Source organism: Sarcophilus harrisii, chromosome 6 (assembly GCF_902635505.1).
Source record: "Sarcophilus harrisii chromosome 6, mSarHar1.11, whole genome shotgun sequence".
In the NCBI taxonomy this organism is placed as follows: Eukaryota; Metazoa; Chordata; class Mammalia; order Dasyuromorphia; family Dasyuridae; genus Sarcophilus; species Sarcophilus harrisii.
The window spans coordinates 187,885,339-188,029,517 of NC_045431.1; the positions used below are offsets into that span (position 1 = coordinate 187,885,339).

The following is a 144,179-nucleotide window of genomic DNA, read 5'->3' on the forward strand; positions in this document are numbered from 1 at the left end:
CAAGGTCTATTCGGGAAGATCTTTGATTAATTGAAGCACTTCACACACTGGACCTATATGGTGCTCCCTTAGTAGATGTTCAACTGATCCCTCCAACTTCTCACATGCAAAGTCTGAATTAAATGGTAAGAAAAACAATTCCAATTAGGTCTTTGGTATGTGAACATTTCACCTTTAATGAGTACTTCTTGAACCAAATTGACTATAAAATTACATTTTTCCAAAATAAAACAATAATCCACATATAATAGCCCAAGTAGAAAACTTATACTTATTGGCACTGTTATGAGTCTATGGAACATGTGCAGAACATGTTTGAAATACAGAGCTCTGCAAACGTTGACAATGCCATGCACCAAGCTATAAAATGGGGTTAATTTTTTGCCACATAAGTCGTAGTAAACAAGGTAAATCAAGGGATAATTTTGTAAAATTCTTGAGCTTGGTTTGGAAACTGAAAATTAAGTCTATAGTCACAACTACTAGAGGAGTTTCTAGTTTCACCTTGCCCCAACAGAAATACCTTTTAAATTTTGTCCCAAAAGGTGAACCTTCTTAGAGGGCCAATTATATCTGCCTTGTAAATGCTGGCACTCTGTACAGGTTGATGATTCTCTCTCAAATTAATCTGTATTTTAAAGCACTGACTGTGACAAAACTTCCTTGGAAACTTTTCCTTACAACACTTTTAATTTAGTCATTTTTACCAGGATTCTTGGGATGAAAACCACTGAGTCAGTAGCATTTGAGTCCTAATAAAAAGTAATAGAAATAGTCAAAAGACAATTAAAAACATTGAAACAAGACTTCTGTAGAAAAGAAGGTTAAAGACAAACCTCTTCTTCATTTTATACAGAAAAATAATCACACACTTTTTTCAAACACAAGTTTTCCCTTTAAAAGCTATTCTTCCATTCCCCTCCCTCCCCCTCCAATGTTAGGCAATTCAAAAAAACTACATCTCGGTATATCCCCCCAAATGGAATATTTATTCCTAGGCTAACAAATTAAATTTGGGGCCATCATCCAACCTTCATAGAACTTTCTAATACCTGACATTACTGTAAATGGAACTTGTTTAGAGGTAAACAAACAAAAACAAAACTTTTTTTGTTGTTTCTAACAACATTATTTCACATCTCAACAGGGTAGAATTTATACACCATTTAGCAAAATGGGTTATACAAAAAATCTGACTATATTTTCCCCAACATTCATATAGTACCATGCAGGTTTCATTTCACATAGGATGAAGTTATTTGGTAACTGATACAAGTCTTTTGCATTAACATTCAGTTAATTTCCCGAAAATAATATAGTCTGAAAGTTAGGGGAATGTATATACCTTGGGCTCATCAGGGTAAATACTTCAAAAAATTCCACAAACTCAAACCTGAGCATGCAGTCCTTAATATTATTATATATAAACATTCAGGAAAAGAGTAGCATTTAATGTAACTGGGATATAAGCAAAAATGCAACTGTATTCTATTATATTCAACTGTTTTAGAGACTAGACAATTTTATTAAAAGGTCAAAGAGACCCAACTATCCCACAAATATTTTATGTCCCAGCTGGAGAATTCATTAACTAAAGAGTTGTAATCTGTACAATAGTCAAAAGTAGCATCTATATCTTACTTACAAAGGCCTGAGACGGCATATAGTTGAGACTAGGATTAGATATTTTATTAAAGGACTGGTTTTAAAACAAGTCTAATAAAAGATGGTTGGGTAAGTTTTTGCAGATTTATAAAATCTAACTTTAGACCCTTTGTAATCATTCCCTGGTGCCAAAAGATTGAATTAACATCAAGTTATTTTTTTCCTCCTAAGAAATTCAAAGATAGAAGCACCTAAAAGGAGGAAGCTGATTTTTGGGCAATCATAATCAAAATCTCTATAAATGTTCCCAAAACTCTGAGAACCAATTAAGTAAAAACTCTGAAATATTAACTTAAAAAAGGCTAACTTGTGCTATGACTAGCTCTTTCATCCAAAAATAAACATTTCATTTTGTCAGTGTTTATGGCCTTATCTGAAAGATAAACATGTGGAAGATTACAATGTAGAAATTTTTTTTTAAATCATTTCAAGAAAAGAAATGTTAAAAAAAATTTTAAAGAGATTTTTTAATCCAGATCATAAAAAGAATTTGGAAAACCTAAAAGCCAACAGAATATACTTCTTAGTGTTAAAAAAAAAATTACTGCTGACAGTTTACTTATGTTTCAAAGCCTGCCCATTAATCAGGAGGAAATAGCATATTTTGACTGATTGAAAACAATCCATACTTTGTTAACAGTCAGCCACCTTCACAATAGATAGGTAGGTCTACAATAATACATTTTTAAAGTTCTTAAAATTGACCATTGTCTTGCAAAATTAATAGGCCCTGGCTATTCTATCATTTGACACATTTGGTTTTTAGTACACAGTATCTTGCATGATGCTTTGAACTCCAGAGAAGAAACACAGTAAGGTTCTTTGCCTTACAACATCTTTTCAGTTCTAGGGGATAAGGTGCATATTACTTTCATGAACAAATCTTTTACATCTGCCTCAAACATTTCTAAAAGGAAAATTATCTAGATAACAGTTTTCCTCTGAATGAGTATAATTTCTAGAAATTAACAACATAAACAAGTAAAATGCTAATGCCACTATGTAAGTTCACCAAAAAGTCTTTTAGTGGCATACACCTGTATTTTAGTTGGGAGTGGAAGCAGTGGGATCAAGAAACAGCACCACAATTACCAACAGTGAAGTCAATTTTTTTTTCTTAAACATTCAGTGCTCAACAAAGCTTTTAAAAGTGGCTACATATCCCTAGGCAGGTTAGTATTTACAGGACTTGGGCAAATGTACTGCATACTTTGATGGCCTCCCCTCATTGTTGCAAACAGAGCTTCAAGAAAAGCCAGATATGATTAACATGACATAAACAGGTTTATCTATCCGTGGTCACCCTCTCAAACACTTGGCAGTTTCTGCACAGAAATGTTAACCTGCCTGGTTACAAAACAGATAATTACAATGTTCTTCCATTTTTTATAATCAATGATATATGGCAATTTAATGAAGCAAAGAATACAGTAAAATTGAATTGCAAAATCCATTTGACTTCAGTGTCAACTTTCATAACTATTATTATCAAAAGTAGGTTTTTGTAAATTCCTTTTCAAGATAGATTTGATTCTCAGATGATGTTAAAAGTAGTTGTTTCACAAGTATTTCCTTCATTCTTTAAAAAAAAAAGTTAGAGATGCTCACTTTTTCTTCTTTACCTCTTCCCATTCAGTCACCTTGATACTCCCATAATATCCCTAATTCTCTTCTACTACACCAAATATCCTTGGGTAGAGTGAGAGAGGAGGAATATAGGGACATGAAATAAACTGTGAGCTCTTTGGAGTTTATACTTCAAACTTCCAAATATCAGAATGTATTCTCAGAGCAGGGAAAAAAAAAATTTTTTTTTTAAAGGGAACTTAATATCTCTCAAACATTACACCATACTGGGTGCTCTTTTATATGCTGAAAAATTTTTAGAAACAAACGAAAAAAAAAATCTCACAATGGAAATCAGTGTAAGACTTGTTCCATCTTAAAATAACTTGAAATAGAGAAAACTGAAAAAGGGTAAAGCTAGCCTTCCCCACACTGTTTAAATTCTGATCCACAATCAAAGCAAAACGATTATTCATCTTCCCCGCCCCCAAATGCTTTCATATTATAATGTTGGATAATGGCACATTTTAGACCAGTATCAATTCAAGTTTTTAATGAAAAAAGACCCACAAAATTTGCATGTAATGGAAATAGCTTTAATCATCAATAATTCTAAAATCTAAATCTTTCAAACCCTGAAAAAATAGTTTTGAAAAAATATACATTTTTATGATAGACTATGCTTCATTTTTTTAAAGGGCTACATAACAGATCTGCACTATAAAGGCAAACTATGCTAGTACGTATAAAATATTAAATGGGCATAAACTAGGGGCATCTGGGTTGGATCATGATTGCACAGGTCAGAACTTGTTAGCAACTCTGCCCATCCTTATATCAAAACACCTATGGGGCAGGAAATGGTACATAAAATCATTTTTTACCTCAATTATTTATTTTACCTTTTAGCCTAAATTGAAACATACACATGGCAGGTCTAATGTCCCTATAAGTTCACATTTTTTTTTTGTAATGAAAAATCAGGATATCATCAATAAACATACATTTTAATTAGTAATAATTTGTGAAATGAGGCTTAGCAAATATATATTTTGAGATTAAAAGCCAAAATAAAAAAAATCATTAAAGAAAAACCAAATAAAAAACATATAAAGCGTTTTCCCAAAATGGTGAAGAATGATGACAAGATGACTGTGCATTCAAAAGATATGCCCAAAAGAGGTGATAGGATTTTCACCACAGTGGCCATTTTAGGAAAAGTTGTTGTTCCAAGTTTGAGACTCTTACAGCTCTGAAGACTAAAGTGTTACTTATATTTTAGTTGTAAATCTATAAATAGGAAAAAAAAGAATATGAAAAAAATCCTCTAAAATCCCCCCCCTCACTATCCTAGGGTGCTCCTCTCCTTATAAAGGGATATACATTTCTGAGAAAATATTTCACATTAACAAAAAAACTTTTACAGTTTGCTGTTTTTATAAGAGCAGGAGAGATGACCAAACTCACTGTTTCAGAGGACACCAAGTTAAAACCTTTGAAATAGATATCACTGTGGTATCTTCTGAATAAAAACACTGAGCAAAGGTCTTTTTTGTTAAACACCTATAAAAGTGTTTTCTTTTAGGAAATATGGTTTTCCACCCCACATACCTCTCAGGTAAAGTGGAAAATAGGCGTCAAATTTTTCAGTCATGCCTTTTTTATCCCCAAATGCAGGAGGGAACCATTACATTCTTAGAAATTCAAGTGTAACTGTAATGTTGTGTAATAAGTTTTGTTTGTCCTGAAAAATTCTGAATTGTGTATACCACAATTCATTATCAGTGCAGATACAGCAGAAACTGCTAGAGATGGCTCAGTGGATTTACAAATGCTTTCCCCCAAAATGAAACCTGTACACTTATTAGATATGTAAAACTGTGTCCTTCGTCGACCCTATTCACAAGATAGACCCTTGTATCTACAAGATAGTGTTGGCAGTTAAAAACAAAACAAAAACAAAAACAAAAACAAAAAAAAAAAAACCGCACCACGCACAAACACACAAAACCCCTGAAGTCTGACACTATTTGTACTCTGTTTTTCTCCTCCAACACCTTCTTTTCTTTCTCTTGGGCTTCAACTTGGTTGGTTCTGGGAAGGGTTTCTCAGTCTTTGGGTTTCTAATAGATTCCACTCCAAACTCATGTTCAGAGCAGCGTAACCGTCCATCTTGTGTGGTGCTGAAGACTGTCCCATCTTGGTGATCCTTGCAAAAGGAATTTGGGCAGAAATGACAGAAAGAAACTGATGGTTTGCCGCATACATCACAATGATGCCAAGGGCATTCCCATTTCCCTGTAATCAAAGATGAAACATTAATATTCTTAAGTGTTATAAATTTTTTAAAATCCCTAAACACAAAATGTCAGTAGTTTAGATTTTTTCCTATATAATGAAACTGTCTGGGGGTACAAATTTCAAAAGAAGCCTGAAATTAGCTCTTATCACCCAAGATATATTCATCAAATTCCATAGATATGACAAAACTTCTCACATATTAGTTTAATTCATTTAAGATAAATTCAAAAGTTAAGTGTAACAATTGGAAGAACCTTGGTATATAGCACTAATCAGTAAAAACCGATTTTTTAAAAAATCATAACTTGCACAGAAATAAAGCCTCAATCACAACAGTAACTATGGGGGCACAAATGTTCCACGAACGAGTCACTGATTCCCTAAGCTTCCTTAAATATGTTAGGTTTTTCTTTTTTTTTTAATCTGAGCAATTATTTCACTGATATAAGAACTACTGATGAGGACACATCCTGGATACCAATACAGATTGGTACTAGCTATGCCAGTTAATTTTAGAGTAATGTCTCTAAGTGCATGGAATGAAATCTTTTAAGATTTGACTAGGGCAAAATGCTGATACATGCTACTTGATTTCAGATCCTCCAAAAGGCTCTTTTTATCGATGATGAAAAGTTGTCTCTTGGTTACTTTGCAAAATTTTCAGGTGTTCCACAACTCCAGTATTTCTGAGCCTCCAGTAAAATAATATTTCTTGATATAGCTATCTGTGACTCACATTCTGATGAAGTCTAGTCACTTCTTATGAATTAAAAATATCCTATTATCACATGTTTACCTGATTATCTGCATCTTCATAAAATTTAATACATTGATTGCTCTTACTGAGGAAAAGCATTAAGTATGCCATGTATGAAGTTTAACCAGAGTATGGTTGATTTTTCTTAAATTTCTAGAAAGCAGATCTTTCTTGCACCACAGCTTTGAGTAAAGCAATATTTACTTAAAAAAAAAAAAACCAAAACTGGAGTTCACAGAATTATGGGTTTGAAATTAGGAAGGCCTGGGAATCAAGTTGAAATTTCTAACAAATGGCTGTTTATAAATAATATTGTAATAGAGACATTTAAAAAAGAGATTGATATCTGGGTTTGTATCTTAGTATTTTAACTAGCTAAATGAAAGATAAAGACATTTTAAAAGAAAAAATTGAATAGCATGGCAGCTGGTTCCTCATAACTGGAAGTCTTCAAGTTGGGGCTAAATGAACACTTCTTGAAAGTATTATCGTTAAATATTCCTGCTCAGGGATGGAGTGGACAGTATAAATCAAGGTCTCTCTGTAGCAGCTCAGATTCTACTATCATTAAGGTACCTAAAATCTTCTTGAAATAGAATTCAGTGTTCTTTGAATTGAAAAGATTCTTTTTTCATAAAACAAATCTAGGCCCAAATACACATTTTTGTACTGTTTTACCAATTTACTCGATGCCAATGTTGTCTAAAAAAGGATCTGTATTTCCATCTTCACACAAGTTTGCTACTTTCAGTCTTTTAAGTATGAATTTCCCTTAGAAGTTCAACAGTGCCTTCTAGTGGTGAAAAGGATTCTTTAGAATCTCTATATGGCTGATCCCCAAAAGAGGATCTATTTTTTGTTTTTTCCATTAAATTTAATCACACTTTTACTAAGCACTTATGAAAATAGCAGTGTGCTGGGTATATAGAAAGGTTGTGGTAGATGTGCAAAGTCTTTAATATATAACCATCAAACTCCAAAGAACATGAGTAATAGAGGACGTCTTTCATGACAAACAAAGAAGATGCCTTCTTCATGGCAACTCTGAGAAAATAGTCACGTGAAGAAAAGCCTTCTGAATGAGCAGTTGGGAGATTAGAGAGATAATCCATTCCTCAAAGAAAAGCTGAACTATATAATCTGGGACATTTTTTCAACCCATGAGATTCTATATATTCTATTCCAATTTTTGTAATTAAAAAAAAATCACTGCTTGATTGCATAAATATTTTAAGTAGGAATATTAAAATTACTCAGACTCGAGAGTGCTTAAGGTGTCTAAATTTAAATATTTAAAATTCAACTAACTGAAATCAAATTAATGTTTAACTGGTTAAAAGCAATGACTTAAGAGTGAAAGAGTCTTTGTAAGCCAATATTTTCCTCATCCTATCAGAAAATAATAATTTCATCAGATTGGAAATACAATCAAGTTGAAACATATCAAGTCAAAGCAGCATCTCTGAAAGTATCATTAAAAAAAAAACCACTCTAGGAAAGATAGTAACATGTGTGTGAATCCAATTATAAGTTAACTTACCAAAAGGTCGTTTAACCAAATCCAGACAGGAGAGGTGATAAGCTTTAGTACAACATTTCCGATCACATAGTACCAACTGACCTCCATCACCACAACGAAAACAATCATCTTCAGATTCTTTTTTTCCTTCACCTTTTGTTCTACGTCTCCTTGTCTTTTTCTTAGTCTTTTTGCCCTTCTCCTCTGAAGAAAGAGCAGCTGAGTTCTAGGATAAACAGTTACGTTGTGTTTACTTTAGAAAAAATTTTTTTCCAAACTGAATAACACCCCACATTATTAGGGTAGAAGAAATGCTGATAATTCAAGAGATTCAAAATCAGGGGACAAAATTTTAGAAAAATCCCTATTAAGATATGGAAGAAACTAGGATAAATTCCATATAGGGGAAAGTTTTAAAATGACTATTACTAATTAAAATGATTAATTTACTAATTTAAATAAATAAAAAAAAGAATCTCATGTAAAAGTTATTCATCTCAAGCTTAATTTACCTTAATATACATTGAAAAACATGTATATAGAAACTAATGAGATAGATAACCCTTTTTAAACAAACATGTTAACATTACAGAAAGGGTAAAGAATGTTTTTTTTAATCCCATTGAGGATAACTAATAAGAAATTCATGTTTCATTGTTCACAAAGTACTTTCCTCTAAACCACATAAAAGAAATTGAAAAAGAGAGCCGATATGATTTGCTTATAAAGGTGGGGCCCTAGACTCAAAACCAGGTTTCCCCATTGAAGCATAGAAAGAATCACTGAAAGGTCACATATAAGTACAATTTACATTAGTGCTTTACTTCTCCATTATCAATCCCACTCTCCTCCCTATGAGAGAAAAAAATTTAAAATGTTATACTCACCTACTTCTAAAATTAAAAACATAGCACAAGTAATCTGAGTAACAATACTCTGAAAATAGATGTGTAAAAAGCTGAAACTGACTCTCAGGCCAGAGGTTCCTTTATGTTTGCCTTAGATGGTTTGGCTTGGGCAATTTTTTGTTAACACTTGCCAGAGCAAGGAAATAAATAACATTGTTAACTGATTAATAAAACATGACCCATTAATTAAGCAACAAGAAATATTACACTTCTAAAAACTTCTAGGAAAAAATTATTTGTCGTCTTCTGCTTCTTCCCATCCACCTCTCCCTCTGCCTTTCAAATAAACACTACGAATTGTACAATCTCCCTATTGCAGCCACATAGATTATTAAATGAGAAAACTTCCAATTTTTAGTAGTTTTCTTTAGAACTAACCAATGATCAACTTTCTAAATGCAAATAAAAGTTCACTGGGGGAAAGCAGTTATTAACTTGTACTACCTAAAATGTACTTTCCTGTATGCGTTAAGGAAATTTATCTTGTCACACATCTTGCTATGCAATTTAATTGCCCTTACTTTAAAAAGAAAAAAAAAAAAAGAAAATTTAAATTATTGCTATACCTTTGGTCTATCACCAAGGAATCCACTACAGTTAGAGGCACCACATCGACAGACAGTTTTTTCATTGCCCAGACAATCAAGGTTGTAATTAAAAGTCAGTTCTGTCCCTAGGAAAAGAAACTCAATAGTATAAAAATGTTTATCTTTAAACAGTAATAAACTGCTCACGAATTACATTCTATTCATTTTAATATGTATATTAAAATATACTTAATATATGAATCTCCAAATTTATTAAAATTATTTAAAAGATCAAGAAAAATAAAATTCTTCACAGCAAACTAACAAATGTTGAGACAAAATTATGAACATTTGGGGAGTATGCTATCCTATTTTTCTTAATCCTGTTTATAGAAACTATACAAACTCTCATAACATGAAAGAAAGGGGAAAGTAATTTATTGTAAGTAATTTATAAAATTCCTTTGCCTTTAATCCTCACAACCATCTATGGAAACAGATTATTATCTTTACTATATAGATGAGTAAACAAAGAATGACAAAGGTCAGGGAAATTGCTTAGGGATTGCTGATACTTTGAAAATGGTACATTATTAAAATTGAGTAAATTTCCTTGGGCTTTTTCATAAATATTGGTAACGAGGTTTTTAGTCAAAACCCAACATACCTGCAGGAATATCACATACAGCAAACAATCCCACACGAGTATCTCCATTTACTGTCCATTTCAGAGTCTCACAATTTGGCTGGCAGCTGTGATTCATGAATCGGGAATAGTTTCCTTTGGGACCAGCATCAATTATCCGGTCCTAAAAGTTAGCATATCAATTTTATATGTTAGGTAAAACTTTGAAAAGTTTTTTTTCTTTTTTAAGGAAAATAAAAATTGTAGATAATTTTTACTTGTAGTACTGAAAACTATGGTGTATCATATGAGCTGGAATATGACACCCCCAATCCAATACTAATTATCTAGCTCACTTGTTGACTGTCACAATCACATGGAAGGGACAAAGTTTTAGTGAGCTGTATATTAGGATAACAAAATTACTAAGACATTTTAAAAACATTCAGCATCAATCTTGCAAGACTCATTATCATTCGCCTACACAGAAGTTATTTATAAATTGTGTGTGTGTGTGTGTACAGTAAACAGAAATTTTTTTTAAGTTTCAAATTATAATAAGATGTCATAAAAATAAAAAGAAAATCAATTAATTCATTTCAGCAAGGTGCCAAAACCATTAACTGAGCTTACCTGTTATCTTTTGTGGAGTTAAGAACTTTCCACCATATTGCATTCCTCCATACTGTAAAAAGTAGCTATCTGATATGATTCTCTTTTAATTTTTCTTTGTTATGATTTTTAATATGCAAGTCCCCTATCGTTTGGAAGCTTTATAGTACACAAGTTGTTGAAGTCTAGAAGTGCTATTTCTATTTGGTTCCCACTTTTCTTATTTCCTTTAACTTTCTAGATATTTCCAAAATAATTCTAGTTCTATACTATATGCTCTGATAACTTCATAGATATTGCACTGGGTTTGTAAATCAATTTAGGTAGTATTATCATTTTTATTATATTATCATGATCCAGCCATAAATATTTATCATTCCTCTAGTTAAATTCCTTTTTATATTCTTGGTAAATTAAGCCTCTGACATTTTATCTGTTTTGTGGTTAAATTTGCAAAGGGATTATCTTTGATGTTAGTTTCTTCTGAATTTTGTATTAACTAAATAAAAATGTAAAGATTTTATGGGGTTCATTTTTTATACTGATCCATTAATGAAGGCTACTTTCTCAGTTTTTTCCTTGAGTCTGTATGATTTTTCTAAATAAACCATCATATTGACAGGAAAGATTTATATTTTATCACTTCTTATGTGTCTTTTGGGTATCTTGTTGCTATTACTAGCATTTCTGGAAATATATATATTTAACAACTCTGAGGTACCAACTCACACCTATTAGATTAGTTAATATAGTAAAGATGATATGGGAAAATTACACTAATGCACTGCTGGTAGAGTTGTGAACTGATCCAACCACTCTGGAGCATAATTTGGAACTATGCCCAAAAGGGTTATTATAAAACTGTTGCATAGCTTTTGATCCATCAATATTATTTCTACTAGATCTATACACCAAAGAGATAAAAAAATTTTTAAACGGGAAAAGACTTAGTTGTACAAAAAGATTAATAGCAATTCTTTTTATGGTGGCTAAAATTTGGAAATAGAGGGGATGCTCATAAATTGGGGAATGGCTGAACAAGTTGTGGTTTATGATTGTGATGGAGTTCCATTGTGCTATAAGAAATGACAAGCAGGATGATTTCAGAAAAACATAGACACAAACTGATACAAAGTCAAGTGAGCAGAACCAGGATAATATTGTACAGGATAACAGCAATATTGTTTGATGAAGAATTGTAAATGACTTGGCAACTCTAAGCAATACAATGATTCAGAATAAGCCCAAAGAATTCTTGGTGAAACATTCTGTCTGCCTCCAGACACACACAAAAAAAAAAGTTTATTGTCTCAATACAGACTGAGATACACTCACTTTTTTTGTTATACTTATTCAAGTGTTCTTGTACAAAATGACTAAGATGGAAATGTTTTACATGATTGCACATGGCCAACGTATATCAAATTGCTTATTATCTCAGGAAGGGAAGAAGGAATAAAATTTAGAACTCACAAACTTTTTTAAAATGTTAAAAATCTAGTATTTTACCACTGCATATGTAATTATGTAGTTTCAATTTACTGGTTTTCCACACTTTATTTCCTCTCCTTCCCCCACCATGATAGAGTTACAATGGCGTCCTCACTGTTCCTTAAACCTTGGTTAAGGTTATTGCATCTTCACACTCAGGGTTGTCATTGTTCCCCATTCCTAAAATATTATTCCTTTCTCCTCCTCTTTCAACTCCTGGTTTCCCTAAAATTCCACTTTCCAATCCCTCAATTCTAAAACCTTTCCTATGTTGATTATTTCCTATTAATTCTGTATAGAGCTTATTTTCACATAATGATCGTCTCTATCTGATTGAGGGCAAGAGCTGTCTTTTGCCCTTCTTTGTATCTTTTAAGTGCATAGCATACCCTGACCCTTCTTCCCTGTGCATTTTGTTTGCACATAACTGTTACATTGTCTTCTCTCCATTGGACTGCCTCTTGAAAACAGCCTTTTACCTTTCTTTGTATGCTTAGTGATTAATGCACAAAGACTGGCACACAGGTACTTAATATTAAGGATGACTACTTATTGAGGAATATGATTAACTGACTAATTTACTTGGTTAGTCAGTTAATCATAATCATCTGACTAACTAACCAAGTAAACAAAGGGCAGCAAGGTGGCCTGGTAGATAGAGATCCAGGTCTGGAGTCAAGAAGACCTAAGGTTCAAATTTGGCCTGTAATATAGCAAACCACTCTAATATCTTTGCAAAAAAAAAAAAAAAGGATCACAGAGTTGGATATGACTGAAATTACTGAACCACAAAGTAAACAAGCATTAAATGCTTACTATATACTAAGCTAAGCTTAGCTCTAAAAAAACCATGGTACTAATTATTTTCCTAATCTGAACTATGCTAATTACAAATCAAAAATTTTTTCCCCTGGGTTATATTTAAATTTTTTAAATCAATATTAATTAGCAATATTGGTCTATAAATTCTCTCTTTTTCCCCTTTATCCTTTTCTGGTTAACATATTAAGATTATCTGTCTCATAAAAGAAGCTTTTTTTTTCCTTTTTATTTTTGACAATATTTTGTGTAACTTTAAAAAGTCTGATGGAGTTCTGTAAATTCATTTGGACCTTCTCAACCTTTTAAAATTAGTTCAATTTCTCTGAAATTTAAGTTCCTTATTTGGTATTGCTACTATATGCACGCTAAGGCAACTGTATATATATATATACACACATATATATGTATATATATATATATATGTGTGTATATATATATATATACACACATACATATATATATATATACACACACATACATACATATATATATATACACACACACACACATACATACATATATATATATATATATAACATATACATATGCGCTGGACTTATTTAACTTGCCCAGGGTCACATAGCTAGCAAGTATTAAGTGTCTGAGGCCGCATTTGAACTCTGGTCCTCCTGACTTCAGGGCTGGTACTTTATCTACTGTGCCATCTAGCTGTCCCCATATATATATAAAATATGTAATAATATAATATACAATATCTCTTTTAAATTTTTTATTTTTGTGGGCATTTCATTATGGCAATGATCATTTTAAAAATATCTTTGTTGTGCTTTCACTTTGCTCAATTTAAATTTTATTAATTTTATTTTCTCTACCTTTTCCTTTTAATAAGTTTGCCTTTTGGGTTTATTACATTTTATAGCTCTTCAATTTAGCTACTTTTTTCTTATGGGTTTATTTGTTGATTTCTTAATTATTCTAGTTCATATTTTCTTTAGTCCTTTCTTTTTCTACTTTGTTAATATGTTTCCAAGGAATTAATTTTTTCTTTGAGGACTGCTTTTTGCTACATTACGGAAATTTTGGCATGTTGTTTCATCATTACCATAGACTTTCACGATTATTATTTATAGTGATTTCTAAGTTTTGTTTTTTAACCTAATCATTATTCAGAATGTCATTAAGTCTCCATTTTGGTCATTTGTTTGTTTTTCCCCGAATTGATTACAATTTTTATTGTATATGATCTTTTAAAGTACATTTAGTTTTAAAACCTTTTAAAAATATTTATTTATACTTTCTCTGTTCCCATCTTTTTAAAGATAAAATGTGGTTGATTGTATATGCATAACTTATATATGATCACTCATAACCTCTAGGAGAGGGAGGAGGAGAGAGATAGGGACAGAATTTGAAATTCAAAATTCAAAACTTAAAAAAGAAGTTTTAAAATGGTTAGTATGTGGTACTAAAAAAAATTAAATTATTATATTTAGAAGGATCCTTAAATCTTTCTTTGTAAGTTCTGTAACAGTTTTATTTAGTTCTATATTTTTCCCTTTTGTTCAACTTTGTTAGATTTACTCAGAACAGTCAAGGATCCTTTTACTATTGTATTATTACCCATCTTTTTTTGCAGTTCAGTTGAAATTTCCATAATGAATTTAAATATCATACCATTTGGTATATATGCTTAGTACTAACATTGGTCTACTATCAATAGTTTAAACACAATAGTTTCATTGTTTATTTATGTTGATATTGTGTTTTTATTTCTTTTTTATGATTATATTTGTCTGACTACAATCCCCTGCTGCAGGGGGTTTACAATATGCTTGGTAAACTGATCCTGTGTTCTATTCTGGAACTCTTTTTAAAAGTTTTGTTGGATTACTTAATCTATTCATGCTTAAAACTATGATTCTTAGGTTTCTAAGTTCTTCTTCATTGGATGCTTTAGTATGACTTTGTTTTTAATCCCTTTCCCCTTTAAAATAAGTATTTTATTTCTGAGATAACTTCGGTTGATACTAGTTTGAAGCTAATCCATAATCAAAGGAGCTTGAAGCTCTCTCTCTCTCTCTCTTCTCCTCCTCCTCATTTTTAGCGTTTACTTGAATGAATTCATTCTTTATTTTACACATTTATCCATTTCTTCTCTTCTGTGCATGCCCTTTCCCTTGTCAATAAAATAGTTACTTCAAAATCCTTTCCTTCTCTTTTCTTCCTTTCTTTTTTTCCCTCTTCATTATTTACTTTCCACTCCAGTCTATTATTCCTTCTAAGGATTTCTTTATTTAGATAAAACTTCTATAGTTCCAATTCTGAACTCTCTTCTTACCAATTCCCATATTATTGTCTTAATACCTCTTTCTCCATCTTGCTTTTTTTTTCTGCTATACCTCAATCTTAAAAATATTTATTTATGGGGAAAGATGGAAGCAATGCTATCTGGTGATTATCATGTGGTCCAAATCATCACTCTCCAAAGACTACGCTATCTCATTTCTAGCTGTTTCCCATTTCTGTGAAATCCTGCAACACTGGATTTTGCTAATGTTATATATTAATTTTGAGGGCTAGGATGTTTGACCTCCACTAAATCATGCTCCAATATTTAAATGAAATGTGAAGACAACCCTGGATTCCTGAAACATATACCAGCTAGATGTGTGAACTCTGGCAGATCTTACCCCAAACTAGAAAAAGTTTTAAATATAAGTCTAATCTCTGACCAAAGACCAATCATCTAGCAATCAATTAGGTTAAGTCTGGAAACTTTGTCAACAGCATGACATCTGGGTAAGTAATTTTTCACATACTGTTTATGTACATGTATATATATGTATCTGCACTTAACGGTAGCCCATTTGGGGGAGGTGGGAAGAGGATGAGAAAAAAGAATAAAGTAAAGGAGTATGCAGTACCAATCAGGAAGCAAAAATGGACACTCATGAATATAAATAATTTCTTCTACTATTATATATCCTTTCTTGAACTGGTAATATATTGTCACATATTTTGAATCCTCCCTGATGTTCTTTTGGGAATATGACAATGTTCTGTTTTGTTTTATTTTCCTTTTGTTTTTCTTTATTCTATTTAATAAAATAGAAAAACTACTGGATATATTTAAAAAATCAATTTTTCACACATAGAATCTCTCAAAGATTATCTAAATTGTACAAGGGTTGGGTATAATTAATTGGGAAAAGCCATGTGCACATCTTTTTTTTTTCTTGGGCAGGCAGGAAGCATGGTGGATATGGCAGTAGGGGCAATGTCTGAAAGACTTCCTCTTCTGAGTTCAAGTCTGGTCTCAAATAACATAGGAGCTATTGTAATGCCGGAGAAACTGAGGCAAGATAGAGATTAGAGAGTATTTAATAATTTATTAAAAGGGAGAGATTTACTGGGACCAAATGGATCCATGGTTTGGTCCCAGGGCTGAATGAGACTATCATCTCTAAGAACCCAGCAAACAATGTAATGTGTGTTCTCAATGACATATATACATGTGTCTCAGACAGAGGAGGTAGACCGAGGCCAGGGCGGAGGCAGGGTGCTGAGAGCAGGAATGGGACTCTGACAGGGTGGGGTGAGCCTCTGGAAAGGGGGATGACATAATAGGGGGAGGCACCCCAGAGATGGGGAGAGGCATCTTGATAAGACAGTATCTGATATTTTTGATAGCTTGGGGGAGAGGCATTCTGATATTCTAAAACATAAACTCTTTTATCCTTATCAAATATTCTGATAAAGAGGGAGGGGAGATTTTGCAGGACAATTATAAACTGAGGCAGAATACTTAGAGAAACTGAGGCAGGCCTGGATCAGGATAAGTAGGGAAACCGAGTCAGGACAATACAAGAAAACTGTGGCAAAACACTATGTGACCCTGGGCAAGTCTGTTCTCACTTTCCTCAGCTGCAAAATATGTGGGAAAAGGAAATGGCAAACCATTCCTGTATCTTTGCCAAGAAAACCTCAAATAAGAGTCCCAAAGGCACGACTCAAAAACAACAAAATTTGTTTCTAATATCCTTTCCATGTGGCTTTGTATTGATATGTTCTTAACAAGACAAATATTGAGATGTGGCTTAGAAAAGCAGTCTGCTTGCTTTAATCATTTTCTATTATTGATTTTCTCCACTAAAATTTCATTGTCTTAAAATGTAAAGATTTTGTCTTATCTTTCTTGTTATGGTCCACCCTATCAGGACCTGTAACACATACCCAAATACAGATTAAATTGCTATGATTTGTTGACAGGTTGGCCTCTGAAATAGTGATGCTGGTTTCTCAGACATTAAAGATTCACTTGCACATGAAAACATAAAATGACATAAATGACTATTAAGATCTTAAAACAGGATAAATGATACTCATCATGAAATAATGCTGTGAATTAGTCAACAGGCATTTATTAAGAGCAAACTATATACCAGGTACTAATGCTAAGTGTTGGGTATACAAAGAAAAGATAAAAAAAAAAAAAAAATCCTTGCCCACAAGCAGCTCATATTCTAACAACAATGTCTATATATGTATGACAAGAGCAAGATGCCCTCTAAGGTCCTAATATGGCTTGGATTATTTTCCTCTAAAAACACATATGTTCACAGCTCTCTTGACCACAAACCCCTTTAAATAAGCAGGCTATGGATTTTCTTCCATGTCTGTCCACTAACTGGTAAAAAGTTTTCTTTTTTCTCGTCTATATCTACACACATATGTATATTATATATGAATATAAATAAACAAATACACACAATTGTATAGATATATAGTGTGTACATGCTACTTTCCAAATTGTCCTGCTTGTATGCTTTCTTCTGTTGTTTTTGAAAAATATTTCAGTGGCCCTCTTTTTCTTTTGGCATCATTCTTACTAATCTTTCCCCTCAATTAAAAAAGAAAACATAAAAGAAAGCCTTGTAACAAGGAAGCAATCAAACAAAATGAATCCACAGCCAAAAATGCCTATCCTCTTGATGCACCTCAAGGCCATCACTTCTCCACCAATAGGTCACTAATTTATTTCACCAACCTCTCTGCGGATATATTTGGTGACTGCATTGATCAGAATTCTTTCAAAGCTGCTTTTTTCATTATTGGGTTGCTGTCCTTATAGAAATTGTTCTCTTGTTCTGCTATTTTATTCTACCTAGCATTCTCTGAAATAATCTCATTCCATTACATTTATATACCATATTTGTTCAGCCATTCTCCAAATGTCTGAAACAAGTTTTACCTTGTTTCAGCACCCCCAACCCCTTAGCTTCATTTAAAAAAAACTTTTCTTTTTCCTCCCTTCTCTTTTTTACTCTAGCCTTTAGGATCAGGAAGTTAGTTTTGCTTGTAACTACTCCTGTTTCCTGTTTTTATCCTCTCTTGAGTGTTTGTGTCCCCACCCCACCCCAATTCTTGCTTGTTTCCTTATTGCATTTAATGTATTTCTAGACCAAATTTTGTGTGCATGTATTCAACCCTCCTTTGTCCATTTCAGAAAGGAAGTTCATCTAACACCCATCAGATATCTATGGTTATCCCCCTCCAAAAAAACCTGACATTCAGAAACCGAGATTGCCATGGCTCACTTTACCATATGAGCACAGAGTGCTATGTACTTCAATGCCATGGACTGGGGGGGGGGAGGGAAGGAGGATGTTTGGGGCAGAACACTGGTAAGTCATTCATCTCTTCCTGTTGTTGTAAGGTCTTGAAAATTACACAACTCCTCTTTCTTTCTTACACCTGCCTTACTAACCCATATCAGTCACTTTAGGGATTTTGTTTTTGTATCCATAATGCTTTGGACATAATAAGTACTTAATAGGAGCTGATGAAATATTCTATTTCAAAAGAGAATAAATTCAAACCTTTTATTTATGCTGCTGGACTGCACTAAACAATGCAGAATAAAACACTAAAGAAACATGATGTTAACAGGATAAGACTGGACCTGTCATTTAAATTGACTTAAGAAACTCTTGGGAAAAAACTTCCTCTCCCAATTCAAGTTGGCACAGGCTCTGCAGCTCATAGTCTTAGAAAGTAACCTAGAATACAGAGTCATCAGAGGACCTGTGAAGGGTCATTCAGCTAGAATGTGGGGGAAAAAAAGGATTTGAATCCAAGTTTTTTGTTTTTTAAACAATGAGGGTAAGGTTAATAAAAAGGCAAAGGAAATAAATAAGCATTTATATATTGTCTACTATACATTAGATCCTGTGCTAAGTGCTTTACAAATATGATTTCATTTGATTTTCATAATGACCCTGGGAGGTAGGAGTTATTATTCCCATTTTCCAGTTAAGGCAGAAGTTAAGTAACTTGATCAAGATCACAGAGCTGATAAATATTTGAGGCCACATTTGAATTTCTGATACGAGGCTCTGAGCTACGCTACCTAGTTGCCTTGCTCTTAAGAGTAAAGAAGGAAGAGAAGCTGTAATTTCATAAAAGAGTATTATTTACAATGGAAAAACTGTGTTAAAATACTATAATAATACAAAACATTGAGAACCCTCAAATTTACAATGTAAATTCATCTGGCATTACCTTATCAATAGTAAGCATATAGAAATGTGTGATATCATTTTCATGTGCATACTTGATTCTTGCCATACATTCTTCTTCATCAATTAATTCACCAACATACTCATTCACAAATTCTCCCTGTAGATCAGAAGAATGTAGCTAAAATAAATATCACACACAGTGCAAAGAAAACATCTTATATTCTACATCATTATCAAGTAGGACAGGAACAGGGTCTCATCTTTAAAATATTAAAGTACTGATCAAAAGATCTTCTGTGAGCTATAATTCTCTCCTTTGGTCATCGAAGGCCAAGGGCTTAGAAGACTTGGCTGAAACAGAAAATCACCTGTACCAGTCACAAGTTTAACCTTTTTTTTTAAGATTACTAGACAGTGTAGGAATTGTTATATATTAAAAATGAAGAGCTGAAATAGGGATAGACTGCAAAGGATGTGCCACTTAGGCTTTAAAAGTTTTCTAACCCAATTCTTTCTTTAAGCAATTGTTGATTCTGTAAGAAAACTTTCTCTCAGGTCTGTTCCTTAAAACAAGAGGATAACCTGAGAAAGTTAGCAGAGACTTCTAATGAGCCATGAATACCTTAAATCTGCCTTTTGGCTCTACCCCCAGACTAACTTTTCTAAGGTTTAGGAAATTTTAGAGGTTCCAAGAGAGCGACACAGCAATCTCTCTCTAGGCGTCATTTCTGATTAATTCATTAAGACTAGATAGGTAACTTTACCAATATAAAGAATTCTGATGGAGGAAACTCCTGTACCAATGCAGATTGGCAGCTGCTTATATATAAGCTTGGAAAGTTAACAGGGGCATTGAGAAGTGATTTCATCAGGGTCACATGATCAGTATATGTCACAAGCATAACTTCCCATAAGCCATTCCTCTATTTACACCCTCTCACCACACGATATATCTTTAACCATTCAGAATATTCACTGGTAATGCCCCTAAACATCCAGAAGCAAACTTGATACCCAAGACAATAGAAAACTATATTTAGAATGATAACTTCTTTTAAATATGACCATTACATTTCCATTTTTATACAGTCTCTCAAAAAAGAACATAGCAAAATGGACTGGAAGAAATAGAAATTTAGAAAGGTAAGAAAAAAATCCAATTACACATGCTCAATTTGTCATTCTTATAAAAACAAGATTGCTTTTTAACCTACCACTGGGTTCAGACTAGGTATTCATTTACTTTTTGTTAAAGGAAAGAATTAATTGCCTCATCTGTCACCTGTCACCAGACTTTTTTGAACTCTGGAAAACTATAGCTGCGAAGACAGACATACATTTAAAAACCACTGATAAACACATTTTTAAAGTAGTAGGATAAATGGGAAACTAAAAATATTGTTTGAATTCTACTACTTGTAGGTGCATAGAACTAAAATATCACTTTTTTCCAATATCACTTAAAATAGCACAATTCTTCACAACTAATGACTATTTTTTCCAAAGGGCAGAGTTGCCTTTTTGAGTTAAGATTTCTTTTCCCATTAACACCAAACACTACCACCTTTGCTTCAGAATAAAAACTTTAAAAATAAGTAGTTCAATCATACTTTGAGAAGTTTCCCAATTTTAGATCATGTAACAACTAAATAAAGTTCTGAAAAAAGCATTCTTTTCTGATTTTCTTACAATGAAAAAATATCACATACCTTTTTAATATCCCTCTTGGCAACCAGGCCCCAACCTTTGCCATCAGTTTTAATGATCTTCGTCTCTGGGTACTGACGTTTGGTAAAGCACTGATTTTGGCACTGCTCTCCTGCTGGACAAACTTGAGGATGGCACTCATACATTAACATCCGATTTAAACACTCTGAGTCAAAACCACAGGGATTTTCATCCGTGGGCTTGCAGTTGCATTTGGGAATTTCAGAAATATCAGCTGTATATATCTGAACTTTTCCACAAGGTTTATTCACCTGAACATAGAAAATGAAACTACTTTAAAGAAAAGTAGGAAACCTACTGATTTTATATGCTTTCACTTTCAATGACATTCCTTAAATCTTATACATTATTATAACCAAAATGAGAAATTCAGCTATATTCTAATAATAATATGTACATATTATTAATCTTAAATCATTTGCCTTCTCTTCTGAGACTAAAGAATAAGATCTTGGAAATCATTAGTTAAAAAAAGCTTACCAATAACAGTTAGATGGGTAATTCCTAATTTTCTACATTCAGGTAATAACAGTATAGAGAAGGCAGTAGAGGAAGCAGAGAAAAACTGAAGTGTTCTATGAAAACGAATCTTCCTCTACCTTCAATTGCATACTCATCTGTATGATAAAACAGAGGGTGGCCAAAAGGATCTAGAAGCACAGTAATATCAAATATATGAGGAAAGAGCCTTAATGGATCCTTTCTTATTAAAAATCAGAATAGGTGCTTATAGACCATGTGTGTGTGTACACATGCATATGTGCATATATGTAAAACACAGTATGAATGTAAATATGTACTTATTTTAAGGAGAATCACAGACCTAGCAAAATAAAAAGTAAAACACCTTATCAGTTGTAGGGAAAAGTGACATACAATTGAGGTCTGGTCAATGGGCCACTGAAATGGAAAAGAAACAATAAACGAAGGGGACAGGAAGTTCATTCAATCCTCTTTCTGATCCCAACACCTAGATTGTGATCATAATATTATGAACTATTTAAGAACAGAAAGCACATGGTTTATTTGGGGTTTTTTTGTACATTATTAACTGGTGCTGAACAAAAATATCTTCAATTCTCTTTCTGGCTCTAATACCTAGACTGTGATTACAATATTATGAGCTATTTCGGAACAGAAAGCACATATGTTTTTTGTTTTTTTGGTGCATCATTAACTAGTGCTGAACAAATATATCTAATAAGTTAATTAAATATCTTTTATTTTATCTCTTTTGTACACCTACATTTCCCCTAGTATTAATATTAATATCATTCCCTAGGTCCTTATCTTCAAATGTGAAACTTTAATAATCAAACCTATGCAAGCTGCAACTACTTTCATTAGATCAGACACCAAGCTCAAAAACAAGGTCTTCACACTCTGACTGTAATCTACCTTATCCATACTTCAGCTCCCACTTTCCTCTACCCTAACTGAATTATCTTTTCCCCTCACAAGCATATCTTGTCATCATGAGTACATTTGTGAATTCCCTGTCTGTTTAAAAGGTTTTTTGTTCATCCCTATATTTCTTGAAATCTTACCAAACCAGGGCAAATAAAATTTAAAATCTATCTCTTCTATGCAATAATGTCGATCTTATAAGAGATATTCCTGCACACAATTCTAAAATGACCCAAATTTGCTTTCTGGATAATCCAGGTGAATGATTTTCTCTTTTTCTTTCTTTCAACGATTTTCTCCAAAAATTATTACCCACACAGTTCATATTGCACTTTTCACATACCACTTGGTATAATTTTTTTTAACATAGCTATTATTTACTGAAGATGACACAATTAAAAATGTGTGCTTGCTCTATGTCTATTCTTGAGATCCCTATACAGTTGCACAAATGTTTAACATTTGAAACTTAATATTAATATGTAGTCACCCAATTTATCAATATTGAGTACAATATTATGCTCCAATTATTTCTTCAAACATTTATATTTAGAAGTCTCACCTTAATGTGTTTGTAAGGTGGAGGTTTACGTTCATTTTCCTGGGTTTCTCTGGCTTCCCGCTGAAGCTTTATTTCTCGAAAACGAGCTTCAGCTTCTTGCAGTGCTTAAAAAAAAAAAAAAAAAAAAGTAAGGAAATATGGGTAAAAAGCTTTGTTAATAGAAATAGCTCATCTCTCTTTTATTCTATGTTCCTTACAATTTCTTTTGTTCATTTTTGGCTAAACTGATTTCAAATATTAGCTTATAGTGGATGCCATCAACACATCAAGTAACTGCGGTACATGAATATAATGGAGGAAAAAATTGAAAATGATTTCATGCATTCCTTCATTCAGAAGGAAGCATGAAAAGGCATATATAAACTGATGCAAAATGAAGCCAAGCCAAGAAAAAATGAAAAAGTGAAAAGAGGTCTGGTTATAAAGTTTTAAAAGCCAAAAATAAGCATGGCCAATATTGACCACATTTTTCTTCTTGATACTCTTTTTTTCTCTAGGATTTTTGTGACACTGGTTTCCTGGTTCTCCTTCAACCTATGTGACCACTTTTTTTCAGTCTCCTTTATTGCATCCTCATTTAGATCATATCCACTCACGGTCTAGTTCCCCCCCCAAAGCCTCGACTTGTTTCTCTCTGCACTATCTTCACTTAGTGATCTCCTCAGCTCCCAGGGATTCAATTCTCATTTTTCTGCTGAAGATTTGCACTTTTTTTTATACAGCCCTAATCTTTCTGCTGACCTGCATTCTACAATCTCCAACTGCTTATTAGACCTTGAACTCAATGTCCTATAGACAACTTAAAGATATTCAAAACAGAACTCATTACTTTCCCCCCGAATTTCCCTATCACCATCCTCCTCTCAGTCACCCAGGGTTGCAATCCAGGTGTCATCCTTGACTCCCCCCATATCCAATCTGATGTCCAAGCTTATGGATTTCCCTTTTATAATCTCTTCAACATGTCCCCTTCTCCCCTAAGACACAAACCTGTACTATTACAATAGTTGGTCTGCCTCAAATCTTTCCTCTTTCCACATCATCTTCCATTTTAGCCACCAAAGTTATTTTCCTAAAGTGCATGTCTGACTATGTCATGTCACTCTCTTCCCCCATATGCAATAAACCCTGTCACTTTCTAGATAAAATATTAAATCTTCTATTTAGTGTTCAAAGCTCTTCATAACCAACCCCTCCACTTTACCCAGTCTTTTTATACCTTACTCACCACACATACTCTGATAATGACCTTCTTGTTGTCCTTCACAAAAGATATTCCCTCTCTCCTAACTCTCTGAGTATATTAACTTAGTTGTCTCCCATGCCTGTGAATGCTCTCCTTCCTCATTTCTGTCCCTTGGCTTCCTAGATAAAATTCTACCTCCTGTTGGAAATCTGCTTAATAGCTATGGATTCTAGTGCCTTCCCTCTACTGATAATTTCCTATTTGTTCAGTACAAAACTTGTTTGTATATCATTGTTTGCATATTGTCTCCCCTGTCACACTCCACTTCCTGAGGCAAAGGACTATCTTTTGAGGACAAAGGACTATCTTTTGTCTTTATAATCCCAGTGTCAAGATACCTGGCAGAGTAGGCACTTAACAAGCAGTTAATGATAGACTGGCAGATCCTGGATGTAACAGGGAGCCCCTAGAGTTCATTGAATAGGAACACTGCCTATTTGCTTTATAGAAGATCAAATTGATAGCTATGTGGAAGATCAAATGGAAGGGGGAGAAACATGAGGGAAATAATGGGGAGGCTAACTAGAAGGCTATTTAATGCAAAAGACCAGGCAGGAGGTGATAAGGAGGACCTGCCTGTAAAGGATTAGAAATGTAAATAAAAACTTATACAATAATTGTTTAAAAAAAAAAAAAGATACACACATACACACACTATTCAGACAAAGCAAAATTACCTTATATATGTAATATGGATTTTGTTTTTTAATGTTTTTAGTATTTACATAGCAGTGATAGTTGGATTACATTTTCTTTTAATTCCTCCTCAGCATTTTTTTTCTATTTCTATTTTCTTTCAGCATAGCAATATTTCATTACATTCATACACTGTAATTTAGTCTTAATAATTTCCAAGTTGTTAGGGTACTATTTATTTCTAGGATTTGTTTGGCTATGAAAATGCTGCAACAAGATATATCTTTACAAATACAGATCTTTTTTTCTTGTCAGTAACATATTTAGGGTACAAAACAGGAACAGGAAACCTTTTTTCTGCCAAGGGGGCCATTTGGATATTTATAACATCATTCGTAGGCCATACAAAATTATCATCTTAAAAACTTAAAACAATGGGAGGTTGCTGTACTTAGCTTTCACTTCATCATCAGCTGAGGTTTCCTTAGCTAATGATTCTGCAAGCCTTAACCCACAGATCAGACAGTCTGTACCTTACCTACCTCCCCACGCCCCGCTTCCTGCCCCCAGTATAAAATATAAAGTGGCATTGCTGGAATAAAGGCTATAAAGACTTTTATAACTTTTGTTATATAATATTTACTCCCCAAAATACTCAAACAATTCACAGCACCACAAGCCAAATTAACACATCGGTTTTTCTAGTCACATAAGCATTGACCAAATTCTATTATCAAAGTGATTTTGCTAATTTGATGGTTATAAGGTTATTTTTCAGAGCTATTTTAATTTTCACTTTTGTGATCGTTACAGATTTGGATTTCTTTTTTAAATAATTGCTGATAAGTTTGTTCTTTATTTTGAGAATTTTCTGTTTATGTTCTGAGACCATTTATTTGTTAAAGAATGGCTCTGACATCAAATTTCTTATAGATTTTAAATGCCAGAATTTTATCAAATGTGTTTAATACTAAGTTTCCTAGCCTGTATTTTTCTTATTCTGAATGTTGTTCATGATTGTGCATCTTTCATTTAAACAAAAAAAATCTGTCTAAATTCCTGTTTTCATTAATGATGTTCTATTTTTTAAAACAACTCTTCTATTTAATAACTCAGGTATTTAGTTACATCTGACAACTCAATAATAGTTCATAAATTTGAACAAATATTAAAATCTAATTCTGAAATTAATGTGGTATATAGCAAAGCACTGGCCTTGAAGCAAGAGAGCTGCCTAGAACACCTATTAAATGTGTGACCCTGGGAAAGTATCAATCTTTCAGAACTGCAGACTACTCTTACTACAAATTAAAGATTAAGTGCCCGTCTGCCTTAGTAGAGGGAGTTTTCCTCCCTTTGAACTTCCTAGTACCAATGAAATCATAAATTCCATCCCTATTTGTATCCATAATTTTGAAACAAAATTAATTCCATAGGAATTATTAAATATCTAGCATTATGCAAGGTGTTAGGAATACAAAGATCAAAAAAAAAAGAAAAGTATTCTTAAGGAGTATACATATATTTTGCTGAGGGAAAAGAAAAAATATAGACAAATAAAAAAATCTTACACAGAGTCTACCAGAGTGTTACCAAACACTCACCAGAGTGTTTTTTTTGTTTGTTTGTTTCATTGGTTTTTTTTGGCCTTTTTCTGACAGGAAGCAAAGAATATTGAAGACTATAGATAGGTATTTGGAAAAGCATATGAATTAGAGATAACCAGATGTTCTATTAAGCTAAAGAAAGAAAGCATCCAAGGTCCTCAATAAGGCTGAATAAAGCCAAGTCAGGAGAAAAGTTAAGTTTGAGGAGGAAGCAAACTGGCCACTTAGTATAGGTGAAGTACAATAGGGTGAAATCAATCCAGAAAAGTACAATGGAACTAAATTAGAAAAGGCCTTAAATATAAAGCATTAGTTTTTAATCTTATCCTGGAGATAAGATGCCATTGAGACATGCTGAAGAGGAAAATGACATGATAAGACCCTTGTTTTAGGGAGATCAATATGGCAGCCACTGTAAGAGGTATAGAAAGCATGAACTAGGATGATATTGTGAGCAGGCACATTAAGATGGATAGAATAGATATTGCAGAGGTAGAAACAAAATTTGGCAACTGAAAACCAATCGGAGTAATAGTGAGGGAAAGTTAAAAATTGGGGATGAAGTAGGTTACAAACTTGATGACTAGAAATATGATGATACTCTCAATATAAGTAGGAAAATTAGAAGAGGGCTGGATTTTAGGGAAAGGATAATGAGTTCTATTTTAGGCATAATAAATTAAAAACGTTTATAAGAGATTCAAATTGAGATGCCCAGTAGGAAATGGTTGATGTGGAACTAGAGCTAAGAAGATGAAAGCTAGGTAGCGATAATAACTGAACCCATGAGGGTTATCAAGGATATTTTTGTACTCATCCTAAAAATAAATCCAAACATACGAAAGAAGGAAAAGTTAAATTTTTAAAACAAATATAAAGAATGTTACAGACTAGTTCTACAATAGATTTTGAATATGTGAACATAGTTAAGAATAGAACATGAAAAGCAGGGTAAGTAATACAATGTAAAGAGCCCTAAAATAAGAGCCACAGCACAGGAATTTGAATCCTAGCTCTCACAGACTCCATTTCCTGGGTAAGTCCTAATACCCTCTCTGAAGTTTACTGTCCTCATTTGTAAAATGAAGGGATGGGACTTCATGACATGTAAGGTCCCTTTAAGTTCTAAATCTATGATCCTACGGGGTTAAATAAGGATCAAAGCACACTATGCCCAATCAAAGCTTGAAGAAAAACAATTACAGTAAAATACAGTAAAACCTTGTAATAAAAGATTTTATTGAATTTATGAATTTGACTATATCTCTCAGCTTAAACTATATTTTTTAATCTTATTTTTTATATTTTAAAAGTTTTTTATTTTCAAAACATATGCAAAGATAATTGTTCAAATTCCACCCCCCTTCCCACCAGCCCTCTTCCCCTACATGGCATGTAATCCAATATGTTAAGCTATATTCTTTATAGATGCAGTGATATAGATACAATATATCAAGTTTCCTTTTTCCTTTGCAATAAAACCAGAACATGAAAATGTATTTTATGGACTGCAAATTCTCTGTGTCAAAAAATAAATAAAACTTTTATGTAAGATAAAAGAATACAGAAAACATTTAAAATAAATAATTCTTGAAAATAATGATCATGTGTAATATGTAATACCCCAGGATATAGCTTTATGCAAACTATTGTCCTCTACTAAAAAAGTATCACTATTCTAAACTCCTCATAGTGTGTACAAATTTAGTTTTTCTTACTTAAAATGCAAATGTAACATGTTTGCTCTATTTCCTTTCTCTGTATACTTTCAAAGAAAAAAGATTAACAATTAATAGAATGAGCAAAAGACATTTTACAAAAGAGCAAAACAACATATTTTATATCTCGATACCATTTTTGAAGACTTTTCCAATTCCTTTAATTCCTTGATATCTGCTTCCCCGATCTCCTTCCATGTAAGGAAAGACTCGTGCCTGATGTGTCCAGTAATAATCTTTAGACCCAAAGAAAAACACAGGAAACTCTCCAATCTCATGCTTCATTTTCTGAATATTTGGAGGAACATTTTTTGGATGGCAAACTTCTGCAGGCCACCATCTATACAACAAACAGAAAAATTATATATTTAAAACCTTTCATGGATAGGAATGCCAATATTAAAAGTTTTTCACAATTTAATGTAATTTAACTGGAACTGACTAAAAAAGAGAATGGCATATATAATCAGCATGAATTTTTACTCATCAAGCAGACCTGTAATTTCCAAGTTTGACCCAAATGATGTCTTGAAAATGAAGCTTTTTTCCAGCTCTGCAGTCATTACAATACCAACTCCCATCTGGCATTTCAATATTCAAACAGTCTGGATGAAACGCTGCTGGACATGACTCACAGCATAACAGGCTTCCTCCTATATAAAATGAAAAACTTTAATTAGCCTTTGTTTACTGCAATTCAGGCATTCATTTAACTTCTCAAAATGTGTAACAAAATTTATGGTGACATAACTGACTTTGAAATATTAATTCAAGAAAAATATAAAACTGTAAATGTTGACATCTTGATATATTGAAGGTTTTACTTTTCAGACCATCATTACATTTTGCTCTAATTTTCATTTGAAATATTTTCTTACATACATCCCACAATTGCAAAATTATTAGTATGTTGTATTTGCCTGCTGACAGTGAATAGTCACCAAAGGACTCTCATACCCTATTGCTGCAATTTTAGCACTTTTAAAATGTGACAATTATAAAATGACTACACTGAAAAGCTACTTTCAGTAAAATGAACTTTTAAAAAATATCCAAACAATAGATTAAATATAAATGAAACAAACCAAAAAACCCTTACCTTTTGAGCACACAAAGCACCAGCTCACATTCACATGAGCATGATGACTTTTTCCTTTCCGAGCAGTGAAATGATTAGTGCAAATAATATTGTTAGATGCAATCACTGAACAACCTGCAGCCAAACAGCCATCTCCTCCATGATAAGCAACAGGACAGCGAACACATCGCATCATTTTACCTATCAAGTACACAAATGTTTAAATGCAACAGTATTTCAAGATCTCTATTTTAATCCATGCAGGTGCTCTGTCCCCCCAGTACTAATCACAACCTGTTCATGCCTTAGAACACAGTTATCATAGGAGGCTAAAATAATTCATCACTTGATAGAACCAACTATTTAGTGATAAATCTCTTCTGATTCAGTGAGGCTGATCCTTCAACAAATAAACAAAGTCTGTCAATCAGGCCTATACTTAAATGACAGAAAAACAGATGGGGCTGTTGAACCTGGTGTTCTATTAATGCAACCTTCAAATATCCAGAATAATTTTCATACCATAATCCATTACTTGAGCAAAGCTTTACAAAGGTATTTAAGTACTAAGTTAAAAATATATATGAGTCATTCCATATTAGCCCCAACTAGTTAAAATAAATAGATGTAAGTACTCAGAGACTGGGACCAGGGAGCAGAGAGAGGTGTTAAATTACACTGGGACATTTCAAACTTGTATTAATGACATTTAACAAAGTTGGGACATATATCTGAATGAAAACAGAAAAACAACCCAGAAACAAAAAATGAGAAGCTGCACATTATCAATGAGATAAGACACTCAATTATGCCAAAAAAGAGTACCCTTGCTTTGTTAAATTGTTTATGAAATGTCACACTTTTTTTTTTTTTTTTAAGGTCTTCAGGTAGGGAAAAAAAATCTCAATGGAAAAAATCCACCAGTAATTTTTAAAGTGAAAGCAATCAATCAAAACTTTAAATTTTCTTTCAAGAATGTTGAACCATAAAGCTTCTCTATTTAACACTGAGAACAAAAAACAAGGTGAAAAGGTTTGGATTTTTTTTTTTTGGGGGGGGGTGAGGGAAACATTAGCAATTGCATTTGTCTAATTCAAAAGAAGAAAGAAAAAGCCTATAAATTTAGTTTGGGGGGGAGGGAGGGGAGAAATACTAATCTCATATTAATAAAAATTAATTTTACAAGGCTCTAACCCTTTAAAAAGTACATAGGTGGTTCAGTGGATAGACCAAGCTTGAAGTCAGTAAGACTCATTTTGGCAAGTTCAAATCTGGCTTGAGACACTTGTGTTTGCCTTAGTTCTATATCTATAAAAATGATCTGGAGAAGGAAATAGAAAACCACTCCAGTATCAATGCCAAGAAAACTCCAAAAAAAGTGATGAAGAATCAGACATGACTGAAACAACTGAAAAACAACAAAATACCTTTTGATGATCTTGGATTTGAAGGATTTGTTACATGACAGCTTACACAGCTGTGGAGGGGACAACGAAATCCTCGGCTCTCAAATACAGTAAGGTGGTATTTTTTCACACATGCTTCATGGTAAAATTTTCCACACTGGGATACAACACAGCGTTTCACTTCTGTTTTTTTCTCTTTACAAACAAAGCATGAGTGAATGCCTAATAATGATTAAAGGGAAAGTTGAGTATAGAGAAATATTAGTGTTAAGTTAAAGTACAGTTTAAATACTTAAATCATTCTAAAATTAAGTCTAGAAATGTTCCCTCTCTAAAGGGATCAAGTTTTCAAGTTCTTTTTGGGAGGGAAGAGGGGAAAATAATGTACTTTACTTCAAAACCTACTAATAGGTTAGCATTCTTTGAAGTCTGACCTTGAACACAGACACAGCTGGAAAAACACAAAATGTAATAATGCAGCTTATTTTTTCACACAATCATAGAATATTCAAGTTAGGAGGAATCAAAGAAACCACCAAATTCAGACCCAAACATTAATAACAATCCATGCTAAAACAACTTCAATCTTCAGTCATTCAAAATTTGCTTAAAGACCTCTAGGTAAAGGGAAAACAAAAACCTCTTGAAGAAGTCTTTTGCAATTTTAAAAAAAGATCTAATTCTCACTCACGGTAAAAATAAGCTTTAAATTAATTATCCTGTCAGATTTCACAGTGTGCTTAAGGAAAAAGCTTAACTAAATTAGAATAAAGTCTTTATTATATAATATTTTGGAAGAAATATCATTTTATATCTAATAAAGATACAGATTAGCTAAAACCATTAACAATACTGTAAGAAAAAGTTCCATGTGATAATAAAAATCTCACATAATAATCATTAGAATTTATAATTGTATAAGATATATTTACCCTTTTCATTTTTGATACTAGTAATTTGGTTTTCTTTTCTTTTTAAAAAATCATATTAATGAGTTAATTTATTGATTTTTTTGTAAAAACAATTTCTAGCTTTACTTATTAAGTCAATGGTTTTCTTACACAATTTTATTAATTTCACCTTTTTTTTTTTTTAGGATTACCAATTTAATATTTAATTGGAGATTTTTAATTTGTTCTTTTTTAAAAATTTTCTTTTTAAATTGCATACCCACTTCTGTTGGATCTGTTCTTTCTCTTTTTTATTTTTTATTATACCTTTTTATTTACAACTTTTTTATTAATATAAGCACTTAGTGATATAAATTTTTCTCCAATTACTAGTTCTGCTGTATCCCATAGGTTTTGATATGTTGTTTCATTATTGCCATTTTCTTTAAGGAAATTACTATTTGTTTCTACTATTTTTTCTTTAATTCATACAATTTTTTAAGATTAGGTTGTTCAGGCTCCAATTAGTTTTTTCCTATGTTTTATGATTCCTTATTAAATGTAATTTTTATTGCATGGAAAATATTTATGGAAATAAAGGATTTAATATTGTTTTTAATTATAAAATTTTTATGCCCTAATATACACTCAATATTTGTAAAAGTACCATATATCACTAAAAAAGGGGTGGATTCCTTTTTATTTCCATTCACTCACTCCAAATATCTATCATGTCTAGCTTATCTAAACTTTTGTTCACTTTCTTAACTTCTTTCTTATTTATTTTTTGGTTAGAGTTGGCTAGTTCTAAGAAAGAAAGTCCCCCACTATTTATAGTACTACTACCTACTATTTTCACCTATAATTCATTTAATTTTTCTTTTAAAAATCTAGATAGTATGGTACTTGGTACATATAAGTTTAGTACTAATATTACTTCATTATGTTACCTTTTATCATAACGCAATTTCTTTTAACTAAACATCTGTTTTTTCAATACATTTATTCTACTCCATTCCTTTATTTTAACTCCATATCTCTCATTTTAAAATGTATCTCTAATTTTTTATAGGAATATGATAGCCAAATTCCCAAAAACTCAAGTTAAGGAGAAAATATTAGGAGCACCATGGAAAAAATAATTCAAATGCTTCTGCTATGTATATCTCGTTTTTCTTATAAGCAGGATATTGTCAGATTCTGATTTTTAATCCATTCTGCTATCCATTTCTGTTTTATGGGTGAATTCATCCCACTCACTTTCAAAGATATAATTACTATTTGTGTATTTCTCTTCACCTATTTTTCCTCACTATTGTCCTCTTTTTACTCTATCCCTCCTCTAGTTGATTTCTAACCACTACTTCCCTATTCCACAACCTTTAAAAGAATCTTTCCCTTATTCTCTTCCCCCACCCTCCTTTTTCCTATTTTTACCTACTCCTTTAAAGGTTCCTCCCTTTTCTTCTTCCCCCACTCTCCTAAATCTTAATTTATACACCCTTCTATACCATCCCTTTATCCTGTTCCCTCACCCTTTTATCTCTTTATAAATTAAGAAAACTTTTTATACCCTATCTAGATGTGTATATTGTTCCCTCTATAATCCAAATCTGATGAGACAGTAGGGCTCCAGCACTACCAGTCCTCTACCCTTACCTGATTCTTTTGTATCAGTTCTTCCTCTCATGCCTCTTTTGTATGAGATTAACTGCTCTTTTCCTACACAATTTTATTTTTTAGAATCATCAGATGACACTTAGCTCTTCCCCATTTTTCTTTCAAACTACCTAAATCACTAATGACAATCTTACTAATGGTTCTTGAAGGCCTTGGAATTTGTTTTTGATGTTTGTTTTATCTGTTTCCTTAATCTTCTATGTCAATTTTTCTATTACATTTTGGTCTTCTTACAATAAAGTCTGAAAGCCTGTCCATTCACTGAAAAAAAATTTTTTTTTTCCCATTCAGGATTATATTCAACTATGTTACAACACAAGTTCTTTTGCTCTTTGATATATAATAATCCAAGACCCATGAGTTATTAGAGTAGTTGCTACCAAAAAGCTAGGTTTCATGTAGCTCTGCAGTATTTTGAATGGTTTTCTTCTTGTTGTCCCTAATATTTTCTCTTTAACCTGGGGATTTTGGAATTTGGCTGTGATATTCTTGTAGGCTTTCATCCTGGGATAGCTTTCAGATGAGGATTAGTAGATTTTTTTTTTTCCTATTTCTACTGTTCTAAAACTTCAGGGCAATTTTCTTTCATTATTTCTTGAATTATTGTATATTCTTTTTTTAACCATAGCTTTAAAATTCTCTTAATTTTTATGCTTTGTCTTCTTGATCTGTTCTCTAGATCAGTTTTTCTTATAAGATGTTTCACATTCTCTCTTTTTTTTTTCATTCTTTTTATTTTCTTTTGCTATTTCTTAGTGTATTGTAATGTCACTTTCTTTCCCTTGTTCAATTCTAGTTTTCAAGAAGTCCATTTTCTTCCTTAAGACTCTAGATCGACAGTAGGATAATTTCTTTTTTTTTTTTTTTTTTATTTAATAGCCTTTTATTTACAGGATATATACATAGGTAACTTTACAGCATTAACAATTGCCAAACCTCTTGTTCCAATTTTTCACCTCTTACCCCCCCCCCACCCCCTCCCCTAAATGTCAGGATGACCAGTAGATGTTAAAATATATTAAAATATAACTTAGATACACAATAAGTATACATGACCAAAACATTATTTTGCTGTACAAAAAGAATCAGACTCTGAATTATTGTACATTTAGCTTGTGAAGGAAATCAAAAATGCAGGTGTGCATAACTATAGGGATTGGGAATTCAATGTAATGGTTTTAGTCATCTCCAGAGTTCTTTTTCTGGGTATAGCTAGTTCAGTTCATTACTGCTCCATTAGAAATGATTTGGTTGATCTGCTTGTGAGGATGGCCTGATCCATCAGAACTGGTCATCATCTAGTATTATTGTTGAAGTATATAATGATCTCCTGGTCCTGCTCATTTCACTCAGCATCAGTTCGTGTAAGTCTCTCCAGGCCTTTCTGAAATCATCCTGTTGGTCATTTCTTACAGAACAGTAATATTCCATAATTTTCATATACCACAATTTATTCAGCCATTCTCCAACTGATGGACATCCATTCAGTTTCCAGTTTCTAGCCACTACAAAAGGGCTGCCACAAACATTCGTGCACATACAGGTCCCTTTCCCTTCTTTATAATCTCTTTGGGATATAATCCCAGTAGTAACACTGCTGGATCAAAGGGTATGCACAGTTTGATAACTTTTTGAGCATAGATCCAAACTACTCTCCAAAATGGTTGGATTGTTCACAACTCCACCAGCAATGAATCAATGTCCCAGTTTTCCCACATCCCCTCCAACAATCATCATTATTTTTTCCTGTCATCTTAGCCAATCTGACAGGTGTGTAGTGGTATCTTAGAGTTGTCTTAATTTGCATTTCTCTGATTAATAATGACTTGGAGCATCTTTTCATATGACTAGAAATAGTTTCAATTTCTTCATCTGAGAATTGTCTGTTCATATCCTTTGACCATTTTTCAATTGGAGAATGGCTTGATTTTTTATAAATTAGAGTTAATTCTCTATATATTTTGGAAATGAGGCCTTTATCAGAACCTTTGACTGTAAAAATATTTTCCCAGTTTATTGCTTCCCTTCTAATCTTGTCTGCATTAGTTTTGTTTGTACAAAAACTTTTCAGTTTGGTATAATCGAAATTTTCTATTTTGTGATCAGTAATGATCTCTAGTTCTGCTTTGGGCCAGTAGGATAATTTCAAAATGACCTGGAGAGACGTACATGAATTGATGCTAAATGAAGTAAATAGAACCAAGAGAGTATTGTATATAGTGGCAACAAGATTATGATGATCAACTCTAATGGACTTGGCTCTTTTCATCAATGAGATAATTCAGGCCATTTCAATGGACTTGTTATACAGAGAGCCATCTGCATCCAGAAAGATGTATCAGGACTATAGATTACAACATATTTTCTTCTTCTTCTTCTTCTTTTTTTTTAAACATTAAAACTTTTTATTTTCAAAATATGCATGTATAATTTTTCAACATTAACCTTTGCAAAACTATGCATTCCAGTTTTTCCCCACCTTCCCTTCCCTCCCCATCTTCCCCTAGATGGCAAGTTAATTCAATTTATGTTAAAACATATTAAATTCAATATTTGCACACAGATTTATACTATTATCTTGCTGTACAAGAAAAATCAAACCAAAAAGGAAAAAAAATTATAAAAAAGTAAAAGGCAAGCAAAAACAACAAAAAGAGTAAAAATGCATGCAACATAATATTTTAATCTTTTTGTTGTTTGCTTGCTTTTTCTCATTTTTTCCCCTTTTTTGGTCTGATTTTTCTTGTGCAACATGATAAATGTGGGAAAATGTACAGAAGAATTGCACATGTTTAACACATACTTGATCGTTTACTATTTAGGGGAGCAAGAAAGAAGGAAGAGAAGGAGAAAAACTTGGAACAAAGCATTTTGAAAGGTGAATATTAAAAACTATCTGAATGTATTTTGAAAATAAAAAGCTATTATTTTAAAAAAATGATTCTGGATCTCCTTTTCCAATTGGTTGACTTTCTTTTCCTTTTATAACTTTCTTGAATTGTTCTGATTTTCGTTTCTAACTTTTCTGCAATCTCTCATTTGATTTTTGAAGGCCTTTTACAATTCTTGGGACAGCTACTTGGTGTAGTGGATACAGCACCTGAAGTCAGAAGGACCTGAGAGTTCAAATGTGACACTTAATACTTCCTGGCTGTGTGAACCTGGGCAAGTTACAAGCCCAATTGCGGGAGGAAAGGAGGGAGAGAAGAAAAAAAGCCAAAATACTTTCAAGAATTATTTTTGGGCAGCTGACTATTTGACATTTACTCTTTGGGGTAAAAGAGAGGCTTTTTTTTAATGTTTCAGTATCCTCTTCTGAAAAAGAACCCTATTCTTCTCTATTCTTATAGTAGTTTTCTATGGTTGAGTTCTTTCTTCTTTGCTTGCTCAGTTTTATTTATTTTTATTTTTAGCAGGTTATTACGGTAACCTGTAGTCCTGGGGTGTAGAGGCTAGTGCTTCTGACTTCAGATACTTCTTAAGTTATTTTTTGAGATTTGTCCAGGACTCAACTTCGGCACTCCTTTCTCCCTTCAAGTCACAGCTGGGGCTCATGGCACACAATGCTGGAAATGTTCTTGCTCCCTGAGGATCCTCCAGTGTTCTTTAGTTAAAACCTTTAGTTCTTCCTTCTATCCTGGGCCTGAAATCAAGAGCTCACCTTTCCACTAAGTGCCATACTAAAGTCTCTCTCCTACTGCTTCTGCACTCACTTGGTGGGTTCCTTCTCACTTTTTAACTTCAGTCCAGGACTGCATCTCAGCAGCACAGCTAAGACTGACATCTCTTGGCGGCAGGAGATCCTTCAGTTCTCCCCTGCCCTCTCACATCATGAGGTGAGAATACCCGTAACTGAGACTACCTCCTAACCCAGGTGCCCTCCAAGTTTTTTGTTTGTCATTTCCATGGAGACAAGTCTGAAGATGGTTGTTCTTCACTCAGGCCGAACCTCTTTCCCAAAGGTCTTTCTTTGGGTTTTCTCCAATTGTTTTAGGAGGGCCACTGCTGTTCCCCAATTTTCACCATGATGTGCTATTTTGTCATTTGTGGAGGAAATTTCGAAAGTGTAGAATTTTCTGACCTACTCATCCATCTTCCCAGAATCTCCTGCCTTTATAAATTTAGGAGGGAGGAAGGTAGGTAGGTAGGCATGACTTGCCCATGATTTGGGAATGCAGCGATTTCATTGACAGAGTGATCTTCTGTAAAGAAATTCCCCCTACCAATAAAGAACAATACCTGCCCTCAATTCATTTCTTAGATAACTTCCTAGGAGTATTTCCTTAGTTACATAGTTAATATGTTTGTGGTCCCTCTATTCCACTATGCCAGATGACCTCATTGAACCCATTCTTCATAGATAATAAAACCAAAGTGAAATATAATAATCAGAAATTCCTAAACTGTACAACTGGAAATAACAGTTTCACCATAGTTAAAAAAGAATTTTCTGAAAATGTTCCAAATCAAAAACCTGTCATATCTCACCAAATTCTCTGGTAGTATTACAATTTTATGATATTCTAATCTGAAATGAATGGGCCAAAAACTTTGAACTGAGATAATCATTTATGCATGATTTTGATCATCATAATTTACTGCAAGGGATACTGGCATTTTCTAAGAAAAATTTTTAATTTAAAATAATAGGCCATTGATTAGAATAATATTTATCACAATTTTAGTATAGCCAGAGAGTTTTTCTCTCTTTAATTGAATTAATTTTATTTGTATTAAATTTTGGTGCTAATTTTAAATTTTCTGAAAAGTCCTTCATGGTGATGTAAACCAAGCATACTTTTTAACATTCTAATTTTTAAATGGACAATTTAAGTGATTCTACAAAAAATTCAAGACTGAAGTAAAAGCATATATGAGTCAACTTTAACAATTTAAAAGTATCATCTCAAACAAACTTTTTTTTTAAGAAACCACTTTTTAAAATGTAGCATTATTTACTGCTTGATATTATTATCCAGAGATGAAAAGAAATAGGATGAAAATTTTGCAAACTTAATAGCATCAAGAGTATTTTGATAGATTGAGAATTCTCAGGAGTAAAAAAAAGGAACAGGTAGCATTGACATCAAAGGGAAAAGGTACTACTTAATTTCTTAGACATAACAATATTGAAAATACTTCAAATATATAATGTGTCCACACACACAATCTCAAATACAATCATCAGAAAAATTCTGTTAATTTAAAGATTAAAAACTTTTTTTAAAAGCTCTGAACAAAAAACTTGCCTGAAGTACATTCACTGCAAATGAATTTTCCTTCTGGTCTTCTAGAAAGCCCAAGGCAGGATAAATGAAAAGCTCCATAACAGGGTCCTTCACAAAGTAGGAGATTTCCAGATTTTTCACAAAGCTTTTAAATAGAAATCAGAAATATTGAACATTTACAAAGATCTCTCCTCATTTTTCCTGTCCTAAGCCCAATTAGCTATTTAGGGGTAATACACACATGCCAAATACTACAGATTGTAAAACATTCATAAGTCTGTCAATTATAAATACAGACACTGACTAGCCAATCTCAAATTTAACTAAAATTATATGGAAATTATAGTTCAGACACACAATCAAAATATTCATAGAAAATATTATACCATAAATTTTTGACTTAAAGCCATTCATGATTAATTCATAACACATTTCTATGGACCAAAACACTACTTGTGTCATACTTGGATCATAATACTTTTTATTTTTTTTTACCTCTCAACAGTTTCCACTCAGAATGATTCAAACACAAATCAACAATCACAACTAGTTAGGGCAACTTAATTACATGTTTTACATTAGATTATATCTTTTTTTTTTTTTTTTGTTTGTAATCCAAAATACAAGGGTTCAAAAAAAAGCAAAATAGAGACATTTTAAGCATAGCCAAAAATCATTGAACAATTACAAAATGATGAATGAAAGATTTCAGTTTACCTGACAAACATATTCCCTTTTAGCTGTAGTTCCTCGTTCAGACTTTTTAGAAGATATAGATATTTCAGTTTGAGTCTCATCTGCGCTTTCGTATGGGGATTCTGAAGGTTCATCTCCTTGACCATCTGAGATCTGAAGATGAAGCGTATGGATTATATTTCACTATAGCCATGGGAAAAAACAAGGGATTGTATTCTGCTTTAAAAAACATACTAGTTATTGTTAAATGATTTAATATACAAAGAATACCTCATAAACACTTCCCTTTATTACTGAATTTAAATGTGACAACTTTTATACCTACAAGTATAGAAGTTGTCTTATGCCTAAGATTCAGCAATTCTTATATAACCTTTTATTTAACTAACTATACTCAATAACAAAAATATCAATGTCGTTTTATCTTTGAAACTATAACATGTTTTAAAGTTCTGGGGCTTTGACTTACCCCACTAAACCACTTGAATCCCAAACAAATTCAAATGTATAAAGTAAAAAGATGTTAATACCAAGTGTCTGGGTTTTTTTCCTTATATAAGTAAAATTTGGAACACAAGTTCAAGCCCCACAAATGTACTCCTATTCATTTTATTTTAGTGCCAAAACTCAGCTTTAGAGGGGTTCACAAAAATATTCAAAATGGGATATATTCCTTTTCTAATATTTCTTAAAAGTATTCACTAAACTTAATTTTTGAGACTTATTATCAAGTTTGTGGATTATCCATGTCCTCTGTTTTTCTTCTTCTCCCCAATGCTTGTCTTTGGGACATTTCACAGCTCATTAGTACCTCCCCCAGAGGGTGGGTAGCTGAAGGGAGAGAAGGTGAAGAGAAGGTGAAGTCAAATCTGTCCATTTTACTTAACAGTTCTGGTTTAAAAACAAACAAAACAAAACAAAACAAAAGTTTGGGAGGAAGAAATTCAAATTCTTGGCCAAATAATAATATTGGAAGTTTTGTTTAGCCATACTATACCTACCAGCTTCTTATTATCAAAGATCATCTAGCTTAGGCTAATACTTCCCCACCCACCACTGAATCTTTTTAATAATAAGACTTCCAATTAAATTCTTATATGCTTAATTGAAAACAGAGAAACCCTTTGCCATTTAGCTTCTGTTAAAGACTTGTAATGATGTTTGTAAAAACAAAACTTTAGACACTATATGTGGAAGCTTTTACATGATAAATTTATCATTGTGTAAAGTAGTAGACCTATGAAACTTAATACAAAAAAACTATCACTTACAATTAAGTGCACCACTGCAAAAATACCAGCTAATTGGTCATTTATGTAGGTTTATTAATCAATGATTGACTTCCAGCAAATCATTTAACTTGTATGTTTATGTAATTTACATTATTTAATAGAACATACTGGACACAATTTCTAAGGATGTTGCTAAGTGTTTTCTTGATTTTAAATCAGTATTAAAAAAATTTTTCTAGTAATTTATTTGTCCTGACTTTACCACCAATTTTCAAGAAAAATCGGAATAGAACTAAAAAGAGATCTAACTCCAAATTTTAAAATATAATTTTGATTTTTGCCACATTTAAATATTTTGTTATATCTAAAGCTGTAGTTCTAACAAAAAAGTGCTTTTATTCAGTATTTTACACAATAAGCTTTTCTCTATTATTCCATTAGAATTATTTTGGTATTCTGCAGATACAGAAAAAGCAGCAATTAAAAAATACTTTGAGTTTAAATCCCAATTTTATATTGAGCTCCAAAGAAACTTAATAGTATTCTTACATATCGACATGAGTGTCTTGTTTATGTTGGTACAAATTAAAATTCCTTTTCTTATTGGGGCTACCTCTCAAAACACAAGCAAAATTATGTGCTATTATCACTTCATACACTAGGTAGCTTTCAGGGAAGTGGGAAAGTCTCGCAAAGCACTTTTCAAACCATTTTAGAGACATTAATTGAAATATAGTAAGGAATAGTAAGGGATTTTAACCAGAATCTAGACTCAAATAAACCAGCTGGCAATGCTTTATCCACAAAACCATGTTGATACTAGTTTCAAACAAATTTAAAAGCAGAAAAAAAAAGTGGGTGGGTATAGAGACAGAAAACACACATCAGTCCTGGTACAGAGGAAGAAGCAGCACCTTTTATTTAAAATTTACAGAAAAAGTTAGCATGTTTCCACTTGGAGAAGATATTTCCTAAAATTAACAAAGTGTGTTTAAGGAAGAACACTGAATACACTTTTTTAATGCATGTATAAACTTTAAAAGACAAAATATTAAGTTAATTTTCTAATATTTGGAAGGGGATATACATACAGGATTAATATATAAAAATGAAACCTTACAAAGTTACAATCAGTAAAAGTACAATTCCAGGATTTTCTGACTTGTACCATTTGTTCCACCCTCTTTTTTCACTCATTTTTATGGGAGCTGTATTCCAAAGACTATTTAGCAAATGTAATAGCAAATGTAGACAGATAACAGGATATAGTTTCTTTACTAAAGAGTCAGACTTCACTTCTATTTTATCATAGAACATTACTTACTCAGAGATGTCAATTGTGAAAACGATAAATTCACCTTTATGGATCCTATGAACACAGTCCCAAAATCCCAGTATACGATATATATGAACTATTCCATATCCAATATGATGCATTTGGAAAAAGAAAAATGTAGTAGTTGAATGGACACAAGACTATTTTAAAGACTATTCTAATTGTTTTTCATATTTACCAAAATTCTTTTAAGTACTTAGATTTTGTAGCTCTATTTTTAAAACTAATTTTTTAAGCAATTTTCTTAAAACAGGAAATACTTTTCCCTTAACTGTTTTTTTTAGTGATATGTCAACCAGTCAAATTAATTTTTAAAAAATTTTTAAACTTTTTTGGGGTGGGAAGAGAATTTTTAAAAAACTTAAATGTTCTAAAATAAACTGACCAATCTGATAAAGAATATAGTTAACATTTATTTATCCTAAAGCAATAGAGCCACTTAAAATATGAATTTTTTTTGCAAATAACAGTTTGATATTAATAGAAAAACATTTTATCAACGTTCTTAAAGAATTAAAATCCATTTAAATTTTTGACGAACCTCTTTATGAGGGCTATTATCATTTTCTGAGTCACAATTAACTCTAAGATTTGTAAATTATTAACATATTGACAAATTAAGTTTCTTGAATCTCTGCCTAAATTATGATTGAAGCTGGGAACATAACTTTAAGAAGTTTAATAATTTAACATACTTAGATTCAGGTAAGTGATTCACACTCATTTTATATTTAAAATAAGTCTTTAGCAGATTATTTTTAAAATAAATCTGGTTATTAAAAATGGCAAATGAGTACTTAAAGTCACTGATCATATTTCAGAAAATATAGGTTAAAGGGTTAAGGACAGGGATGGACTTATTTTTTTCTACCAGTCCAAGTTGGTGTTTTCTCACCTAGTGCCTAGAGCATTGAATGGTTTAATGACTTGCCTGGGGTCACACAACCAATATGTGTCAGAGGTGAGACTTGAACCCAGGTTTTCTAAGTCTTGAAGCTAGCTCACTATCACAACACACTTCTTTTCTAACATCTAAAACAATACCTAGATAAGATTTACTGGTCCAAATATCTCCAAATGAAATTTTTCTTAAGAAAAACAAAATCAAACCAAACCCTGATCTATATGTAGAACTCTGATATCACAAAAAACAGGTTTCGTGAAAAATATAGGCTATATTCATAACAGGATACTAACAGAATGTCAGGGAAATACACAAATTAATCAGCTGCTACTTGATTCTTTTTACAAGCAATAAAGGTACAAGTAGCTTTTGAATAATGGGGACAAATGAAAATCTCTAATAAAAATATTGTACTGTTTTATTATCCTCTAAAAAGCAAAAAACTCAAAAAATATGTGACAAATATTTTTCACTGGTTACTAGCCACTTTTGAGACTCAGAAAAAGACATCCTTATCTAGCAATAAAAACCACATTCCATACTAGGCTTAAATGTAAAAAGAAATACACTTAAAATTTCCTACAGCATGAAACTCTCCAAAAATAGTCTAACTTTACTAATGTAAAAAAGGAAAAAAGAAAAAAAAAAAAACTTGTGAAAAATCATTTCAAAAAGGTACTGCATGCCAGATTCATAACTGTATTTCAAAATAATCTACCTAAATTTCTTCAAAATTTACTGTCATTTAATAAATGTAAAAATGAAGAGAAAAGAGATTAAATTTTATATCTGACCATTCAAAATAGATATATGTCTTTCTATATAGACATGTGTCTATATATACATACACATATAAATAGAAATATAAAGTAGTAACTATTGAGGAAACTCGCAAATTGAACCCTGGAAAAGGCTAACAAACAAGTTCCATTAGTGAGATTGCAGGACAACTTATAAAAAGAATGACTAGATGAAACTTTAAAGAAATATATAAAATCCTAAAACAAAGCCCAGCAGGTCCTCTTTTCCCTATCACATCAAAGATACACAAGGTAGTGAAACAAAAGCATCAAACATCTTTTTCACTTACAAAAAACCAATTTTTTACCCTAGACAAGTAGGAATAACAGTTATTTATTAAACTAGATCAAATAGAATAATATAGTAATCAAGAGTCCCAAAAGAAAATGCACTACATTTTTTCTTTGGGGAGGGAGAATGGGGCAGAAAAAAAATAGCTTTTCTTTTTGGTGGAAACTACATTAATGTTCAGACTCCCAGTATCCTAAGTGTTGTTAATAAATGTCCTAGAAAATCACATATAAGACTGTATTAATGAAATACAAGTATTTCACTTAAGTAGAAGGGGCTGCAATCTAAACAAACAGAAAGAATATCCATAATTATGAAATTATAACTCTTATCAAAGTTTTTTAATTCTCTTGATAAAGATAAGATTCATAGGAAAAAGGACCTCTAGCTTTTTCTATGGTCCTTTAATTCAATACTGATGGACAAAAGTTGTAAGCCATTAATTAGATTCTGCAATCTTTTTTCCCCCAGTTTTACTTTTCCATCAATTTTCTAAAGGGCAGGCATTTTATTTCAGTAGAAAATGATTTAAACAGAATTTTTTAGTTCACTGCCACTCAGTACACTACTCCTGAAAATTTCAAATAATGATTTATTTGGGATCAAAATATGGAGGATTAAAAAATGCAGCTATCAAGGAAAACCAAAAATGCTATCTCATTTTGTAATTCTTAAAACGTAAATTCTATAAACTCTTTACAAGGATTTTCTAAAATAAACTTTATGCCAACTCAAAAATTAATTTAGAATTAGAAGAAGCTAATTATATATATATATATGTAAATAAACAAATGTAACATGGGTCTAATTTTTAAAAAACACTATAAATTTTTTTTCTACACCTACCATTAATAGGCAGAAAGGAAGACATCTATGAAAACCTAATGTTAAAAAATTTTATTTCTTAAGTTTCTATGGAGGCATCCAATCTAGAATATAAAAAAACCTACCTTACATTTTTAAAGAAAGTGTTTTTCAAAATTTATAAAGTCTTTAAAAGGTTTTTCTTATATTGATTTTGAGGGAAGAAATGAAATCATCATTTACAAACAAGATCACTGCAAAAAGGACAAGGGGACTAGAACAATCAATTTTTGGAATAGGACTTAAGTAACATCTGTAAACATTTTTTAAAGAATTAGATTTCTTAAGCTGTTATTTTTGCCATAATACTATCATTTCAACAATTTTTAAAAATAAATTTTGGGAGAGGAGGGTGGGATAATTTACCTTTAACATCCGTGTATTTTGTCTATCTTTGGCATCTGAAACTCAGTGAAGGAGTCAGTATCACATATGAAAACTTAGAGGCCCCCTAAAGTCAGAATACTTGGGTTTGATTCTCACATCTGATGTATATGATGTATATGGGCAAGTCACAACCTCCACTGGCCTCAGTTTCTTCAATGGTTATCATGAAGAGGTTGGACTAAACAGGCCTCTTAGTTCTCTTCCAGTTTTTGGTGTGATTTTTGGATGTATGGTAGGAAGTCCTGGGTAATTAAGCGAGGATGCAAAAATCTTTACATTTGAGAGAAATTTTTCATGGATAACTTTAAATCATTGGTTTTAATATTGGTTTTGTAAGAAGGAGGAGGTAGAATTAGCCACATTAAAAAAAAATAATTCTTTTCAAGTTGTTACTTTAGCCTTAATATTATCACCATTTCAGTAGTAAATTTTACTAACAAATACTATCAACATGTTTGCAGTAATGGCACAATAAACAATTTGAGTCAAATTTCCTAAGCAACTGTGGCATCTTTCTCACTAACCCTTTTGCTTGACTAATTGTTAAAATCTTGCTATTTCAAAGTACTTGTAAAACAAAGCTGCATTACACTATTACTATTATCTATGAAGGGATTGTGTTTCTCTAATTCTTTTTTCATGAAATTAAACTTCAATACATAAGAGTTATAGATTAAAGGTCAAAGATAAACTAGATATGAACAAGACTCGAGATATGTCAAAGGTCATGTGGCAAGGGCAAAGTAATATTTACCAATGCAGGCCTTTTGATAATTGAATTTTCTCCTACACTTTACACTTTGTAGATGTGGGGTTTTTTAACTTAAAAAAAAAAAAAGTCCTTGTTTTCCAGCATTATTTTCTTTAAACTAAATTAGGTATAATGTAAACTAGCCAATTTTTTTCCCTTAGGATATAGACCTATAAGAAAAATAAAATGAGTAAAATAAAATCTGTTAACTGTATATCTTAATGTTAAAAAAAAAACTTTCACAAGAATGATAATATAAACGTTAAACAGTTCTATAGGAATGAATGGATAATCAAACAACATTCTAGAATAGTTTCATAATATTAGGATGGGATTTAATTATAATGTATTTGATTAGGATAACAATATATGAGGTATGCTCACACCATTAAATATTCATGATATATCTGGATCAAGTGTGACTTGTAATTTATCTATGAAGAAAGCTAAATTCCTCCCTGAGACCTTCCCAAAGCTTCTTAGGAATTTAAGAGCCAAACATTTAACTTTACTTAACAAGTGTCTAAATATTTATCAATGTATCACCATTATCAGGGTTTGTGTCTTATTCTTAATCAAACTGTAAGCTCGAAAATGACAAGTGCTATTTTATCTGACCTCTAAATTTCCTCGACTGCCTAACACATATAAAATACCTAAAAACATTGTTTCTATTGTCTAGTAAGTACAACTTCAGAGCAAAATTTTAAAACACATAAGGGCTACTAGAGAAAACTCATATACTAAATAACATCCATTCAGAAAAGAAGTCCAGACAGATGCTCTACTTCACATTATTCAAGTATGCAGGTTATGACTGAATATTCAAAGTAATAAAGATTACTTTTCCTTTTAAAAAATTATAAACTGGATTTTTTAAAACGCTTTTAATTTGTTAAGCATAAATTACTAAGGTATTATCATACCTCCATCTACTATATTTACAGCCCTTTGGGACACAAATTTTATGATAGATGTTTCTAAAAAAATCAAGTGAAGTCGATTCTTCAAACACAGATTTTACATGGTGAATCCACAGTATAAAAAGGATTCCATTTCTATAGATATTAGCACATCAGAGTAACAATTTTTTTTCCCCCAGAATGACATATCATTGGCTGAATAGCATAATGAACCTTTTTTTAAAAATGGAAGTATATATGTATATGTATAGTGCTTTCTAAAGAACACAAACTCACCTAATCCAAAAACCTTTAACTATTTTCCAAATTGAACCTATTCATGATTTGGATGTTTTCCTTCTCATCATATATAATTCTGTAATCTCTTCTTAAAACTTTTATTTCATGAGGGTTGGTACAGCAACTTCTTCATGTTTTATATATGTAACTTCTTCAACTAGACCACAGTTTTGTTTTTTCAACTAGACTACAGTTTTGTTTCTTTAATAGCCCTTATTGCTATTAGTATTCTGCATATACAAAGTAGTAGATGGATGATGAAAAAACTTTATCCTACTTATTACTTAAGAACATCTTTTATAAATATAATTCAATACTTGTCATTTCAAATACCTTTTATCAATATAATTGCCAACATTAAAAAGAACTTTATTATATCAAGTGACACTTGTCATTCGTTTTAGAGCTATGAATTTATTCTTGAGCTTTTTGGAATGTCAGTGGGAGGTCAGGGTGTTTGTCTTAAGATTTTTTTTTTATGTGATATGTTTATGTTATTGATTTTAATTTAACCCAACATCACAATTTCTCATAAACTTATATTACAGAAGAAAAAAAACCTGTATTCAATAAGATTTTGTTTTCTTTTTATTCTCAATTCATATAATTTATATGCCCAAGAATTTTTTTAAACTTTTTAATAAAAGAGAAAATGGTTTGGGTAATATATTCTACACGTCCCTATGTACCAGCTAAAGACTTTTAGGGAATTAATATTGTTCTGATAAAACTATGGCATATATATAAGCACTGAAATGTTTCACATTAATAACATGTAACATGTTACCATGTCCTATCTTATGTTACTCAGTTGAAGGGGCTAAGCAATTTTTCTCATCATGCAAACATGCTAAAATATCACAGCAAATAATGCTTAAAACACTGGAATACAGTATACAGTATCATTTCAAGTAAGCAATGTATCGGGCAATGTAGCTAACTAATATAATTATGGCATCTTCTGGCTAATTTTATAAATTAAATCCAACAGGCTAAGGCTGGTTCTCTAACATTTAACTAACTCAAAATATACCACATTTAATGTTTTATATGAGTTGTTCAGTAAAAAAGGTTAGGAACAAAGTATTTCCTGCATATTAAATGTGGAGTACTAGTTTATGTTTTTAGTATTGCATATATCTCACTTGTTAAACTGGTATAGAAACTGACTAATAAAATTACTCATTTTGAGATATACTGCTAGAGAGAGAGAAAAAAAACAGAATATACTTGTGGACATTTTTCTAACACAAAAATCTCTAAGAACTTAAAGAAGTTGACCTCTAAAATTAACTGTCTTTAATGTGGGATTACATCCACATTTACACATCAGACAGTTTCACAATCTAATAGTATCACTTCAATCAGTTTGAATGTTATGCTGATCATTGGAATGAATGCAGTTTTATTATGAGATGAATGTGGTTGATAATGACCTTCATTAGGCATCTTACCTTGGTCTTAAAATTTGTGTATCTGTTTTCTTCATTGTGTGTGTTTTATTAATACCAGTAAAAACAGAGTATCATACATCTTCCATAAAATGATTGTGATAGAAATGTCATTTTAGTGTATACGATGATAGTACAACTTGCAGCAGACATCTTGGAATATAACATCATTTTATGTGCAGTACATTGCAGGAGAGCTCAAGTCCAACTTGACTGATGTTGATTCCAATAAAAGCTGTTACCCGTGAAGGTGAAAAAAATAAAAATTTTCTCTAAGGGAAAAAGTATTAATGTTATGAAAGCACTTAAATAACATTCATTCCTTCATAGGTCTTTGTCATGCAGGTGTGGAAATTTATCATTCTTTTTGTGAAAGTGGTAATTGTGCAAAAGTAAAAACCAGGCAAACATGGAGCTTGCATATTTACCATTTGGTATTTTCTTTGTTAATGTTAAAAAGTAAATATACATTTTTTTTCTTGGTAGCATTTTCAAGTATTTGTTTTAAGAAGATTTCCCACTGTGGCAACTAGATGACAATGGACCTGGATTCAATAAGACCTGAATTCAAATTTAGTCTCAGACACTTAACTAGGTGTGTAACTCTGGGCAAGTCACTGTTTACTTCAGTCTCCCCATCTGTAAAACAGGGAAAATAATAACACCTAATTGCTAGGTTTCATAAGGATCAAATGAGATAATAAAATTTCGTTGGGCTTAGCATAATCCCTTAGCAAAGAGTAAGTACTATATAAATATTGGGTTTTATCATTATTTCTCTTTGTGTTTTCAGCCACAGACATGAAAATATATAGCTATATATCATAGATATTCTTAAACACAAGGAAGAAATATTTCAAAGAAAATCTACAACTGAATAAAACATAATTATTTAAGAGAGATTGATGCATTTGAGACTAAAAGTGGGCCCACTTACTTTTTCTCCCCCCCCTTTTTTTTTCAAGGTGACGGGTGCAGACTACTTTCTGCCTCATAAGCCAGAATATTAAGCACACAACAATTAAACGCTTTTCACAAATATCATACTTTTATGACAATACTATATTGTTAAACATAGTATACAAGACTTCTATTCCATTCAAGTTTTTTTTAACAGTGTTTTAATTACAGCAATGTAATTCAGTAAAAAAGTATTTTAATGATGAATTTCCAAAACCCAACAAAAGTGACAATATAAAGGCCAAGTGAACAGAATAACTATATAATCAAAGATACTTGATATGCCTCTTCTTATCTGTGAATTACTTTTCTATTTCTTCTACAAAGAATTTAATATCAAGACTATCTGGTATGTTTTCTCTTCCTAAATATGAGTCCTTTATGAATTAAAAGAAAATTACATAATATTAAATCCAAGAAAATAAGATTACTGACAAAAAAAAATATCAAAATATTAGCAAGGTATTACTTAAAAAGTGTATGCTGATGTAGTGGTACTCCAAAAATTAGTATATTTTTTCTAGTGTATTAAAAGTCCTGACCTTTCTATTATATAAGTATCTAGAGCCTGTAGAATTCTTGATTAAGAATAAATGGCCAGGATAATTATTCTATGTTGATGTCAAACTCTCAAATTTTACTGGAAGAGACAAATAGTAGATTCAAGTTATAAAGTGGCCAAAAATTAGATGCAATTTAATTAAAGATTTCCCTTTCCCTTGATTGACTAAAGAAAGGAAATACATTTAGATGACATTAAGTAAAACTATTAAATATTATCCTGTAAATTGGAGGTGCTTTTCCCAATAATTCCCTTTGTCTAAAAAAAATCTATACTCTTAACAAAAAATGGGAAAATGACAACATTATGGAACTAGGAAAGATTACATTTTAATATTTTTGTGTGAACTTAACCCAGAACAGAAGGAAATTTCTACCATAATTCTCTTATAGTACCTAAATTTATATCTTAACTGCTATTATTAAGTACTTTTTAAAATCCTATGTTTTGAGTATACTCTTAGACTTGGCATTTTAGTCTTCTATATTTAGAAGAAGTACAATATAAGCTCCTGGAGGGCAGCAACTTATTTTCTGTCTTTGTATCTCTAGTACCCTCGCATAGGGCTGTGGCACTAACTGCTAAGTTTTACACTCAGTTATATTTTCATAATTCTATTAGAAACCATAGGAGAAAAATCAATTTGTTTTCTTTACTAACATCACAATGTCGATATTACATACAGATATGGGACAACTTAACTAAGTTTCTTAGTTCCAAGGATTCCTTTTAGTTTATATAAAACATTGAAAAATCCCCATTCAACGATAGCCATCACACCATCTAACCCCGCTCCCCCATCCCACTACCCAATAAGACTTGTTCTATATTTAAACATTTATTGTTATTGGCAACATGGAAATGGTTTCTTTTTCTTCACTCTCGCCAGCCCTCAATGGAATATGCCTTCAACTAACTATTTAGAACTAATGAGAAAATCAACAGTAAATATTATAACATGATGCTTTTCACAGAGAAAAAAAAAAAAATGTAAAGGTACCCATGTGGGAAAAACTGGGACTACAATGAAAAATGGAAGACATTTGGAAGAAAAAAAAGGGAGGGACAAGAGATCACTTAGCAATCTATGGACTCAATCTTTCCCTTTCTCAAAGTAGAAATATATTATGCCATTCCTGATTTCTGAGTGATTTATTTTTTCCTGGCAAGGTCAAAGACTGTAAGCATTTTTGTCTATATCATATATGAGAAAACATATATCTAAATCTCATGTAGTCATTATCTTCTGCCAAATATTTTAATAGTTCAAGGGATTATAATCTAATTAGATTCACAACAAACTAAAACTTAGTACTTGAAACTTAAAATTTGCCAAACTATGTTATGAAAGATACATTATTTGCTATTTGTGCATAGAAAATAGGAATCTAAAAACAAAATGTTAAGAACCTGATTTTATATCTACCTATATATGTGCGTATATACACACCTACACACGCACACACACAAACACATCCATATATATCACCATTATGAGAGTACAGAGCTTGTGCTCAAGACCAAAAGACCATTCTATGTCACATAAAACAAAAAATAGATTTGCTTCCATATGAAAAAGTTATGACATGAAGATGAATAAAAACATAAGTTTTAGAAGAAAATGCACACCATTAACATTTTACTTTCTGGAAATTACATCTCTAAAATGTATATTTTTAGTACAATTAAATTGCATTGATATATGGATATGCATATATATTTGAAGTACCCAACTTGATCTTCACACTACAGTGAATGTATTGTCACAATGCATGTAATTCAACAGAGCTACAGAGACAAAAAACTTTAACTCATATACTGAGTTAAAGAAAGCATTAAATTTAAAATTGAGTCTGATTGCTTTTTCCTTAAAAATGGATTTTTGATCACAGACTTTTGATAACTAAATGGCTTTCATGTAAATGCCACTTTTTTTTTACCTCATTCTCAGTTAAGGAAGTTGAAGGAGATGAACTTTTGCTAAACGCAAGAGTTGAAGATTCTGCTGCTGAAGCCCGATTTCGCTTCTTCAGTGGTTTACATGCATCAGACAGATTTTTCGTTGCTGTAAAATAATTTTGGTTTACAAAGTGAAGTTTGGAACATTCACAGCTGACTATCCCGTTTCTGCTTTAAAATAGTCAATTTTTTAACAAGTGAAGATACTCTAAAGATGAGTCTTCTCAGTTCCTGTGTGGTACTCAAAGCACACTTTATTTTTAAGGTGAATTTAGTATACCAAGGATTGACTAAAGATACCATCACATAGATTTCCCATTTTTTAATGTTTCACATCTAAAGTTAAAGAATTTCTATGCAGTGCTTTGATTAAATACATTAAAATATTATACAATCTCCAACAAATTTACATTTGTCCTCCAGGTTTTAATTTATAAAATATTTAAATATTGGAGATGGAGGTAAATTGGAGATTAATTTTTATCTTTTCTTTAGCATTTTAAAACTCAAATTTAATGATACTAGGACTTTTAAATGAGCTCCTTTTAAAAAAGAACAATATTTTTCATGTTGTATTAATAACTTTTGAAAGGTTAATAAGGAAATGTGTCAAGAGCAAGTTATCATATTAAAAGCATCCAAGGAGGTTTGGAATAATAATGTGATCCCATTTGTCCAAGAACTTTTCCCATTTTGGACATCTTCTCTCTAGAATATTATTTAAGCAACTTCACAAATATCTGAATTTAACTTGTTCTTTTTATCTTCTAAGTTCATAATCATTAAATAAATGGTAAATATGGCACTGGATAATGATTAAGATGCCAACAACTGGTATCCTCAAAGGAGGAATATAAAAGTAGCTGTTTTCAAAGTCGAACATGCTCCAAAAATTTAATAACAAAAAAGCCTATTACTGGTCCTAAGTTCAAGATCAGTTTTCTAAAAAGCTTCAGCAAAATTTAGCTGAGTATTTAAAACAAACTTGATTAAATGTAAATGGTTCATTTAAATATTATAATGTAAACCATTCTGACCATATTACCTGACTGGTTCTTTAGGGAAGAGGAGGTTTCTGTGACCTTAGAAGAGTTTGTTTTGGCTGTTTTGTCACTGCTTGTCTCCCTCTGTTACAAAAAGAAAAAATAAAAATAAAAACTCCCACTGTGAGCGAATATATAAGTTATTTCTGGAGAGTTACTGAAAAATATAAATTTCTTTTGTTTGAAATTCCAAATAGGTTCTGAGCAAAAGAGTTGCTTATAGATTTCCTACAAAATTAAGACTGATTTAAATAATCCAGAAGAAACAATTTAATACCCTCAAAGGAAAAAAACAATTTTTCAACAAATATCTTCATATATATATAAATGTTAATATCTGACAAAGAATAAAAGGATTAAGTCCCAACATATCTTAAACAGAAGGATTTTAATTTCAGTAATGCTTTGTCATCTGAAATTTATTGGATTTATATAAATTCACGTTAGCCTTTAAGCTACCAAGATAAAAATTCAGAAAGGAACAAACTGGGAAAAGTATTTCTCTACAGAATCTGAGCTATCTAATTTAAATTTTGCCATAACACCATTGTTCTTTTGTACTGGTAATTATCAAGTTAGTATCAACATTTTCATTGAAATCAGGCTGCTGATTAACTTGTAGTTTAAATTATTTGTTAAATAAAATTGTGGAATGGAAAATGAAAACATTTTAAAATATACCTTTTCAAATCTGTTAAGTGGAACTATGCTTCAGCATGTTTGAAGCATTATCTTAAAAATAGCCATTTCCATCTGATAACTTCTTGATAACTGAACTACAATAAGAGGTGCTATGCTCAATCTTTCTGATACATTTATATCAATGTTCTGAAATTTAAAAATAGGAATTATGCCTTAAGAGAAATACTATCTAATATTTCATAAAAATATTGACTTTTAAAACAAATATCATAAAAGAACACCATTTCTTAGGGCCACCTCACACACCAAGATTTATAAACAGTCTCATTTCAAGATAAAATATTGAAAAGGACAATAAGTATGCACCCAGTAAACATTTAAAAGCTTTACTGCTAACAAGCAAGGGTAATGTGCCTTGCTCCAACCATCCAGTCTATCAATGAATCAAAAGCATCCAGAAAGGCACAGACATTAGCTAAAATATAAGAATAAGCTATGCAATTAAAAATTAAAAAAAAAAGGAAGACTTCTTGTTCCTTATAATAAATTTCATCCCTGGATTTTTCAGAATAGGTGTATATATTCTGGTAAAAACAGAAAAGATTAAAAAAAAAATTCACTACTTCAGATCTGTGAGAAATAGAACTTCATGTATTTTATATATATATATATATATATATATATATATATATATATATATACACACACACACACACACACGTATGTGTATAAATAAATAAAAAACTTTTGTTTGGTGAGGCAATTGGGATTAAGTGACTTGCCCAAGGTCACACAGCTAGTAAGTGTTAAAGTGTCTGAGGCCGCATTTGAACTCAGGTCCTCCTGACTCCAGGGCCCATGCTCTATCCACTACATCATCTAGCTGCCCCTATATTCAACTCTCATATATAATGCTATGCCCTGTGTTTGAATGAAGTAAAGGTATTCTTTTCAAATATTTTCATATTAAAACAATTTATATATAAACATATGTACACATATATGGGAAATAAAGAGAATTAGGGAATATCATGAAATAAAAACTTCAAGAGGTTAAAATACATTTGCAATACACAAAATATGTAAAATCCTAGCTTTAGGTTTATCAAAAAATAATCCACCTATTTTAATGGATGATTTACCGTTAGAATAAATGAAAGCAATTCTTTTCATCTAATTAGTGCTTAGATATAACATATATTGTATTATCAATTTACATATTATTGGAGGTCACGGATGACAGTTTTTAGAAAACTAGATGAATGCCTATACATAATTTGACTAAAATTACATAAAATGAAAGAGTTTGTGATTTAACCAAGATATAATTCCAAATAGGCTGTACTATACTTTCTCTCTCAAAAAACCTATAGAAACCTATAAGAAATTTAATTTTTGAGGCAGGAAATCAAAACCTGTGATTTCACTGACGTGTAAAGAAATCCCAGTGATTAAGGTCCTCCTACCAATGCTGAACTTCAATTTTTCTGTAACCTCTATTACAAAGTTGCCTAGTGCACTGAAAAGTTAAGGGACTTGACCACGATCACAGAGACAATATTCGTTAAAAGCAGGTCTTCCTGACGTCAAAATCAGCTCTCATTGATCTTTCACTTCCTCTCTTCATGAACTCAAGATTTCAAAAAAGCATTAGTTTCTTTATATTTAATACTCTTTTAGATTTAATGGAAATCAACCTCAATCTGTGAAGGACTCCCTTTTGTAGAGCAAAATTAATATTATAAAATAAGGTATTATATAATGACATTCTCAAATTTCACAAACATCAATTTGTGAAATGGTGAAATCCTCCTGGTGAAATCTTCATTTGGTTAATCAGATTTGTTTCCCAAAGATAAATATCTAAATAAATATTTTCTGACTAGGTTATTATAATGACAAATTCCCATTTCACAGAATTGAGTCAAAAATAGAAATACTAACAAATTTAATCAATAATGTGCTGGTATTTTAATAAGCAATTCAAACAATCCAATAATATAATTACCTTCCGATTATTGTGTTTATCCATCCTGAGTCTTTTCCTAGCTGGTTCCTGAACTTCAAAATCTTCTGTAGGGTGCTGTGTCCTCTTTGTATGGTTTCTTTTTTTTCCATGTAAGTTACCTTGGAATGGGGGATGGGGAAACTTACATGAAAAAATACTCTTAAAGCCCAATTAAAAGTATTGTGAACCTATCAAGGGTAGCAAATTTTAAAAACTTAAATGTTCCTCGATGCATTTAAAAGTTTCTTTAATCATAATAGTATCTCTAGGGACTTGCTGTTACAGGCCAAATTAGTTTACCAAAAATTTCAAGGAACAACATCAAAGATCCTATTATGTCATTTATTGAAGCTTTGAAGTGTTTTCTTTATCTGATGATTTATCTTGTAATAATTTTTATTATAACAGTACCGAAATACTTCAGAATCTTATAAATTTTAATATGGACCCATTAAAATTAGATGTGCACACATACACACAAAGGTACGTATACACATATGTATGTGTGTATGTATACATATACAAATTCTTCACAATTCTTTGAATTTCAATGACCTACTTGAAGTAACAAGTGTTCTCCCTTTTATTTTGTATGTTAACAGCTTCTTAACATTTTCTCTAAATCTGAAATGCATTATATCCTTTCAGGATATAAAAAAAACCTGAAGAAGTCAATTTAAGAATCATATAAAGGAATTAGACATTTAACTAGATAAGCAGTTGACCTATCTTGATGTGGAAATTTATATATTCTCTAACTAAAGGAGAAAATGCCTTCATTTACATAATTGCTTTAAAAAAGCATTAGCTGAGAGAACTAATTCAAGCTTTTTTAAAATCATTACTAGGTTGGGACCTCTGCCAATGCACCAACTCTTTGAGAACAGCTGGTATCTACAACTATAGAATTAAATCCCAGAGCATCAGAAATATGTTTTCCAGATCCAGGTGAATAATCTATCTACCTATCAAACTAAAAGACAGAAACAGCTATTTCACAGAGTCTCAACTAAGTGCATGTTCTAAGAATACAAAATAGTAAATGGCTCAACAAACACAGGGTGTACTGACATATTAAGTATGGACAAATTGGCTAAAAAAGTAAACCATGCCTAGTTAAATTAAATGTCCATAACTATACACTGCCTCCAGAACAGAAACCCACCTGCTGGATGGCAAACAATACCCAAAGAAAAACCTTCAAACTTGTATTTTATCTATCCTCTCTAATGCACAAAATAATATATAGATAACCAGCTTGCTCACTTTGTTAAGAATAATTCTATTCACATCTTTTGTTGACAAAGTTAAACTAAAGAAGAGGCCCAGCACTCACCCCATTAAATATGTTTATCTTATTACAATCACTAACCCATTATAGTCAATAACAATCTTTGTTCTAGATTGTAGTAAACTATGTGATTTATTCAGAAATCTTTCATATATCGTATTTTATTTCAAACACCTATAATCATAATAGTTTTAAAGCTCAACAAGGTAGCCCAGACAAAGGTTCTCTGAATACTTTTCAAAAACTAATACTCAAGGTAAAATAGTCAATACCATGAACATTCTGCATCTTTATTAATTAGCACCAGAGTAATTTAAAATTAAGACAGCTGAAAACAAATACTTTGATTAAACACCATTTGCAGAAGAGGACTACAAACAAATACTTAAACTCTACTAGCTTTCTAAGCACAAAAAATTTTTTAAACAAATTTATGAAACATTTTTTTGAAAAAGCAAAGATAAAAGCAAGAGTTACTTTTATCTTTTCTTATCATCAAGCTAGTTATTTCAAACCCACAGCTTACACTACAGAGTTAAGATTAATTTTTTTTGTAGGGGAATCAAATATTCTATTAGTTTTAGTCAAACATGCCAAGCTTTTAAAATTGTGACACTTTTCTGAAATTAATTTATCCTATGCTAAAAATTAATTATTTCCACTTATTGACTACTAAACCCCCCTCACTATTCTAATCACATTATTTGCAAAAGACACTGACCAAAGTAACAATTTCAATACTACAGATTGAATAGAAATTTTATATTGGATCTATTAAAATCCTTAAAATAAGACAATAGCATCTAAGGAAAAAATGAAGATGTTATGTATGGTATGTGGGTGATTACAATCGATCACTTTTTAAAATGGTCAACTAATTGTACACAATACAAATTTCAATTACTTCTGGATCTTGATCTCCTTTTAGGTGAATCTTGAAACACTTTACGTTTGGTCTCTCCAATATTCTTCAATGATGAACCTTGAGAGATACAGAATTTTTTTGTTTTTTTAAACTGATATCCAAATATTTTATATGTATTCTTAAAATACTGTTAATTTCCCAACAAATTATTTTGGACACACATTCAATAGAAATATGATCCTTATACATTAAAAAAAAATCTGGTAAAACACTCCCTCATTCTTGTCATTGCCCAAAGCAAAGTGTCACACTGAAATTTTTCAAAAATTGGAAAAATTCTTAAGAGTGCTATAAAGAAGTAATGGGTCAAAGATCATTTGATTTTAAAGATCAGGCCAGCTTAATATGCTTTGTATAACTTTTTCTTCAAGTAACTTACTCAAGAGAGTAATAAACATTCATCAAATGATGAATCAAAAACACATGTCAATTAAGATAACTCCCAGGAATCATTTATATTTGTTAATATTACCAGAAATAAAGCATGAGTAAAACAAGTTATTTATAAGGGTTTTGGAAGATATTCCCTGGGAATATAGCTCTAGTTGTCTGCAAAAGAGGGATATGACTGCTGTTTATAAATCTTTCATACACCAAATGATCCGTGAATTTGCACTCACAGAAAACATCTTAATTTCCCAACTCTTCCTCTTTAAACCTTTCTCAAACATCTCTGCAGACAGTAAAGACTAGAGTGCAGCTGCTTTTAGGCAAAAGAAGAATGAGAAACCTGTAATTTCAAAACAACAGAAGGTGTATGTATACAAAACAGCTCTTCATTAACAATAAACAAGAAATGTAGACTTCAGAGAGTGCTTTTTTATTGTAATCATTTGTATTTTTTTTTGCTACTGGCACAAACACCACATATTAAAATTGGAAAACAGTGAACCACTTCTTTCCCTACACATCTCAAATATATGTGCTTAGTTTGACATCACTATGCATATAAATTTTAATTAGAGTACACTAGCACAGTTTTGTGTTTACCAGAGTCTTCTTCAGATTTGGGAGAGGTCACTATGGCAAACTTTGTGTTATAACGAGCTTTCTGCTTTTCATTAAGCATATTCCACTGTGATTCGAGCAATTCTTCAATCTCTTCGGATGAAGCATCTGGATGTTCAGCAACTACCTGTGAATACAAATGTTTATTAAGAGCATTATTTTTTTTAAACTGTATTTTTAACTAATACTAATGCATTTATTACCCCATAAATATTAATTCTAATAAGCTTTAGACATAAGTAAAACTATAATTTTTAAAAATAATTATATTAGTAGTGGGCCAGTAATACTGGGAAGAAAAAAATTTTGCTCCATCAACAACACAGAAGTCTTTGAAAACACCATCAACTCTATATACTGCAATTATACTTATTTTTTTAAAAATTCAATTATATAATCTTTCTCTCCTCTCCATAGCTTTCAACTACTTAAAAAAGAAAGTAAAGAAAAAGAGAACGATGTTAAACAATATTTGTGGTCAAGAAAAACAAACTTTCACAATGGTCAAATGCCTAAAAATGTACCTAATTTTTGTCTAATTTTGTATCTTCAATATTCACTTCTCTGTTCAGATGAAATGAGCTGCAAGTTCCTCTGGATCATTAATTATCTTCAAACAGAACATTTTAATTTTTAGTGAGGGAAAATAAGCCTCAATTTTATCATCTTATCAATATTAGTACTGTTTTCTAAGCAGGGTTCTTAAGCATCCTTTATAGTGAGGAACTAGATCTTTTTACAGAATATAAGCCCCAAATAGCCACTACTTGACATATTTCATTTTGATCACATTGTTGACAGCTAAAATCTCTAAAAAGTTAGAGATTTTTAGTTATATTGAGGAAGATTTCCCACAAGATTAATAGCAAGGAACTTTCAACATGTAGATCTTACTAATCAGCAATTCAACTCAAGAAAAGATTTGTTAAGCATCTATAACATTCAAACACCTGTTGTAGATGCAAGGAATACAAAATAATAGAAATAATTATAAAGGTAAATACAAAGTACATACCAAGTAATTTCAATTAGAGAGGAGTGAAAATAATTTGAGATTAACACAAAAAAATGGAACTGTACTATGAAGGACACAATCTTTTATGAGGCAGAAGTAAGGAGGGAGAATATTCTAGATATAGCAATCATTTGTGCAAATGCATGGAAGCATGAAAGAAAATATCATGTATGAGCAACAGGTAAATATGGCTAAAAAAGAATATGAATAACATGATGGAGATGAATTGGATTATGGAAGTCTTTAAATAACAAATTAGTTTACATAGAGGAATAGAGTAAAGTATTGAAAAAAATATTAAGAGGTGACAAAAAATAGGTATATTTTAATAATATCAGTTTGGCAATTATGAAAAGGATGGATTGGAGAGAGGTGAGTCAGGGAAATAAATTATAAAGTCATTTTAATAGTACAGGTGAGAGATGATGAGGGTTTAAATTAGGGTAGAAGTTAAATGGATAAAGTGGGACAGAGATAAAAGATGTTATGAAGGTAAAAGTGAAGTAATGGGAAAAGCCAAAGGACCAAAGTAGTCTAAATGAGGGATTAGATGGATAGATAGTGTCCTCAACAAAACAAAAATAGCAAAGTGTGGAAAAGGGATAAGCTTGGAGGAAAATGTGAATTTTTTTTTTTTTAGGAAATACTGAGTTTAGGGTGCCTATGGAACATTTAGGGGGAAATATTCAGTAAGTTAATGTACCTGGAGCTAAGGGTGAAGATGCAAAGACTAGATATATTGATTTGGTATTTCTCTCTATAAAGATATCTCAACCCATGTGAGATGATGAGCTCACCAAGCTACAGAAAGAAGGCTCAAATCAAATTCCTCAATCCCTAAAACTGTTAATATGCAGAAGATGATGACCTAGCAAAAAAGCCTGAAAAGGAATGGTCAGAGAAAGAAAACCAAGAGGTATGTCATGGAAGCCAAGAAAGCAAAGAATGTCTACAAGGAAATAAAGATGACAATGCTGAAATCTGTGTAAATAGATCAAAGAGAACAAATACTAAAAAATGAACACTAAACTTAGTGTTTAGGGATTCATCTAGCCATTCTAGAGAATAATTTGGCACTATGACCAAAGGGCTATAAAATAGTACATACCTTTGACCAAACAGTATCTCCACTAGGTCTGTATCCCAAAAAGATCATAAAAGAGGGGAAAAGGACCCACATGTGCAAAAATTTTTGAGGAAGCTTTTTTTTTTTGGGGGGGGGTGCAAGGAAACTGAGTGGATATCCATTAATTGTGGAATGGCTGAATATGGCATATATAATGGAATACTACTGTTTATAAGAAATGCTGAATAGGCTGATTTCAGAAAAGTCTGGAAAAACTAAACTAATGGTGAGTGAAGTAAACAGAATCAGAAGAACATTGTACACAGTAATGGCAAAATTATGTCATGATCAACTATAATAGATTTAGCTCATCTCAGCAATACAGTGATCCAAGATAATTCCAATAGACTTGGAATGGAAAATGTCATCTGCATTAAGAGAGAACTACAAAGACTGAATGCAGATGAAGCATACTAGTTTCACCTTTTTTGTTTGCTTGCTTTTTCTTCCTCATGGTTTTCACTTTTTGTTCTGTTTTTCTTTCACAATATGACTAATATGGAAATAGGTTTAAAATTATTGTACATGTATAACCTACAATGCATCGCTTGTTGCTTTGGGGAAGGAGAAAAAAATGAATGTTAAAAACTTTACATGTAACTAAAATATAAAATACTATTGAGAAAAAAAAAAGAAATTGTAGGAATCTTGATGAAAGCAATTTCAACTGATTGATGAGAATTGAACAAATGCAGGATATTGAAAAATGGCAACTATGTGGGAAATGCAAGCAATAAATGTTTCCAAATTTTTCTAGGACTTTGGTTGCAAAAACAAACTAAAGAAACAGCATTTGACTTCTCTCTAATGCATTTTATTGTCCTCATTTGCAAAATTCTTGTGTATTGTTTCTATTCCCCTTACAATCTTGAAGCCATAGTTGACCAACTCATCCATGAACTATCCTTGCTTAGATTTAGTGGATAGGAAGTAATGATTTACATTTGTAGAAAATGAGAAAGGAGTAAGAGATTAAATATGTGAGAAGGGGGGAATGAATCTGGAGCAAACTTTTGGAAGACAAGATCAAGGACACAAATGGAAGAAGATCCATCTCCTCATCAGAGCCTGGAACAAAAATGAGAAAAGGGAAGTTTAAAAAAAATGCATTTGAAGTATAGTGTGAGGAAGAAAAGGAACTTAATACAGATGATCTCTATCTTCTTAATAAAAGATGTAAGGTCTTCTGCTGAAAGAGGAAGGAAGAAGTGGCACATAAGAGGTTTAAGAAGAATGAAGATTTGGAATAGAGAAGAATAAAAGAACTGTCACATGACAAGGAGGGTCATTTAAGGTTAGATAATAAATTTGTGATGAAGGTAGTCAGCATGTGTGACTTTCTCCAAATATATTCTATATTATTTGATAATGAAAAGAGAAGTCAGATAGCATAGATAACCCCAACCCTCAAAGTTCAGTCTTGGCAAGGTATAACAAAAGATGGAAAATAAGGTCAGAGATTCAAATCAAAAGTAGTTGATGGATAAATAGTCAACTATGGGGTCAATAACAGAAGGGAAAATAAAATTAGAGGAAGGGTGTTATGAATTGATACAACAAAGAAAGAGTTTAGTGATTGAAGATTTCAATCAAAAATCTGTTTAGGAAGAACGAGGCAAGAAAGAGATTGATTGAAAGGCAAAAGTTTGTGGTCAAAAAGAGGATTCTTCAAATTTAAGATAATGGATATAAAAGTTATAGATTATGATTAGATCAAGAATGTGACATTATTTTATGTAGCTGAAATGGAATGAAGATTAAGGTCATCAGAGTTTGGAAACTAATGATAAAAGACGGCAGGTTATTTGAGGAAATATTAGTATATGTATTCTAAAGTCCTGAAATATGAAGACAGATTGGAAAAGGGGAGTAGAAAAACATGAGTAGGGAACAGAGCCTTTTGAGCAAAAAAGAATGACCTAGTATGCACTAGATAATTGGTGACAAGGTTATTGCGGTGGATGATAAAAATAGATGGAGTAAACCCTAAAGAGAGGAAAGTTGCTGGTTAAGTGGCAAAAAGGACAATCTAGAAATAAGGGTGAAAACAACTCCAGTGCTTTGTGATTATCATTCTCTATTCTCTCTTCCAATACTAATAAATGGATCTGTGATATCATCCATGTTAGTAGTTTCTCCAACAACAGAGAACACAATTCATCCTGCCTTTTTATATCAGCCCCCCTTTAGAGGCCAATCCAATGTACTGGGAACTCTTCATGTAGTCTCCTTGATACCAATAAAGTACACATAGTTTGTCCATAAATAACTCTTCAGTCTGTTGCCAAACAATAAGCTTCATTATCTTCTTCAATCATACATTTCTTTGATGACATGCTTTTCATAATTTTTAATGTCTCTTTCTGCAATGTTTTGCAGCCTGCATACTCACTATGTACCTTTCCATCACTGAATGAAAAGCAGTATTAAAATATAGGGTTTTCCTTTAGGTGAACAATTTGCAACTAAGTTTCAAAAATTTTGATTCAGCAATACCATTACTAGGATGTTTATCCCAAAGAGATTTTTTTTTAAAGAGAAAAGGACCTATATAGAGGGGAAAAAAAATTATAAACTATTTTTATGATGGCAAAGAAATGGAAATTGAAGGAATGTCTATCACTTAGGAAATGGCTGAACATGTTTTACTCTCTGCCTTAAGAAATGACAAGCAAATTTCTGAAAACATAACTAATGGACAGTTAAGTAGAACCAAAAGAACATTATACACAGTAACAGCATTATTATATGATGAGGAACTGTATTGCTTCTATTCTTCTTACAATCTTGAAGCCATAGTTGACCAATTCATCCATTAGTTTCCTTGCTTTGCTTTAGTGGACAGGGAATATTGAGTACATTTGTAGGAAATGAGAAAGGAGGAAGAGATTAAATATGTGAGAAGGAGAAAATGAACCTGGAGCAAACTTTTGGGAGACAGGATCAAGGACACAAATGGAAGGAGATCCATCTTCTTCTTATACTAAGCAATACAATGATCCAGGACAATTCTGAAGGCCTTAGGATAAAAAATGTTATCTAGTCTAGCAAAAAAAACAAATAACAAAACTGATGGAATCTGAATGCAAATTGAAAAACACTTTTAAAAACTTTATTTTTCTTGTGGGGAGGGAAGTCTTTTGAAACGTGGCTAATTTTGGAAATGGACTGGATGTGTGCAATCTATATCAAATTATTTGCCTTCAAATTAAGACAACTCTAAGATACCACTACACACCTGTCAGATTGGCTAAGATGACAGGAAAAAATAATGATGATTGTTGGAGGGGATGTGGGAAAACTGGGACATTGATTCATTGTTGGTGGAGTTGTGAACGAATCCAACCATTTTGGAGAGTAGTTTGGAACTATGCTCAAAAAGTTATCAAACTGTGCATACCCTTTGATCCAGCAGTGTTACTACTGGGATTATATCCCAAAGAGATTATAAAGAAGGGAAAGGGACCTGTATGTGCACGAATGTTTGTGGCAGCCCTTTTTGTAGTGGCTAGAAACTGGAAACTGAATGGATGTCCATCAGTTGGAGAATGGCTGAATAAATTGTGGTATATGAAAATTATGGAATATTACTGTTCTGTAAGAAATGACCAACAAAGATTTCAGAAAGGCCTGGAGAGACTTACACGAACTGATGCTGAGTGAAATGAGCAGGACCAGGAGATCATTATATACTTCAACAACAATACTATATGATGACCAGTTCTGATGGACCTGGCCATCCTCAGCAACGAGATCAACCAAATCATTTCTAATGGAGCAGTAATGAACTGAACCAGCTATACCCAGAAAAAGAACTCTGGGAGATGACTAAAAACCATTACATTGAATTCCCAATCCCTATATTTATGCACACCTGCATTTTTGATTTCCTTCACAAGCTAATTGTACAATATTTCAGAGTCTGATTCTTTTTGTACAGCAAAATAACGTTTTGGTCATGTATACTTATTGTGTATCTAATTTATATTTTAATATATTTAACATCTACTGGTCATCCTGCCATCTAGGGGAGGGGGTGGGGGGGTAAGAGGTGAAAAATTGGAACAAGAGGTTTGGCAATTGTTAATGCTGTAAAGTTACCCATGTATATATCCTGTAAATAAAAGGCTATTAAATTAAAAAAAAAAAAATTATTTGCCTTCCAGAAACTAAGCACAGACCAACATCTCATATCTATACCAAGATAAAGTCAAAATGAGTACATAATTTAGACATAAAGGATGATACTATAAGCAAATTAAGAGAGAAAGGAATGGTTTACCTGTCAGATCTTTAACAATGGAAGGAATTTATGACCACACAACAAACAGAAAATGTTATGAAATGCAAAATGAATAATACCAATTACATTAAAGGAAGACAATTTTGCACAAACAAAACCAATTCAACCAAGATTAGAAGGAAAAGTTGAAAGATAGGAAACAATTTTTACAACCAATGGTTCTGACAAAGGCCTTATTTCTAAAATATATAGAGAACTGAATGAAATTTATAAGAATACAAATCATCCCTCAATTGATAAATGGTCACAGGATACAAAAACAAGCAGTTTTCAGATGAAGAAATGAAAACAACAAAAACACTTCTTTAATAAAAAATAAAAATTATCTGTAATCATGCAAAATAAATACTCCAAATTATTAATGATTAGAGAAATGCAAAATAAAACAAATCTGAGGTACCATTCTCATACCTATTAGATTGGCTATTAGGTCTGGAAAAGAAAATGATAAATGTATTGGAGGAGTTGTGAACTGATCCAACTATTCTAGAGTGCAATTTAGAACTATGCCCAAAGGCCTAGAAAACCTAATACCCTTTGATCCAGCAATACCACTACTAGGACTGTATCCCAAAGAAATCATAAAAGAGGGGAAAGAACCCACATGTGCAAAAATGTTTATAACAGTTCTTTTTGTGGTGACAAGTAAGTCAAAACTGAGGGCATGCCTGTCACTTGGGGAATGGCTGAATAAGTTATGGTATATGAATATAATGGAATATTACTGTTTTAGAAGAAATGATGAGCAGGCTGATTTCAGAAAAAGTCTGGAAAGACTTACATGAATTGATGCTGAACAAAGAGAGCAGAACAATAAAAGCAACATTATGCAATGTTCAACTATGATAGACTTAGCTCTTAGCAATACAGTGATCCAAGTCATTCCAAAAACTAAAAAGATGGAAAATGCCATTCACATCCAGAGAGAACTACTATGGAGACTGAATACAAACTGAAGCATATTATTTTTACTCAAAATTTTTATTTTTTTGTTATGGTCTTCCTTTTTGTTTTGATGCTTCTTTCATAACATGACCAATATAGAAATATTTTAATGTAATTGTACATGTATAGCCTATATCAGATAGCTTACTATCTTGGGAAGGGCTCCCAGAAGAAAAATTCTGGAACTCTAATCTTACAAAAATGAAATGTTGAAAAGTATCTTTACATGTAATCGGAAAAAATTGAAACAGAATTATAAGGGGAAAATAATGCTTGCCTTCTCAATGTATCATGCCTTCTCAATGAATCATGTATAGTTTTATAAAGTCAATGTTAAGAACCCAGAAAATGGGAAAAAGGCAACATGCCATCTCTCATCTCCCTTTGGATTCTGTGGGTTAACTGTTGCCTCCAGGATTAATTCCCTGACTTCACATCAGAGCACCAGAGTGGCCTAGGCTTATGAGCCTGGAGGCATAGCATAGGTCGGGGATAGGCATGCTCACTAAGATTATTACCTTCTCTTTTCCCCACAAAATCATTTTTCCATTTTTTCAATTGCCTTATCATGCATTTGAAAGGTTACATTAGCATTTTATAGAATGAATTCACAAGTACTTTTATGAATGTTTTGCTTTTTTATAAGTATAAACCTGCCACATTGTATCTTTTTTTTTCTATTGCATGCATAGTCACAAATGTGCACTATGAATAAAATTATATAAATGATCAAATGCTGAGGGCTGACTAACAACCGATTATGGGTGACATCTTAAGACAGTATTTTGGCTCTACCAAATCAAATATTTTTTATAATAAAATAAGCACAATAAGTGATCTTGTATGTGCTTATCAGTCAATTGTGTGATGGCCATTATGTGGTTTACAACAGGACATAGGTCTGCCTCTTCTAATACCATCATCAAGGACACATTTGATATGTGTGTAACATTGCTTTTTAAATTTTGTATTTATGGGAAAGTAAATCAGTAGATAAATGTTTATTAAATTGTCTTAAAATTTTGATTTCTGTTGTTCTCACATTACTTCAATCTATTGCCCTCCTTTTCTTTAAATACTTTTTGTGACAAAGATAAGCACTTAAGTAAAACATTCAATATGATGATCATACAAGGCAGCATACACAATAGTCTCTATTAACATTCTATACAGTAGCTGCCAGCCTCTCTATTATGAAGAGTATAACTATAGTCCATCTGTTTTCATTTACTCAAAATTCAACTTCTTTATAATCTTTTCATTTACATTGTTTTAGCCACAGTGTAAATAGTTCTCTTGGTTCTGTTTCCTTGGCTCTATGTCAGTTCATTTAGATGTTTCAATGCTATTCTCAAGCTTTCATATTTGTCCCTTCGATAATACTTCATTACATTAAGAAAATGTTATTTTTCGTCTGTCTCCTCAATCTATTAGCACACATTTTAATCTGAATTTTCTTCTACCACAAGGTATAGCTACAAATAGTTTGATCCACACATCACCTTTGTTTCTGTTTTTTGATTTCTCAAGGTCCTATGTCCAGAAGTGGGTTCACTTGATAGTTTAGTCACTTTTCTTGCATAATTCCACTTTACATCCTTTATCCTTTATTTACTTGTGAATGGCATTTGGTATAAAATGTTTTTATCAGTTCTTTATATATCAGATTCACTAATAGTTTGGTGCAAATTTTTTCCTTAATCCACAACAGATCATTCTTTTACCCATTCTATTTATACAAAAGATTTTTAGTTTTTAAATTCTAATTTTAAATAATTATTTCTTGCATTCCTTGTTTAAACTAGAGTTCTCCTTCTTAGCTGTAACTCTGAAAAGCAGCTCATCTTGTACTTAGATTTTTCCATGGTATAATCTGTTACATTCAGGTCACACCCACTTTAAGTTTATTGTGGCAGAGAATCTAAGATGATGATTTAAATCTAATTCTGCCAAATTACATTCCAGTTTTCTAAAAGGGAGTACTTCCTCAAATAAATTATACTTTTAGGTTTATCAAATTCCTGACTGATAAACCTACGAGTATAATTTGTTTAAGGAAGTACTTTTAAAATTACTTGTCATAATAGAAACATTCTCTACAGAAACTGACAGAACATAATCAACTATGTATAGCTTTATTTTGGCATAAGCAAATAATACATAATAAAATATGTACCAGATGGCAGGATGCCCATTTACTCCTAAACTCAGGAATTATCTAGACTGTACATAGGCTATTCTGAACCTAGAAGTTCTAAGAAAGTCACAGTTTGGTATTTTGGCATGTTAGATACACTATTCCTAAGAATGCATAAAAGGGGAGTCAGAAATATAAGTCGGACTTATTATTAATGTCAGACTGACCTATTCTTTAATGGCTGATTATTATCTAAAACTCAAAAATTGTAGGCCAGATCCCACACATGACTCCTCAAAAAAGGGCATGGTCTTGGGGATTGGGTGTGAACTGAAGCTGATGGCTGGAGTGTTTTTATATTCAGATTCCTGCTGCCAGGACCTTTGAATGCTTCTAACTTTACTTAACTCATCATATATAAAACAAAGGTATAAAGTACATTAAAAAAAACAGACCAGATGAGGGGAAAAAACTCATCTGACTTGACATTTTGCCTACTACACTCCTGATTCTGTCTCTGGTCTTTGGGCCTTCAGTTCAAGCTTCTGTTGAGCCATTCAAATACTCTTATTTCCTCCCAAGCCAGTTTACAGAACCATACCAATGTTGCTTAATCTCACCATTTCTACAATATCATTCTTTAGTAGCAACCAAAGCCCTGATGCCTAAACATGATGAAGGAGGGGAGCAAAGTAGGAGTACTATATTTTCATTTAGAGTATCAAGCTCTTCATAGAAAAAAATTTTTCTGCTTCTGAAACATTTGTTAATACATCAACTGCTGTTATTTTTATGGCCTTTTCTCAAATATTTATCATGAGTACAGCACTGAAAGATGGCTAATTGTCCCAAGAAACAATGTTTTTTCTTGGTTTCACAAGTCCTTTATTTGCGCTTTAAGGAGAACCTGTGAACCATTCTTCCATTTAGTTACAATTTCCTTTTGTCTTCTGGTTTTGTTTATACTTAAAATGTCAATACTAGAGTGATTCATTTCCTATAGTAGCATGTCCACTTGTCTATCATCAATCAAGGACAGATATATATGGGACACATCTGAATACCCACAGTTAAGTTAATGTTATAGATATTTTTCATCATATTTTTTAATACTATAGTCACTGCAGAAGTAGAAGAGGGCCACACAGGATGAAAGATCATTTAAAATTTTCCTTTAATATTTTAAGTTGATAGATTTTAATAATTTATTTTATTTTATTTATTTTGCTAAGGTAATTGGGGTTAAGTGACTTGCCCAGGGTCACACAGTTAGGAGATAATTAAGTGTCTGAGACCAGATTTGAACTCAGGTCCTCCTGACTTCAGGGTTGGTGCTCTATCCACCTTAGAATTAATTATCAAATGCCATCCTACTAGTAATGATTATCCTCATACTTAGTAAGGTTTTTCCTCAAAAGATATAGACAATCTGTTAACCATCTCTCTTTATATCCATGTAATTCAGATCATTTACCTCAACCCCCCTTCCTCCCTAAAACTGAAAGTGTACTACTTCATGGTATTATACAATATACTCAATATATATTATTCTAATATCCACTAACTCAAACTACCCTAAGTAAACAAAAAGTCAATTTACCTAGGCTACTGCTTCAGCTCCAACAACTACTCAATCTTAGCAATCTAACTTAGGGGACACAAAAGCAAAGATAGTTTCTTGAAACATTTAGGAAAGGCTAAGATGACATGAAAAGATAATGATAAATAATGGAGGGGATGTGGTAGGCCTGGGACACTAAAGCACTGTTGGTGAAGTTGTGAAATGATCCAACCATTCTCTAGGACAATCTGTAAGTAGGCCGAAAAAGCTATAAAACTGTGCATACCCTTTGATTCATCAGTGTTTCTACTAGGTCTGTATCCCAAAGAGATTTATAAAAAAGAGAAAAGGACTCATATGTGCAAAATGTTTGTAGCAGCCCTCTTTGTAGTGGCAAGAAACTGGAAACTGAGTGGATGCCCATCGTTGGAGAATGGCTGAATAAATTATATTATTAATGTTATGGAATATTATTGTTCTATAAGAAATGATGAGCAGGGTGATTTCAGAAAAGTCTAGAAAGACATACATGAACTGATGCTAAATGTAATTCACTGGGCCAAAAGATTTGATTTTTATGACTTGGTTATATCCAACTAGATAGTCGTCCAAAAAGATTCTGCTAATTTGCTGGGCAGGTATGCATATAACTATGCCTACTTCTCTAGCAAGTCCACAAACATTATATTATTGCTTTTATTTCTGCCAGTTTGGTAGCTATGAAATATACTTCAAAACTGTTTCAAATTACATTTCTAAGCATTAACCAGACAATGTTTTTCAAAACAATTTTTCTTCTAACAATATGATTTCATGATATTCTTAGTTTTACTGATTCCAAATTTTAGATGTTAAAAGTTTTTTTCTCTCATATTTGTCATAATTCTCCCAAAATCTAAGATTTTTCTTGATTGTTTTAGGGACAGACTTTTAATGTAATTAAATTTATCTATTTTATCCCATTTCTTAAGTTTGATAATTCAAACAAGTGTAATATATTATTTATACTTTTCCCCTCCCATTTCTTAACAGTTCATTTCCATGTTTTTACTTCTACAATCCAGAACGTAGGTCAAAAGGACTATGATACTTACCTATCAGCTATTACCTTCAAAGTAAAATGAGACTGAGAACAAAACCTCTTTCCAACATAACTTTCTAATCTTATCTTACATGATTCCCTTTTATATATTCTACCCTCAAGTTAAAAGGGACTATTTTTTAATCCCTTAACCACATACTGCTCTTTTCCAACTTCATACCACTCTCTGTGTTGGGAACACTCTCTTCTTTACATGCCTGTCTCTTAAAATAATTCTCATTTTTATCAGGATTCAACTTAAATGCTATCTCCACAATATTGTCCCTAAGAGCTAAAGCTAAAAGTAAACTTTTCATCTAGCAAACTCATGGTGCCTTATTTATACAAATTATTCACTTATTTAAAATAGCCCCCACCACCACCACCAAAAAAAGAACATAATATTTAGGTACAAATCCTATTACCTCTAACTAGATGATTACGTCTAGGAAGATATGAACTGTGTCTTGAAATACTATATGATTGTATTGTTATTTTTATATTTTCCTTGGGGCTAGAATAAGTGATTGTATTGGTTTTTTTTTATATTTTCTTCGTGGCTAGAATAGTAAGTAGTTGATAAAAATGTTGAATGAAAGGAAAAATAAAAGCTTAGTTAAATTACAATGATACTTTAAATACAGACAATGCTACTCTGAAAGTCTTGTAAGAAAAAATAAGACTTCTTGACATTAATATTTTTCTTTTATTTACTAGAAGCAATAATACTTTGAGAAATTTTAAAATAATAATATATTATTTTGATATAGAAAACCTCAACACCTACCTGAATCTGAGAAAGTTTTACCCACGAAGGAACTCCTCCATTTCAGTTTCCCTCATCTCACCTACTTACATTTCAAAGTACCAATTTGACAAACATGCAAGAGGAGAAGTTATAATATTTATTTTTACCCAAAAGCTGATAACTCTTTAAATACTGAAATTATAAAAATATTTCAATTTTGGTGATTCTCATCATTAAGTGATAAAATTTATTTTCTCTAAAGATTTTTTTGTTGGAAATGTTCAAACATAGAAAATGATCTAAAATTTGTAGATAACTTTCCCAAATTCAAAGAACAGTAAGTTTTATGTATTCAGTATAAAATTTATAAATTCAATAGAATACAAACCTCATCTCTGTGCTTCTGACAGAAGACCAAAAATTGAGACCCTGAATCTCCCTTTCTGCTTCGTGGAGTAGATGCCGCAGCCTTCTTTCTACCAACAGGAGAGCCCAATCCTCTTTTTGAATCTACTTGTTCAGCTGCCCTTTGAGGAGTAATGTTTTTGGTCCCTGAATCACTTTCCTGATTATCAGGACAAGTTGGTAATTTTGATCTCCTCCTCCTCTTGTTGGGGACACCTAATTCTTTATACTTTGGGTTTTGTGCGGTTTCTTCACTTACATCTGAAGATTCATCTACTTCCTCTAATGGGTCCACTGCAATACCAGCTTCTTTAGCTACTTGAGGATTTAGATGAAGTCGGTCCCTAACATAAACGAAGGTAAACTTGTCTTTCCGCTCTTCTACTGTCATATTCACTGCTTCTTTTGCTTGAATAATGCCCATTTCCCATTGGGCCCTCAATTTTCCTGAAATAGGTTTCAATAGCTGGAAAAAAATAGAAGAGATACAAAATTAGTAATAAAGAATGGCAAGTTTATTTTACTAGCAAAACATTTGAACAGATTTTACAAAGTCAAGAACTCGTCTCCAATTTGTGTTAAGTTTTCTATTTTCCTCCCAAACTAAATTTTAAGATTTTTGTATGAATTAATGACAAATGAAATGAGCAGAGATCATTGTACATGGCAACAAGAAGACTATACAACTATCCATTCTGATAGACGTGGCTCTCTTCAACAATGAGATTAATTTAGTTTAGTAATTGTTTAGGAATGAAGAGAGTCATCTACACCCAGAGAGAAAACTATGGGAAATGAGGGTGGATCACAACATAGCATATTCACTCTTTCTGTTATTGTTTCCTCGCATTTTTGTTTTCCTTCTCAGGTTTTTTTCTTTCTTTCAAGATCCAATTTTCTTGTGCAGCAAGATAACTGTATAAATATGTATTCATATAGTGGATTTAACATATACTTCAATAAATTTAACATGTATTAGACTACCTGCCATCTGGGGGGGGGGGGGGGGTGAGGAGAAGGAGTGGAAAATCTGGAACAGAAGGTTTTGCAAGGGTCACTGTTGAAAAATTACCCATGGAGATGACTAAAAACCATTACATTGAATTCCCAATCCCTATATTTATGCATACCTGCATTTTTGATTTCCTTCACAAGCTAATAGTACAATATTTCAGAGTCTGATTCTTTTTGTACAGCAAAATAACGTTTTGGTCAGGTATACTTATTGTGTATCTAATTTATATTTTAATATATTTAACATCTACTGGTCATCCTGCCATCTAGGGGAGGGGGTGGGGGGGGTAAGAGGTGAAAAATTGGAACAAGAGGTTTGGCAATTGTTAATGCTGTAAAGTTACCCATGCATATATCCTGTAAATAAAAGGCTATTAAATAAAAAAAAGAAAAGAAAAGAAAATTAAAAAAAAAAAAAAGAAAAATTACCCATGCATGTTTTGTAAATAAAAAGCTATAATGATTAAAAAAAAAAAAAAAAAAAAAAAAAAGATTTTTGTACATGTGAAGGAAAAAGATTCCCAGAAAATATGAATTTACCTTGGGTTAATTAGAGTCTATGATAACTTTCTTAAGGTGTACATTATGAAATTTAGGGATATTAATAAAATATTTTTAGACTAAAATTTAAAAAAAATACCACAATTAACCTCTACACCATACAATTCAAACATTCGTGAATTCTACGAGATTAAAAATTCTTGTAGATTCTACAAGATTAAAACAAATACTAGCTATAGCAATTCTCCAAGGATATGTACTTTCATTGGATAAAGGTTTTTGAGAGAGGATATAAATAAAACCTTAATTTATTTGCAGCCATAATAAGTGAATAAGCTGTTGAATAAGCCTCTCCAAACTTGGCAAGATTGGTTACCTGACCACAAGACAAATGATGCATCGAGGTAGCACCAGGCCTAGAATCCCAAAACCCCTCAAGAGCTTGTGCTCCATATATAACATAGCAAATTGGTTACCATTTTAGGAAGGATAAAGGAAAATGAGAAGGGAAAGAAAGTAGGGAAATTTTGGAACTCAACAATTTCTTACTTAAAAAATGTATATTAAAAATTATTTTTATATGTAATTGGAAAAAATAAAGTATCCCTGTAAAGAAAGGAAAAAAACAGTTGTGCTCTATTGGCAAAGGCTTCTAGAACCCAGGGTCTTCTCCACACCAGAATAAGTCATCAGTGGGACTTCAGGAAAAAAAAAAAAGCCCACAAGATTTTCAAAAATTCTCTTCTAAAAGTTTTTAGCAACATTGATTACCTTGATCTTCTCAGCTTTTGTGGGTGCCTGTTTTGCACTTTCCTGACATAATTTTTCAAACTGCTCTTCTCCTTCAAATGGTACAAGACTCTTCTCAAATATCCAAGCTCTTTCTGGAGCATCACCAAAGAACTGTACATGATATTGACGAGCACTCTTTTTCTGTCCTATTTTCACAAAGAAAATAAATGTGCATTAGGGAAAAAAAATGTTGGAAAGAAGATGGGAAAATATCTAATTGTTTTTATACTATATAAGTGAAAAAAAATCAAGTTGTTTTCTACTTTATTAACAAATTCTTTTCTCATTAAATGAATATACAATTGATCTTTTATTATTTACCAAAGCAAAAGGCAAATGAAAAAATTCCGTTGTATTTTAAAAAGGATAAAATATTCATAAGTAATGAAGGTGAAAGATAAAGTTTTGACTTGAATTGCTGGTTAGATCAATACTATAGGAATTAAGTCAATTTTACTGAGGAAGTAAGCCAATCTATGCAACTTTTGGAGGTCCCTTATTTAGGCACTTATAATGTGTAAATCTATATAGGTAATTTGGGGAATTCATTAAAGGAGATTAGAGATAAGAGATTTAACCAATCTTAAATGAAAAAGTTAATATTGTTTAGTATGCTACCTAATAGGATTTCAAAGGGAGAAGCTGCCATCTGAAAATAAAGTATTAAAAGAAATAATTAGATTCTGGTTATCAACCAGAGATTTGGAGTGGGGAAAATTTGAAACCTCTCAAGAGAAAAGAGATTAAAAAACAAATTTCCTGTTCTTAAAAAGATGCTACAAATCAAGATTTAATGAAAATGAATAATGATCCAAAAAATTAAGAGATTTAGAATGCTACAAACAAGTAGGAGCTCTCTTAAAAGAATATAAATAATGTCACCAGGCCACTAGAAGTTACAGGAAGACAGGTAAAGTATTAAACAATAGAGCTGTCACACTTTAATTCAACATTTATAAAATGTTTAATTTAATTATTGCTAAAGATACTAAAGTACAAAAGATACAATTAAAAACAGTCTGTGCACTAAAGAAGTTTATAATCTACTGGGGGATTTAATATGATTGATAAATAAATACAATTTGAGGAGGAAAAGAACACTAACAACCAGAGAAATCAGGAAAAGATTTCTAAAAGATGACAAACTGAACCCTAAAGAAGTGAAGAATCCTAAGAAATAGAAGAAAGAAAGAAGTCAAGATTCTTCAGAGAAATAAGGAAAAATACATTCCAAGCACTTAGGGAGAAAGACTGTACAAAGTAAAGGAGATCAGTGATGGCAAGTCAACTTTGGTAAGAAGATAACATGTCAGTGTGCCTGTGAAAGAGGAAATAAAGTAGAATGAAGACAGACTGGAAAGAGTTTTAAATACCAACCAGAGAAGTTTCTATTTATTTCTAACAGTAATAGGGAATTGCTAAAGATTTTTAAGCACGAGGGGGACATAATCATATATCTGTATCGTAAGAAAGATTATTTTGTTAATTTTCAGAAGATGGACTGGCAAAAGAAGAAGCTGGAAGCAGGAAAACTAGTTAGGGCACTATGACAGCAGTCTAGGAAAGAGGTAAAAATGAATCGAATGAGGATGGATGGAACTATGAACAGAAAAAAAGAAGATGGAGAAATGAATATAAAGGTTTAAAAAAAAAAGTTTGGCAACTGATTGAATTATGGGGAAGTCAGGGAAATCAGAAGAGCCAAAGATGACATATACTTATAAGCTGGATAACTAACAAAAAGGATAGTGAACTGAAAAGAATAGAAAGACTGGAACAAAAAGTTAGGAACAAAAGTGGAAGATTATGAAGAAAATAATGGCTTCTAAGGAGAGAAAAGAACAAAGACTTCATGTAGCTATTCAGCTTTAAGAAAGCGCAATTAAGACAAAATCGTCTTTTCAAAGGGGTTAGGAATTTTGAATGTATATTATAGGAAAGTCTTTGTAAAACAGCACACTAAGCATTAGACATAAGAAAAAATCTGAGGAGTGTAGGAAACAATATATAAACGTACCTACCATGGCTAATGAGCAGGGGGAAAAAAATCTTTCATAAAAAAGAAAGGTTATAGAAGTGAGAAGAGAGGTAAACTTACACAGAATATGGCAGATCAAATTACAAATTGTATGTTAAACCATCTAAAAATAAACTTCATATATTCATATCGTTTGTGCTTAACTTGAAATGTTTTTCCATTTATCTCTTTTTGTTTTTTGTCACCAGGCCTGGCTCTTCCTCCTTAAACCCTTCCCTGACTATTCTATCTCTTCTTTCTACAAGATTCTATCCAACTATTTATCTATACCTATCGTAATTTAACAATAAAAAAATCAGTCTATATAATTTTTAGCATGTCTTGTTCTCAATTAAGTTCCTTAAGGACTTACTTCTTAAAATAGATTCATTGCACCTAGCACACAGTGCTACAACAGTCATTTTTTTTTTTTTACCCTAATACTTACAGTTGAAAAAGAGCCAATAACCAATTGGTCCAGAACCTAATTAATAGAGGTGGCTACCCAAAGAATAGGTAGAATTACCTGATAATCATGGTGACAAAAGTTAACAAAGAAGACAATATAAAAAGGGCAAGGATTAGATGTACCAGCAAAACAATAGAGAATTTCAGGAACTCAAGAGGCATGGAGAATTATTTTGAAAAATCTGTAAATAGTCTATCAACAAACATGAAAGTGCTTTAAATATCTAAAAACAAAAATAAAATGAAAACAATTCTTAGATTTCATCTTGTTAACTCAAATTAGACACTTTTAGTAATGTTATAATTGATAATCCTTTCCCAAAAACAATATGAAATCATGAGAAAAGTTACCAAATTGTTCAGTCTTTGAACCCAAACTCCTACTATTAGGTAAATGACCAAAAAGTACTATACACACCAAACATCCTTAACAAACTTTTCTGTAGTAGGACCCCCCCCCCAAAGAAATAAAACAGGTATTAATGGGTATTAATTGGACGATAATTAAATTGTGGTATATGAATAGTATGAGACACTTTTATAGCCAGTATATAATGAATATAAAGATATCAAAGAATGTAGATAATCTTAGAGGAACTGATGTAGAGGAAAAAAGGGACAAGGTCTCACAAAGGATTATAACTGATGCGATTCTTTATCATTTAATTTGCAAGGAAACAAATTCTTTCAGATTCTTGAGACAGTCTAGTTCTCTCTCAGATTTCAACTTTAATATACCAACAAAACTTTATAAAAGCTCCTCTATTCTATTATCAGATAATACAGCATAAAAATGGCACATTCAAATGTAATGCAACCATAAATTTATCAGAGTCCCTTATGACCTTAAGAACTTAAAAAAGTCATCTGTATATATTTTGCCAGCATTATTTGTCCATTTTCCTATTTCAGTTGGGGTTTCTCTGGTGTTATAAAAGCCGAAACATAACCTATTAAATTTATAATCAAATTTAAATATTATTTACATTTATATCTATGTATATAATATGTGTATGTATATATACACACACTCATATATGCATGTAAAGAAAATTGACTTAAGTAACTAGAGAGAAATTTATGACCAAGTATAAAATAATAATAAAGAAAGGAGTGTAAAATTCTCGAGTGTTTAAACTAAAGTAATCATAGGAAATGTTACCAAGAAACAATGAATTCAATGAATATAATTTGGAAAAATATGAAAATAGAATGAGTTAAAGTACATAGAAACAGGTAAAATGTATTCCCTATTTTAAGAGCTCCTCCAAGTGAATGTGACATAGATTACATTAAAATAAATCACCTAAAATTGGAACAAGAGGTTTGGCAATTGTTAATGCTGTAAAGTTACCCATGTATATATCCTGTAAATAAAAGGCTATTAAATAAAAAATAAAAAATAAAAACAAAAAAACAAAAAAACAAAATAAAATAAAATAAAATAAATCACCTACTTATAAACAACAGCATCTACCTGCCCTAAGAAAAAGTAGAAACATTAATTCAAAAGTTATACAGCAAAAAGAAGTTATAATATATATATATATATAAACATTATTAGAGTAGGAAAACAAAAATCAAGAAAGAAATGAATGAGAAAAGTAAAGAAACAACAACAACAACCCATATACATCCTACCTTTTAGTTTGGTATAGCTGTGAAGGAGAGGATCTGCTGAAACCATACATGGCCACCAAGGATAACCTGAAACTTTTGACCATACCAAATCTCCAACATTATACTTCAACAGATGGTCTTTTTCTTTATTGATGTTTGGATATGACTCTCTCTTAGCTAAAATCTTTAAACAAACAAATGAAAATGTATAAATACTAAACCATCAAAAACTGTTGTAAAGTTTTCAACTACAGAACTACCACAGTATTTTTCATTATATCCAATCTTGCCTAAGTCCTAATGTATCTTCTGTGATTTACCTACTTAAGCTTTCCCCTAGCCCCAAATCTAATTTTTTCATTGCCTTCTCTTTCCCATTATGAATACTTGTGCTTTTAAATAATGGAGAGAAAATATCCTGCAAATTCTACTCAATACAGGAATGATTACTAAATCACCCCAGAAACCTAGGAATTGAAAGAATTTAGTGGTCTCTTATCTTTAATTCCACTGGCCAAGAAAAGCAACTTGTATATTTTCTAGCTTCTACTCTCAATTAGACATTAGGGACAATTTAAGGTACCAAAAGGATTACAGTTGATGTGGTTCTTCATGTTTAAGTAACAAGGAGACAAATTCTTTCAGATTTTTGGGACACTTTAGTCCTCTCTCCCAAATTTCAACTTTAATGTACCAACACAATTTTCATTAAAGCCCCTCTATTCTTATGGTTCTCAGATAATGCAGGATAAAATGGCATGTTCAAAATATATCAGAGTCCCTTATAAACCTAAGAGCATAAAAAGTCATCTGTATGTTTAGAAGAGAGCACATTTTGCCAGTATTACTTCTATCTTCCCATCTTCCTACTCCAGTTGCACTTTCACAAATGTAAGCTAAGCTCTTGCCTTGGCCCCTTGGTCACGTCGAGAAGCTGACTGTCTTGTTAGTCCTGTCCCTTCCCTTTTTTCCCCCTGAGAATTACCTTTTTTTCCGAGGGACTTGAAGCCTTAGATACCAAAGCTGCTTCAACAAGGCCCTGTTCAAGTAAGGAATCATACTTTATGCTCCTTTTCCTATTCCTTCTTGACTTGTTTTCTAGTTTTTGTTCATTTTCTTCTGATTGGGACACATCTGGACCATTGTCTCCACAAATAGAAGATTCAAAAAGAGGTTTTCCATTCATGTATGTTTTGGTGATTTTCAGTTTAATCTCAGGAGAGCCATTTTTGATAGGAGTAGTATGAGGGGGTGTTCCAATTCCCTTTATTTCCTGGGATTCAAAGCGCAGCTTGGTATCTTGGGCACCAGACTCTCCATTGAAGACTCGGGAGGTCAGATCTTTCAATTTATCAGCAGGAATGAATGGTAGCGCTTCATGGCCATTAAATTTTTGCATGACACCCTCTGGTAGGGTTGTAGAAATCTGGGCTTTGCTGAGGAACACTGAACATTCCCGATTAACTTCACAATTTTGAGTCTTCCCATTGGTACTTCCAAGGATCTCTGGAACTTGCTTCATTTTTCAGCTGACTTACAATTTTATGAATTATTGATGGAGAATTTCTTATAATACTAGAGTTCATTCAGTCCAGATTCTTCCAATATTACAACACTATGGTTTAAAAAAAAAAAAAAAAAAAAGTTTAGACCTTCAAACAAGAATCTTGACATTTTAACCAAAGAAAATTTGTCCACTTTTTAGACCTTACATTTTAATTTGTTGGCAGTTGTGACAACTATAAATAAGCAGTCAATAATATTAATACCAAAGGATTTTCATAGATTCCTTTATATGCTTAGTCCAACATTATATTTCAAACTAGTCAAGTTTCATTTAAGTGCCTACTCTATGCCACATACTGTGTTAAAGGTCTGAGGATCCAAAGAAAGGCACGCTCCCTGCTCTCAAGGATCTCACAAACTAAAAGAGTCAATTTAACAAATACCTATGTATACAAAACCAAATATTTATAAGACAAGTAATCACAGGATAGATCGAGGGAAGGCATTACTAGTATTAACTAGGATCATGACAGGCTTCTTACAAAATGTGAAATTTCAATTGAAACTTTGAAGAAACCACACTTATTATGAATCATATGAGTTATATATATAATAAGCCATATTTATCATTCAATTGCAATATAAATTACAACAAAATATTAACTAGCTGAAAATGCCTGAAATCTGGTTCTCCTAGAATGAGAATCATTCCTACTTTAAAATCAAATTGTAATCATCCAGCCTTCTTTTCAAACCTATCATAAAAAAGTGTTCACTGATTAACACACTCATTTTAATCAGAAACACTTCTCTCATCAAGGGAAAAAAAAATTAAATGCTCATTTTCTATCAGTAACTTTATGATGACAGACAATAATATCTTAAATAATTTATCACCACTCCCAATTAAGTGGTAAAGGTAGAATTTTATGTAAGAAAGAGGTGAGGAAGAATAAGTATTTATAAAGAATATATATAAATATATATAAAGAATATAAAGAATAATCATATATTAAATCCCTATTGTGTGCTAGGCAGTGTACTGTTTTTTATAATTACTATCTAATTAAGCAAGGTAATATGATATTTTTTACATAAGCAAGGTTGTAATAAACCTTTATATATGTGAAGATCTATAGAACAAACATTAAAAAAGCCTCCAATGACAGCAATGGATGGAACATCTACAGAAAATTTAAGAAGACAAATAAGATGATATGTGGGTAAAGAATACAATCTCTAAAGAGAATACCCAAATCAACTCTTTTAAATACTAAGGTATATTTGAAAATAATTTTTAGGCCAAGCTAAAGTAATCTCTCAAAACAAGATTTAAAAAGAGTAGGATGAGATCACATTTCTTTTAGGCAGAGGAGGAATAGTTTCAAGAGGAGAAATTTTGGAAACTAGAACACAAACCTGATAAAATAAATTAAATAATATTATGCAAATAGTGCCAAATTTAGGAACTTTTTCTTTACTAAAGTCCAAGAAGAGTACCGAAAAGTTGGTAGGAAAAAGAAAGGCAGTAAAGCATACTAAGAATAAATCCTATTTACAATACACAGTTACACCAAGATTATGTGATGATCAACTGTGATGGACCTGGATCTTCTCAACCAAGTGGTGATTTAAAACAATTCCAATAGACTTGGCATAGAAAATGTCATCTCTATCAAGAGAGAGAACTAGGGAGACTGAATGTGGTTCAAAGCATATATTTTCACCTTTGTTTGCTTTTCCTTTCTTATGGATTTCTCCCTTCTGATTTGATTTTTCTTGTATAACACAACAAATAAGGAAATATATTTAAAAGGATTGTGCATATTTAACTTGTATTATATTGCTTACTGTCTTGAGGAAATGGGAGATAAGGGACGGAAGGAGGGAGAAATAATTTGGAATACAAAATCTTACAAGATGAATGTTGGAAACTATGTGTATTGGAAATTATCATTGATCCTCTTCCAAAACAAAATACTGACATTTCTCATTCCCCAAATCTAATTCTCTCTCTCACTACCCCTGTCAATTTGCCACATCTCTTCAATTTATGCTCTCCCCCCTTTCCTATCTCTTATCATCTCTTGCCTGGACTACTGCACTGCAAGAAATACCCTGATCGTGGGATGGTGGGGCTTACTGCCTCAAGATTTCCCACTTCAATCTATTCTCCCCTTCAGGCACTAAAGTAATTTAACTTTAAGTATAGGTCTGATCATTTTATTCCCATACTTAATAAACTCCAGTGGTTCCCTATCTTCTCCAGGACCAAATAAGAAAATCTTCTGGCACTCAAAAGCCCTTTATAACCAAGCTTCCTCCTGTTTTTCACTCTTCTTACAATTTTTTTCTTGAGACTAGTACTCTTCAATGCAGTGACTTGTAGCCTCCTGGCTGTTTCACCAACAAGATACTCCATTATTTGATTTTAGGAATTTTCTGTGGTTGCCTCAATAACTAGCATGTCATCCTTCCTTATCTACACCTACTGCCTTCCCAGGCTTTAAGTGCCAACTACAATCCCATCTTCTCCAGAAAATTTTTCCCAACAAATATTAATTCTTTCCTCTTATATTTCCTATTCAGTCTATATACAATTCATTTGCATATATTTGTTGTTTGGTTGTCTCCCCTATTTGATTTTGAGATTCTTCAAAGTAAGGATTGTCTCTTGCCTTTTTTTTTTTTTTTTAAAATCTCTGGTGCTTAGCAGTGTCTAGCACATAATAAGTGCTTAATAAATACTTATTTATTACCTGGCTACTGATAGTAGTAAAAAGAAAATACGGTAAAGGTCCTCTTTGATTAAAGTCCTTAGTCAAATATTTTTCAGGAAACACCAAAGGTCTATACCTTCAAAGGATGTCAAGAGATTCAGTGAAGGTTGTAGTTAACAATTACATATGAGACAGCAGAATTTTAATCTTATCTAATTATTAGGCTATGAAATTTTTCTTTTCCCTTAGATTATTTCCCATTTGTAAGTAAAATATTAAAGTAATATAACCAAAAGGCAAAAAAATCAATAAAAATAGGTCTTCAAAAACAGACTCACTGGGAAAAAACTGTTAGTAGTACAAACATTTACTAAAGACTGGGCACTGTATATACTACACTACCCTACTGGGCAGCCTTATAGAATACCTTTCACTCAAATATCTGAAAAATAAAGCTTGCAAACCTAAAAACTATAATTTAATAGATTTAGAGTTGGAAGCAACCTCCACTATCTTCCACCGAGCCTTATATACTTAGCATGTATTTAAGCTTTGTTGAATAGAACTGAAAATTAGTATTTAATCAAAGCCAATTGTAAACAGACCAGTCTATAATTTTTAAAAATTAGTGTTCACTAATAAAACTGTAAATATGAACACTTGTAAAAATTACATGATACAAATATATGCATCTATTTTTAAAATGCTTATACTTCAGTTTTTAAACAACTATAGAAAGTATCCTTTGCCTTTCAGCATTAAGATGTATTTACAATCTTCTAAAGCTGGATAGTTTTCAATTTTGTGTCTTAACTAAACATTCTACCCCCACCAAGCATTATATTATAGCTTACTATGTGTTTAGAAGCTTTGCATTAAAATAGGTGCTTAATGAATTGAAAGTAGGTCAAAGTACATTTAAAACAGTCACTTACTACAAATTTTAAATAAAAGTTAGATTAGGGAAAGGGATTATTAAAAATTTTAAGACCTTTGGGGGCAAATTTTTAAAAACTTTATTCAGTATGCTATTAAAATGCTACAGAATTGGAGACGTCATTTTTATACATGAAATGATTAAAATGGATGGTTTAGGTTGCCCAAACTCCTTGAAAACAAGTATACTAGAATATTTGTCAAGAAACATATGCTCTCATCATTATATACTTCTACAACAATACTAGATGATGACCAGTTCTGATGGATCAGGCCATCCTCAGCAACGAGATCAACCAAATCATTTCTAATGGAGCAGTAATGAACTGAACTAGCTATACCCAGAAAAAGAACTCTGGGAGATGACTAAAAACCATTACATTGAATTCCCAATCCCTATAGTTATGCACACCTGCATTTTTGATTTCCTTCACAAGCTAATTGTACAATAATTCAGAGTCTGATTCTTTTTGTACAGCAAAATAATGTTTTGGTCATGTATACTTATTTGTGTATCTAAGTTATATTTTAATATATTTTAACATCTACTGGTCATCCTGACATTTAGGGGAGGGGGTGGGGGGGTAAGAGGTGAAAAATTGGAACAAGAGGTTTGGCAATTGTTAATGCTGTAAAGTTACCTATGTATATATCCTGTAAATAAAAGGCTATTAAATAAAAAAAAAAAAAAAAAAAAATAGAGAGTATAGTAGGAAGTGAAATAGCCCAGGCAATAAAAGTCTAGATAGCTGCAAAAAAAAAAAAAAAAAGAAACATATGCTCTCTCTCCATTCTCATTTCCTTTAGTAATTTTTGGTACATGCCTAGATAGCAGTTAATAGGGTTTTTTCTAAAACATTAATAATGTTTTTTCATCTTTGTTTTAAAAGGATTAATGTATGCCTGTGTTTTAGTTCATTTCCTTTACTGGATTTTCTTTTTACTAGTACCACTAGTTAGACTTACAAAAGAGAAATAATCTAAGGGAAAATATTACCTCAGACTGGGATGAGTCAAAAACAGTAACTGACCAAAATGAAATTTCTTACACTTTCTTTAAAACCAAGTCAAAGTCCTCAGTATCTAAATGACAAATTTATTTTCTATGGATTTTTTAAAAATCTACTCATCAACCTAAAAATAAAACCCTTCTCTCAAAAAGGGTTTGATATGCTTACATTAGCTAACTTGTCATTTAGGCAAGCTTTTGCTCATTTGTCCCAAGACACACATATTACTGTCCTGAATTCTTTTACCAGGATTTGATTTTACATTAGGATGTAATATGTCTACAGTGGATAAAGAGCCAGACCTAGTGTTTGAAAAGCCCAAATTCAAATCTGGCCTGAGACACCTACTAGCTATATGAACTGACCTTACTTACATCATCAGGCTATATTTCAATTTTATCCAAAGCAATGGGGGTGGAAGGAGGGCATGGTATGGAGTCATTAAAGGTTTTAAAAAAGGGAAGTTTGCTTATCAGAGTATTGCATTAAGAAATTAATCTGGAAGAAACTGAAACCATTCCTACTCATATGAAAAGGTGTTCTAAATCACTATTAATCAGAGAAATGCAAATTAAGACAACTCTGAGATACCACTACATACCTCTCAAATTGGTTAAGATGACAAGAAAAGATAATGATGAATGTTAGAGGGGATATGGGAAAACTGGGACAATGATACAACAGATCCAGCTATGCTGGAGAGTAATTTGGACCTATGCTCAAAAAGTTATCAAACTGTGATCCAGCAGTGTTTCTACTGGGCTTATATCCCAAAGAGATCTTAAAGGAGGGAAAGGGACCCACATGTGCAAAAATATTTGTGGCAGCCCTCTTGATAGTGGCAAGAAACTGGAAACTGTAGTGGATGCCCATCAGTTGGAGCATGGCTTATATATGAATGTTATGGAATATTATTCTATAAAATGATCAGCAGAATGATTCCAAGAGGCCTGGAGAGTTAGATGAACTGATACTAAGTTTAATGAGCAGAACCAGGAGTTCATTGTACATGGCAACAACAATATTATACAATGATCAATTCTAATGGACGTGGCTCTTTTCAACAATGAGATGATTCAAGCCAGTTCCAATGATCTTGTGAAGAAGAGAGCCATCTCTACCCAGAGAGAGGACTGTGGGAACCGAGGGTAAATCACAACATAGCATTTTCACCCCTTTTTGTTGTTTGCTTTTATTTTGTTTTCTTTTTCACTTTTTTTCTTTTTGATCTGATTTTTCTTGTGCAGGATGATAATTATATAAATATGTATACATATATTGGATTTAACATGTTTTAACATATATTGGATTACTTGCCATCTAGGGGAGGGGATAGGGAGAAGGGGAAAATTAGGAACAGAAGATTTTGCAAGTGTCATTGTTGAAAAATTATCCATGCATATGTTTTGAAAATAAAAAGCTTTAATTTAAAAAAATAACAAAAAAAATTAATCTGGCATCTGTGTGTAAGATTTGTTACATGTATAAAAGGCAATTCTCTCAAGAGGCTACTACAAAAATTCAAGGCAACAGAAATGAAGTCCTGAATTACAGTAGAGTTGGATGATGTGAAAGAAAAGAACATTCAGATATTAAGAAAGAAAAATTAACAACACAAGGGAATAGAGATTTAAGAAGGAAAAGATATAAAAAAGATAAGTTTTGTTTTAGCATTTATTGATGGGTTGGTGGTAGTCATGGCAGAAACAGGCAACAAGAAGTGATTTTAGGAGAGAAGATGAATGAGCACATTTGGGGATATGTTACATTTTTATTATTGGGTTCAATTCAATAAACATTTTATCAAGCATTTACTATGTATCAGAAACTGTGTGAGGGATACAAAGAATCACCATCATCATCCTTGCTTTCAAACTTAAATTCTACTGCTATTTGGAGATTGGAAATGGCGATTTGAATTTAAATAGTCATCAGTAAATACAAAGCATATCCAAAATATATACAAAGTAATATGCACTGGGATAGAACGCCAATAACAAAGCAACTTAGTAACTTAAATCCAAATGATTTATTGTAGCATTCTAAATGGTACATTGTTAAATGAATTTTTAAGGTATCTTGTCAAAAGTATTTTTATTGTAAACAAAAAGCTATAATAACCCCCCCCAAAAGTATTTTTAAAAAATACTCAAAGATTACCAACAAATATTTGGTTTGAGGAAAAATTAACCCATTAGATTTATTAGTCTACAGTCACTAATTTCTCATGAAATCTGTCCAATAGATAAATAAAAATTCAATTGGTTTTTTAATATGGTACATAAATACCATATTAAAGTTAGCAAGTACATTGACAGGGTAATCACTTTTATATACACATTTCCATCTAAAAGAGTCCAATCTTCTAAAGATTAGGGATGTATATGTTAAACATTACCTTTCAAAAACCTATCTTTAATTTGCTTCAAATGAAGACTTCAATTCAAAGTTGTTGTCATCAACATCATGTTATCAAAGGTCTCTTTTAGACATTAGGGAATAGTCTAGAGAAATGAGTGTTTCCTCATTAACAAAGGCTGCACTAGATGATTGCTTATGTACCTTCCTCTTAATTCATAACAACCTAAATAATTTGCCCTAAGTCATACAAAAAAAAGAACAGATTATGAATTACACTTTGCCACAATGCGAGTCCTTGGCTCTCCAAGTATTTTAACCAGGTATTTTATAAATCTAACATTGCAATAAGGAAAAAATAATGAAAAACAAAGGGAAGCAAACTTAATTCAAAATACCTTAGGAAATATTACTACCAAATATCTTTCAATTTATAAACAATAATGCTTCATCTCTAAGACAGAGATCTGTTTATAAAGAATTTAACAGTTCACTCAAAGATATAATCTTCATGTTTGAAAAATTATTTCACATTCTACTTTGTTAGGCTTGTTGTTGCAGTGGCAAGGTTAAGATAAACTGACCACTCAACCAGCTTTAGACCAGAGATTCTTAACCATAAATTAAGTCCAAAAAGTTTCACCTGACTTCCAGAACACTCCATGACACAAAAAAGATTAAGAATTCTTTTCCTAAAGGGAATGGCATTCAGTTAAGTGAAAATGAAGAAATTTAAGAAGGCTTTTAAAGAAATACTTCTGTAGCCATTTAAATACAGGGTTCTATTTAAAAAGCCATTACCAAAGTCCCAGGGAAGAGCTATAAGAAGAAATGATTCATTTATCTGTTTTTCAACCAAATGTAATATGTAAAAATTTCTACAGAACAGAAATATTTCACTCTCAAAAGCCTCTAAGCTACCTAACAAGAACATCTGTTTTAGAATATATTCCTAATATAAAGTATCTTTCAAAGACTTAGATGGTATAGCAAAATGAAAGGGGACAGAAAGAGATGAATGTGGAATTACTTCTAAAATAAAACAAAGTATAAATGCAACATATTCCCTCATCCTTCACTACTGAACTTTTATTTTGTAAGCATAATATAAACTTAAGGATGGGAAATAAAAATTGCTTCAAGCTTATTACATTTTATTTTACTTTATTTTACTTTCTCAAAATAGCAACAGAAAACATAATCCAAATTATTGGCCCTCTGAAGCATTCCTTTAGATTTTAAAACTTATTTCAAAACTCTTTTTAAGATTTCATATAGTTTCACAAATCTAGAAATGAGGGGATCTAAGGGCATCCAACCAAAACCAGTATTTTACAGATGAATAAACAAACTTAGAAAGGTCAAATAACTTGTCTGATGTCACACAAATCATAAAAGTAGTAGAGATGGAAAGTGAACCTAGGTGCTGTGATTCCAAATCTAGGGCTCTTTTCACTACATAATACTATAGCTTCCTTTGATCTTCCTTTAAAAACAAAACAAAACACAATAACTAAAAAAAGCAAATCAGCTTTTTGTGGTCCTTAACTTTTCTTTCTTTTTTAAAGTTTTTCTTAACTTTCATGGCTTCAGGCCATGCTGAGCTTTAGTGGTATTGAAACTGTCTTCTATAGAACATGTTTTTGTCATCATTTTCTTTTGCTTAAACTTGTAGTTATTTTCTGAATACATTTTTAAAAGTCCAAGTTGGTTAATGTGACTCTTCCAACTTTCAAAACTATTTCCTTGTGTCTTCAGTTTCATTAGTGAGAGTTCCCTAAGCTCATCCAGACCAGCTTGCCCAGTGGTATTTTAGACCTCAACACCTCATCATTTCCTACTTAGAAATATTTAATTTTGAATTTCTTTGCCTTTGTCCAACATGACAGCCTCCTGTCCCTTGATTTCCCCCTTCTTTTCCACTTTCTTTTGTGTTGTCTTCCTCTATTAGATCGTTAGCTCCTTCAGGGCAGGGGCTCTCGTTCTCTTTTTCATATTTGTATCTCCAGCACTTAATACAGTTCTGGCGCATAACAGATGCTAAAAATACATACTTATTGACTACTGACCATGAAATCCTAAACTATCCTATCTCTGGTCCTTATAAAAATATTTTCTCTTCCATAGTCTTAAGACACTGATCAGGCTATGTCCAACTTTCTTCTTCTTTTAACAGATCCTAAAACAAAATGGTCACTTTTATTCAACGTCCCCATTATTTTAAAACCAGTTATTTTATAACTGGTGAAACTTAGGTCTAATTCTTCTGCCATGGGCAGGAAGAACATCCAAGATCCCTGGAAACCCCCTTGCCTATCAGATCATTCATATCCCTGTGCTAGATTTCTTCCCTCTGAGGTGGATGAACTTAAAAAAAATTAGTAATTACACGTCAACATAATTGGTTTCCTTTGTATTTCTAAGTACGTTATTTTATTGATTTAAAATCATTTAATAAGGTTATTCTGATCAGGGGTCCATAAATTTCATCAGACTACCAAAGGGGTCCACTGAACACAACCAAAAAGGTTAAAACCCCTGTCACTAAAAGTCCCTCTCCTTACTTTACACAAACCCCATAACACACTTTCTACCTTTTACAAACTTTGTTTCCACTTAAACGCCAAATTAAACCAGGACATGCATCTTTCCCCAATTATATAAGTTTGGATCTTAGTTATTTTGTAAACTCCATCTGGAGGTAACCTACTTTTAATTACTTTTGACAAATCCAATAGCATGTATTTGTTATTGCCATGTGAAGTAATGTTTCCTAATGCCAAAGGAATTTCTCTAAGTTGTTTAACTTTATGTTTTAAGGATGTCTTTCAGTGATTCTAGCATGTAAGTGTAAAATTCTTAAAATGCTTCAAGGAAAAGTAAAAGCTAAAGGTTTTGAATTTGAATTCAAAGATTACCAATGAATCATAGATGAAGATTTTTACAGCTCTGTCTCTTCTAAGCAAAATATTTATATATTAAGACATCAAAGAGAAACTTATAATTGAATATACTAAACTACTTCTTGGTATCCTGAAATTCAAGCTAAATGGGGAGAACAAGTTTAAAACAATCAACAATGCCAATCTTAAGGTACTCATTCAGAACTATAAAATCCACCATACAATATTTGGAAATTATTCTAACAAAAATTTGTGTATTATTAATGAAACACAAGGCTATATAAAAATTAATAACTCACAATGAAAGGAGGAAGAGGGCTGTTGTAAACATCTTTAGAGCAAATTAAAAAGTTAAAAAAAATCTAGGAAAATACTTTTGGAATGGAAAAATATTTTGCCCAGCATTTTTGTTTTTCTTCCCAAATTATTTTTACTTTCTTTCTAAATCCGATTTTTCTTGTGTAGCAAGACAACTGTATAAATTTGTATTCATATATTGTATTTAACATATACTTTAACATATTTAACATGTATGGAACTACCTGCCATCTAGGGCAGGGGGTAAAAGGAAGGAGGGGAAAAGTTGGAACAGACATTTTTGCAAGGGTCAATGTCCAAAATTTACCCATGTATATGTTTTGTCAATAAAAAGCTATTAAAAAAAAAAAAAACAGATCAAATCTCCCATTAAGTCTCAGATATTATAACCACAGTTCTCTTATTTTCCAAACTTCCAAAGCAGTTTTCAGCACCACGCATTTTAGTGCTTGAATATCTATTTCAAAGATTGTGTGTTTAATGAGCTATTTGCCTTATCAAACCTTTTTAAACTCTAGTGCCCAACACACCATTCCATATAGTAGGTGCTTAATGTTTGTTGAATTAAATGTATGTATGTTGTAATCCCAATACTAAGATCTTTGTGGACAAGGAAACAAACAACTGATTCTTTTGAGTTCCTTATAGGACCAAAAATATTTAGAGTTTAATACTAGATTTAAATGGCAATTAAGGAAAAAATTAACTTTAGTATGACATAATACAACTATGCTGAGTTAACTTTATTTCAAAAACAGGAACTCCAAGATCATTAAGAACTGAAATCAGCCAATATTAAAATTATAAACATTGTCAGGGCCATGGGAAACTAGACATATTATCAGTGGAGCTGTGAATTAAGGAAAGTCATTTGAAATTATGCCAACAAAGAGTGACTACCAAGTATGTACCCTCTGACTGAAGAGATCCCACAGCTAGAGAGCAATGACAAAAAGCAAGTTCCCTTATAAAGCAAAATATTTATAGTACTACTTTTTGTGGTAGTAAATAAAGTAAATAACCAGTGATATCCAATGTACCATGTATACACTTCAAGAACAGGAATCATGAAGACCTGAGAAATAATCTGGTCCCACATTAGTTGTGTGATTCTAAGCAAGCCATTTAACTCTTGTCTGTCTCCTTTTCTTCAACTTATAAAATGGGAATAATAATTGTTATCTACCTCAAAATCAAATGAAATATTTGTAAAGCACTTAGAATAATGTCTGACACATAAAAGGCACTTAATACTTGTTCCTCTTTCCCCTTTCTTCTCTTCCTCCCTTTGGTGATTGGGGAATGATTAAATATATTGTGAATTTCATGTAATTGATATTATATCATAAGGAATGAAAAATATGAAGAATTAAGAAAAGCTTAGGGAAACTTGAATGAATTAGTGCATTAGTGAATTAGTTTACAAGTGAAAAATAAAAATAAGAACCAAGAAAATAACATATATGGCTATGACAAACGAAAAATGAGAAAAACTATGTAATCTTATAATTTTTGATTTTTTTTAATTTATTAAAGATTTTTATTTTCAAAACATATTTGCATGGATTTTTCAACACTGACCCTTGCAAAATCCTTGTGTTCCAAATTTCCCCCCCTTTTTCTGGCCCCCTTCCCCTAGATGGCAAGTGATTCAATATATGTAAACATGTTTTCAAAAATGTGTTAAATCCAATATATGTATACATATTTATACAATTATCATGCTGCACAAGAAAAATCAGATCAAAAAGAAAAAAAAATGCAACCAAAAAACAAAAAAAAGTGAAAATGTTATGTCATGATCCACACTCAATTCATTCAGTCCTCTCTCTGGGTATAGATAGCTTGCTATATAAATTAATTAGTAAGATTGGCCCTGAAGGAGGGGAGGGGGAGCAGGGGAGAGGGAAAGAGCTCCAGAAGAATATTTCTCACAAACTATGAGAAAGGAATTAGTAACGTATAATGAGTAAATTGGGGACAATGGGTAGGTTGGGATAAAGTTGCAAAAGACTGTAATAACTAGAGTTTATCTTATATCCTAAAGACAACAGAAAGTTACTAAATCATATATTTATGGAAATCCACTTTGGAAATTGTGTGAAGAGATGTGATATAATAATCTAGGTGAGAAGTGATGAAAGTTCTAGCTAAGGTGGTGACCACATAAATAGAAAGAAAGGGGCAGATATACAATACTTTTAGAGGTAAAATGGCATCATTTGATAACCGACTGAATATGAGCAGTGACGGACATGGAGTCTAGAATAATAAAATTAAGCCAGAGAGACAGGAAGAATTATGATAGGTGAGTTTTATAAGAAAGATAATGAGTTCTGTTCTGTACATGCTGATTATTTTGTCTACAGGACGTTCGGTTTGAAATGCCAACTAGACAGTTGTTACTATAGAACTGAAACTTTCAGTCTATGAGTCCCCTTAAGAAATGATCATTAAACTCATGGAAGCTGATAAGGTAACCCAAAGAGTATATAGGTCAGAGCTTTGAAGAGCAATAATGGCAATAATGTACCAGCAAAAGTGATGAGAAGGAGCCAAAAGAATAAAGAGAACCAGGAGAATAGTGTAATAAAAATCCAGAGAGGAAAAGTGCAGCTAAGAAAAGAGAGTGGTCAATAGTGTCAAATACAGAAGGTTAAGAAGAATGAGAAAAGAGAAAATTATGTGTTACAAGGGACAGCTTCCTAAGTAGGGTAGGGGAAGTTTCAATATTCAGAAATGAATGGAATGTTTTGAGTTTTTTTTGTTTTTGCTGAATTAATTAGGGTTAAGTGACTCGCCCAAGGTCACACAGCTAGTATCCAAGGCCAGATTTGAACTCAGGTTCTCCTGACTTCAGGGCTGGTGCTCTAATCACTGTACTACCTAGCTGCTCCAAATGTAGAGAACATAAGATTTTTTTTAAATAAGAGCATTTTATTTTTTCAAATACATGCAAAGATAGTTTTCATCATTCACACCTTTTTTTTCCCCTGAGGCAAGGGGGTTAAGTGACTTGCCCAGGGTCACACATCCAGGAAGTGTTAAGTGTCTGGGGCCACATTTGAACTCAGGTCCTTCTGACTTCAGGGCTGGTGCTCTATCCACTGCACCACCTAACTGCCCCTGAATGGAATAATTTTTTAAAGAAGTCAACAAAAATATTTTTAAAATTAAAATTGTTTTAATCACCTTAAAAACACTTGTATTTCAAAAGAGGAAATACATATATGTGAGGAAATTTACTATATGAAGCCAAATCTCAGTCAAATTTGAGACATGACATAGGAAAATGTGATTAAAATCTCAATCAATTTGTATATTCAAAGGCAAAACTTGCATAAGAAATTGAAAAATATGCATTCCAAATATACAATAAATCTTTTCAGAAAATAATGCATGAAATTTAAGAGGTCCTATGGATATAAGATAGTAAATGGAAAAAAGGCTGCTCAACCCAAGCACAGTATATGCAGATATTATAGTAACAAAAGGGTACTAGAAGTTTCAAAATTACAGTAATAAAAGTCCAAATTTAATATTAAAAAAAAAGCAAGGTGAACAAAGTATATGAACAAAATATATTGTAGAATGCAAAATAAAATTGGGAAGAAGCTAAAGCAAAAAAAAAGTTATAGGAAAAAAAGAAAAGAGGGAGGGAGGGAGGAAACCAAAAAAAAAAAAAAAAACTTAGTAACAATGATAGGTATTTAAAATGGCATGGATTGTTGAGGTAAGAGAAGAAAAATGATTTCTTGACCACTACAGATCCTCAACCAGACATTGGATAAGCAATTTAGACATGATGTAGAATGGTGGAATCAGACAAGATAGCTACTTAAGTCCCTTTACTAAATTTGAAATTATACATGTGTGTGTGTGTGTGTGTATGTGTATTTATTTATTTTTTTCTTTGCTGAGGCAACTGGGGTTAAATATCCTGCCTAGAATTGCTAGGAAATGTTAAGTGTCAGAGACCAGATGTGAACTCAGGTCCTCCTGACTTCAGGGCTGGTGTTCTATCCTCTGCGCCACCTACCTGCTCAGTTATATAATTCTTTATCACAAATCTCCTAACTAGAAATAAAAAGCGGGACATGTTCCATGTCAAGTAAGAGTGATAAAATAGGAAAATATTGTTAAATGTAACAACTATTATGTCACATATATCCCCGAACAAAATAGGACCAGTATGAGATGGAGGGGAGGGGCATAAGACTTATGATCCTATTCTACTTTAAAAATATATATTTTTATATTATCTACTTGACAGTACTATTATGAAGAATACATTTGCAAAGCTTAACATGCCGTGTTCATGTGAGGTTATTACTGTAATCAAATAGAAATTTTAAAAAATGGGAATAGGAAAGTAAGAGTGGATACTCTACATAGGACTATTTTAATGAGATGTAGAGATTCCAGGTTCTAGAGTATGTCAGTAATACAAATCAGAAGGAATAAGGAATAATAGTCAGCCTAGAGGGACAAAGGATCATAGATAGGGAAGATAAACCACTCAGTTGTGGTTTGGACTGTCCTGTTTATATTCAACTAGGCAGAAACAAAAGCTCTAGAGGGAGTTATTTTTGTCTAGCTTAGTTCTAAGTGGCTCTAGTCCTACTGTATTATGAAATCAGTTATCCCTAAACTATACTAAATGCCACTACTACATGCAAAACACCAGGAATTCTTCAAAAAAACGGTAAAAGTGGGAAGCAAATGCAGTGTTGTTTAAAGGTCAGCACAAATGAGACAGCATACAGTGGAGAGCAATGGGAAATAAGGCTTGATAGATGGGGCAGCTATACGTGGAGAGCTCTACAGTCTATATCCTACCTAGGAAAACAGAATTATTTTCTTCAAAGAATGACAGAAGCTCCATCATTTTACAGATGAAGAAATAGACATTAAAAAAAAATAGCAACAGGGACTGGAGTTGTATTTTCATTGGTGTGGCTTATTCTGAGGTGACTAAATCCCCTCTACCATTGAAGAGCAATATCTTCCTTTCAAATTATTTGCTTACAGAACTACTGAAACACTGAAATGTCATATGAGAAGAATCTCTAAGCCAGTATGTCAGAGGAAGAACTTGAACCCAGATTTTCCTACCTCCACAGCTAGTCCTCTCCTACTATGTTATGCTGCCTCTATAAAACATGCTGTTTGTTAAAAAGCATTTATACTTTCCAATGTCTAATTTCTTAAGTAAATATTCTTTTGTAATACATAATTGGTTTGAAGAGATATTCCACTGAAACAGTTATAATTAGTACAAAGATAATAAAAGCAGCTTTAAGTAGTAAAAATAAACACAAAGCAAAAAAAGATTTAAGTAATAAACAAAGCAAAGAAAAAGATTTACTTCGATTTATTGTCTTATGCATCATAGGGACTTAAAAATATTATTATGGAGAGGAAAGATCACCATATTTGCTTCCACTTAAGCTGTAAATAGCATGAAATATACCAAATGAAAACATCCTGAAGACATAAATGAATGGTTCATGGGCAAAATAATTAATTTTTCAATCAAAAAAATTAAATGTTTTCAATAAGCAAAAACATACTTCTCAAAAAAATAAGTGACAAAATAGACTGCTTTCAGCTTATAAGGTTGCTTATTGAAATGCTAAGTGCTAATCATTTCATTATAGAAACACTGGTGTTCCCTGTAACTAACAATATTCCATTTGTAGGTAATTAAGATAGTAAGGATCATTTCCATTATATCCAAAGATCTTTACAACCAATTAACTGAAAAAAGACTATATTTCTAGTTTGCACTGCAAGGGGATAAAGAAATAGGCACTGGTGCTTATTTGGCTACATATGTATATTAAAACTGAGATGGAAAATTTTATCTTGAGTCACTGCCTTTAATAAAAATTCTATTAATGGCAGTGATTCAAGATAAAATTTCAATGTAATTAAAGATTTTTCAAAAGTTATCTAACATGGGAGGACTGTATTTTGTGAAACATATTCAACATACGGACAAAATGCAGGTCCTAAAAAGAATACTTTAAGAATGTATATCCTTCACAATGAAAAATATGAGTAAAAGGCTATAAAAAGTTTTTCAAGTTTTAGAAAATCCCTTTAGAGAAAGCAATCCATTAAAAGGAAAGCTCTTTGCAAAAAATTATGTGATGATATGGGGGCAAATTGTGGATCACTTTTTCATTATTGTAAAACACTGGATTTCTTATTAAGCTAAAAGAATAACTTGCCTTTTTTCTCAGTGATAATAAAAAATAAAGCATAATTATGACAAAAAAAATTCCTTCTACAACTTGCACATTTGGTGGTTATTTCTAAAAAACTGAGTATTCTAAATAAATTAAGCCATTTAAGACTAGATATTCCTTTCTTGCTCAGGCTAGAAGTCCAATGTCCACCCACAAGCCTATTCTAAAACTGATCAGGAAGAAAGCTGTAATCTGTATACTATTTTTCCAAGCTGGACCAATTCACTTCTCCTTATGCATCCCAATAGCCTCTGCTCAGGAAGTGGATAGGGGGCATTACTTACATGTAATCCTCACTACTGGGGAGATTGGTGGATCACTGGAACTTAGAAGTTCGTAGTTATAGGAGAAGGCTAAGCTGATTAGGTTTCTGCTAAAGTAATTTTGACACCAACATGTAGAAGACAATGAACATACTAGGTTCTGATCTTCGAAGGCTACTTGATTTCAGATAAAGTCAGGAATGTGTTTCAATATTTAGAATACCTACACAGATCTTAAACATACAATAAAAATAACATTAAATGAAACAAATACTATTTCTAGATCTGAATTGATGAGAAATATCAATAGAAAAATAGGGAAAATTCAAGAATCAAAAAAAATCTATTAACTAAATATATAAGATGAAAGAAAATGAATCAGACGAAATTAGGGTTTTTGAGTCATTTAAAGGGGAAATAACAGTGCCACTTACATATGAGAAGCTGAGAAAAGGATCCAAATTTGAGTAGGGAATAAATTCAGTTTGGGCCATAATGAGTTTAAACTAAAGACAGGACATCTAAGATATACCCTATGAATAGGTTAATAGGAAATTAGAATTCAGGTGAGATAATCAACTAAAGATCAAAGATCTGACTCACTGACATAGTCAGAATCAATTCTGGAAAAGTACACAAAAAAGAAAGGAGTCAATGATAAAAGAAGACTTATCTTCTGGAGCAGAAGACAGTCAAAGACACCAAAGGAAGTTGGAGATGCAGAAGTTATGAGAAAGAGTAATGATGTTTTCTTTTCGTCCAATTGTTTGTCAGATCTGATTCCTTGTGACCCCATTTAAAGTTTTCTTGGCAGGGAAAGGGACCCACATGTGCAAATGTTTGTGGCAGCCCTTTTTGTAGTGGCTAGAAAGTGGAAATTGAATGGAAGCCCATCAATTGGAGAATGGCCGAATAAACTGTGGTATAATAATTAATATAATATTGTGGTATATTATTGTTCTATAAGAAATGATCAGCAGGATGATTTCAGAGAGGTTTAGAGAGACATATGATAAGTGAAATGAGCAGAACCAGGAGCTCATTATACATGGCAACAATATCATACGATGATCAACTCTGATGGATGTGGCTCTCTTCAACAATGAGATGATTCAAATCAGTTCCAATTGTTCAGTAATGAAGAGAATCAGCTACACCCAAAGAGATTACTATGGGAAATGAGTGTGGACCACAACATAGCATTTACACTCTTTCTGTTATTGTTTGCTTACATTTTTGTTTTCCTTCTCAGGTTTTTTTCTTTCTTTTTAGATCCAATTTTTCTTGTGCAGCAGGATATACATGTATACATACAATATACATATATTGGAATTAACATATACTTTAACATATTTAGCATGTATTGGATTACCTGCCATCTAGGGGAGAGGGATGGGGGAAGAAGAGGAAAAGTTGGAACAAAAAGTTTTGCAAGGGTCAATGTTTAAAAATTACCCATGCATATGTTTTGTAAATAAAAAGCTATAATAAAAAAAAATAAAGTTTTCTTGACAGAGATGCTGCAGTGCTTTGCCATTTCTTTCTCTGGCTCATTTTATAGATTAGGAACTAAAAGAAATAGGGTTAAATGACTTGCCCAGAAAAATACAGCTGGTGAACATCTGAGGCCAGATCTGAACTCATGAAATTGGGCCTTCCTGACTCAAGGCCCAGAACTTTATCTACTGAGCCATGCAGGTTTTCTTAGCATTATTTTATTATCACACTATTATGCTTTTTTAATTATCTCAATGTATCTTCATCACATTCTTAAGACAATTATCTTTATACATATAGGTAAACTGAAGGTCTAGTTAATTAACTTGTCTAAAGGCCCAGGTGACTAATGACAGTCTGGGATTTAAAAACCATGTTTGTTGACTCACTCAAGTTCAATAAACCTTTTAAAAACTTTCCTAAACATAACTCCGACTCTCAATCATTGTAGCAATGCACTTAGCACCTCCTATGTGAAGCTCTCTCTCATGGTTTCTTATGTCTTTTCTCTACTGTAAAAGTCTGGAGTAGGGAATAGAAAGCTGACTTCACAGTCTAGAAGACCTGGAATAATGTCTGATTTCTGATATATGTTACGTAACCCCAGGCAAATCACTTAACAATTTAGCACTCTAGGCAAATCTCTAAGAATCTCTTCTGAATTGCTGAGGAGATGCTGCCCTGCATTGACAGAGGGATTTTCTTCATCTAGGAGTTCCTAATTATTAACAAAATCACAAATACAGTACTTATTCCCCATTTGAATATATATTCTTCACAGAAGACTGAAAGGCTTTTCAAAGTGTGAGATGCCCCTGATTGAGGACTCCTTGTTACATCATACAGGCCAAAAATGAACAGAAAATTATCTCTTTTGTTCTTTTAAAATAAGTCCCTTCTTGCATATTTGCATATTATAAAAAGAGGGAGGCATGATTTTCAAAGCTGTATTACCCAAAGAAGTTTCCACAAGCACATACAAATTCCACTTGATTTTTTTCTCTACTTTTAGGTGATTTATTTTATGCACTGTTTTACTGTCTTCTAATTGTTTTCTGGCTAAAAGAAATGCCATCATAAATTTCCTTTGCAACAATACTATTCTTCCAGATACAGGTCAATTCCCATTACATTAGAATACAACTACAAAACTCAAAAGAACAAAACAGTGTTAAACAGATCATTTAATTTGCATTCTATGAAATAAATTTCAGTATAATCTATATAATTCTGACATCCACTGAGCTCACTATAACTACATCTGACCTGGAAGATTATGTTAATTCAAATTGTGATAATGCAAAGTAATTTTTAAAAATATTTGGAGATGGATTTGCATTAAGGAATTGTTTAAAGGACAATTTCAGTGGTTAAAACTAAGGCAGATATCCAGAGTATGAAGTACAACAATCTAAGGGTTAAAGTATTCTGACAAAGAATAAAATAGAAAAGGTACTGGATTTGGCACTAGGGAACCTCCATTTCAATTCTGGCTATGCTTTTTACCTTTATTTCTCTCAGCCTCAATTTCCTCATCTATAAATAGAAGTATTTTCCTGTTCAAAGTGTGATCCAAGAAACCTAATACACTTAAGAACAAGGAAACAGAAGGTAAAATTTAATTATTTTATCCTCACAATTTGTCATGCTTACCCTTATATTCTCTACAGCACTCTTTTCCCCCTATTCCCCAAAATCATGATTCCCGGTTTTCTCTAGTTTTGAAAAATCAAAACTTATTTCCAGCATTCATAACAAAATTATCAAGAGCATTCTAGAGGTCACAATGAACAGAAGATAAAGAACATGAAATTTTAAAACATGGAGGAATAAAACAAGTAAATTCAGAAGTGTGATTGGGGGGAGACAGGACACTATTCTAGCTTCACAGAAGTCAATAAGAGGAAGAACAACACTAGGAACAGAGAAAATAAGAAAGGGAACCAGCAGTTTACAGTGACTTGTCTGATGCATCTCTAATTTCACCTATGCCGGGTACTCAAGCAAAGCAGAATCTAACTGATCCCTTACTTCTAATCATGTGAGTTTATTCCCTCTCAAAATTATGCCACATGGGCTATCCATCAATTGGGGAATGGCTGAACAAGTTATGGTATATGGATGTAATAGAATAATTACTCTTCTATAAGAAATGATGAACAGGCTAATTTTAGAAAAGCCTGGGAAGATTTACATGAATTGATGCTGAGTGAAGTGAACAGAACCAAAAGACACTGTGCAGATTCTGTAAAAGCAAGATTATGATGATCATCTATGATAGACTTAGCTCTATTCAGCAATACAGCAATCCAAGACAATTCCCAATAGACTTGGGATGGAAAATGCCATCCATATCCAGAAGAATTATGGAGATTGAATGCTGATTAAAGCATTCTATTTTCACCTTTTTTTCCTTTTTCTTTCTCATACTTTTTTTTTCCTTTTTGAGCCGATTTTTCTTTCACAACATGACAAATAGGAAATATGTTTAAAATAACTGTACATGTATAACCTATATCAGATTGTTTACTATCTTGAGGAGAGGGAGATAAGAGAGGAAGAGAGAAAAAATTTGAAACTCAAAATCTTACAAAAATGCTTAAAATTATCTTTACATGTAATTGGAAAAAAAAAATATTGAGAGGAAAAAAAAGCTGTGACAATTATATTATGATGGAAACGGCATTGGATTTTCAGTAACTATCAAGATTCTTCACTGACACTTGTGTTTGTGTGTGCATTTTCCCCCACTTTTATACAGTCAAGGAAATGGAAATTGAGTGTATGCCCCTTACTTGTGGAATGGCTGAATAAGTTATGGCATATGAATGTTTTGAAATAGTTATATAAGAAATAAGCAGGCTGATTTCAGAAAAAGCTGGCAAACCATTATTATACATAAAAATATATGCCACATGAGGTCTACCTCAATAGGATTAGGGCTTTCTTTGAAATATCTCCACAATAGAGACTTACACGAACTGATGCTGAGTGAAATGAGCAGGACCAGGAGATCATTATATACTTCAACAACAATACTATATGATGATGCTCAAAAAGTTATCAAACTGTGCATACCCTTTGATCCAGCAGTGTTACTACTGGGATTATATCCCAAAGAGATTATAAAGAAGGGAAAGGGACCTGTATGTGCACGAATGTTTGTGGCAGCCCTTTTTGTAGTGGCTAGAAACTGGAAACTGAATGGATGTCCATCAGTTGGAGAATGGCTGAATAAATTGTGGTATATGAAAATTATGGAATATTACTGTTCTGTAAGAAATGACCAACAGGGATTTCAGAAAGGCCTGGAGAGACTTACACGAACTGATGCTGAGTGAAATGAGCAGGACCAGGAGATCATTATATACTTCAACAACAAATACTATATGATGACCAGTTCTGATGGCCCTGGCCATCCTCAAGCAATGAGATCAACCAAATCATTTCCAATGGAGCAGTAATGAACTGAACCAGCTACGCCCAGAGAAAGAACTCTGGGAGATGACTAAAAACCATTACATTGAATTCCCATCCCTCTATTTTTGCCCACCTGCATTTTTTATTTCCTTCACAAGCTAATTGTACAATATTTCAGAGTCTGATTCTTTTTCTTTTTGTACAGCAAAATAACAGTTTGGTCATGTATACTTATTGTGTATCTAATTTATATTTTAATATATTTAACATCTACTGGTCATCCTGCCATCTGGGGGAGGAGGTGGGTGGCAAGAGGTGAAAAATTGGAACAAGAGGTTTGGCAATTGTTAATGCTGTAAAGTTACCCATACATATAACCTGTAAATAAAAGGCTATTAAATAAAAAAAAAAAAAAAATACTATATGATGACCAGTTCTGATGGCCCTGGCCATCCTCAGCAATGAGATCAACCAAATCATTTCCAATGGAGCAGTAATGAACTGAACCAGCTACGCCCAGAGAAAGAACTCTGGGAGATGACTAAAAACCATTACATTGAATTCCCATCCCTCTATTTTTGCCCACCTGCATTTTTTATTTCCTTCACAAGCTAATTGTACAATATTTCAGAGTCTGATTCTTTTTCTTTTTGTACAGCAAAATAACAGTTTGGTCATGTATACTTATTGTGTATCTAATTTATATTTTAATATATTTAACATCTACTGGTCATCCTGCCATCTGGGGGAGGAGGTGGGTGGCAAGAGGTGAAAAATTGGAACAAGAGGTTTGGCAATTGTTAATGCTGTAAAATTACCCATACATATAACCTGTAAATAAAAGGCTATTAAATAAAAAATAAAAAAAAAGAAATATCTCCACAATAATACAGAATAAAGCACATTTTTAAAAACTTTATTTTTATTGAGTGTTTTTTGGGGGGAGGACTATGTATTCTTTAACAAAATGATTTTATGGAAATGTTTGCATAACTTCACATGTGCTTTCTCAGTGAGGTGGTGGGGAGGAAGGAAGAGAATCTGAAACTCAAAGTTTTAAAAACAAATGTAAAAAATGAGTTTTACATGTAACTGGAGAAAAAATATTAAACAGCTATTTCAACACTACACAAATCTCAATGGAATATACACAAATCTATACATTATTATTGGCTCTTAGCACATGATAAGCCCATTTTTTTCTGATGATATTCTTTACCTTACTTCTGCTTAATTTTATTTACAATGTGTTACAGTTTGTTCTCTTTCACAACACACTTTCACTCTGAATATTGGGATGTTCCTCAACTTTAATTAGGCACTGGACATACAAAGATACAACAAACCACAAAGAAGTTGACATTCTACTGGAGGAAGGGAAAAAGTAAAATACATGTAAATAGGCACTAAACAGAGGTTAAAAAAAAGACTAAAGGTACCAGGAAAGACTTCCAAAAAAGACTAAAGGTACCAGGAAAGACTTCCCATAGAACATGTCTTAATGAGCTATGTTTTGAAAGACTCCAAGAATTCTAGAAGGCAGAAGTGATGGAGAAGGAGTTTATTTCAGACAGAGTATCTTATCTCTACCACAGATATAGAAAGTGGAATCAAATCGTCAGGGATTGGCAAGCATATCAATTTGGGTAGAAGGCTGAATTCATTAAAGGGAACATGTCAAATTATCTAGGAAGGCTGGAATCAGTATAGAAGTCACCTAAGCTTCTCATTTTACATATAAGGAAAAGTCTAAGTATCCTGCTTACTAAGGCCACACAGAGCTGGAATGTGAAGTAGTCTTTGGGCTCTAAATCTAGTCTTCCCTTTTACTATACCAGGCTACTCCAATTAAGAGGTTGTTACCAATACTTAAGAGAAAAGTCTGAACTAGGAACATGACCATTAAAGAGTGAAGGAAAAGCATGGATGCTAGTGATGCTAAATAGGTAAAACTGACAAGATTCAGTCCCTGAAACAATGAAGCAGGAATGAACAAAGCAGAATAAAGCCAATTAATTTTTTTTTTTCTGGAAACAATGACTAGAAGTATGGTTTTGCCAAGAAAAATAGGGAAGGGTTAAAGAAAGACTACAACTGAAAGGGAGATGAGCTCCATTTTGAATGAGTTTGAGATGTCTACATGGGATTTAGGGAAATAACACAGGAATTCAGGAGATAAAGTAGGGCTATATTAATAAATCCATGTCTCATCTGTATAGAAATGATCACTGAACTCACAGGACTAGAAACTGCTCACAGGGAGAAGATATATAGAGTGAAAAGAAGAAAATCCAGGACAGAACTTTTAGAGGGCATTCACAGTGAGAGGATACAGATAGTAAGACAGCAGAAGGAACTGTGAAGGCATGTAAGAAAAAAATTCTATTGTGACAAAAATCAAGGAATGAGAAAGCATCCTGGAAGAAGCAAATGGTCAAAAGAGTGTCAAATGCTGCTAGGAGATCAAGGATGAGTAAGAAGACCATCTTAGCAAAGAATTAGAAAATGAAGATGCCCATCAATTGGGGAAGGGCTGAATAAGTTGAGGCATATGAACATAATGGAATATATTCGTTCTATAAAAAATTATGAACAAGCTGATTTTAAAAAGGTCTGGAAAGATTTACATCAACTGATGTTGAGCGAAACAAGCAGAATCAAGAATACATTTTACATAGTAATGGCAAGATTGTGCAATGATCAACAATGAAAGACTTGGTTCTTCTTAGTGCTTCAGTGATCCAAGGCAATCCCAATAAACTTTGGATAGAAAATGCCATTTGCAACCAGAAAAAGAACTATGAGATTGAATGTAAAACACAAAATATGCTACTCACTTCTTTTTTCTGTTTTGTTTTTTCCTCTCTTGTGATTTTTCCCTTTTGTTCTGATTCTTCTCTCCCAACATGATTCATAAAGAAATGTGTATTTTAAAAGTTAAATATACTAGAACAGCCCTTTAGTCAGGACACAAATTCAAATCTGGCCTCAGATACTTAACACTTCCTAGCTGTGTAACCCTGGGCTAGTCACTTAACCCCAATTGCCTCAGCAAAAAAAATAAAAAAAAAAAAAAGTAAATGTACATGTATAACCAAAAAAAAGTAAAACAATTTTAAATTTTTTTTAAAAGAAAAAAAAAAAAAGACCATCTAATTTAGGGATTAAAGACCGTGGTTATCTTGTAGAGAGTCTTACTAGGTGAGGTAAGTAGCGGGACTACTAGAGGATAAATAATTAATAGGGCTTTGAAGAGTTGTCATATGAAAAGAATTAAACTCATTCTGATTGGTCCCAGAGATTGGAAACAGAAATAATGGGTAGAAGTTACCAAGAGGTCAATTTAGGTTTGATGCTTGAAAAAAAATTTTCCTAGAAATTCCCTAGAAAAGTAGAAAGCAATGTGTGATTTCCTTCCTTGAAGATCTTTAAGTATAGGTTGTATAACTATTTCTTAGGCACTGAAGGGTTGGAAGGGACCTTCCAATGCTAAATTTCTATAGAAAATTATTAGAAATCAGCTACTCTGTGAGTAGTTTAGATGATGAAACTAGCTTTTGCTTGTTATGAAAAAGAAGAGATAAGATAGAGAAGAGTGGAAGATTAGAAGGGGGATAATTGAAGGGAAAAGTTCACAAAATGATATCACCTGCAGCAAGGACCTCCTGTGAACCTGCTCTGCTCATACTGTTTAGTCCATCAGTTTTCATCTTTTTCCCCTCATCTATTCTACTCCCTCATGAAGCATGCTGGAAATTACAATCTAAATCTACAAGCTCGTTGTCCTTGAGGGTAAAAGTTTTCAAAAAATATATATTTTATAAATTTTTTACAGATCTTTTCCATTTTCTCTTTATGTGTTACCCTCCTAGTTGAATTCTTAAATTCCCTCAAGACAACTGTCTAATTAGGTTCCTTGCCAAACTCTATTTAATTTTATTCGCCCTCCAATGTGTCTAGCTGCTTTATGAAGTACAGTCATTTCTCAACATTCAAGGGTTTTATATTTGTGGTTTTGTTTATTTGTGGGTTGGCCATCAACAATTAAATGGAAATTTTTGGAGATTTGAGGTACTGTGGATAATCACAGACAATACACACATGAAAAGAAAACTTTTTAAAAATTTTGTACATCATAAATACTGTATATTAATAGTATGTTTTATCATCTGCTTCCATAAATATACATTCATAAATTAGAGTTGAATTTTATTAAAAGTTTCAGAGCTACAGACAATGCACTGTCTTTGGGAATCCCTCTTCTTTGTCTCAGTCACAATGATCCTTGTATCTTGTGCTTTTTGTAGAAGGAAATCCATTAAGTACTTGCTTCAACTTTTCAAACATGCTTCAAGAACTCTATACTATAAAAAGTGTGCAAAATACTAATTTCTCTCACACAGAAATTATAACTTTTTAATGTGGAAATAATGTGCCATTTTACTTATTTTGGGTATTAAATAAATATGATCAGAATGACTACAAATAAAGATTTAGAGTAGGGCCAAGAGTTATTCACAGCTTTTAATATTCTCAGGGGTTCTGTGCCCCTAATTCCAGTGAATGTCAAACATCATGATCCTTTACTATACTTAGCATTAAGATTTCAAAAGCAAGCTTATTTTTATATGCCAATATTGTCCTCTACTGTCACCAGCAATTTCTAGTTTCTTTTAGTCTTATAATGACAATTAACTTTTACACTGATTAAACTTAAAGCAATAGTACTAATTTTTCTTTGTATTCATTCCTCTCTCCATCTTCCATTTCTTCAATATCAATAGTTTGTTACAAATCAGCATTAGAATCATTTTAATTGCATGCCACATCTTTTTCTTATTTTTTATTATTCCTTCTAGTTTTGTATTAGTCCTTTAACAAGTCAGTGCTCTGATTCTACAAAGACAACCAATTTAGGAGTGTCAATGTTACTTGGTATTCCCCATGTCCAGTTCATTTCACAAAGCAAGTTTTAATGATCTATGGGATATGAGACTTTCATCTAGAAAGATTTCCGTTTTCACTTCTGAACAGTATTTCCTTAAAAAAAAAAAGGGGGGGGAGAGTTTGCATCCTTTCCTATACCCACCTTTTTTTTGGAAGATGTTACAGAGTTCTTGAATGGATTTCTCTCCCACCTTGTCCTCTGCAACAGACATTAGCAAATAATCTGCAATTATTTTTATGATGAAACATCATAAATTTGCAAGATTTGCATCATCTTGCAAATAGTCAACTTCAGGATTAGATTTAGAGCTGGAAGTGACTTCAATGAACAAAACATTTATTAAGTAATGACTATGTGCAAAGTATTGGGGATACAAACAGATAAGAAGGTACCTGCTCTCCATGAGATTATATTTTAATAGGGAAAGAATTTATACAACAGAATTTTCAAAAGCACACTAGTTTCTCTTGTTTTACATGTGAAGAAAATGAGATTTAAGTGACTTGACCAATGTTATACAAAACAAGGTCATTCTAATTCAATTCCTCCAACTCCAAATTCAGTGCTCTCATCACATTTGACTCTTTTCTCCCTTCCCAATCTCAAGTCTATAATTAATAACTTTAACTATATCTTGTTCTCTACACTCAAATCCTTTGCCTCTGGTTCTATCACTCCTCATTTCTTATCAAATTCCAACCCTAGCTTATCATGACTTCAGATCTCAAGATCCACCTTTTCTTTTTACATTTTGTTAAACAAGTTGGAGGAAATCACTAATTTGTGCTTACTAGGTGACATCCAAATTTGTTACATATAGAGGCCTATTCACCATAAGTTCCCTACATTTTAAAAATGATTGACATTAACTCGATTCCCTCTTTCCTTCACCTACAGTATACAGAGGCTCCGGAATACTTAGAATCTTTATCAATCACATGCAATATTGCAAGAGATTCCAAAACAGTCTCTTTGCTTCTAGTATTTCCCATATTCAATCAGTCATCATCTGCCAAAGTGATATTTCTTTTATTTTTATTCATTTTTAACTTAAATACAGAAGGACAGAAAAAATTTTCATGCATACATAAAACCCTTAATTTCTATTGACAGTTTAGAAAAAGCAAACCAAAAAAAACCACTATGCAATAAATTCAACACATCATTTTCAAAGCTACCCTGCTTTTCTGTGCTCCCTTTCCTCACCCCATCCCACAACCAAAAGTAATATTTTTAAGACACATGTCTGATTACATCACTCAAGTATGACAAGTAACTTCCTCTGGATTTCAGGATTAAACACAAATTCCTCAGTATGGTACCAAGTCCTTCAGACTCTAAATTCTCCTTCCAGATTTATTATACAATTATTCATCCCAGCATTTTCCCTGTACACAACTACATCTCCTACCTCCTTGTCTTTGCACAGGATATCTCCAATGCTTAGAATACATTCAGATCTTTGCTTTGAAGAATTCCTAGTCTTTAGCCCTCTTCAAGGCTCAGCTTCAGTATTAAGTCCAACTTGATGCCTCACCTCCAGCTATTACTGCCCCCTTCCAAAGAAACTACTTTGTGTTTGTATGTATTTTACATCTTCTTGTCCACTTCCCCCAATGCCTAGCATTCCACCAACACTAAAAAGCTTGAAATAAATCAGAATAGAGTAAACTGAGATAGCAGAATTTAGCAAATTAAGTAGTAAGGAAGGGACTATAATACAGCTGTGTCTAAATATTAATGGATGTTCTTAATAATCATCCCATTTTCTCATCAACATCTTTTGAGAATAGTTTAATGTTCATTTCCAACATATCTTCATTTACTCAGCAGTTTATAAGTTTTAAGTTTCTTTGCCTCTCTCTCTGTGAAACAGTTAATGAGGTTAAAAAAAAAAAAAGCACTTAAATTAATTGGAGGCAGTTAAATAGAACACTGGGTACAGTGCCAGGCTTGGAAACAAGAAGATTTGAGCTCAAATTCAGCTTCAGAGAGTATGTGTCAGAGACCAACTATGTGACCTTGGGCAAGTCAATTAGCCTATTTGCTTCTATTTCCTCATCTGTAAAATAAGAATAAAAATATAGCACCTAGCAACCCAGGATTATTGTGACTATCAAATAAGATAACATTTATAAAATTCTTAGTATAGTGTCTGGGACAATTGGACACTACATAAATGTTAGCTATTATTATTACTATTGAGTTACATATTTACTGGAGCCTTAATGCTTATTTACTTTTTTAGGAGTAGAAGAACAGCTTGTCTTAAAAGTAGGAAGTTCTTCTTAGAGAGACTTTCTCAATTCAGTGAAGTTGGAAAATGTAAAATTTACAGAAATTTTAATACCAAAGAAATTATCGTAAGATTTTGGATGGCGGGATAGAGAGGAGATGGAATGGATCTAAAGCTACTACAGTAGTTTATTTTTATTTTTTTAAATACAAGTTTATTATGTGGTTAAATGATTTGTCCAGAGTCGCACACAATTTAATGACTGTCTGAGGCCAGATTTGAATTCATGTCTTCTTGACTCCAAGCTTAATACTAGAGTATTAGTTATAGTTATAATTAGTTATACAATTCTATTATGCTGTAGCAACAATTTAAGAAAATCCTAGTCTATATCTATAGATATTGGGAAGAAGTTTTGCAGTATACATTTTCAAAGTACTTCCCCAAGGTCAATCAAAGCAAACTGCTCTAATTCGAGTGAGCTTGGAGACAGGAATGTCTTCCCAGTCAAACCCTGAGAATGAAGGATTAAAAGAAGGTGGTATTAGTTGACCTTTAAGTCAACAGTTTATGTTTCTCAACTTTTTTGTCTTATCTTTCAGGTAAAGGTCAAGCCAATGTTTCCCCAACACCTCTCCATTACACTTTTCTGATTTCCCCTTTCCCATGTAATGACTTCCCCTAATAGCATGTAAACTCCTTGAGATAAATGATTGTCCTTGCTTGCTTGTTTTTATTTCTCAATGCCTATCATAAAGTAATTTAATAAATGTCTTAATTATCTTGATAATTTTATTGTACTTGACTGAATGAATTATATTAAATTTTTTACCTTTGAATTATAGATTTGTAGCAATGAAATTCTGTTACTGATCTTTTTTTTTTCTTCTGTACCTACAAGCAGAATTATGCTCCAGAACTGTTCAAACTTTAAGACCCTAAGTTCCAAATTTTCCTTTTTTCCAACTAGTTTATTATCTTTATACTTCTATTTCCTAACATCCTAAGCTCTATTCCGACCTACCCATCCTCTCCTACTCCTCTCTCCATATATACTCCATTCCCATTCTAATATATATATATATCTACCCCTTCCTAGTTTTTTGTTTGTGTCCCTCCTTGATTTAGCCCATGAATCTCCACTCCACTAGGACTCTATGATGAGTTATTTAAACTCTACTTTCCACAAAACCTTCTAAATCTTCGTCATTCTTCCACCATACCTAACTTGCACATTTCTATCTCTGGTAGTGTCTTTCTTCAATTCTGACAACATGGCTAAAGAATGTCATGAAATCATTCTACTTTCATGTAACATTTAAGGACTTTACTCATTTGGCCCCAATACTTTTTACTCCTAACTTATACTTCCTTCTCCCCTTTTTACCTGCCCTAAAATTTAAGTCACATACTTAACAATTCAGCAGTTTTTCTGGAAAACTGAGGGTTTTATAAAATGTTAGTGTCCACTGTGTTTTGCCTTTGTCAGACCACATCTGAAAAGTATTCTATTCTGTTCCAAGCACCATATTTTAGGACAGGTAAATTGGAGAATGTCTAAAGGAAAGCAATCAGACAGGAGACTGAAACTCAGTTGAAGAAGCTGGAGAACAGAAGACTTAAGGGAACTATGACACTTTAAGTACTGGAAGAACTATCATGTAAAGAAGTTTTATTCTACTTATCCCTAGGTAGCAGAACAATGGGTGGAAATTACAAAGAGGCAGATATAGGGTTGATGTAAGGAGGGAATTCTCTAAATTGAGCTACCTCAATTTAGAACTATGTCCAAAGGGCTATTAAAATTGTACATACACTTTCATCCAGCAATGTCTCTACCGAGTCTGTATCCCAAAAGAGGTCATAAAAAAGGAAAAAGAATCCACATGTACAAAAATGTTTGCAGCAATCCTTACTGTAATGGCAAGGAATTGGAAACTGAGTAGATGCATATCAGTTGGGGAATGACGAAATAAGTTATGGTATATGAATGCAATGGATATTATTGTTCTATGACAAATAATCAACAGGATGATTTTAGAAAGGCCTGAAGAGACTTGCATGAACTGATGCTAACTGAAGTGAGTAGAACCATGAGAATACTATATACAGCAACAAGAAGATTATATAATGGTCAACAATGTATGTAATGATAGAATGGGCTCTTTTCAACAATTAAGTGATTCAGGCCAATTCCAACAGATTTGTGATGGAGAGAGTCATCTGCAACCAGAGAAGAAGGCAGTGGGGATTGAATGTGAATCACAACATAGTATTTTCACCTTTGTTGTTGTTTGCTTGCTTTTTTTCTCCTTTGATACGATTTTTCTTGTGCAACATGAAATATGTGGAAATTTGTTTAGAAGAATTGTACATGTTTAACCTATACTGGATTACTTGTCGTCTAGTGAGCAGGAAGGAAAGGAAGGGAAAAAGAAAATTTGGAACACAAGATTTTTCAAGGATGAAAACTATCTTTGCGTGTATTTTGAAAAATAAAACGCTATTATAAAAAAAAGTTACAGCTATCCAAAAATGGAATGAGATGTCTAATGTTCTCTTCCATCTAATTATCAATTAGATATCAATTGTATCTAAATCAATATCTATTACATGCCTATATATCAGACACTGGAACAGCTAAGTGGCGCAAGTGGATAGAGTACCAGGTCCAGAATCGGGAGGACTCTTCTTCATGCTTTCAAATCCAACCTCAGAAAGTTACAATCTGTGTGACTTCAGGCAAGGCACTTAACCCTGTTTGCCTCAATTCCTCATCTGTAAAATGAACTGGAAAAGGAAATGGCAAACATCTCCAGTACCTTTGCCAAGGAAATTCCAAATGGGGTCTCAAAGAACCAAGCAAAACTAACAACTGAACAACTGTAAATTTGATTAGGTGCTGGTGATATAAAAACAAAAATAAAATAGTTTTTCTGTCTCTCTCCCAAGAGCCATCAAGGATTATATGTACATTTATAAATATATGTAAAATTAATAAAATATAAGTTTTTTGGAGAGAAAAGACAATAGCAGCTGAGGAGGGAAATCAAAATAGGAAGCATGTAGAAGCTGGTAGTTGAAATGAGTTGTAAAGGAAATACAAGTTTCTTAAAAAAAAAAAAGATAATGGCATTTCAGGGATAGGGGACAGTTACTATGCTCATTGATATGGGAGATGGAGTATTTCAGAGCAACAGCAAAAAGGCCAGTTTGGCTATGAAAGAAGTGGCATAAAATAAGACTGGAAAGAAAGGTTAGGGTCAGTTGTGAAAGACTTAAGTAAAAAGAGGGGCTTATATTTTATTCTGAAAGTAAGAGGGCACTAGTGGAGTTTAATTAAAGTAGGAAGAAACACATAACCCTTTCAGAAAAATTCTAAGATCATATAGTTAAAGATAGAAGAAACTTTAGAAACCATCAGGGCTAACTCTCTCATTTCACAGATGAGGAAACTGAAGCCTAGAAAGATTATGCGACTTGCCCAAAGTCACAAAAAAAAAAAAAAATTAGATGTCTGTGGCAGGATCTGAATGTCTTAAGAGACAGGAGAAGGTAAGATTGGCTAAGATGATAGGAAAAGATAATGATGAATGTTGGAGGGGATACGGAAAACTGGGACACTAATATATTGTTGGTGGAGTTGTGAGAACTGATCCAACCGTTCTGGAGAGCACTTTGGTACTAAGTCCAAAGGGCTACCAACACCCTTTGATCTTGTAGTGTTTCCCAAAGAGATCATAAAAAAGGGAAAGTGCAAATGTGCACATGTGCAAAAAATGTTTGTGGCAGCCCTTTCTGTAGTGGCTAGAAATCGGAAAGTGAGTGGATGCCCATCAATTGGAGAATGGTTGAATTAAGTTATGGTATATGAATGTTATGGAATATTATTATTCTATAAAAAATGACAAGAGGCTGATTTCAGAAAGGCCTGGAAAGACTTTTATGAACTGATGCTAAGTGAAGTGAGCCGAACCAAGAGAATATTATATCCAGCAACAAGATTATGAGATGATGATCAACTGTGATAGACTTAGCTCTATTCAACAATAAGATGATCCCAATAGACTTGGGATAGAAAGTACCACCTACATCCAGAGAGAGCACTATAGAGACTAAATATAGACCAAAACATATTTTCACCTTTTTTGCTTGAGTTTTTTTCCTTTTTGATCTATGCTTTTTTGTATGCATGATGATTACAGAAATATGTTTAGAAGAATTGCACATTTTTAACCTATATTGGATTGCTTGCTCTCCTGAGAGGGAGAAAGAGAGGAATGAAGAAAATCTTGGAACACAAGGTTTTGCAAAGGTGCATCTTTGCATGTATTTGGAAAAATATTAAAATCAAAATAAATAAATAATTAAAAAGACAGAGGGCAATGAGAAAGCTCTTGATACATATATGTATGTGTATACTATATATATCTATATAGATATATATAGTATACACACACATATACATATATACATATATCGTCTTCAAGCAAGAAAGAAGGCTTTGAACTAGAGGAGTTCAAAGTGTGGCCAGGCAATAAAATGAAGGGAGCTGACAGATATTGAAGAAGAATTGTTAAATTTGTCAAGTGACAATACTTGGGTTAAGGGAGATTCAGGAAATCAAAGGTGACACTAAGCACGAAAATCTGGGTAACAAAAATGATGATGGTATTCTCAACAAAAATGGAGTTTCACAAAAGGAGTGGATTTGAGGGAGGGAAACATGAATTTATTTCATTGAAAGTACTCATAAATGTTCTCATGATTTCACATGTCTAACTGATACTACATTTCTTGCCTTCTCAATGGGTGAGGAAGGGATAGGAAGAGGATAGAAAATCAAGAACTCAAAAAAATGAATTGTTAAAAATAAATATTTTTAAAAGTATTTATCTGGAAGCTGGAAGACTTCTTGTCAGGTATGCCTGAAAAGTACATGTTGTCATTATTTTATGTTCTATATTATTTTAATTTAAAAATTTCCCAATCACATTTTAATCTGGTTCTGGCCATGTTTGGGAGTGTTGCTGACCAAAAAGCAGTCCACTATGGATAAAATCTTTGGTAGCCTCTGGAATCTCTTAATTCTGAGAGTTTGTGATTATTCCCATTATATGGTGCTCAAGAGAAATTTAATGCTCTATACTCTAACATATTTAACATGTATTGGTCTACCTGCCATCTGGGGAAGGAGGGAAAAAATTGGAACAAAAGGTTTTGCAACTGTCAATGCTGAAAAATTACCCATGCATATATTTTGTAAATAAAAAACTATAATAAAAAAAAAAGAAATTTAATGTTCACCCACATGAACATGCTCCCAAATTAAGCAACTAAAATGGCTTTGGAGGAACTGAAAATTAAAGTTATGTAATGAACTAAGAATTGCCTTTTTAAAATATGGAACAAATCATACCATTTACAAAGTAAAGGAAAAACACATGCTGTACCCCATAATATAGTTGATAGTTGGTCAACTATCCTGAAGGACTTTTATCAAGTTTCTATCTTGAATTTTTAATGACTTGATAAAAAGTTAAAATATTATACTCAACTACCAAAATGTTTTAACTTTAAATTAAATTTGATTCCATGTGTTAATTGGTTTCTATGATTCCAAATACAAAGATACATAATAATTTAATGAAATCTGAAGTCAACTAAGAAGGCAGAGTGGTACCATAAAAATAAATAAATAAATAATGGGTTTAAAGTTAAAAGATAGGTTTGAATCCTACCTCTCTCTGCCACTTACTAACCTAAATGATCTTAGGCAATTCTGACTTTATGATTTTAGTTTCCTCCCCTATAAAAGGAGGTGGGGACTATATGATGTCTAAGGACATTTTTAGCTCTAAATCTTTAATACTACATCCAGTCTTGCTCTTCACCATTCACTGATTATGTTAATACTTACAACATTACATATACTGACCTTGAGATACAGAAACTGAGAAGATATTAATGCCCATGCTGTATCTTAATATGATTTTAGAAATACAAAATTATCAAGTCTTTATTGAATACCAACTAGCAAGCATTAGCAGCTACGTGAAGCACATTAATTTCATAAAGAAATACATCTCATCTATTTCAATAAGATCATAAGTATAAGCATCTGAAAATTTGTCCACTACTACATCACTTCAAAATAGAAATCTGAACTACAAATCTGATTTAGAGTTGATTCCTGGTATTCTTAATCAGCGTAATAAACTTCATGAAAAGTAATCAACTCCTCCAAAACTTATAATGGTAAAATAAAGAATCAAATGCAAACTGTCAAGTTGTCAATGTAAAATAATCTCATTTTTTGTTTGGCCAATAAGGCAATTGCTAAGGATCTCAAGGATTAAAAAAAGAAAACATTTAATCAAACCCAATTTTATAGGCTATTATAAGAGGGGGGGGAGAAAAGAAGAATATGAGAAGTTGAGTATTATGTACATAAAATAATTTCTCAGTATTTTTCTAATTATTCTTTTCATACTCTTGATTTGATAATGATAATAAAACAAAGTGGCATTGGAAAGACATCTGGAGAACTGTCTAGAATGCCATTACTATGTGACAACACATGACCACATTAATCACTGAACCCCTAAAGGCCAGAAATGTTCTTTTCTGTAAAAAGGAGACAAACTTGAGGAGTTTCCATCATCGGCACAATTAAAGGGCTGGATTGGACATTGTGCACTAATGAAGAGCCTGTTGTACTTCCAAGCCAGAAGTCGTAGGTCCAAATTCCAGCCTTCTATGACTATGAGCAATTACAATATATGCTTCTCTTTTTCTTCCTCTACCACACACAGCTATAAGAAAATTATACCTTGTAAGCTTTAAAAGTGCCATATAAATGACTTATTTTCAAGTTTTTTTCCTTGTCATAAAATTCTATTAAAAGAAATGGGCTTCTAATTCATTTTATTCTGCATGCATACTTTATGAACATAATCCTGAAATACATAACTATTAGTATATTTATCCTAAATTGTAATTCTATGTATTCTAAGTAGATTTAAACATAAAAAGAAACACATGCTTATTATAAAACCAAACTTCTTCAAGTCATGCTCTCAAGTCATGAAATTTAAAGGTTTCACTTGATAAGATACCCTCCCAGATCAAATGTAGGCAACAAAAAGTGTGGATCACTTTCTTGGCAGCATTTGTATACACTACACACTGACTCACAACTTTTTACTTAAGAGTATTTTTTATTTTCTAAGGAGTGGTTTTAATCCTAAAAATAAATTATTACTTATATTTCAGAGTTGTGAAGTCTAAACCATCAGTTTACAATTTGTCTCTTATGAACACATTTTAAAGTTTTTAAGAGAAATCTTCAACACTTGAATAGGTATTATTTAATTTATGATTTAAGGTAGTATACTAGACTAGTAAAAGTAACAAAGACCTGAGTTAAAATTCTATCTCAGATGCCTATTAGCTCTGTGACACTGGACCAAACACTTAACACCTCTCAAATTTGTTTCATTATCTGCAAAATGGGGATAATAATCACATTTAACTTACAGGGTTATGGAGAAGAACAAATGAAATAACTTAAGTAAAACATATTAATTTAAAGAACTATGCACCTAATTTGGTTAGTAAGCCTATAGAAATTTATTTATCCTTCTGGGTCTTCAACTACTAGCAGCAAGTGTACTATGACATTCCATTCCTATTGGTCTTGGTTTCCATACCACTCCAGAAACTAGTGAACAATTCTGACAAAATAGAACAACACATAATTAACGGTATTTTTACTCAATGTCTAGAGAAGTAAAAAGACCATAGAAGCCACCATAGTTTTGTCAAGAGTGGTTCCCAGTCTGCCAGTTACTAGAGTTACTATTAGCCTGGTGGATCAAAGGCTCAAGTCTCTCCTTTGCTATGTACCAACCGTGTGACCTTGGACCTGCCACTTAATTCCCAAAGTCCCAGGCAGCTCTTTAAAGAATTCACAATAATAATGAAATCATAAGTCCACTACCCATCCCTAGACCTACTGGTGAGGTATGTTAAAAGACGCTTTAAGTTTACACATTTTCCCAAAGTCTTTCTGCAGCATTAAGCCTTAACTTAAAAGACATCTGATGTTTTAGCAAAACATTTCACAATTTCTCCTCTTGTGGAAAACATGAAGAAACAGAGGCTAGATGATACAACTGAGTCTATTCAAAACCAGCTACGTGGTCAGACCTAAAGAATTAATAGGCCTACCAAGATAATTAATTGGAGTGAAGCCTGTAAAGCAATATATACACAATGACAATATAAAAAGAAAAAATATATAAAAATGCTAAGCAATCATAAAAACCCAGTTTTGATCCTGTAGAAGGCTAGTCAGTCAACAAACATTTATCAAATGCTTACTATGTGCCTTTTAGTGAATTAAGTGTTGGAGAAGGGACAAAGGAAGTACCTACTTCCCTTTGTTAGTGGGTGTCAAAGGAAACCAAGAATGTTACACATTATGCTATCGGTACCTGCATTGCCCTGGTTGGCACAGCTTAACTACTTATTGCAAGAAAGTGCTTTTTGGGTTGGGTTAGGGAGAACTGTAATAGGGATAAACATAAGTCATGCACTCAAGTTCAAAAAAACAACTCCACAAGATGGTAGAAGGCACTGATCCTTTCACAGCTAGGTGGCACAGAAGAGAATTAGGGGCCTACAGTCAGAAAAACATGAGTTGGAATTTAACCATAGATGCTAACTGTATGATCGTGAGCAAGTCACTTAATCCTGTTTGTCTCAGTTTTCTCATCTATAAAATGAGCTGGAGAAAAAAATGGCAAACCACTCCAGTATTATTGCCAAGAAAACCCCCCAAAGGAGTCAGGAACAGTAAGATATGAATAACTTAACAACAAAAAATAATTTGTCTTTAAAATACCTGGTTATGGACTGCAAGCTTAAGAGGAATCATTAGTAGGAATTGTTAATAGTAATAACCACTGACATCTATTAATACTTTTAAGATTTACAAAACACTTTACATATATTATCTAACTGGGCTATCATAAAGTACTATTATTGTCATTTTACAAATGCAGCAAATGAGGCTTAGAAAAAGGAAATGATATGGTCATATAAACTACTAGGTGTCAGAGGCCAATTCTTCTGTCTTGGTCAGACTATGTGTTAAATATTGTATTTCATTCTGGGAATCTCATTTTAGAAAGGCTGTTCATCAGCAAAATATTCAGAAAACAACTAAGATAATCAAGGGGCCAAGATTATGTGATATGAAGATCAGGTAAAGCAAATAGGATTGTTCAGCCTTCAGAAAGAGTAATTACCAGGAGAAATAAAGGGAAAAGCATTGTCCTGGTTGGCCCCTGAGGAGAAAACTTGAGTACCACCTATGTAACGAGATAAAGCGAAAAGACAAAATTCGACAATGAAAAAGGCCTTTAGCAATTGCAACTATACAAAAGTGGCATGGATGGAAGCAGTGGATTCTCCCTCACTAGAATTCTTTAAGCAAAGACTAACATCTGACAGGGTAGATCCTGTAATAGAAAGGATTACTACAGAATATGGGTTGGAATAAATGCATTCTGTAAACTAGATATACATGCTTACCTATTTTAGTCAACTAAAAAAAAAAAAAAAAAAAAAAAAAAAAAAAAAAAAACTCATCCTTTAGTTAATACTTCAGTTCAAAACTTGTTGGTTCTTGGTCCAATATCTTTTTATAAAGTTCTTCCCTCAGTAGTAAAAAGGAAAATCAAAGTTCAAGCATGAAGACCATCTACAAATCATTCTAGGATTTCCTTACATTCTTTAAAGGAAGAATATACATTTTATGTTTACTTTTATAATTAGTTATCAACCTAGCCCTATAAGAAAGCATGAAAATGCTACTAAAAGATTTATTATTGAATACATGCTCTTTATAAAAATCATGCAACGATTTCACAATTTTCTATGCTCTTATTGCTACCCTCAACCTAAAATATGTGCTGTGCAAATATTAAAGTGGAAAAAAAAGAAGAGGAAATGACTCAAAACTATGGTAATCCTCTTTGTTTCCAAATCTAATTTGCAGCTATTATCACTATATAATAAGGGATATAATTTTAAATTTCATACTAAGAAAAAGGACAGTACACTTCTTTTAAATCATGGATATGCACTGTGTAAAAACAAAGCATACCTTAAATGTATTTAAACAGCCACATTCTAGATCTGGTCATGAATAGCAATTAAAGAGAAATACACATCACTGTTTAACGGCACTTTAAACAAGGTCATGAGAATTCCTTATCAGTTTTGAAGTAGTTCTCTCTTGGTTTGTCACCTGAATTCATCTGCAAACTCACTTTATACCAGAGCAGTAAACTGTAATCTTGATTAACTGAATAAAATGAGCCACGTTTGAATGCAACACCAGCCTACCCAAACTGTGTTTTTATATCACAATGACCCCAAAGCCTAAAATGCCAATAGGCTAAATTACTAAGTTACCAATGTACTTCATCTTTATGTTGTGTTTCAATACAAATGGCATATCAAAATATGAATTTTTTAACACATTTCTATGACAATATTGTACATGATTATTCTCAGTCTTTTAGTCAAACATAACCAGATATACCTTTTTAGTACCTTGATTCAGCAGTACTAATTTCTGCAGAATCAAAATACAATTTCTATAATTAGATAAAAAGATCCCTTAAAATAAATACTAATGGAGTACATTTATAACTTGTCAGAATAAATTTTAAAATGATATTTTAACAGCTAGAGCCAGCAGGTCAGAAAAATTTAACTAGTCGGTATTAGCTAACTTCAGTTTGACAAAGGAAGAGCCTCACACTACACTTTGAAGGTAAAAACAAAAATGTTAACTAATACCCCACTAGACTTTGTACTACATATGACAAGCTACTCTAAAAACTTCCAAGGCCTATAAACTACAAATCTTTCAAAGCCCTGCTTTATTTTCTTTTCCTGTGAATTAAAATGCTCAGCAGAAGCAGCAGTCCTTAACTCCCCCTTCAGACGACAAATGGCTATAAAACTAAATACGAATGGCAAAGCCAAATAGATTCAGGAAACAAACCTCTCATTCTCTTCTAGGCTCATTTAGAACCAGCAAAATGTGTTCATGTAGATTTTTTAAAATTAGGATGTGCTTCTTTTTTAATAGACATTTAAGAATTGTAAGCATGCTCGCTCAACAGCGACTTGATTCGGCCCTTTACTTATTCCTTACCCAAAGGAGAGAGACAAGTTATCATGCAAGCCAAGGAACAACTACCTAGAAGGGTTTGGAAATAAGTCTCCTACCTGCAGAGCTCCCGGGCTTCCTATCCCTCAGTATCATTGTTGGAAATAAAGGTCGGTAAAACACACACACATTAGAAGAGGCTCAGATTCCTTCTGTCACCCCCACCCTTCGGCTCGGGATTCCGAGTGACACAGGTGCAGCCGGGCCGAAAGTGAGGCTTCAGGGAGAGGATCATCCCCTCGTTTGGTGTAGGGATAAAGGATCTGGATCTAACATGGCTGCTTCCCCACCCCACCCCCCTTCTTCTATACAGGCTGCGAGAATTAGAGAATTACATTTTCCCTGACTGCTGCCAGATCATCCCCAATCGCATCCAGTAGAAAAAGGCAGCACCGGGATCGCTGGAACCAGTTCGTTTATAGTGATAAATACAAGAAAGGGCCATACAAAGCGCCGGGGGAGGGCGGGCGGGCGAGCAGGAGATGTGCGGCTGGGGGGGCGCAGGAAAATTACCTACCCTCATCATTTCATTTAACCGAGGGCTTTTTTTTTTCGCCAGCATGTGTGCGCGCCCTCCTTGGGGCAACTCTGGGAAGGGGGAAGTGACCGTCCTCCACGACGCCCTGACCACCCCCTCCCCAATTCCATACCGCTTCACGGGGGGTGGGGAGGAGAAAGGCACCCCTCCCCAAACCCGAAGAGATGTCGGCACACGGCGTGTGCGCTCGCAGCCCGCTAGAGGGTGGGGGTGGGGGCACTGCGCCGGATCCCGCAGCTGCTCCCCCCAATCTTTGCCCCAGCCCTGCGGGAGATGGGGGGTGGAGGGGGAGGGGAGGTAAGGGCAACTCCAGCCGCAACCCACAGCCTCCTCGGGATTTTGCTGGCAGATAGAGGGACTCCACCAGCCTCCCCAAGAAGAAGGCTGGGAGGTGGGGGGGGGGGGAGAAGCAGGGAGAGGGGGAGTGCAGAGAGAAAGGGGGGAAGAGAAGGGAGGGATGGAAGGGGTGGCTAGGAGGGAAGAAGGGGAGGGTGGGATCATAGCCTGCCCCCACCCCCGACCCCTCACTACCTACCCGCCCCTTGCCAGGCCCCGAGGAGACAACCCCGGCCCCCACCCCGGCGCCGGGAACCCCCAGCGCGCCCGCCGGCCCCTTCCCCCCGCTCCGCCCCGCGCGCCCGCCGTTGCCCGGCCCGCGGCGGTTGGGGAAGTCGGTTAGGCCGGGGAGGGGGGGAGGAAGAGCGAGGAGGGGATAACGAGGGCCGGAGGCCGAAGGCCAGGGTGCGGGGTACTCAATGACCTGTGCCGTGTCGCATCCTCTGAGGGGGCGGCTTCGCTGTAAGGCGGCGGCTCCGCGGGAGGGAGGGGAGCCCAGGCTCCCCGGCGGTCGGCTGGAAGGAGAGCGGCGGCGGCAGCGGCGGCTCCTGCAGGGGTCGGCACCGACAGACGGACGGACGGGGCGGGGGCGGGGGAGGGAGGAGGGAGGGGGACTGGCGGCGGCGGCGGAGGCGGCGGGCGCTCCGAGGGGGTGGGTGGGTGGTTGGGGGGGGCGGGAGGGGGGGGAGAAGCGGCTCGCCGGCCGAGGCTGAGGCTGCTCCGCGCGCGCCGGCGCCGACCCCGCCTCCCGCTCCTCGCCCTGCGGCTGCCGCAGAGAGAGAAGCAGCGGGAAAAGTGCGCGCCTCTGATTGGCTGCCAGCCTGGCGCTGCAGGCGGACCGGGCTTTTCAAATCCCCTCAGCGCTGGGCTGCGGGGGAGAAGGGGAGGGAGGGGCAGGGGCTGGGGCAGGGGTGGGAAGGGCAATGCGCGCGCCAGCCGCCTCCCCCGGAGCGCGAAAGGCCGGGGCGCGCGCACGGGAGTCCGGAGGTAGCTGGAAAAGAAAAAAAGGGGGAGGAGGAGATGGGGGGAGCCCTCGAGGAAACGCAGCACAAAAAAAAAAAAAAAAATGGGGAACGTAGCTAGGAGATGAGAACGAGCTCTGGAACGTGGTGACGTCCGGTTCCCTGCACCCAATCAGCAACGTCCTCCTGGCTCTCCTCCACCCCCACCCTCGCCCCTCGACTCTTCTTCCCTCCTCCTTCCCCTGGTTCCCCGCCTGGCGGAATCGCACCAGCCCTAGCTCCTCGGGGCGATTGTCGCTGCCGGGCTGAGTTCGCGCGCGCTGAATGGAACCCGGTGACGTAGCTCCCCCTACAGCGACACCCCCCTCCCCCAGCCGGGCCGGGCAGCCCGCTCCCTGCCTGGGGAATCCTGCGGGAGGAGTCGCCGCTGCCTGCCGCGGCCCGGGCTGCAGCCCGGATCCCAGGTGCCGGCCGCGGGACGGCGGGGGCGAAAAGGGAAAGACCCTCCGGGGCGGATCGGCCGCTGGCAGCCCGGGCACCGGCTTTCCCCCGGGGGCTGTCCCCAGCGCCGAATCTAAGGGCGAGACCCAGATCCCACTCCTCTGAGACGCCGTCTCACCGCCCCCCGCCCCCCAGCCCCACCCCGGTGTCAGTTCTGGCAACATTTTGGGGACCTGGAAAGCCCGACCCCCGGGAGGAGAGGCTCCAAGAATCGCGCTCCTTCCGCCGGGAGAAAGCGGCTTCCCGGAGGAGGCCCACATGGTAGCTTGGAATTTTAAAAGTGGCCCCCTGAAGTTTGCACAAAAAGACGTCTCCGGGCCAGTCCGTGGCTGTTTGATGTAGGCTTGGGGCCTGGTTCTCTTTTTTTCTAACCCGCAGAGGACCGCTTCCACCTACTGAGCACCCAATTTCATTTCAAAAGGAAGTTGCAAATGAAAAGGGCCAGCAGCAAAAGAAGTCCTTAAGAATGCTGGTCCCGGGCAATGCAGCCTAGTGGGCTGATAATATAACACCTTCCAGCACCGGATTATAGGATTTAAAACGGGGGCCAACCCCTTCATTTACAGATGAAGGAACTCCCACTCCAAGGAAATCGCAGCTCTTTTTTAATTCTTTAAAACGGATGATGGAATTCCGACTAGTTAGGGAGGCTAGAGATCAGCCGGTATTAATGTCAAAGATCTAGAATCGGGAGGAACCTTAGAAGTCGGCCTTCGTTTTACAGATTTGGAAACCGAGATCCATGTGTTCCTGGGGAAGTCAGTCACTTTGTCCCTCAGCCTCGGTTCTCTCATCTGTAAAATGAGAGCGTTGGACTCATGGCCTCTAAGTCCCCGGACAATGAATGTTAAATCCCATGGCCCTCTGCCAACAAAAAATGTGCGATTTCACTCGGATGGTGGTTCGGTAACCCCATGTAGATTGCAGCCTATCTACACCTCGGAAATGGCTTTAATTGAACTTCTGAGGCCCAGGAAATTCATCAGTAGTGGTCAAACTTGCGGAGATCTCTGTCTCTGGGCCTGGGCCGGCTCAGTTTTGATAGTACCTTTCAAAGGTACTATCCTTTGGCAAAACCTTGAAGAGCCCAGAATCCTCTTTATGACACAGCAGGTTATGGGGGGGATTTTGGTGGAAGACCTAGAAAAACTTGATTCACTGCATTGAATTTTAGAAGGAATTCCCCTAGAATGCAGTCTCCCTGGAAAAGATCCTTTACAAATGATGCAAACTCATTCCATCTACTACTAAGCACTTGGGGCTTGGGAGCAGGGTAAAGGAGGGGATAAAGAATGAGATTTGTCTTGGCTCTGGGAGAGTTTAGGTTAAAGTTCCATTCAATTCCAAAATTGTGGCATGCTGTAATATATACAGGAAGAACCCTAGGCAGAGTAGGGACAGGAGCTGGGAGCATTGTTATGTGGTGAGTAGGAAGACTTGCCTAGAAACCAAAGGCCTGGTTTCAAGCAAACTGAGAGGATGCCCATCAGTTGGAGAATGGCTGAACAAGTTATGGGACATGAATTTAATGGAATATTATTATTCTATAAGAAACAATCAGCAGGACAATTTCAAAAAGGCATGGAAAGATTTAACATGAACTGATACTGAGTAGAACCAAGAAAACGTATGCACAGAAATAAGATTATATAACCAATTCTAATGGATGTGGCTCTTTTCAGCAATGAGGTAATTGTAATAGACTTGTGATGCAGAGATCTATCTGCATCCAGAAAGAGGACTGTGGAAACAATGTGAATCACAATTTGGTATTTTCACCTTTTTTTTTGTTTGCTTGCTTTTTAATTTTTTTTTCCCTTTTTGATTTTTCTTGTGCAGTATAATGTGAAAATATATATGAAAGAATTGCATATATTTAACATATTGGATTGCTTGCTGTCTAGAGGAGGCAGGAGGAAAAAGGAGGTAGAAAAATTGGAACAAATGATTTTTCAAGGGTGAATGTTGAAAACTATCTTTGTATTTTGAACATAAAAGGCTATTTTAAAAATACATTGTAAAAATGTATAGGAAAAAAGCTGCTTCTGACACAATACTGGGTCACATAGCTTCTCAGTACCTCCAGCAGGCCCTCTAAAACCAGGGTTTGTAACCTAGTTTGAGTCTTAGATTCAGCTAAAGGGCTGGGGAATAGAGCTTCAGACAAGGAAGAGCTGAATTAAAAACTAGCCTCAGACACTTCTTTATTAATGGTGAGATCTTGGACTAGTCACTTAACCTCTGCCTGCCATAAATCTCAACGGTAAAATGAGATAACACCTCTCTACCAGGGCTATAGTGAAGATCAAATGAGATATCTGTAAAGCTCTAAAAACAGGGCCTGGTACATGTTAGGTGCTTAATGTTTGTTTCTTTCCTTCCTTTGGCAATCTACTGAAGCCTCTAGGCCTCTTCCATAGAATCATGAATTTAAATGCATAAAATAAATTGTAGTAGTATAAAGGAATCCAATTCTATTAAAATCTGGAAGTATTTTTTAAAACTAAATTCACAGACTCCAGGTTAAGAACCCCAAAATTCTGTACAATCAGATCAGCTGTGAATCTGCAAAGGCGGACAGAGTTCTTATACATACAGAGTTCCCTTCACAAATGAAGTCAGAAGTCTAGACCCCAGCACAAAAAAATAAATAGATGAGACAACTGATAATTATAGACTGGAGGTGGTGATGCAATGAATTCAATTGTCAAGATCAATCACTTTGATGAGCCCGGCCCTCAATCAAACACTAGGAATGAATGGCACCATGCTTAGTGCTCTGTTTACAAGTAAAACAAAATCCTTCTAGGAATTAGTGATCGAAAATAATATGAAACTAAGTCATTTGAACAGCATCATTATTATGGACCAATTTTTATAATAGGCCATATTCTATAATGTGGTTTGTGAGGAACCAAAGCTGCCCATACTTAGGATCATTATATTACAAAAAGATTTCAAGGGGTCATCTAGTTTGTGCCCCCGCCTTCAGGAAGGATGGAATTTCAGAACTATCTGAAATCTGGCCTCAGAAATGCTTCTTTCCAGGAAACACTGTACAGGAAGCTGGGTGGATAGCATGCACAAAAGAGGTTTGCCCTGTTTTGCTTCTTGTGAAATGGAAGCAACAACCACAGAAGTCTTCAAAGGCATTAGCCAAAAGGGCTCCACTTGATGTTTGTCATAAGATTTCTTAGTTTCCCTAATCAAGGATACATCCATAAGAAAGCCACATAGCTTTTGCCACTGTTTCCTGTCAGTCAACAAGCATTTACTAAGCATCTACTACTATGTGCCAGATACAGAGCTAAATGATAGGGATACAAAGAAAGATAAAAGACAGTCCTTCTCAAAGAGCTCACAGACATGAAAATAACTATAAGCAAATAAGATGTACAGACGAAATTGGAGATAACCAGCACAGCATTGTTTCGTCTCATCTATGCTTTTCATTCTGTGAGTGTTCACCAAGACTCTGTTGTGGACCTTTCAACATCTCTACCTCACTGATCTCATCAGTTCTCATAGGCTCAGTTACCATCGCTATGCAGATGACTTCCAGATCAATATATCCAAATTTAATGTCTCTCCTCAATTCCAATTTCACATTACCAAAAACTTGTTGGATATTTTAAACTGAATGTCTCAATTCTAACTCAATGTGTGCTAGCAAAGAATTCATCTTTTCCCTACAACCCCACCAGTCTTCTTAACTTCCCAGTTTCTGATAAGGAAGGGGAGAAAAGGGGGGGGGGGGAGTCAGGAAGACCCAAGGTCAAATCCAGCCTCAGACATTTACTAGCTTCCTGACCCTGATTGAATCACTTCTCAGTTTCCTCATCTGTAAAATGAGTTGGAAAAGAAATGGCCAACCATCCCAATAGCTTTGCTAAGAAAAACCAAAATAGGGTCCAAGAGCTGGACAGGATTGAAACAAACTGTTCAACAATGATGTACCAGGCACTGGGCTAAGTGCTTTATAAAGGTGGTCTTAAAGCAAAAAGAATAAATCAATAAAGGAGTATAAACTTGTCCCACAACTCAGCTTTTAAAGAGTCTGTTGGTCCTCTCTTGCCTCTAGGCTTGGACACCATTTAAAGCAGTTTATAATATAACTGTAGCCTGTCTACCCAGTGGTCTCACCACTGGTCCTGAAATCAAAAAGACCTGAGTGCAAGTCTCTGAGCTTATGAGTTCCTTAGGTACTTACTTAGCATGCTCTCTCTCTCTCTTTCTATATATATACACACACACTATTGTTTATTTATATATATATATATATAATTTATGAAAAGAAAAATCTAATTCCTTAGCTATTTGAACCCTGTGAATAAAAAACCTGCTTTCAACTGTAGTCTGCAGTAGACTCTGCCCACCTGGGGTGTCTTCCTGCCTCATGCTGCCCTTTGCTCACTGCCCCCGGGTGTGCAGTGCTTGTCTGCTTCCCCTATCCCGGCTCAAATCTCTCCCATTTCAATGCTTTACTCAGGACCATAGACTAGGCTGATCTCAATCTGATTTAAGGAGGAAGCAAAGGAATTGAATTCACAATGAAGTGCATTAACTCAGCTGGGGGTAGGTGGAGGAAGTGAAGAAGGATGAGGGAGGAGGGTTAAATTTCAAAGAGAGTCTCCTTATCCCAAATTAATCTCTCTTGATTGGGACTTCCCCTTAAGGGTTCCTTACCTCACACTCTTCAGGGTTTCTCCCACCAAGGTGTTGGTGATTTAGATTTTTACCCCCTCCAAACACACAGATGTGTGTGTACATATACATGTAAATATGTATACATATGTATGTGTGTGTATATGAAGGGGAGGTCCATGGAAACTTGGGTTGGAACTGAAATTTAGCATATTTTCAATTATTTAAAAACATAATTCTTGAGAAGGATTTACCAAACTATTAAAGGGGTCCAGGAATAAAAATCGTGACCCCCCTTGCCCTGCTATTCATAAAAGCCCCTTTCAGAGGCTGTCATTATTTCTTCCTTCCCCCCCTTACTCCCCAAAAAGACCAGAAAAAGATTTTACACAAGCTAAAATTTCAATACCTTTAATTCCTTGTCCCCTAATTGTTCTCAGACTTCATACGTTTGGGGGAATTCTGAAAAACCTACAATTTGTAAATCACTTAGAAGGTTGGGAAATGCGCACAATGTAGTTTAGATACTAGTTCTTGACTTCATAGAACAGAGTCTCTTAAAAAGGTACATAAGTCAACTGCATGGCATTAGACAAAAACAAAATGCTCTTTAACCATAGGAAAAGCTGTGGAGAAATTTTTGTAGTCAAGAAGGCCTAGATGAAGAGAAGATGGGTGCGGGGAAACAGACAGACAGACACAGAGACAGAGACAGAGAGAGGAAAGGAGGGAAGGAAAGGGAGGAGGAGGAAAGGAAAAGGAGGGGGAGGGAGAGGAAGACAGAGAAAGGGAAAGGGAGGGGGAAGGGGAGAAAGAGAGAAAGAGGAGTATAAACTTAAAGAGCTATCTAAATGCTATCTTTTGTTATTGAATCCATTATCAACAAGTAGGTGCCAAGACTAAAGCTATGTCTTTAGAATAAAAAGCAGTAGTTTCTGTTCCCCAGGGATTTAGACAAATGCCCACAGGCAGGATGCTGTCAGGGAAAGAACACTGGGCTTGAAGTCAGGATTAAATCCCTGTCCTGAGTGACCTTGGGCTTTCTAAATTTCCTTATTTATGAAATGATAATTCAGTCCCTACCTCCCAAGGTTATTGTAAAGTGCTAAAGAGATAGGAGTCTTTATTTTCATTATCTTGAGGGTCTTTCCCAGTTTTAAATCCTATGATCCTACATGAAACCATTAGAGGAGATCACCAAGTCTTAGGATGCTTAGATAAATTCTAAAGGAACCAAAAGAATTTTTTGACTTAAATAACAGCTAACCTTTAGACAGCATTATAAGGTTTGCAGCGCATTTTACATGTATTGCCTTACAGCCTGTAAGCTTTTTAAGGGGGACCCAGTATGGCTACCTTAGTTATTTTGATTGCATTACTTATAAAGCCAGGATCATAAATGTGAGCTCTGCATGGACCAATTCACTTTCTTGAATGGTCCTGACCTGTAATTTCTCAATGGCAGCATACATAATGAATAGAGTGATAGAATGGGAGTCAGAAAGCCCTGAGTTCAGATTCTGTTTCTAACATTTATTAGCAGGATGAATCTAGGCTAATCCCTTCACCTGTTTGAGCCTCAGTTTCCTTGCAATCTCATTTTTTCCTTTCCTTGCATTCCTTCCATTCTCATCTTGAAAGTGAGAATGATAGACTTAATGTTTTATTACCCCTAGTATAATATATACCCTATGACATACATGTAATTAATAATGTGATATAATAACAGATTACTAAGATAATTCATGTGAAGTACATTATAACTGGTTAAAATGCTATACACATTTCACTTACTATTTTTACTTAGTGTTTTGGGGCCAGGGAATGAACAATACTAACAACAATAGATTTCTATAAGTACTTTACAAATATCATCACATTGTATCCTCATAATAACCATAAGAGGTAGGTTCTATTATTTTGGAGGATGAGAAAATTGAGACAGAAGTTGAGACTTTCCCACATAGCTAGACACATAGCTAGTAGGTGTCTGCAATAAAGCTAGTTTTTAAACTCAGATCTTCTTGATTCCAGGTCCAGCCCTCTACCCACTGCTCCATCTAGCTGTCTAGGGAAGGTGGGACATAGGAAGCATCTACCTGGAACTTCAATCTGCCACAAAAAAAAAAAATCAACAAAGAAAACACCCTTGGTCTGAACCTCAGCTTAAGCCTAGACACAATCTCCTAATTTATTTCAGCACACAACTACCCTACCAGCTATCTCATCAACCTGGTAGGAAATGGTCTCTTTCTGGTTTCAACCTATCTTTCCAGCCTTATTTCACAAGATCATTAACTCACTGCTACATATCAGTAAGCCCAGACTATTCTTTTCCCCCACTTCTTATTCTGTCTTTCCTATATCCAATCACACCTGTGCTAACACCTTCTCTTATCCCTACAGTAGGCTCTTACCCTCTCTAGCTCTTGAAATTCCTTAAAGACTAGCTCAGGGGCTATATCCTCCATGAAACTTTCCTCTGATTCAGACTAGCTAAAAATTACCTTTTCATTCTTAGATTTCACATAACACTTTGCTTTTATCTCTCTTTTACATAGAGTATATTTTGTCTTCTATCATAATTAAATTGTGTATATGTCTCATCTTGCCCTCTCCCAACCCAACTATATTGTAAGCTTCAGGGGAGAAATCAGATTTATTTTCTGTTTGTACTCTCAGTATAGTGCTAGGCGCGTAGAAAACACAATATCTACTCAAATAGCAACCTTTGAAACAATAGGAAGACCACAAAGACCATAGCACATTTTCTCTTTCTCTGTCTCTTTGTGTCTGTCTCTGTCTGTCTCTCCCCCTCTCTGTTTATTCTTTCTTCATCGTGGCACACTTCCTGCCTGCACCAAGTTCAACCTAAAGCTTTTCTTCTATGTACAAAATAAATCCTAGTAGAATGAATGGATGATTTAATGGATGAATTCTCAGGTCCAGAGATTTTTAAGTGGCCTAGTTTAATTCTTTCCCTAAAATCCCAAGAGTATTTTGTTCTTTGTTTATAAAAGAAAGGAAGAATAAACCATAAATCAAGAATAATACTCCTATCAATAAACCAATAAAAGGTTTAAAAAGTTCTTTCCTCACAACCACCCTAAAAGATTTTATAAATATTATTATCCTACTTTGCCGATGAGAAAATTGAGGCCCAGAAAGGCTAGATGATGGGGATAGGACTGGATCATATTTGAGTCTTGGTTTCACAATCTCATGTTCCTATGATCCATTACAAAATTTGAAGGTAGAGAAAACACGATTTCAATATTTCAAATTCAATTTTTTTTCCAAAAAAAAAATTGCCTCCTCAAAGTGGCAGGCATAAAGATCCTCTAGTAACCCTACCCAATTTGGTCATTTCCTACCTCCAAGCCTAATCTGTGCTCCACTGGTAAAATGACTTTTAGCACTGATATTTTAGGAACAGATTTAGTCAAAAGACAGAGAGAATGAATTAGAAGTAACAACATTTGATAGGTGTGGTAAAATGATGTGGCATCCACTCCAGGATCACTCAGCCCCTAAATCAATTGGTGAGAAGAATACCAAAACGACAAATGACAAAATCTTTACTCTAGATTCTGGGACTATTCTGTGGGGTTCCATTTCTATGATTATCACTCCTACGACCCGATCCAGGCTACTCCCTCAATACTGATTTAACCAACTTTTTACAGGAGAATATTTATTCACAAAGTATAGCAAGGACAGAATTTACAGAAACATCCTCTAAGTTGATGCTGTGCTCTCCCTTTCTAAACACAGAATCCCCAAAGAGAATGGGCTTAAAATTAAATTCCATGTTAAGTCATCCCACATACAGAGAGCATGTGGTACTAGAGGTAATTTCAAGATTACTGGATCCTGTCCAAGACAATTCCAAGGGACTCATCATGGAAAATAGTGACCACATCCAGAGAAAGAACTATGGAATCTAAACATAGATGGAAGAATACTATTTTCACTTTTGTCTTGTTTTGTTTTTTCCTTTCTTGTAGAGTTTCTTCTTTGTTCTTAGTCTTCTTTTATGACATGACTAATGTGGAAATATATTTAACATGACTCTACATGTATAACCTGTATTAGATTGCTTATTGTCTTGGGGAGAAGGAGGATGAGAATGGAGGGAGAAAAATTTGGAGCCCAAAATCTTATAAAGATGAATGATGAAAACATTAATTGGAAATAAATAAAATACTCTTAAGTAAAAAGATTACTGGATCCTACTAGTCCTTTTCTATCTCCTTAGAGTCTCCAACAAGTTTACCTTAGAGCCAAGTTTTAGTCTGGCTCTTTGCAGCAAACAAGCTTCTCATTAGATTTGGCTGTTGCTATTCCCCAATCCAGTTGTTGTTGGAACCTCTCTGGTGGTCTGATAGACTTCCCCTGTCTCACTGGTGGCCTGAGCACTTTTCTAGAATATTCATTCAACCAAGATCAAGGAAGAATAAACAGAGAGACAGACAGACACAGACAGAGACAGAGACAGAGAGGAGACTCCATGCATTCAGGGACACATGATAGCACAGTGGGAAGTAGAACAGCCTCCTTTTTCTTTGCTTGGTGGCTCATAGCATCTTCCTACCTCATTCAAAAGCTGCCAGGGAAGAAAGGAGTACAAAACATGGGGAGGGGAAGATATAGCAATCCTTACATGGAAAACACAGTTCTTGCTCTATTATCAATCCTTCCAACTCTGAAATCAACCAGAAAATTCAAAACCTCTTAGTCACTCGTGGCTAGAAGAAAACTCCCCAAAATTCCATGTGTCAAATTGAAATCAGCAGGTATACTGGGTATGAGTTGAATATGGGACGTCATTGGTGGATCTCTCATTATTCCAAGATCAGCCACAGCCCTGGATCAGGGTCTTCCAGACATTATGAGTATTACAGGCTAGCCGTGCTCTAGGATTGGAAATATAAGTTTCTGGACAAGGGAGAAAATATCTACAGTCTCTTCATCTTCTTGTGGCTGACATCTTGCTCTGCCCTTTTGCTTTAAGCTGAGAATGATGGAGCATGGTATCCAATTCAACATTTATTAAGTACTTGTATGCTGAGCAAGGCTCTAGGGATAATAAGGAAATTTAGATAAAACACAATTTATACCCTCCCAGAGATAACAATTTAACATCTAAAAATAAATATATACACATATATGCAAATCACATATACAAATAAATATAACACTCCAAAAATGATAAGTATAAAAGTATAAGGAAGGAGTTATGTACTGTAGGTCAGGAGTATAGGGGAGGAAGAATTCTTAGAGATAGAGGCATTTGAAATGAGCTTGAAAGCATAGGTAGGAATTCCACAGGCAAGAAGAAAAAAGGAGGACATTCCAAGCACAGTAAAATGTTGAGGAACAGTTGTCCAATTTGGCTGGAGTGTAAAGTGGGTGGAGAGGAATGTTATAAGATAAGACTATAAAAAATAGGGTGTAGACAGTTCAGGTAGGCCCTTGAATCCAGGCAGAAGAGTTTCAACTTTTCACAGCCAACAGGAAGCAAGTGTAAGATGTGAGGAAGAATTATGAAATGTCTGAAGGGACCTATAAGGGATGTGTTTGAAGTGAAGTGAGTTGGGGGGGGGGGGTGGCAAAATGCCATAGTCAGCTATTGGAATAGTCTGAGCTAGAGATAATGAGACCCAGACACAACAACATAGCAATAGAAATGGAAAGGAGAGGAGGGGTGCCAATGAAGTATATAGTGCTTAGTAACTGACTAGATATGAGAGATAAGGTTTCTCTGGCAACAGGAGTTATTGGACAGGGACATCAATGTTTTAAAATTCTAATAAATTATTTATTTTAAAATGGAAATTGTTAATTTATTTTACCAAGAAATTTAGCACTTTTTTGTTGTTTTATCTGTACTCATTTTGTTCCCCCAACTTGTAAATGCCTTAACAGGTAGAGATGCCTTAAACTTCTTATGTAGCTCTTTTATTGTGTGGAACATACAGGAGAAATGTCCTCTATAAATATTTAAAGGTTTATAAAATTGGTAGAAGAAAAGCACCTTCATACCTAATTCAATCCTCTCATTTTCTTTTAAATTTTGTTGATGCCTTTTTTTTTTTTTTTTTTACATCACTTTTCATGTTTGGATACACATCTCTATCTTTATTTCCAATGATCTTTCCTTGAAACAGAGAAAAACAATTAAGCAAAACCAACCAGAGTGAGGATTGTGTCTGATGATGTATGTAACATTTCATAGACAAAATCCTCCATCTATCCAAGGACAGGAGTGAAACCCATTTCTATTTGAAAATGATGTTTTAACTAACCAAGACTGGTTATTGCAATTTTAAGGTATTAAGTTTCATTTTATTGAAAAGGATCACTTGGGAAAAAAAATCACTTGCATTATAGTTATAATTATGTATACTTTTCTTCTCATTCTGCTTATTTTATTCAGTTCATAAATGTCTTCAAATGTTTCTCTGAATTCCTCATATTTTTTGTTTTGTATATTGCAATAATATAACACTATATTTACATACCAAATTCAGTCATTCCCCAGTGAGCATCTGTTTAGTTTCCTGTTCTTTGCTATAACATAAAGTGTTATTATGACTATTTTGGTGTACATGAGGCCTTTATTTCTGATTTTGACATCCTTAGGGTCTTTGCTCAGCAGTGGGATTTCTGCAACTCTCTTATTTTGTGAATCTTTAAAACTAAACCCCTAAGAGGGGAAATAATGCAAAGTCAAACAGATGTTAAGTAGCAGATCTGATATAAACCTACATCCTAATATTACAGATTTAGTGTTCTTTCCACTAATGAAATTGATTCAATATTGGGTTGATGACAATGATATTCCTTTGATACTCACTCATGGATTTTTTTCCTGTGTCTCCCAGAACTTCTAAGAACACACGTTCTTCCATCTGGAAGATGGAGATTAATTTTGAATCTCAAAAGGGGGCCAGGAGAGAGGGTGAATAAATGCTAGCACCCCAGATGCTTTCCAAAGAATTTTACAGCTGAGAAGTCTGACAGATATGACATTCGTAAGTGAAACTGTTGGCTGGTCATTTTTCATTTTTCTCCCTAGCAGGTTTGGAATTTTATCTACCATGAAAAAATGGCGAATGCAAGTGTTTTTTTCACAACAGACTTCAGCATGTAAGCACCATATGTGTTTTGACATGAGTTAGCAGTAAGTGACGCTCTGTGCCCCAACACAATATTGCAATACAGTATGCTCAGAATCCTGACTCTTCTCCATCTTGGAAATCTGAGCAGAGAGCCTTTCAGGAACAAAAAGTGCAAAGATATCTCCATCCCACAAACCATTCACTACCCCCCTCAGAAGAATAGAAATTCAATATCCAGAGCCAACCTTACAGAGGGAAATGATTCTGAAGGGACTCATAAACAGTAACTCCCAAAAGACAATGTGGCGCAACAGAGGCTCTGTCTTATAATCAGAATAAAGGGTTCAGGTATTATAGCTGGTACATACTACTATATGATGTGTGAAGATCGGGAAATCATTTAAGCTTATAGGAGAAATGGAGAAAGGAGAGAAAGGAAGGAAAGAAAACAAGCATATTATTAATATGTTCCAGGCACTGTGTTGAGCACTCTATAAATATTTTCTCATTTGATCCTCACAAGAAACCTAGAAAGTAGGTGCTCTTTTTATCCCCATTTTACACTTGAAGAAACTCAGGCAAAAAGAAGTTTAAGTGAAGAGTAAGTGCCTTACTCTGAATTTGAAGTCAGTTCTTCTTAACTCTAGGCCACTATGATATCACTAGCTGCTTCACCATTAAACCATAATTCTTACTCTGTATGTTACCATGTATTATATATAACAGCAAATATTCTGTCAGGTTGGAGAGAACCATGTCATATAGATACCTAATAAGTGAAAAGAAATTCCTGATGGTAGGCTGCTAGCAATTTGTAGTAGAAGTATATGCCCAAAATGTACGTGAATTTATAAGTGATCTGAGAGAAGAATTCTAAGGACTAGATTTTCTTCTCTTGAGATAATATATGGGAAATATTTGTAAAGCTTAAAACACTATGGATTGTGGAAAACTGGGACACTGGTACATTGTTGGTGGAGTTGTGAATCGATCCAACATTTTGGAGAGCAATTTGGAACTATGGCCAAAAAGTTATCAAACTGTGCATACCCTTTGATCCAGCAGTGTTACTAATGGGCTTATATCCCAAAGAGATCTTAAAGAAGAGTAAAGGATCCACATGTGCAAAAATGTTTGTGGCAGTCCTTTATGTAGTGGCAAGAAATTAGAACTAGCTTATCAGTTGGAGAATAGGGCTGAATAAGTTGTGGTATATGAATGTTATAGAATATTATTGTTTTATAAGAAATGACCATCAGGATGAATACAGAGAGGCCTGGAAAGACTTACATGAACTGATGCTAAGGGAAATGAGCAGAATCAGAAGATCATTGTACATGGCAATAGCAATATTATATGATGATCATTTCTGATGGATGTGGCTCTTTCCAACAGTGAGATGATTGAGGAAAGTTTCAATGATCTTGTGATGAAGAGAGCCATCTGCAACTAGAGAGAGGACTGTGGGAACTGAATGTGAATCATAACATAACATTTTCATCCTTTTTGTTGTTGTTTGCTTGCATTTTATTTTCTTTCTCATTTTTTCTCCAGTTAGATTTGATTTTTCTTGTGCAACAAGATAATTGTATATAAATATGTATGCATATATTAGATTTAATATAGATTTCTATCATGTTTAATATATATTAGACTATTTGCCATCTGGGGAGGTGATGGGGGAAGGGGGAAAAATTGGAACACAAGGTTTTTTAAGGATTAATGTCGAAGAATTATCCATGAATATGTTTTGAAAAATAAAAAGCTTTAATAAAAAAAGAGTTACAGGGAAGCTAGGTGGGGCAGTGGATAGAGCACCAACCCTGAAGTCAGGAGGACCTGCGTTCAAATCTGGCCTCAGACACTTAACACTTCCTAGCTGTGTGACCCTGGACAAGTCATTTAATCACAATGCCTCAACCAAAAAAAAATTAAATTAAATTAAAAATAAAATAAATTAAGGGTTTCCAAGTTTAAGAGTTTAGGGATTACATCTTCTAGAAGGAAAAAGGGATCTCCTGGTGTAGCATGTTTCTTGGAGAAAGAAGAATCTGTATAGTTCCTGAACAGTATCCTATAGGAGGGCAAAGCCAGCAAATTATTCCAATGGTTCCCAATTTCAGTGAGATGAAAAGGGAAGATGCTTGTTTGGCAGTCCTCCAAGTATGTTTACCTTCTGAGGGAAATCTAAACCAGTTTAGCACTATGAGTCTTGGGGAATTTGTGTAGGACTGTGGGAAAGAGAGACTCATTGAAATATCAAAGAGTTGCACTGGTAGCATCCATAAATTCCCTTTTTAGGGAGAGGTGATGAACTATTTGTGGGCTTTATGTATTTCTGATCCTACTTGTAAGCACTTGTGAGTCCTCTGCATTTTATGCATTTAATGTAGGAGTTTTCCTATATCTGAGATGTCTTTGGCACTATGCATAAGATAGTGACTCTATTATCATATATAGGGGAAGTATTACTAGGACACAAGAAATATTCTTTTATATGAAGAAATTTTCCTGGACCAGTTCCAGCAGGGACAATGAGCCCAAGAAATATTGAAACTTCTTCAATTAGATAATCAGGTCTTCTTGACTTTGAAAACAACTTTCCATATCCACTAGTCTATGTTGTATCTAGAACTTAACAGAAATGGATATAAAGTCTTATCTCTGGGTTCAAATAATCAACTTTACAAGGACAAAATAGGGAAGACATTAATGAGCTAGCAGTTTGCATGATACTACTTTATAGCCATCTCCTTCACAGCCCTGCCAAAAGCCTAACCACACCAAAGACCATTCGATAAAAGCTTCAACTCTTTCATCTACAGAAGTTCCTTGTCAGAGACAACACTGGACTGATTGGTGACTTCATCTCCATCTCATTTCAGGAAGGCCTGGTTATATTTCATTTCACTCCTACTCTTCAGTCATCTCTCCTCCATAATTGCACCACCCCTCAAAGATGTACTCCCTCTCATCTGAAGTTCTTAAACCAAGAACAGTGATCAAATAAGTTCAGCCATTGTTGCTAGACAGGATGTATCCTTCTATTCTCTTATGGCCCCATTCACCACATTTGGGACTTTTTGATTAAAGTTCCTTTTCCTGACCATCACTACCCTTCTAATTACCCTTCCATAGTGAACTTTGAAGGTAAGGATTATCTTTGTTTTTATGTTCAGATATCAGGCAAGCACTGTGCTTGACACATATGTGGTTAATAAATGTTTTCAATTCATTTATTTACTCATTAATTCATAATAAATAATATTTATATAGTACCAGAGATCTAAGAGTTTTCATGCATGGTAAACTCAATATAAATCACTAGTGTGATGTGGCAAACAAAATAGCCAATTAAAGTTTTAGCTGCATTACAAGAAGCATAATATAATGTCCAGAGGTAGGGAAGGTAGAACCTTTTTGCATTTTGGCCCTAGTGGAATACAATTAGAGTGCTGTGTTTAGTTCAGGCTACCATGTATTTAAGATTCTTGGTAAGAGTAAGAGAAAGGCAATGGGATGGTCATAGGATCAAAGATAAATCACTTTACAAATGAAGAAATCAAGGCTCAGGGAAACCTTATGTTACATAGATACTAACTGACAGAACTGGGTAGCTGTGGTCCTAGATTTTCCTACTAATTAGAACTGTGACTATAGACAAGGGACTTTCCATTTCTGGGACTCAGAGACTTCTGTAAAATGAGAAAGGTGATCTAGGTAATTTCTGAAGTTCCTTTCAGCTCTAACATTCTAGCATTCTAGGTCTCTTCCTTTCTCTGACCCTCAGACTCTTATAGTCAGTAAGTCAATAAATACTTACTATTTATTTTTGTATTATATTATATTATATTATGGAATTATGAAATTTTTATTCCACAAATTAAAAATAAAATAAAATAAAACCATTTACTATGTGCCAAGCACTATGCTTAGTTCTAAGAAAACAGAGATGCAAAGGTCAGACTCTATTCTCAAAGAGCTCACAAACAAATAGAAGAAATAACATGACATGTAAACAATTACATACAAATATGAGGTAAATAGGAAAAATTGGAGATAGTTAACAGAAGAAAGGTTCTAGCATTAGGATTCAGGCTTATCCTCTGTAAAATGACTGTCTCTGAGTCTCAATTAAAAGGCAATATAAGAATACTGTTTATTTCTATGGGAGGATTTTCAAGTAGCTTTCTTTTCCAGCTGCATTTTTTAGGTCAGATGTGTGGTCCTAAGATAATAGCTTGAGAAGAAAAATAGACTCTCTTTTTTTTAACCTATTTTTAAAAAATACCTAGTGCTTATTCCCAGCCATTGTCTTGAAACCTGAATATTTCCTAAAAGTTTCTTGAAAGCAGAGGTCTGGGCTATCAACAATATTTGTGCTCTCTTTAAGAAGAATTCCGATAAATAATTGAAATTTTAATTTTCTTAGATTTGCATTTTTTTATTTTTATAGATTTCATCATCACCTTTTGATTTTACATTAGCGTCAGTTTTACAACTTCCTCCCCTAAAGCATAATTTTTAAGAAATATATATATTTTAAAAGATATTAATATCTTCTATTTTTACATCATTTTCATTTCCTAATATATCCCTTCCTCCTGCCACCTACTGAAAAAGCTATCCATTATAACAAAGGAGAAAAAGGAGAAAAATAAAGAGATTTAGAAAAATCAAATAGCCATATCTGACTGTATAAGCAATATTCCAGATTTATTGTCTCCTTCCCTCAAGCAGTCCCTCTTCTCCCTGCAGTGAAGGGAAGGAGCTACCCTTCCTTAATACATTTTGAGGCTGAGCCTGGTCACTTACAGTATAAGTTTAGTCTGGGGGTTCTTCTCATTTACATTGTTGTCACCATTGTATATATTGCCTTCCTGGCTCTCAAGTAGTTTCTCCTAAAAACAAAGTTATTCTTATCCACAAAGGGAGCAGCAGAGTTGGGGGGGGGGGGTTTCCTCCCAGGTGATAGAAAGGAAATAGATTGGTATTTTTAGTGAGCTCCTGTGTCTGCAGTCACCTTGGGTAGAGCCAACAATGTAATGAGCTTGTGAGCACCTCTGCCCAGAGCTTCTGGCTTGGCTCTCAGAGCTGCCAAGATGAGATTTACAGAATGAAATGTCACTGCAGGCATCCAATCACATGAGAAACCCTGTGGCTTGGCCTGCCAGGTCTCACGGTGATCTGCTTCCCTAACCATCTAACCCGATTCTTTCACTGAACAAGCCTAAGAGTCTCAGCTTCTAGCTGGATTCAATCACCCTGACTCTATGTGACAGTAATCTCCTTGCCAGTTTTAATTCCATTAAAACCAATCAACATTTCTAAAAGCTCTTATCGCACACAAACTATAGTACACAGCTTCAGAGGAAACACCAAGTTTAGAAACCTTTGTCTTCATAGAGCTTACATGTTTTATCCAGGGAAAAGATACAAACACAAATAATTATAATACGTGCTAAGATCAGATAAAAACATCAGAGAGAGGTGAGCAAAGTACCTTCTTTGTGAAATAGGAAAGGGCCCCAGAGAGGAAAGAATAAGTTCTGCCATGTCCAAGGTGTTTCTAGCTCTACATTTTAGGACGAGAAGTTTAAAAGAGGGAAGTTTAGGAAAACATAATTAGCCAGGGGTAGAAGTCGACCTAAAGCTCTCCTCCAAAGATTAGGCTGAAAGGCTCAATTTGGTGACTTTAACATTAAGGCAGCATAGATATGGGTGCCCTGGGATTGGATGCCTAAGGCTCTGTGGGCAAATTAAAAAAAAAAAATTTAAAATGTGGGCAATTAAAGGGAGGATTTAAATCCTTTTCATAAATTCTTATTGGCCACCGAGTTTGAAATACCCAAGAAAATGTCCTGCACAAGAAACTGCCCTCAAAAAACTTACAGTCTTTTTGGAAAACAGGAGCCCTTTTTGTAGTGGCTAGAATTGTGGAAATTGAATGGATGCCCATCAATTGGAGAATGGCTGAATAAATTGTGTTATATGAATATTATGTAATATTGTTTGGTAAGAAATGACCAGCACAATGATTCTAGAAAGGCCTGAAGAGATTTATATGAACTGATGTTGAGTGAAATGAGCAGAACCAGGAGATCATCATATACTTTAATAACAATACTATATGAGGTTCAATTCTGATGGACCTGGCCATCTTCAGTAATGAGATGATTCAAATCAGTAATGAAGAGAACCAGCTACACCCAGCAAAAGAACTTGGGGAATAAGTGCGGACCACAATATAGCATTTCCACTCCTTCTGTTATTATCTGCTTGCATTTTTGTTTTTCTTCTCAGGTTATTTTTACCTTCTTTCTAAATCCAATTTTTCTTGTGCAGCAAGATAACTGCATAAATATATATACATATATTGTATTTAACATGTACTTTAACATATTTGACATGTATTGGACTGCCTGCCATCTAGGGGAGGGAGTGGAAGGAAGGAGGGTAAAAGTTGGAACAGGAAGTTTCGCAAGGGTCAGTGATGAAAAATTACCCATGCATATGTTTTGTAAATAAAAAGCCATAATAAAAAAAAAGAAAAAAATTTTATTTTATTTTTTTTTAAGAAAAAAATTTTAAAAGTAAAATCAATCTAGGCCCTCCAAAAAAAAAAAATAAAATGTGGCAATTGGAACTGAATCCAGTATTCCAATTATACTATGACTAAGACAAAATAACAAGAGTAATAATAATTAAGATGAGAATAATAAAAGAGCTGGCATGTATATAATAAAAAAAAAGAAAGAAAAAGAAAATAGGATCCAGATCTTTGGAGGCTGCAATGGTACCCTGGAGAGCGCCTTGACCTATTAATAAGACTAGTACTGGGCAGCTAGGTGACACAATGGATAGAGTGTCAGGCCAAAAGACCTCAAGCACCTACTACCTGCCTGACCCTGGCCGACTCATTTCACCCTATTTGCCTCAGTTTCCTCACTTATAAATGAACTGAAGAATGAAATGACAAAGCCCTCCAGTATCTTTGCCAAGAAAACTCCAAATGGCATCATGAAGAGTTGGACAAGACTGATCAATGACAAAGTATTCATCCCTAGTCCCACTTTCTATATAATCACTAACAAATCATTTTTCCTCTTAGAATCTTGGATTCCTCATCCATAAAATAAGGGAGTTGGATAATCTCTAAGGTCCTTTTCAGCCATGACATGTTAGGTTCTAAGGCCTTCCTCCTCCAGGGTTACACAATCTGAATAATTCCTGAGAACTAAAGGATTCCTTAACACACTGAATAGACTCTCCATAGCAGACTTATGGGAGGACACAAATAGGAATCACACAGAATGAGCAAACCTGAGTTATACACAACTTGTATCATTAAAAGGAGTATTAAAGCACAAATTAATCAAAGTAGGTTTCTTCCTCCATGGGTTTGTTCTTCCTTTTGTGAGAAGTTTCTCTTCTGCTCTCCAAGAAGCTGGGTCCAAAATCCTTGCTGCTCCTCTAGATTTCACATACTATAGTCTAGGATTCCATGAAAACAATTTGAAAAATAAAAGTATTTTCTCTTTATCACTGACCTAGATTAAAGATAGCTAACTCTTATGCCAAAATAAATTAAACAGAGTATGTATCATGAGATGCCACTTCCTCAAGGTTGAAATATTTGCAGAAACTACTCATGCATAACTTGTCCATAATCTATTACTGAGAAGTTCCATGACATAGTAGATGGGGTGGAGGGAAGAGAAGAAGCCAGATTTTTTATAGAAAAATAATATTCCTTTTTTTAATTAAAGCTTTTTATTTTCAAAATATGTGCACAGACAATTTTCAACATTCACTCTTGCAAAACCTTCTATTCCAAATTTTTTCCTTTCTTTCCTCCTACCCCCTCCCTTAAATGGCAGGTAATCCAATATATGTTAAACAAATGCTCTTCTTCCATACATATTTCCACAATTATCATGTGCACAAGAAAAATCAGATCAAAAAGGCAAAAAATGAGAAAGAAAACAACATACAAATAACAATAAAAAAATAAAAATACTATGTTGTGATCCATACTAAGTTCCCAAAGTCCTTTCTCTCTGTGTAGATGGCTCTCTTTATCATAAGACCATTGGAACTGGCCTGAATCACCTCTCTGTTGAAAACAGCCATGTCTATCAGAATTGATCATCATATAATCTAGCTGTAACTGTGTACAATAGAACAATAAAATTCCATTACATTAATATACCATATTTTTTTTCAGCCATTCCTCAAATGAGAGGGATCCACTCAGTTTCCAGTTCTTTGTCACTACAAAAAGGGTTGCTACAAATGTTTTCCCTTTTTTATGATCTCTTTGGGATACAAACCCTGTAGAGACACTGTTGGATCTTCAGAACTGTTGTTGTTGTAAACTTCAGTGAAAGTTTAGTCTAATGGTCTCCTTTTATGGACTTCAGCCATAGCTGCTTAAAGTTGTTGAAGGGAAGGGTGCTTCTTTTTTTACTTACATGTCCAAAGCTTAACAGTGCCTGATACCCAGCCTCATACCTGAATAAGTAGTGAATGATTTGTCTTATCTTCTGGTGCATGGAATAAGACTGGGGAATTGTACTGAATGTGAATTTATCCTGTCCCTGGAGAGTTGATTACCAAGTATTTATTGACTCTGACACCAAGCCTAAATGTTTCCAGACCTCTGGCCCTTATTCCCAGTGTTTAGAGTAAGAAATTATAAATAGTGACATTTTATGGCTGACATGCTCCTACCTGCTGCCCTCTTAATCCTTGTGATTTAGATTTGATGATTCCTAAAAGAAAACACCTTTCCCATTTACCTCTCCATGACCTCTTATCCCTCTCCAGATTATCCCTACTTCTTCCTAATCCCTATTTCCAGATCTTTAATTCTGTAATATAATGGCCTACTTTCTCAAGTAATTCAGAACTTGGCTCATATTCTTTATCTATTCCTCTAGTCTACTTGAGGACTTCAATATGTACTTTGGTAACTCCTCAAACACAATCTGGTTTCTCACTACTATGTTAACCCCTTCAATTTCTATGATCTTTTTCTGATTTCACTTCAGTCAATCACAGGGATGGTAGTCATGCTTTAGATCTCACTATGCCATGATCATGTATTCTGAAATTCCACTTCCCTGATCTTTATTTCCTTCCATTTGTATCTAATCTAGGATGTGTGATGTAATAGAAGGAGTTTTTTACCTGAATTAAAATCCCAGCATTACCACTTACTGGGAAATGACTTTGGAAACATATGACCAAAAGGAAGCATGATAGGTCATGGAAAGGTTGTCATGTAGAGGAATTAGAGGGGTTAGATTTGTTTTGTTAGCCCCAAAAGGCAGAACTAGACTAAATGAAATGTTCCAAGGAGGTCAGGTTGGCTTGATGTAAGGATAAAGTTCCTAAGGATCAGAGCTTTTTGAAAATAATGGAGGGGCTGCCAGCAAAGGTATTTCCTCCTTCCTGAGGTATGTTCCTCCTTACTACAGATTTTAGGCAAAGGCCAACTAGCATGTGTGAAATATCCACAATGTGTCAGGCTGAGAATCAGGGATATAAAGAAAAGCAGAAAGATAATCCTGATTCTCAAGGAACTCATAGTTTAATGAGGGAGACAACATTCAAAGAGCTACAGACATACTTCATTTTATTGCTCTTCACAGATATTGTGGGGTTTTTTTGTTGATGGTGGTGGGGGTTTTTTAAACCGAAGATTTGTCAGTTCCATTTGTTCAAAAATGAATAGAACCAGCTATACCCAGTGAAAGAACTCTGGGAAATGAGTGTGAACCACAACATAGCATTTCCACTCCCTCTGTTTTTGTCCGCCTGCATTTTTTATTTCCTTCTCAGGTTAATTTTACATTATTTCAAAGTCCAATTATTCTTGTGCAGCAAAATAACTGTATGGGTATGTATACATATATTGTATTTAACATATATTTTAACATATT

At 33.6% G+C, this 144,179-nt stretch overlaps 1 protein-coding gene and 1 non-coding gene across 2 annotated transcripts; both read right to left on the reverse strand.

Annotated features, from left to right (window-relative positions):
* Positions 1–3,805: 3,805 nt before the first annotated feature.
* On the reverse strand, positions 3,806–120,247 carry NSD2 (nuclear receptor binding SET domain protein 2). The gene is given in 23 exon segments (XM_023506150.2): positions 3,806–5,529; positions 7,830–8,034; positions 9,283–9,389; positions 9,911–10,052; positions 19,316–19,432; positions 20,985–21,254; positions 22,973–23,076; positions 28,314–28,519; positions 28,676–28,832; positions 29,279–29,458; positions 30,685–30,885; positions 38,483–38,606; positions 39,179–39,310; positions 51,839–51,963; positions 52,903–52,984; positions 55,551–55,669; positions 58,757–58,901; positions 72,079–72,561; positions 74,382–74,548; positions 78,529–78,691; positions 79,493–80,032; positions 80,034–80,122; positions 120,187–120,247. Coding segments are annotated over 22 exon segments (4,101 nt in total). The 5' UTR covers positions 80,094–80,122; positions 120,187–120,247; the 3' UTR covers positions 3,806–5,257.
* On the reverse strand, positions 10,148–10,272 carry LOC111721395. Its single transcript, XR_002770621.1, has one exon.
* Positions 120,248–144,179: the final 23,932 nt, after the last annotated feature.